This window comes from Choloepus didactylus, chromosome 3 (assembly GCF_015220235.1).
Source record: "Choloepus didactylus isolate mChoDid1 chromosome 3, mChoDid1.pri, whole genome shotgun sequence".
Classification (NCBI taxonomy): domain Eukaryota; kingdom Metazoa; phylum Chordata; class Mammalia; order Pilosa; family Megalonychidae; genus Choloepus; species Choloepus didactylus.
The window spans coordinates 62,451,551-62,595,729 of NC_051309.1; the positions used below are offsets into that span (position 1 = coordinate 62,451,551).

General features: G+C 36.5%; 1 pseudogene; it reads left to right on the forward strand.

The window, feature by feature from the left end:
- Window positions 1-131,728: 131,728 nt before the first annotated feature.
- On the forward strand, window positions 131,729-132,408 carry LOC119530269 (annotated as a pseudogene).
- The last annotated feature ends 11,771 nt before the right edge of the window (window positions 132,409-144,179 follow it).

The following is a 144,179-nucleotide window of genomic DNA, read 5'->3' on the forward strand; positions in this document are numbered from 1 at the left end:
TTTTTCTCTTTTTTGTTTATTTTATATTCCACTGCAATATCTATTCTTCCCTATTTTCATGCAATTTGGAATTTTCTCTCTTAGTTACCATAAAATTTTCTGATTATACTTTAGGGGGTTTAGCACAATAATCTGATCACTCATACATACTTATTCATTAATGAACACTACTAACTTTTGGTGGGTGATTTCAAATGAAGAAAATATATACTTATAGATATATAAGCTGTTAATGTTAATAGTTTTTAATAAATTCTGGTGCTTAACTCTTACTTGGAAAATGTATATTCTTTAGTGATTTTATTCTTTTTTAATACATTTTTTATTGTGAAATATAACATATATACATAACAGTGATAACTTTCAAAGTACAATTTAACAAGTAGTTAGAAAGTAAATTTCAAAGAATGTTATGGGTTACAGTTCCACAGTTTCAGTTATTTCCTTATTGTAAAAGATAACATATATACAGAAAGGTAATAACTCTCAAAGTACAATTTAATAAGTAGTTATATAGGTAATTTCAAAGAATGTTGTGGGTTACAGTTCAACAGTTTCATGTTTTTCCTCATTGTGAAATATAAGATATATACAGAAAGGTGATTACTTTCAAAGTACAATTAAATGTGTAGCTATAGAGCAAATTTCAAAGAATGTTATCAATTACATTTCCATTATTTCAGTTATTTCCTTCTAGCTAGTCTAATACCCAAGTGTCTAAAAATATTTATATAAATATTCAGTATTCATAACCCTTTGCTAAATCCTATTGTTCCAGTTTGCTAATGCTACCTTTTTGTCAAACACCATAAATGGATTGGTTTTAATAAAGGGGGGTTATTAAGTTACACAGTTACAGTCTTAATGCCATAAAGTGTCCACAGTAAGGCATCAACAAAGGGTACCTTCACTGGAGAAAGGCCTTTGGCATTTGGAAAATCTCTGTTAGCTGGGAAGGCATGTGTCTGGCATCTGATTGCTCCCAGGATGCATTTCAAAATGGAATTCTGTGAAATGTCAGTGTCAGCTTCAAATGACCTTCTTCAAAATGTCTGTCTCAGCTGTAGCTGCAAGCTCCTTCTGTCTGAGCTCTTATATAGGCCTCTAGTAAATTAATCAAGCCCATTCTAAATTGGTGGGGCCATGCCTCCATGGAAATTATCTAATCAGAATATCACCTACAGTTGGATGAGTCACATCTCCATTGAAACAACCTAATCAAAGATTCCAACTTAACAAACACTAATACATGTGCCCACACAAGATTGCAACAAAGAACACAGAGCATAACACAACCAAAATGGTGCATTCCATTCTCCGAACCCCAAAATGACATGATCTTTCCATATACAAAATACATTGATCCCATCACAATATCAAAAAAAAACTTAAAACATTTCAGTAACAACAGGTAACTACAAGATCCCATCAAAATCAGTTACAGGTGTGGTCTGTCCTAAGGCAAAATTCCTCTCTATCTGTGAATCTGTGAAACTGAGAATAAGTTATCTGCTGCCAATATACAAAGGAGGGATATTCATAGGATAACCATTCCCATTGCCATAAGGAGAAACAGAAAGGAAAACAAGGTTTAAATGACCAAAACAGTTCCTAAAACCTGCAGGGCATGCTTCGTTAGATTTCAAAGTCTGAGAGTCACATATAGAATGACATTTTATCCTTGGGGTTTGAGAGAGTGGGATTCTAGCCCTTTCCAAGGGCCTATGCAGCACCCCTTTTCTCTCCAAATGCTGGGATGAGTGCTCCAACATATCCACACATTGGGGGGACAACTTCATTCTCGGTCCCACCCTCCACAAACATCAGAATGCCACCTGGACTCTGGTTCTCTAGGACAAAGGCTGTTTCCTCTCCAAACAGTCGGGTGGCAGCCAGGCTCTACCCAATCCCTGGGGAATGTGCTCCAACCTATCTGGGGCCTGGAGTGGCAGCAGTCTTCCTGAGCACTGAGGCAGAAGGCTGACACTCTGCCTCCAGTCAAACTCACCATTTCCATGGTCATGGGCTGCTTCACTCTCCCAGCCTGAGACCTCTTGACTCTAGACCTCAATCTCCATGTCTCTGTCTTTGAAGAAATGTCTCCTTCACTTTGTTCCTTCATCCCCTCCAGTCCAGACTGGCCAGAGCTCTAGCTATACAGTTCTCTCAAAAATCTTGTTGGCTTGGCATGAAGCATGCAGGAGTCAAAACCATCAGACAATAGGACTTTCCACAAATCCTTTCTGGATAACTTCATCTCCAATCCTGGCTTGTACAGCAAGGGCAGTCAGGTTCCATGTTTGGTTAAATCCTCACATGGGAATGTAGCCTCTGGGGTCTCACTTTTTCAAAGCCCAGAATTTTCCAAACTATCAGTTTCTGTTTTCTTTGTACCCAAAAGTTCATTTCTCAGCTTATCTCAGTCCGGTCACATTTTACTATAAGCTGCAAGGAGAAGCCAGGCAGCACTTCTGATATTTAATTTCAAAATCTCAGCTAAGTATCCCAGCTCATTGCTTTCAAATGCTGCCTTCCATGCAACACTAGGACTCAATTTTGCCAAATTCTCTGCCACTTTAAAATAAGGATTGTCTTTCTTCCAGTTGGCAATGGAACATTCATCGTTTCTGTTCAAGAACTCATCAGAAGTGTCTTTAGAGATCATATTTCTAAAAACAGTCTCTTCAAATCAGTCTAGACCTTTTCTAGCAAGCTCCTCAAAATTCTTCCAGAATCTTTCCATTTAAAAAGCTGTTCCAACATATTTGGTATTTGCAAACTCAGCAGCACCCCACTCCTGGTACCAAAATCTGTTCTGGTTTGCTAATGCTGCCTTTTTGCAAAACAGAAAAAATAGATTGGCTTTTATAAATGGGATTTATTTGGTTACACAGTTACAGTCTTATGGTCATAAAGTGTCCATGGTAAGGCATCAACAAAGGGTACCTTCACTGGAGAAAGGCCATCGGCATCCAAGAAACCTCTGTTAGCTGGGAAGGCATGTGTCTGATGTCTGCTTGCTCCCAGGTTGCGTTTCAAAATGGCATTCTCCAAAATGTCTGTGCCAGCTTCAAACAACCTTCTTCAAAATGTCTGTCTCAGCTGTAGCTGCAAGCTCCTTCTGTCTGAGCTTTTATATAGGGCTCTAGTAAACTAATCAAGGCCCACACTGAATGGGTAGGGCCATGCCTCCACAGAAATTATCTAATCAGAGTTATCACCTAGAGTTAGGTGGGTCACATCTCCATTGAAACAACCTAATCCAAAGGTTTCACCTTAATCAGCACTAATATGTGTGTCTACACAAGATTACATCAAAGAACATGGAGTTTTGTGGGATATAACACATCCAAACTGGCACATCTATCTTGTCTTTTGCTACCCATTCCTATCATTTAATCACTTTCTCAATCTTCAGGGGTGTCTAGGCAGTGACCACCCTAACTTGTTCATATTGAAAAGGGGTGTCAACATTATGGGGTGGGGGGCTACATCTGGCTGTTGTTCTTAAAAAGTCTTTGCCTCTAGGTTTTAGGACTTGTCTGGCTCAGGAATACTCTGGTGGATTCAAATTTCTGAGAGATATACTTAGTGAGTGAATCTTTTATAAATCTCAGGTGGGGACCTAGGTATTTTGGGTCTACTGTTGGTTAAGGCTTAGCATATTGTGGCTACTTGGGATATCTAGCTGGAGCTTGCAATACAGTAACCTCCAGGATAGCCTTTCAACTGTATTTGAAATCTCTTAGCCACTGTAACTTTATTTTGTTACCTTTCTTTTCCTCCTTTTGGTCAGGAAGGCATTTTCAATCCCTCAATGCCAGGATCAGGCTCATTCCTGGGAGTTGTGCCCCATGTTGCCAGAGAGATTCACTCCCCTGGGAGTCATGTCTCACATAAGGAGGAGGTTAATGAATTTATTTGCTGAGTTGAGCTTAGAAAGAGAAAGGCCACATCTGAGCAACAAAAGAGTTTCTCTGGAGGTGCCTCTTGGGCATAATTATAGGAAGACTTATCCTCCCACTTACAGCTCTAAGTTTTGCAAAAGCAAGCTTCAAGATCAAGGGCTTGACTTATTAGGTAGTAGGTTCCTAATTTCACATCACATATATTCTGTTCAGGATAAACAATCAGCATCTCACATTATCTTCACTTAGTTGTACAATCATCATCACTCTCAATTTCAAACAATTATCATAACATAATCATAGCAAATATCATAACATAACCAGAGCTCTTATCAGCCACTAATTATTCATCCCTGGTACTACTGTAGTACAGATTATATAGTCTATAATCTGTAATGGGTAGTTTTTTCCATGTACCACTACGTTAACTCTTTATGCCAGTGTCATACCTTGGAAGTTTATCATGCAAACACTTATTTGTATTTGTACCGCTACTCTGTGGGTTACATGCCTTTAAACAACCACTTTTGATCATGTTCACCTTCAATGAGGCACTTTTTCTTCCTGGAATGAATATTTATAATTCCATTAATGAGCCATCCTCACCCCTGTCCATTCCCATACCTTTAAGTTCACCCTCCTTACCATGTCTGCACATATTAGGTTTCATTCCCCCTTCACTTACTTCTATCTGTCTCTAGGTCCCCTATATTCTACATTATAAGACACTGATTTTACATTGTTCAGGGAGTTCAAATTAATGTAACATACAATATATCTCATTTTATGTCTGGCTTACTTCACTCAGCATTATGTCTTCATGGTTCATTCATGTTGTCATGTGTTTCAGGACTTGCTCCTTCTTACTGCTGAATCGCATTCCATCATAAGTATATACATTTTGTTTATCCACTCATCTGTTGACATACGGAAAGTTTTTATCTCTTGGCCATCATGCACAATGTTGCTATGAACATCAGTGTGCAAATGTCTGTTCATGTCACTGCTTTCATATTTTCTGGGTCTATACTGAGAAGTGAAATTGCCAGATCCTAGGGTAACTCAATAACTAGTTTTCTGAGGAACTGCCAAACTGTCTTCCACAGCGGCTGTACCATTATACATTCCCAACAACAGTGAATAAGTGTTCCAATTTCTCCACATCCTCTCCAGCATACTAAATACATCCCTCACTCTTTTTTATTTCAAAAAAAAGTTTTTTGAATTTTTGTGTTTCAAAATTGCTTTCAGTAGATTGAAGCTTAAATCAGATAAATAACTAAGGATGGTGATTTCTGGCACCTTGGTCATTGACAAGGATGATGCTTTGACTATTTGAAAAACTTCATCTCCCATATTTAACTGCATGTCAGAAATAAGCCCTAGAAACAAGTGAATAAATAAAATGAATAAATAAATACTTATTTATAACAAGTGAATAAATAAATACTGATCAATATAAGTTTGATATTTCAAAAGGTGACAAGCTAAAGCAAAGATTTAATTTAATTGTTTAAACATTATTTTAAATGATTGGCTAAAACAACAATCACAAATATCTACATATACTCTATAAACTTTTTCTCCCTGGAATGAATATGAAATATTGCTAAGTCCATAGAGACTGTTGATCTCAGTGTTGTTTTCTTCTTTTAATTTTTTAAAGGAAAAAATAATGTTTAGCCTGGTAATAAATGAAGGACACAAAAACAGTTTAACCAGAATAGTGAGTATCTCTTCATTGAAATTTAGATAGCATAGTCCTTCCCTCATTTATTTATACACTATTGTGCTTACATATCCCCAGATTTATAGAGAGCCTTTTCTTTTAAAATTTGCTAGGATTCTGAAGTTTTTAATTGCTATCATTCATATGGCTTTCTGTTAAAATATATATTAGTGACCTTTAACTCACTTTATCATCATTGTATACATATTATATGAATGGCAAACACCCCTTATTAATTTTCAGGCCAACTACCTTCCTGCCTATTACATAGTCCAAGTGGATATATTTACAGTAAACTACTAGATGTTTGAGTATAGCAACCTCAATGATTTCTGAAAGAACATTGTAATACCCCCGGATCTCAAAAAGGATATTAACAGAATGTCAAAACTAGGAATAGTCATCACCTTTCTTCCAAGCAAATATTTTGGAAAGAAGCCCCAGGAAAAAGAGTACTTGGATGTCAATTTAGAACAGGTGGAGGAGACAACAGGAATGTTCTATCAGGCAAGGAACCAGCATACTTGCAACAATGGACAGGGCTGTCATCCAGTGCATTTAGTGCCTGGCAATTAATTCCTCAAAGAAATAAAATTACAACACTGACTTATAATACATTTTTATTTGAAAAGAAGCAGTTCAGGCATATGCAGATAATAGGATTTAAATATCAGGAAATTACAAAGTAAAACTCTTATGGGACTTTTATATTAAAGTTGAGGCTCTTTGAAACCAAGCTGCTATTTGAATAACTTCTTTTTATTCATTTTTCCCACTCCTTCAAGCAGTTGAAAAAAATTTAGGAAGCATGATGGCAGTGCCAGTCTTCAGAATGACCAGATTCTAGCCATGCTTAAAATAAGCAACTTTCCCAATCTAATTATATAAATGGTAATTACCTATAAAAATAGCAATTAATTCTAGGAAGCACTTGTAAAATCAAGGATGGAACTGCACTTATGAAGTCTGAAACCTTGTACTAGACAGGGATCAAATTCAATTAAATCAGTGGGAATGGAATGCCTAAAGAAAGCTTCGCAATGAAGCCTAAGGTTGTGAACTTTCTAAACATGGTAAAATAATTTCCTCCACTCTCCTTGAGTTTTTCAGCTGCAGTGGTGAAGGATGTAGATTGAGTATTGACTTGAGCTTTATGGAAGCTTATATGATCACTCTCTGTGTTTAAGGTCTTTATTCAAATTATGCAAAATCGAATTTAATTGTAAGAACAAATGTCTTCAAAGCACTAACGGTCATATTCCCTTTAACTTGCTCCTGTCATTCTAGAGCCAAGGATTTTTAGTCCTGATTATGTGACCAATTGAATTAGTTGTTCCTTACATAAAGGGAGAGTAGGGAAATTATATACATCAGAACAATCACAAAAATTCTTGTATTCCAGTGGTTATCAGTGGGGGGGCAATTTTGCCCCCCTTTCCTTGATAAGTGCCAAGGAGACATTTTTACCACAACTGAAGGGGAGGGGCTCAACTGGCATCTAGTGAGTAGAAACTTAAGTTGATTCTTAATATCCATGCACAAGAAAGTCTCCCTTAACAAGAATTATCCCATCCACAATGTCAATAGTACCATATTGAATGCTACCCGATTCATATGAACAGAAACTAGAAAAGTCAAATAAGCACTTTTCCAGAATAAAAAGATCAGTAATACAGAGCTGAAATAAACAATAGTGAGAAATATCTTAGAATCCATATTGTAATTGGTTAGATACAAATTTGAGTACTGTATAAAACAGATTGAATTAGCCTCTCTCTCTGAAAATACATTTTCTATAATTCCAGTTAAATACCTCTAAAATCCCAACTTCTCTCTATCTATATAATATCCTGAGATTCCCAGTTAGGGAGTTTTTATAGCAATCACTATTTTCTATTGAAAGTCCTTGGCAGAAATATAGAGACGAATTTATGAATCTGAGTAGACCACCAAGTATTTGGAAAATCAATTCCTAAATTAAAGAAAATTTCTACTCATTATTTAATTATAGTGTCTGATATACCAATGATTTTATTAAGGAAAATCTCATATCTAGAAAGAATTAACTAGGAGAAAGTTACTTAATGAATTTAGTAGAAATACATATGTGAATTAATAAGTAATAATTTACTCTAATAATTAAAAATTTTAGCAAGAATATATACTTGTCTGAAAATCTTGTATTGATTTGTCATATTTAGTTTTAAAAATCTGTGGTACAAAATTTATGATGAAATTTGAAAACAACCTAAAATTATTTTGATAATATGCCGTACATAATGATTTTAATGGCTTACACAAGATAATCCACTAAATAGACCCTCTTGTATAGTATATTTTTATCTGTATGAGCTAGATGTTGAAGTGAAAACTGAACTACTCAGCAAACTCTACTGAGAAGTATATCACAGAATTTACCAGTGTTCTGTCTGCTTGTACATATTTATCTTTTCTTATTATTTTAAAGAAACCTTAGAAAGGAAAAATAGATGTACATGTATCCCTATTGTTCTGGAATTATTCCATTATGGATTTCAAGTGGAATCACATGCTAGTCAGTAAGAAAAAAGCATTTGCTTTATATGTTTATTCTCTCCAACCATTCTTATTTAATCAAATTGGTCTGAGACAATAACAGAAAGATCTTTATCCATGGCTCCATTAAATAAATTTTAGCACAAATTACAGGTAGCATTGGAAGTGCTAACGTATCTTCTGTCAATTTATTCCACCCCTTGGTACATGGTATGATAGTTTGGAGGTTTTATGGACTCCAGAAAAGATCATGTTCTTAAAGCTAATCCATTCCTGAGGGTGTAGACCTATTGTGAGTGAGATCTTTTGATTAGGTTATTTCAGTTGAAGCATGCCCTAGGTGAGTCTTAATGTCCTTACTGGACCCCTTTATAAGAGCTTGAAATAGAAAGTACAGAAGCTATGAGAGACACACAGAATCTGGGAGAGAAGGACAGTAACAGAAGTTCAGAAGAAAGCCACAGACAGAGCTGTCAGAGGTGAAAGCAATGAAACCTAGGAGAGAAGGACCAGCAAACACCATGTACCTTGTCATGTCATAGAGGAGTCCAGGACATTTTCACAGTCTCAGAATGGAACGCTTGTAAAAAATAAATCCCCATTGTTAAAAGCCAACCAATTTTGTGTAGATTTCATTTCAGCAACTTTAGCAAGGTAAAACACTCAGATTCTTTTTTTATTATTCTAGAAGCAATGAAAAGGATGTTTTCTGACATAATGATCTTCCTGGCATGTCTGTGCTTTGGATTTCCTTTATTATTATTCATTGTCATGTTTTACCAATACTCAACATACAGCACCTTCAATACACTTATGCTTGTTTTAAAAGTGGACCCTTGGACTTCCTTGTTACCAGAGCACTGATGTAGTGATGATTCCAGGTCTAGTAGAAAGCAATGGATGTATTTACAGGAAAATCAAATGCTCTGACTGTGCTTAGTCAATATGAAATGACAGGAGAGGGTTCTGGAGATGGAGGAGGAAAAGATAAGAATAACCCATCAAGCTGTTGATGCCACATTAGTTTTTTAACCAGAGAATTATTATATAAGGAGAATTTCTGTCTAAATTAAACCTACACTTAAGTAGCATAATTGCAAGTTATTAAACTCAGATAATTGCACACGCATGAATGTAATTGGTTTGCTGCAGTGGTTGTTGTACAAATTAAACAATAAAGGAAAGAAGAGAGGGAGTTGTGTAAGTTTCCATAATGCCTTACCTTTTATGGCAGGGAGTCAGTATATACTACGTAAAATGCATAAATACATTAGGTTGTTGTATAAATGTGTTAAACTCATAATGGTAAATAAATAAGAACAAAATTCAATATTTTGTTTAGCAGCACAGGAATTCTGGACTTCACTTTACACAGTTTTCAGGAATTTGTTAGTGTTGTTTCTCCAAACACATTTTCCAGTCATAATAATTATGAGAAATTAGTATAATTAAAGTCAAAAGAGATTTGGTTTTTAGATGTAGTAGCTAATATGAAAAACTATGTACATGGTTTTAGTAGATTTTATTATTGTTTTGCAAATATTCACTCTTCCCTTCCTCTCAGCCATTTCCATGAAACTAGTACATACCTCTCCTTCCTTGATGTGGGTGTCCACATGGTTAGCTCTGGCATTAAATGTGTCAGTATGTTATTTGTGTGAAGACTTTAAGAGATCTGACAAATTCTTTGCGTGCCTGATACTTCTGCCACCTACCACAAGAGGGGCATGCCTCAGGTATCTGGAAATACCAGAAAAATGAGACAAGTAGAGCAAATCTGAATCCAATCTGCCATCTGAAGTAGAGCTGTTTTAAGTCAATTAAATGCTGAGTTTTTTTAACATTTTATTTTGAAATAGTTTCAAACTTACAGAAAATTTGCAGAAATAATACAGAAACAATACATAGAACTCTAGTGTAACCCCCCCCACACAGATACCCAGATTTACTACTTATTAGCGTTTTGCCGTATTTGTTACATCATTTCTATCTCTCTATCTACCCATCCATCTCTTTTCTTAACATTTGAGAATAGGTTGCATATATTATGCTCTTTTAACACTTAATACTTCCATCTATATTTCCTGAGAAGTAGGATGCTCACTTAGGCAACAGCTGTCAAGATAAGTACAGCTATCAGGTTCAATAAATTTAACACAGATATAAAATGTACATTCCATATTCTAATTTTATTTTTAATGTTCCCAATACTGTCTGTTTGGACATGTTTTCCTCTATTATTAGATATAGTCCAGGATGTGGACAAGCATCGAATTGTTATTGTCTCTATAGTGTCTCTTATTTTTGAATTGTGGTAACATATATACAACATGAAATTTCCCATCTCAGCCACTCCCAGCATACATTCCAATGTATTAATCATAGTCACAATGTTGTGTTACCATCACCACCAACCATTACCAAAACTTTTCCTTAATCCCAAACAGGATCCCTGTACCCTTTATGCATTGACATCCCATTCACCCTTCCCCCAACCCTGGTAGCCTTTACTCTACTTACTATATCTATGAATTTCCATATTGTAGTTCTTTCCTATAAGTGGAGTCATACAATATCTGTACTTTTTGTTTGGCTTACTCACTCAAAATGCTCTTATCAAGGTTCATCCATGTTGTAGCATGTATCAGAGCTTCATTTGTTTTAGTGGCTGATTACTATTTCATTGTATGTATTTGCCACATTTTGTTTATCTGATCATCTATTGATGGACACTTGGGTTGTTTCTGTCTCTTCACTATAGTAAATAATGCTGCTATGAGCATTGGTGTACAAATATTTGCTTGAATACCTTTTTTTCAATACTTTTGGATATATATTTAGAAGTGGAATTGCAGGGTCAGTCTATGTTAAACTTTCTTAGGAACTACCTAAATGTTAACCACAGCAACTGCACCATTTCACATTTCCACCAACAATGTACAGGATATTTTTCCATATCCTTGACAGCACTTGATATTTTCCATTTTCTTCTTGAATAATAACCATCCTATTGTGTTTGAAGTCATATCTGATTATAGTTTTGATTTACATTTCTCTAATGGATACTGATGTTGAGCATCTTTTCATGTGCTTAATGGCCACTTTTATATCTCCTTTGCACAAATGTTTATTTAAATCCTTTGCTCATTTTAATTGGGTTGCTTGTTGTTTTGTTGTTGAGTTGTATGAGTTCTTTTTATATTCTGAATATTAAACCCTTATCACTATATGATTTCCCAATATTTTATCCCATTCTGTAGATTGTCTTTTTACTTTCTTGAAAATGTCTTTGAAACACAACTGTGTTTAATGTTGATAAAGTCTCATTTATCTATTTTTTCTTTCATTTCTCAAGCTTTTGGGGTAAAATCTAGAAATATGTTTTTTTACTCCAAAGTCCTGAAAAAAATCCCTATGTTTCCTTTTTAAGAGTTCTATGGTTTTAGTCCTTATACTTAGGTTGATGATCCATTTTGGTTTAATTTTCACATATGGGATGAGATAGGTGTCCAGTTCCATCCTTTTTGCCAGTAGATACCCAGTTTTCCCAGCACCATTTGTTGAAAAGACTGGTCTTTCTTTATTGAGTAGACTTAGCATCTGTGCCAGTTTGGATATATGTCCCCCAGAAAAGCCAGATTCTTTAATTCAATCCTGTGGGATCAAGAGGATTAGTCTGGTGATTAGGGTGGAATCTCTGACTGAATTATTTCCACAGAGGTATGGACCCCACCCATTCAGTGTGGGTCTTGATTAGTTCACTGGACTACTTAAGAGAGCTCCAGAGCTGACACTGAAAACTGATGCTTGGCGATGCTGATAGAAAGGTGTTTGGAGATACTAGGCTAAGAGATGAAGCCCAGAGTTTGCCCCAGAGAAGCTAAGAGAGGACCCCCAGATGCTTAGAGAGAAAGACCCTTGGAGAGAGAAGCAATGACACACAAGAGCTGAGAGAGAGGAGCTAAGATATTTTGGAGAAAACTATCCTGAAACACAATCTGGGAGCAAAGAACCAGGAGACAACAGCCACATGCCCTCCCAGCTGGCAGAGTTGTTCCAGACATTATCAGCCATTCTTCAGTGAAGGTTCCTCTTGTTGATAACTTAGTTTGGACACTTTTATGGCCTTAGGACTGTAAATTTTTAAACAAATAAACCCCCTTTATAAAAGCCAATCTATTTCTGATATTTTGCATAGTGTCAGCATTAGCAAACTGGAACAGCAACCTTGTCAAAAATCAATTGACCATGGATATGTGGGTTCATTTCTGAATTCTCAATTTTATTCCATTGTGCTTGTATCATACTATTTTGATTAATATAACTTTGTACTAAATTTTGAAATCAGAAAGTGTGGGCTCTCCAACTTTATTCTTCCTTTTCAAGATGGTTTTCACTACTTGGGAACCCTTACTCTTCCATATGAATTTTATGATTACCTGTTCCATTTCTTTAAAGAAAGCTGCTGGAACTTTGATTGGTATTGTGTTGAATCTGTAAATTTCTTTGTATGATACTGACATTTAACAATATTAACCCCTCAAATGCATGAACATAGGATATCTTTCCACTTATTTATGTCTTCTTAAATTTATTTTGGTGATGATTTGTTTTTTTCCATGTATAAGTCCTTTACATGCTTGGTTAAATTTATTCCTATATATTTTATTCTTTAGTTGCTGTTGTAAATGGAATTGTGAAATATTGGACTTTGTTTGGCAGCCTGATTGCAGCAAAATCTGGATAATACAATCATCCTATCATTTTTGTCACAGTAGTTGATTAAACCTTCTACCCCAAACCAGTAATGTAAGATTTTTCTTTACTAACCAAATCATTAATAGTAATTCCAGATGGGAACTAATTTAGATTATCTTGAAGTGCAACTTTCTCTGCTTCACTGAATCAACTGCATTTAGAAAGTCATAGAGGTTTTAGAGTGACCAATACCAGTGTTCAAATCCTGACTCTTCCATTTACTATTCTGGTTAACTTTGAACAAGTTACCTAACTTTCATGATTTTCAACTTATTCATTTGCATGAAGTAAATAATAACACCAAAATTATGGGTTTGTAGGAGTAACATACAAATAACATTAAAAGTACTTAGCATATTCTGTGGTACATTATAAGATTAATAATGCTCAGATATAACTATTAAGCTGTTCTGAGTTTCACTGTTTTTCAAAACAGAAAGAAGCAGTTTGGATCATATTTTGATTCTAGGTTCTGATATTAACTTTGGTTCTATGAAGTCAACAAGACAGTGTTGATTTTGGAAGCAGATGTTTAAACATCTGGTAAATATAGATTAAAGGAAGATAAGAAATGTCAGTGAAAGAAATACTGGTATGAAGTGAACAGTTTTTAAACCTGTGGAATTATTTTAGCTATAAGGAGTAGATAACTCTAATCAAACCAGCTTTATTATAAGGAAATATATTACCTCAAATATATATTAAAGATGGTAAAGATGTCAAGCTTATTGATTGCTTGATTTGGTTCTTTCCATCTGTGTCATCTTCCATCCTCTGAATTGGCTTAATATTTGTTCACAAATGGCTAAAACTCATCCAGATATCACCATCCGAGGCAAAGAAATGGTGGGAGACCATCTCTTCCTGTGGTTTTCTCTTGAAAACAAGAAAATATTTCCAGAAGACTTCCCTTCATATTTTACTTTACACAGCAAGATGAATGAGCTTACTTTTAAACTATTAATCTCTCATTTGGAGCTGGTGAGGATCAGCAGGCTCTGATGTACAAGGTTCTGTATGAAGAGATGGCTAACTAAGCCAAACTAAAGTTGTTAGAAATGAGGAAGAGAAGAAGCAAACAATTCTGTCTCCTACAAGGTAAGAATGTACATTATCTGATGAACTGTTGCTAACATTTATAGGCTATTACTTATAAAATACAGTTTTAAAATATGTGAAATAATCTTAAGTAACAAAAAGAAACTTGAAAAATACATACATTTTAGTCTTGTTGACCATTAAATGCATAATTGATTTGAAGTCACCAAATATCCACCACAAGCTGTTCCAAGAAAGAAAAAAAAAAAGCTTTTATGAAACATTCAGCTAAGAATAGAAGTATGCATTCTTCCTCTACATGGGCAATGCACATTCTAATACTTTTTAAACAACTGTTAAAATGCAGTTGGGAAAATACAGCCCAAAACAATGCTCCTCTGCTAGTCATTTGCACAGCATTTTGCATGTAAAAATAGCTGGCATTGAGGTAAACTACAGATAAAGAATTTCTGGGTCTTTGAAAGAAAAGACATCATTTTTACGTTCCATTGTAGTATAACTCTTACAAAGACACTTACAATTGCATGTCAAATATTTTTCTTCTATTTAAACTTAGCAAACGGAAGAAATATTTTTTCAACTTCAAAAATGACACTTAACTCTTGAATTCACAGATTTCTGCTATCAACAGTAGTTAATAATTATGATTGTAAACAGAGAAATCATTGTTCCTCAATCACTTATCAGAATACATTGCATAGAACCATTTGAATTATGTATCCCACATCTACAAATATATGAGATCTTATTAAAACTCAGTTAAAAGAATCCAAGATATATATAACTAAAATATAATAATAATACTTAGTCAAATAATGATTGAGGCCACAGTACTATATTCTTTGTGTCTTCAACTGAGGCACTAATGTCTGCCATTTTACCTGAGATATGCTATTACTTCTAATTTTACATATTGATCAGAGAGTGTTTTCAGGAGTTTCCACTTGGGCTTTTTAACCTTTATGGTAGAAAAAGTTCTGAAAGCTATTATGTCTATTTAGCCTCATTAAGTGCTCAAGGACAGGCAAATAAATATAGAGTTGGTCCTTGGATCTTTTTGAACCACTTTGAGACAGACTCAGGCCAGGCCTTTTTCTCCTGGACTTCATATGTTCCATTTTAGCTGTATGGGAAAGACATGATAGAGTTCTGAGTCCCCTGGCTTCATTGTCAGTTCACATATTATATCAAACAGTGCTCAGAAGACCTGGGTATTCACCTTTCCCTAGTGGACAGTTACTCTTGTAAATGACTGAAGGTCTTATCAGAAAAATGAATTGAGAGAGATGCTACTCTGTTACATTTGTTTTGACATTGTGGGGTCCTTTGTAGGAGTCCCAAACTACCCTTCATTCAAAAGGGTAAGTCTGAGAACTGACTCAGGTCTGAAAATTGTGGCCATTTTCACAGGCCTGTGGAGGTCAGAAACCCCTGGTCACCATTCTGGTTTTGCTTATTATTGTGGAAATTACATCTGTCTTGCCTCTGGAGATTAAGAGATGCCAACTCTTGCTTATGGTGGTCAGGTACAATTGACCTTCTCAATAATGCCAGTGACCACCTTACTAGTACTTTTATTTTGGTTAAGTGAAGGAAGAGTCCTCTGAAACATCTTAGGGAACATAGTTAACTGGTGGAGTCATTACTCTTATGAAGTAAATCAATTCCAGCATTCCCACCTCTCTGTGTCTCTCTGTGTCTCATTCCTCATTTTGTCAAGGCAAGTCTTCAAAATCTAATTTGCTATAGGTCATAATTTTTTCTAAACTTCACATAAAATTTCTAGTAGTGCATTAAGACTGGCTCCAGGTATTCTTGCCAGGATATCATTCCTGAGTTAAATACAATAACATATTAGTAAAATATTTTTCAGTTTATCCTCTCTTATCTAGCCATATATTCTGACACATCACACATCCCCAAATCTAGTTCAGCAACATCAATTGTATTCTAAGACATTTTCCCATAGTTTATGCCAATACTTCTTAGCTAGGTCTTTCCATTGTTTTCATGAATGATAGCTTTTCTTCCAGAGCAGGGAGAGTACTCTTACAATTGGCTTTTGCTCTTTTGAGTGCTTATTTTCCTAGAAGCCAGATGGGGAGGTGTGGATAATCTTGAGGAGGTTATATTACATACTGCAAGACTTCCTCACATGAGCCTCTGCATGGTCCCCAGGTTAGCGGAGGCTACTCTCTTGTAGCAAGGGGTGATGCTACTTCCAAACGCCCAGTGGACTCGGGAGAATCTGAGAGCTTAAATTCCTCAAATGTATCTACACAGATGTCCCCATCATGGGCCACAGGATTCCACTTCTTCCTTGATGGTACCCTAAATTTAGTGTTCTAGACATGCTGCAACTGTGAATTAAGCCTTTTCTTGATACTCTCAAAATCAGATCTACAGCTTGGTTTTCTTCCCTATCTGAGCTCTGGCTTTAGATATAAAAGTCATTTTAAATGCTGTAACTGGCTTTCTTTCCATGTCTTTGAGCTGGTGGTTGGCTAACTGAAGCCTGTGAATCCTACTCTCAGCACAGTCATGGTACTTAGTACAATATGACCAACTTCTCAAGCCTTACATTATCATTGCCACCATGTATCTCAAATCTAGAGACATTAGGTAAGCCAGTGCTTCCTTTCCTGTGTATATATAACCTCAACTCTCCACAGATGATGGAGCTAGTAATTGTGATGCTACAACATGCCAGAGCTGACCCAGTGTCAATCCCCCTACTTACCAGCAGCATAGCAGTTCTTGCCATCTGACCAGCAAAGGTTCCAACTCCAGAATTCCATCAAGAGTCTTTGTTTCCAAGGACCCACACAGATACCAAATCTCTTAGTATGGGTGGCCACAGATTAGGACACAGAGACAATGATTCAAGTGTAATCTTTGCCAGGAAGAGGGGATTAGTATAGGAAGGGAAGGTAGTCAATAAAGGGTGCATTAGTAAGCCAGTTACTGCAGTGGGCGACTGAAGAGTAATCCTTTAGGGAAGTCTGGAAAAGTATTAAAATGCACAGCATGCCCCTCTCCCCTTAAGGACCAAGGGAACTGGGCTATTAACATATTAATTTTCATCACTCATGGTTTGAAGGCTGCTCTGAGGGATTGTTAATTCCCTGTCACTTCTGGTCTGCCTCATGTGCAGGCAAAGAAAACCCCCTAGAAAAAGTCCTTATGAATAAATATACAAATATTGACAGAAGTTGTCTAGAGCACACTGAAATTATAAGGTCAAGGGGGTACATATGGGGTGCTGACAGTCTTTCATTACGATATTTGACATCACCAGATTTGACTGAGAGAATCAATCACAAATGTAGAAGTTTTTCCCATCCTTATTTTTCAATTTTCCCTTCAACTTTTGTCTGGTTATTTCCTAAAATATTTTCCTTGAAATTTTTGAATAGTCTAGAATATTTGCTGAATAGTAAGCAAAAACTAGACATGTTTCTGTTGTTTAATAAGTCAAACTGATGAGAGAAAATGTATCTTATTTTAATTTTGTAGTAATGAAGATAAAAGTATTGAGGTTGGATATTTGTTCATGTGTCTTTCAGCCATTTCATCTGCTGTAAATTGCCTTTTGATGTTTTTTTTTTTTTATTTTAGAGTTTCCTTTCCTATTTTTAATATCATTTCATAATAATGTCACTAATTATGCTATTAGTATATTAGGTTACTAATTATCTGTTATGTGTGTCCTTTATTTTCACATTTTTTATTGTTATAGTATTTGTTTTTTTGTTTGTTTTTTTAATGTAGTCAGATCAAGGCAATCAATTTTCATTTATGCTTATTGTATTTAATGTTGTGTTACACAAAATCAGTGGATTAACACACCAAAAAGTATATTTCTCAATCAGGCAATGGTAGTCAAAAAGAAGGCATGTTCCATGCAAGTCACCTCACCACTTAGTGATATATATTGTTAGCATTTTGGTGTATATTTGTCAGATTTTCCTTTGGAATGTCATCCTTTCATTTTGTTTGTTTTGTTTGTCTTTTTGTGCTTAGAAAATTCTGTTTCCTCCTGGATATCTATATTTCTTTCTAGTTTTTTTCTACATTTCTTTCTATACTGTCAGTCTCTTTCAAATCTTACTGTACTTGCATTTTTTTCCAAATAGGGAAACTTATTTCTTTAAAATCATATAACCCTAGCTGCAGTTTTTAAAAACTAGCTCAAGTTTCTAAGAGACATAGCAACAGCTAACTTCAGGTTCATTTCACATCTAAATGTCTTGGAAGAGATAGTAATATTGACTGCTCATGTTTATTCTGAATAGACCTTGGAGTTGTTTCTTTTTTTCCCCTAGCATCAGGTTATTAATTAGTTTCTTTTTGTTATCTAACCTTCTTATTTTGAACAGTATTCTGCTAATTACAGCAAGGCCTTTATCTGAGTCATGTTAATGTACATTTTCTAAGACATTCTTTATCCCTTGCTTTTTCTTTTCTTTCTTCTAAATCAAAAGAGTCCAAAGAAAAACAATGCAAGTTAAACTCTTCTTGGCATAATCCCATGCTCTTTTCCTTCCAAAGCTTACTAATAGCCATCTGTTTTAAATAGTCTTGTTACCTTTTCTTCTAGCTTTCTTGTCTCTCTCTTTTGCCTACTTCCCTGGACATGAATGACTTTACTTTTTATATAGACTTTAATATCTAATACATTCACAACTTAAACATCTTTATTTGAAATTATAAAAACTTAGTCCCAGAATAAAATATCCTAGAATTGTATTTTACAAGGTTTCCCAAATAATTTTCAGATTAATTTCAGGCCATACACATTTTGGTAAGATTTGCATTTAGACATTAAATGGTCTTTATTATGTAAAATTTTACAAAATAGTTAATTTGTTACCTGATATAAAACAAGAAACTTTTCTTTTTTATCCATTTAAAATATCTTGGTGATTATTTTAGTTTCTTGAGCTACCAAAAACAGATACCTTGAAATGGATTGGCTTAACAAGGGGAATTTATTAGCTTACTGTTCTGAGACTGAGAAAAATGTTCAAATCAAGGCACCATCAGGGCAAAGCTTTCTTGCCAAAGACTGGCTGCCAGCAATCCTTGATTCCTCTGCCACATGGAGAGACACAAACGGGTATCTGCTGGTCTCTCCCTTCTCTTACAGGTTTTTTTGCTTTCAGCTTCTTGCTTCCTTGGCTTTCTCTTTGTCTGAATTTCATTCTCTTATAAAGGACTCAAGTAAGAGGGTTAAGATCCATGCTGGGCCACACCTTAACTGAAGTAACCTCATCAAAAGGTCCTACTTACACCCACAAGAATGGATTAGTTTTAAGAACAAGATTTTCTGGTGGTACCCACAGTTCCGAAAACCACATTGATGAAAACTTGTTTAATTTTATCTTTTCAAGTATAATCCATACAGTATTGTAGTTATAATGTTGGATATCCCTTTACCCAACTTTCCTTCTTTGACATAATTAAAAGTAAGCTGCCAAATGCAATTAGTTAACAATTATTAAAACCCTAAATTAGGAATCCTTGTTCTAATTCAATATTGCTGGTTGGTGTAGTATTTCTTTAGTGACCAACAGCTACAAATTGCATTGCTCTGTAAAACTTATTACTTTGAAATATTTCTCAAGACCTTTTATGTTAATCCCATTATAATGGGCTATAATCAAGCAATTGCAGTGGTAGTAATTTTCACTGCTTTTACAGAAATTGTAGATAGATTGGATTGAATCCAAATCCTACTTCAAATAAAATAGCCATCAACTGTTATGTTCTTGATAACAATAAATGTTAAATTATCTGCCGTACAATGATAAAACAAAAAAATTAAACAACCTTTCTTTAGAAATTATGGATTTTTGAAACTTCAAATTTTTGTTGTAGGATATTTTTATCCAGAAATTTAATTTTAAGATTGGAAGGATAAATTCCAAATTGTTATATATAGTTTTTATGCAGATCTAATCTTCACAGGACTGTACACAGTCTGTTCAATAAAGCCTCCAAAATAAGTTTATCTTTTGTAAAGTGTGAATTGATTATATAGATTAAAATGAGAATTAGATTATTTTCATAGTACTGCTTTTAAGTATCAATTTTCACCCATATAGGCCATATTAAATTGAAGAATTAATTCTGCAAAATATGTGGTTGATTAAATATCATATTTTAAGAGGCATAAATGTAGTGCTAATTTTTATTGTATGCATTCAGTTATTTGATTATTTAACAGCTACGTACAGAAAACTTACCATGTGCCAAGTATTGTGTTACAGTGGCACAGAGGTCATATATGTTCTAAGTCTTATAGGAGGTTATAATTCAGATTGACTCACAAGCAAAAATTATCCAGTAGTAATAATATTAATAATAGATAATATTTATTGAGTTCATTCTGTCAGACATTGTGTTGTGCTAAGGTTTTCATATATTTGATCCAATTTAATTTTCATGATACTATGATAATGGTAAAACTTTTACCCCAGTTTATAGATAACAGAACTAATATTTAATGAGATAAAGTTATTTGCCCAATATCACATAGCTACTACATGAAAGAGCTAAGAGTCAAAAAGTTTCTGACCAAATCTATAGCCAGAGCTTTTAACTGTGTGACATTTGGAAACACTTGGATCCATTATGAAGACTATAAAAATTCAATACTTTAAAATGTCCTATTGTTTTAGTTTCCTTGACTGCTCAAATAAAGCATGCAATGTATCAGCCTAAACAAGAGGAATTTATTTGCTTATGGTTTTGAGGCTAAAAGAAAGTCCAAATCAAGACATCATCAAGGCAAGGCTTTATCCCCAAAGACTGTGGCTTTCTGGGGCTGTATGCTGATGATCCTTTGTCCTTAGCATGTCACATGGCAAGGCACGTTGTGGTGTCTCCTTGTCTCTCCCTTCTCTCCCAGGTTCTGTTGATGTTCAACTTCTGACTGCTCCCTCTGTGGCTTTATCTATCTGAATTTCATTCCCCTTTAAAGACTCAGGTAATAGGGTTAAGACTCATCCAGATTGAGGTGGGACACACCTTAACGGAAGTAATCACATCAAAAACTCCTGCTTACAATGGGTTCACACCAACAGGAATGGATTAAACTCAATAACATGTTTCTCTGGGGTATATATGGCTTCAACCCACCACACTTATAATTTTCAAAGTGTGAAAAATATATTGAATTTAATAAGAAAGTATGTAATTTCACACTATTTTGCGATAATATTCTTAAAAAATTGCGAACCTATGCTTGCAAAGTTTCAAGCTAGTGGCAATGAGTAACGATTCTAGAAAGTAGTCTGTCAATATTTGCTAAGGGTCATGAACAGTTTTTATAACTATGATACAAATAATGTCACCTCTAGAAAACTTCCCAAAATAAAATTCAGAAGAACTGTCAAAAAGTATATGTATAAAGATATTTTACAAAGAATTACTTAGAAAATGAAAAATTCAACTAAATATCCAATAACATATTAATTGTTATTAATTTTGGTTAATCTGCCCCCAAAATAGTAACATTTGAAACAATTTTAATGACAATTATAAGAATATGTAGCTATATGAACAAGTATTATACAATATAAAAATACTTAAACATAGTAAAAAGAATTTAACTTCTAGAATTACAACTATTTATAATTGATGACTTTATTTCTATGACTGAAAGTGAGTATGAAAGTGAATATATTTCATGAATTCCATCAGATGGCTAATGTTATTTTTTTCTCTCATTTTGGTTTGAAATAAAAAGTATTGTTAAAATAATTTTTAAAAGCTTACATTTGCAAACTGGTGTTCATGGAGGCAGTAATCATGATTTGCAAAGGGTGCAGATGACCTAAGGGTACATTGACTGAAGAATGGAGTGGTGTACTGTGGTGTACACATACAGTGGAACATTGAGCAACTACAAGAAGGAGTGAAGCTGTGAGACACACAATGAGGTGAATGGATCCTGTACACAGTATTTGAGTGAAGTACACAGGAAATAAAGGCAAACACTTTAATGCCTCACCAATATGGACTAACTACAATGTGTAAACTCAGAATTGAATCTTAGAACATAGCCTAACGTGGACATAATAATTGTAATAGTCCCTAGATTGTAAGCTCTTACAGCAGTTAACTCTATCCCTGAACTGTAATGCCTATCTCTAAACTTTGAGATGCTGATCCCCTAGCATATAACCTGATTGGTCTCTGGAACAATGCATATCTCTGAGACACCTGAAACTCAGAGCTAGAGCTCAGCAGATATGAATGTCAGTATTAGTGCATATAGCCACTGTTAAAAAAAAAAAAAAGCTGAAAAAGAGCCCAGACTTCAATTAGTGATATGAATGAAGTAGGTCTGGTTAAGACCAGGGCAAGCCAGGCCAAAGGGTAAAGGTTGAAACTGATTGTGTTTTAAAACTTCAACTTCCATATGAGACCAAGGGAATAGATATCTATTTGGCACAGGATCTAAATTTTCTAAATGGTACAACTCTACAGTCAATTTGTTCAAACACCACAAATTGCATGGAACTTTGAATAGGAAGTGAGATACGGTAGGTTAGTATAGGCTGGAGTGAAATAGTGACACATCCCAGAGTAATTTGGGCAGATAATAAAAAATATATTTACAGCCTCCCCCTCCCCAGCCCCGAGGATCTAGGGGAAGGTGCAGATGTGTTGGACATCCTCACCTGGACTGGTGTTGATGTTGTCACAAACATTGGGACTGGTGGTTTGATGTGCTGAGCCCTTGATCATGGGACTTGCCCTTATGAAGCTTGTTACTGCAAAGGAGAGTCTAAACTTGCATATAATTGTGCCTGAGTCTCCCCCTGAGTACCTCTTTGTTGCCCAGATGTGGTCCTCTCTCTCCCTAACTGAGCCATCTCGACAGGTGAACTCGCTGTCCTCTCCCCTACGTGGGACCCAACTCCCAGGGTTGTAAATCTCCCTGGCAATGCAGAATATGACCCGGGGATGAATGTGGACCTGGCATCGTGGGACTGAGAGTATCTTCTTGACCAAAAGGGGGATGCAAAATGAGAGGAAATAGTTTCAGTGGCAGAGAGATTTCAAATGGAGTCGAGAGGTCACTCTGGTGGACATTCTTATGCACTATATAGATAACATATCTTAGGTTTTAATGTATTGGAATAGCTAGAAGTAAATTCCTGAAACTACCAAACTCCAACCCAGCAGTCTGGACTCCTGAAGACAATTATATAATAATGTAGATTATAAGGGGTGACAATGTGATTGTGACAACCTTGTGGATCACACCCCCTTTATCTAGTGTATGGATGAGTAGAAAAAATGAGGATAAAAACTAAAGGACAAATGGGGTAGGATGGGGGATGATTTGGGTGTTCTTTTTTCACTTTTATTTTTTATTCTTGTTCTGTTTTTTTCTGATGTAAGGAAAATGTTCAGAGATAGATTGTGGTGATGAATGCATGACTATGTTATCATAGTGTGGACAGTGGATTGTATAACATGGATGATTGTATGGTGTGTGAATGTAGTTCAATAAAACTGAATTTAATAGTAAAAAAAAAAAAGCTTACGTTTTCAAAGAATGTTGCTCATTTAAAAGCCAGAAGAATAGTTTGATATACTTATTATAAAATATCAAAGATAATTCATAATTCCTTGATTTACAGAATTTTCCTAATTAAGTTCTCATATTATGTACATAATTATCTTTATTATATAATGGTATGCAATTAGGATTCTTGATGGTAATGAAGTTATCTTTATGCAAAAACTACAGGTCAAAGATTAAATATTTTAATTTTTGTCAGATATTTGAAAATTACCAATGACTTAGTAATTTGTTTTTTCCTTTTGGGACAAGTAAAATAACATCTTGCTTTAGCCCAAAATGTCAATTTATGCAACAAATTGATTGGTTTTATTTCCTATTCATGGCAAAATGTCTCCATATATTTAGGGAATAATGAACAGAAAGCATAAAGAAAATTTAAATTGAGTTTCTCTCCTTATCAGACAACTTATTTAAAATGTTTCTAAGAAATAAATTTGGAAGTTTCAGGAGCAGTAAAGAGGAGAAACATGAAAATAGTGAAAAAAATCATTGAATGTTGCTTTTAATTCATTTGTCAATGCAGTTTAGCAGGTGGCTTTTTAAGGCTAGAATCAGTGACTGTATAAGCTCTCTGAACATGTTACATATTCTTTATACACGCATTGGATAACTTAGGAAACATGGTTTCTATTAATTTCAACTCATCTCTTTTGAAGGCAATGTTTAAACAATAGTAAAACATCTTGACAATAAGAAGTAAATATAAAGGAAAATTAAAGCAGTACTTCCTTTGTCTAGAGTAACCCCTATTTTGAAGAATCTTATATTATGTTCCCTATGACCTACCCCTAGATTCTCAACTAATAATCTCTTGCCTTTTTTTAATTTTGCTGTTACTGTTTATTGACTGCATAGGAAGGAAATTGAGCTCCAAACGGAGGCCTGCCTTTCTCCATGCTCCTGGGGAAGTAACGTCTACCTCCTTGGAATTTCCCATGACAGGAATGACATTTGCTATTCGTGGTGGTCCCAGGACCATACCTGATTGTTCAAATGCTAATGAGATGACAGGATTGGGCTATCCACACCTGTAGTCTTAAGGTAGGCAGCCTTGCCACACAAGAATGATCAACCTCATCACTCTGGGGCTAAAGTGGAGCTGGAGATTGAGTTCAGCCATGAACTCCTGGTGGAACCATGGGCACTGGTTCCACCATGTGAGCACTGATTCCACCAATCACATCTGTCTAATGAATCCCCATATGTCCTCAGGTGAGTTCCCATGATTGGTAAGTTATATCACTGTGCCAGGAAGGTGACATGTTCTGATCTCATATGTAGAGGACTCAGAATTTTGCATTTGAGACCCTCCCAAACCTTGCCTATGTGTCTTTTCCTTTGGCTTCTATTCATTTGTATCCTTTTAATAAAATAAAACTGTAATTGCAAGCATAGCACTTTCAGCAAGTCCTGTGAGTAATTGTACTGAATTGTCAAATCTGAGGGGTGGTGGGAACCCCCAAATTTGTAGCCAATTGATCAGAAGTGTGGGACCTATGAACTTGTAAACGGTGTCTAAAATAAAATGTTGTAGAGGATTACTCTTAAGCCATAGAGTCTGACTTAACTTTAGATAGAGTCAGAGATGAATTGAATTGAATTACAGCTGGTGATTGAAGTTATTGAACTTATTGGTGTCTTTATACTGGCCATATTTCCTGTTATAGTTTGTATATTGTGTACAAATAATCACTCCAAACTTATTGGCAAAAAAATAAACCCTTTCTATTATGGTTTCTGCAAGACAGGAATTCCGACCAACTTGCCTCTGATCCACAAAGTCTAATGCCTTAGCTGGAAAAACTCAAAGGCTGAATGACTTTATAAAATGGTTCCAGAATCATCTGAAATGTTCACTCACATATCTGACATTTGGGCTGGGAGGACTCAAAGTGTGCTGAACAGAGAACCTACACATGGCCTCTCTATGTGGCTTAGCTTACTCAGTATTGTGGTATAATCAGATTTCTTATACAGCAGTTCAGGTCTCCAAACATGAGTGTTTGGGAAGCAAGGTGGAGAATAAGTAGTCATGGAAATCCTGTGAGAAAGGACATAGAACACAATTAGAAAATGTTCCAGAGTCACATTGTGGAAGGGCATGTGAATAAGAGATATTGTTGTGACAACCCTTGGGAAAATACAGTCTTGAATACTTCTTCTGTATCCACCTGGAAATAAAGAGCTCATTTTATGAGTATTGCTAAAATCTGTGCATGTGGCAACCCATTTAAAGGGTGTTTCATTATGTGTCCAGCACTGTGTTAGAAACCAAGGCTTAAAAACTGAATAAGATGCATCCTCATTCTTAAAGATGGGTAAAAAAAGCAACTACAATGATTTCTACTTGAAAGTTATATACAAATCAAGATGATTGTATATATAGGAAGAGGTTAAGTAAAGGAAAGATGTTAGATATATTTAAGAAGAGTTTTAAATGATTAATGGAAATCTGCTTAAGAGAAAAGAAGGGAGCATTTAAAAATATTTCTTCCAGGAGAAATATATTTTTAAAGTTCTGGGAACCTGAGAATATTGTCAAGTTGGAAGACGGCAAGCAGTCCAGAATGCCTAAAGCTTAGAATATAAGAAAAAAATACTAAGAAGTAATACTGGGGGGGGGGGGGTAACTATGAGTCAGATCATAAAAGATCCTGAAATTATACTAAGGAGACTAACTTTTTCTGGAGCTAAAAAAATCATGTGAAGGTTTTTAATAAGGGAATAAAGAATCAGATTTGAAAGATCGATTCAGTCACAGAGTAGACAAGGAGTTAGAGGTAAACAAGAACAGAAGAAGACAGAACAATTAGAATGCTAGAAATTATGAGAATGTTAATGATAATGACTCAAAGTGGACCAATTCATGGGAGAAGTAAAATTCGTAGAACGTAGTGATGATTAGACTTAAGAGTTGATGTATAGGATCATAAAGAAGTGGAGCAAAGAATAGAGGTAACTTTCAATAAGGGTTATAAAGGAAGTGAGATAGAACAGGAGCAAGTCTGGTAAGAATGGGAAAATATGAAGTAGTTTAAATGTGAAATAGAAAGAGCAAAAGGTGACAAAAGACTAAAAAGATGAGATAATTAACCTGCTTATTCTTATTCTCCTTTGCAGACCTGTAAATTCCCTGAAGATTGGACTAAGTTATCTTAGGACCATTGGTTGACTAGTGAGGTAAGTTGCATTTTACCAGTGACAGGTAGCACATCACTGTTAACTGGACTTTCCAAGAGGCATTTTCTAGAAGTAAAATGAAGTGGAGAAACAATAATCTCTTAAACAAATGAATTTGGGAAAACTGCCTAACCACAAGCAGAAGAATTAAGTTGGAGCCCTACCTAACAACCTACACAAGAATCAACTCAAAATAGATCAAGGACCTAAATATAAGAGCTACAACTCTAAAACTCCTAGGTTTTATGCAGAGTGGCAAATCTTCATGACCTAGGATTTGGCAATGGATTTTTGGCTGTGACACCAAAAACAAAAGCAACAAAAGAAATAAATAAATTTGATTTTACCAAAATTAAAAAAAAAAAAAAAACTTTTTGCATCAAAAGAAATTATCAAGAAAGTAAAAAGGCAACTTACAAAATAAGAGAAAAATCATTTCAAACCATATATCAGATAAGGGTTTAATATCTAGAATATATAAAGAACGCCTACAACTCAAAAAGACAGCTCAATTTAAAAATAGGCAAAGGACTTGAATAGACATTATTACAAAGAAGATATACAAATGAACAATAAACATATGAAAATGCATTCAACATGGTTTTCTATTAGGGAAAGGTAAATTAAAGCCATGATGAGATACCACTTCATATCCACAAGCATGTCTGTTATTAAATAAGTGAAAAATAACATAAGTAGGAGGGGATGTGAGGATATCAGAACTCCAGTGCATTGTTGGTTGGAATGTACAATCGAGTATCCACTGTGGATAACAATATGGAATTTCCAGTCCAAAGCTGGAAAAAATCCAAACGCCCATCAATAAGTGAATGCATGAACAAAATGTATAAAAAAATGGAATATTACTGATCTGTAAGAGGAATTGAAATTATGAGATATGCTGCAATAAAAAGAAACTTGAAAACATTATGCTCAGATAAATAAGAAAGATACATAAGGACACAAACTGTATAATATCACTTTATAAGAGCTCCAGAGATAGAAAACAGATGAGAGGTTAGCAGGGGAGAGGACAAAGGGGAGTAGGCTAAGGAAGGTAGGGGCTGTGTTTGTTTACAAAAAAAAAAACAAAAAATAAATAAATTTTAAAAAAGAAGCTTATATTAGAGTAGGAGGGTATTAGACATAGAAAAGACGCAGAGGACAACTTTAGGCCAAACTCTCATGAATTGTATCACTTGGAGCTCTGAGGAAGCAGGAAGTTGGTGACCCAGAAGTTGGCACTTTTAGCCTTGCCCTCTAATACCAGCCTTAAGGCAAGTCCTACAGGTTCTCTTCACAAGAACACAGCCTTACCCTACCAGTTACCAGCCCAACAAAAATAATTACATTGCACCATAATAAGTTATTCAAATGCCACTTTTCCTTTAGATTGCAAGGTCCTGGGGCAGGACCTCCATGCTTCTCCATGTCTCATACTCTTCTTCTGTGAAGGGGAGTGCTATACCTATACCTAGTAGCAAGAACACTGGAAAGGTTGCTGCAATTGCTTGTCCTCAAGAGGATTCCTGCCTACTGATCCTATCATTTCTTCACTAGGTTAGCCCCTTCCTAACCTCTCTTTTCTCTGGGATCCATCTAGATTCTGAGATTATCTCAGTATCTCCTTTCCTTGGCAAAAAACCTCTGCTCCTCACTCCCTCCACCTTATCCACCAGACAATACTCCCAACTCTGTTTGGGCTCCACCTTCTTCTTCTCTAAGCTTGCACCTGAGCTGCTGAATATGGATAGAAAAACTAAAACAGAACTGTCTGTTTCACTTTAAAATCACAATATCCAGCCTCCAATGGGCATGAAAACTGCCCAGAAGGACTTTTATTTTTCCTCTGAAGAGCTTACTTTCCTATTCCCTGAGAAGACTATTTCGTACTCCTATTGTCTCTTGAAAAAAATTAAGTAAAATGAAAAACAAAGCCAGGAATACTATCTAGTTAGTTTTGCTTTGAGAAGAGGCTAGGCAATCAGGGGAGACCAAGGTATAAACCAATAGGATGGAAATTAGAAAAAGTCTTACCAGAGTGACATGAGGATATGAGGCATAATCTGAAGTGAATCCTGAACTAATTGGGCAGAGCTAACTCTAAATTTTAGCCAGTAATCATATCAAAAAGGGAGGGGATGAGGAAAGATTTACACATGAACAAGAGGTAAAGGCAGACCACCAGGCCCTGTAAAAAGCAGAACACTACACTTTAGATCATATGAACAAATTATTTTAAAATTGTCATTCACTTCTGGTCTATACTATTGGATTTATCTTATCTTTCAAAATGATCACTGAATAATTATTTTCTCCTTATGTTGATACCTGTAAAATAATGATATTTTTAGGGAATATCATATTTATTTGTTAAAGTAAGTCATTGTCCTTTATTTATGGTAGTGGCTAAGATATTGAAGAATTCTTACTAACATTCAAAAACATTAGGGTAGATGCAGATACAGTCATTTATTTGTCCCTGAGACCTCCTTACCAGTACATTCTTGGGCCAAGACTGTTTTTCAAGTCAGTTGGTGGAATTCTTGATAAAGTTGTCCACCTACTCATCAGAAAAGTAAAATAATGGGAGAGAATTAGAATGTTGAACTATGTTCTCAGAGCTGTTCAGTCAATATAACAAATATATTGCAGTTATAATCAACAGCAATAATCAAAGCAAACATTCAAATAATTTCCATATGTAGCAGTAATGTTTGTTTATAACCTTAAGGAAATTCTCTCATATTTGTGTATATTTTTAAAGCATAACATGCTATTCTAGACATGGATCAGGAAGTATTTTTTTCTTACCATCAGAAAGTGCTTGGAAAATTTATTAAACATCACTAAGTCTCTTTTTCTTTGAATATAAACCAGGAATAATAATGCTTCACAAGGTCATTTCAAGATTAAGGAACATAACACTAGCAGCACAGAGGATGGAGGTGATAAAGACTCCCTGTTTCATAACTCATATTCAGGAATACTGAATTAAAAAATATATAATTTTAAAACAATAGGCAAGCTTGAAATAGAAAAAAGTTGGGTATTCCAAAGTGACAGCAACAAAAGAGAAAACTCAAATGAGAAAGATAGTATGAAATTATATTGTGATACAGTCTACATTGACTAGAGTATGGAATAGGGGTTCTCAATCAGGGGCTATTTTGCCCCCAGGAAATATTTGTCCACAGTTGGAGGCCCCTTTATTTGTGAAAACTGAAGGGAAGCTGCTAAACATCCTACAATGCATAGGACAACCTCCTTTGACAAAGAATTATCTAGCTCAAAATATCAGTAGTACTGAGGTTGAGAAACCCTGGGCTAGGATGCATTTTTCCCTTAATTTTTTTCCTTAGCTTTATTGAGTTATAATTTACATATCATGAAATTCACCCACTTAAATATATGGTTAGATAAAATTTGGATGTGTAACCACTACCAAAAACAATATATAGAATATTTCTTTCATAACAGAAGTTTCCATGGGCCCCTATGCCATTGATCACTTACCCTGCCTCTGATACTAAGCAACCTCTGATATGCTTTCTATCACTTTAATTTTGCTTTTTCAAGAACTCATGTAAATGGAATCATGTCCTATGTAATCTTTTGAACTCTTTCACTTAGCATAACGCCTTTGGGATTCATTCATTCATTCATTGATATAGATGGTCATCTATATCACTATTATATATATATATTTTTTAAGTGCTGAAGGGTGGTCCATAGTATGGATATATCACAAGTTGTTGTTCAACATTGAGTGGGCATTGAAGTTTTTGCAGTTTTTGGTTATTACAAATGTTGCTGTTATAAAATTCGAACACACGTGTTAATGTTGCCCACATGTTTTAATTTTTCTTGGGGAAATACTTAGAAAAAAGTTTGCTAGAATATGATAAATATAATTTAAACTATATAAGACTGTCTCACTGTTTCCCAAAAAAAAGCTGTACTATTTTGCACATCCTTAACGTTCGAGAAGTACAGTTGCTCCGCATATATAACTGACACTTAAAACTGGTTTTTTTGGTCCATTTTGTAGTGGATATATAGTAGTATCTAATTTTAATTTTAATTTACATTTTTCTGATATCAAATGTTGTTCACCTTTTCATGAATTTATTTGCCATTCCTACATATTATTTATAAAGTATATGCTCAACTATTTGCCCACTTTTTATTGAGTTTTCTTTTCTTATTGATTTGTAAGTGTTCTTTGTATTTTCTAGACTCGAGCCCTTAGATTTATCTTATGTTTTCTTCTAGAAGTTTTATAGTTTTACCATTTGTATTTAAGAATATGATCTATTATGAATCAATTGTTCATGATAGTGTGAGGTAAAGAGTGAAAAATCAATTGTTCCATATAGATATCCAGTTTTTCCAGTATCATTTATTCAACTACTGTTGAATTACCTTATCTCTTTGGTGGAAAGCCAATTAACCGTATAAGTGTGGGTCAATTTCTAGACACTCTACTCTCCTCCATTTATTTATATATCTAGCCTTATACCAACATTATACTGTATTTTAAAGCATTATAATGAGACAAAGTCAGGTAGAGTAAGTACTCCAACACTGCTGCTTTTTTTTCCTTATGTTGTTTGAGCTATTTTAGGCTCCTACAGTAAAATTTGCCATTCTTTAAATAGTTTAGAATAAGCCTTCCAACTTCTCCAATGAAACCTCTCAATTGTCTTAGGTTTTCATTACATGTAATATTCTTCAGCAATGACTTATGGTTTTAACTCATTGTTTGCTAAATGTATTTGTGTTTTGGTTCTTAATGTTATTATAAATGGAATTGTTTATTTTAAAATTTCATTTATTTATTGGCCATTACTAGCATGTAGGAATGGAACTAATTTTTGTATGCTGACATTTTATATAACAAATTTGCTTAATTATATGATAGTTCTAGTAACTATTTTTGTAGAGTTCTTAGGGTTTTGTATGTTGTCTGCAAATTAAGACAGTTTTACTCCTTCATTTCTAATCTGTGTTATTTCTTTTTCTTGATTTATTGCACTGGCTATGACCTTCAGGACAACACTGAGCAGTGGCGCTGAGAATGGGCATCTTTGCCATGTTCCTGATCTTGTAAAGATACCACTGTTTTGTTTTGTTTTTTTAACTGTTTAGTAGGAAGTTAGCTGAAATGTCCAATTATATTTACATCATTTCTTTAGTGTGAGACCAAGTATGATTGCAAGTGTTAACAACATATGAAATACACTATCTACCCACAAAGATCCTTCACTCCATTGGAGGAGATTACCACATCATCAGAAAACATCAATATAAAATAAAGAGTGGGTACAGTGGAAATGCATAGAGATTCATGGTTAAAACATACCTGCATCTCTGGATAATATAACATAATGTAAATATTCTAGAAAAAAAATTCTATTTAGGATTATATTCGAAAAGGAAAACTTGAATATACCATAGTACTTAACACGTTAAAAAAATTAGGTGGCAAAGGGTATTATTGCCAGAAAAAACAACATGTGTAATGGCACAAAGAAGAGAGAGTCTTAATGCTTAAGTAGGCTACAAGTAACTCTGTAATGGAGCTGAATTTTTTTGGAACAAAGTATAAGAATGTTAAAGCCTAGAATTGCTCAATAAAACAATAGAAAATTTTGAATAATGTAAGTTTTGGTGGTAAGTAATCAAGAGTTGGCTAGAAGCCTCATGATATCAACAGGTTAAATAATAGACCATGTGAATTTACTAAAGGTAACCATAGGAAGGGATAGCTAAGAAGATCTCTCCTAGATTTAAAAGAAACTTCAAAAACTAGCTTCAAAGGCTACTTTTGCAAAGAAAACCAAATTTAATTGCCTGCTACTGTGGAGCAATTTATTTCCTAGGGCATTGTTGAAAACAATAGGACATACTGCTGGAAATTAGTGGAGTGGAGGCTAGCTAACAGCTAAGTGTGTACCAACAGAGGCAGACAGCTTAACATAAAAATCAAGGAAGTCAAATAGAATCCTGCTAAATATCACTGTCATCCAAGGTAGACTGTGCATATCTAATGCTGCACCCTCTGAGGAGCAATATCAGATGCTGCAGTTAGGGGAAATACACTTCATTAAATAGTACAGCCAATTCACTAAACAAATAAATGAGCAGAAAATATCACAACTAAAGGGGGTATCTCATGCAGAGCTGCTAAAATTTCTTATCTAAAACATCCAGTTTTCATCTAAAAATTATGAGACATGCAAAGTAAAAAGAAAGTTTGACCCATACATAGGGGAAAAAGTAGGCAACAGAATCTGCCTTTGAAGAAAACCAAATGATAGACTTGGAAGACAAAGATTTCAAAGGAGCTATTATAAATATGCCCAAATAATAAAAAGAAGCCATAATTAAAGAAATAAAGGTATGATGACAATGTCATATAATAATAAGGAATATCAATAAATATTGAAATTATAAATAAATTTGACCACAAATTGATATAGATTATGCAATCCAAGAACCAGAAATAAAAAACTTAAGAAAAATTAACAGGCTCAGAATAATGTGGGGCACTATTAATTAGACTAAAAAATGTAAAAAGAGAGTACCAGAAAGAAAGAAGAGAAAGGAGCAGAAAAATATTCAAAATAATAATGGCTGGAAACTTCTTAAATTTGATGAAGAAAATAATCCACATTGCCAAGAATCTCAACAAACTTCAAGTAGAACAAATTCAAAGAAACCCAGCAAGATATATCATAGTATAAATGTTGAAAGTCAAAGAAAACCATAAGAGTAACAAGAGAAAATGAGTTTCACGGTAAGAACTTGCTGGATTGAATCAAATACCCTACAAAAGACATGTTCAAGCCTTAATCTGCTTTGCTGCAGGTAGGAATTAATTTGTAAATAGGACCTTTGAAGGTATTATTATTAGTTAAAGTCTCATTATTAAATAGACTCTTTGATGATCCTATATAGATAAGGCAAAATTTGAGAATCAAAGTTAAGAACACAAGTTATCAGGAGATAGAAAGAAGTTAGAAATTGAGTGTTTGATGCTGAAGGAGTACATAAGAGTAAGCAGAATTGATGGTATAGATCCAGAAATGGATAGCATAATACTGTGTGCTGGTAGCACAATATTGTAAATACTCTGAACAAAGATGAGTGTGTGTATGGTTGAAAGAGGAAGGCAAGGGGCATTTATGACACCAGAAGGAAAGATGGAAGATAAAGATGGATTGCATAACTTAGTGAAACTTAGAGTGATCATTGATGGTGATTAAATGTACAAATATAAGAGTATTTTTAAAAGAAGGAAAAAAATGAATGTCAACATTGCAAGATGTTGAAAATTGGATGGTACAAGGGAAAAAAATACAATCAATGCAAACTAGAGTCTATAGTTAATGGTAAGATTGTAAGGTGCTTCCATTAATTGCAAAAAAGGCAATATACCAAAGCTAAATATCTATAAGAGGGGGTTATAAGGGAATAATGTGGGATTCTTCATGGTGGTGGTATTGTCTGAGCTTTTCATATTTTATTTTTATTTTTCTTCTAGATTTTCTATTTTTATTCTTCATTTTTTTCTCTTTTTCCTCTTTCTTTGCAGAAGAATTAGAAATGTCCTCATATAGGTTGTGGGGGTGAATGTCTAACTATATGACTATACCAGGACTCATTGACTGTTTACTTAGAATGGATTCTACGGTGTGTGAATAAAGCTGTTTAAAAACAAGCAGAGGGTTAAATGCTAAAGAAAATGTGGGGAAAGGGATTTGATTTACCTATCCACTGTTGGTAGAGAAGTAGAATGATGCAGCCCATCTGGGGGGCAGTGTGGTGGTTCCACAGGAAGCTAACTTTGGGGTTAACACATGGTCCTGCAACCCTGTTACTGGGTATATACTTGGAAGAATTGAGAGCAGGGACATGAATAGACATTGCACACTTGTGTTTATGGCAGCAATATTCATGATTCATAACTGACGGAGGTAATCTAAGGGTACATTGACCAATAAATGGAATGGTGAACTGTGTTGTATTCTTTCAATGGAATATTGAGCAGCAGCAAGAAGAAATGAAATTGTGAGGATGCAACCAGGAGAATGACCTTGAGGACAGTATGCTGAGTAAAATAAGACAGAATAAAAATGATAAATTTTATAATGCCTCACTAACATGGGCTAACTATAGTGTGCAAATTCTGAGAATTGAATCTGTGAGCATAGGTTATCAAGGGAAGGTTTATGGTAAAGTTTTCTAGATTGTAAGCTCTTACAGCAGTCACATTCATTCATGAGTTGTAATGGTTATTTCTAAATTCTGAGATGATGAGCTGTTTGTGATAACTTGGTCAGTCGCTGGAAATTAGGGTACCTGCATGACACCTGAGACTCAGAGCCAGAGTTCAGCAGCTATGAATGTCAGCATTACATCATACAGCAAATGTTAAAGAAACTTAAAAAGAGATCAGACTTTAATTAGTTATACAAACAAAATAGATTTAGTTAGGACTAAGATAAACCAGACTAAAAGGAAAATGACGATATTGACTCTCTTTTAAAACTTTAACTTCTATGTGAGACCAAAGAAATTGATGTTTATTTGGTGGAAAAAAAAATGCATTTTCTGTAGCATGTGATATAATTTAACTTGTATAGACAGTTTATTCAATTACCATAATTATATGGAGCCTTGAATACGGGGTGAGATCTAGTTGGTTTGTGTAGGTTAGCATGAAGCCCTAATACACCCTCAAGTAAGTTGGGCAGAGAATAAAAATATATTTGCAAAGCCCCCTTGAGGGACTAGGGAAAAGTTCAAAATATTAAACTTCCCCACCTGGGGAATCCCTGATATGCTTGTAAGCATTGAGGACTACCATTGTAGTAGATCAGTCTCTCAATCTTGGGCTTGCCCTTATGAAGCTTCTAACTACAAAGGAGAGGCTAAGCCTATGTATACTTGTGCCTAAGTGTCACCCCCAGAGATCCTCTTTCATTGCTCAGATGTGGCCTCTTTCTAAGACAATACTGCAGGTAAACTCACTGTTCTCCCCCTTCATGGGACATGACACCCAGGGGTGTAAATATCCCTGGAAAAAATGGGATATGACCCCTGGGAATGAGCCTGAACCTGGCATCATGGGATTGAGAAAGCCTTCTTGAGAAGAAGGGAAAGAGAAATGAAAGAAAATAAAGTTTCAGTGGCTGAAAGATTTCAAACGGAGTTGAGAGGCTATTTTTATGCATTTTATAGATATCCCTTTTTAGTTATTTGTGTATTAGAATAGCTAGAAGGAAACTCCTGAAACTGTTGAACTGCAATCCAGTACCCTTGATTCTTGAAGATGAGTGTATAACTCTATAACTCATACAGTGTGACTGTATGATTGTGAAAACCTTGTGGCTCACACTCCCTTTTTTCCAGTGTATGGACAGATGAGTAGAAAAAAGGGGGACAAAAAGTAAACGAATAATGGGGGGGAGTATGAGATGTTTTGGTTGTTCTTTTGTACTTTTATTTTTATTTTTATTCTTATTTTTGTTTTTATTTCTTGGAGTAATGAAAATATTCAAAAATTGTGGAGATGAATGCTCAACTGTATGATGATACTGTGAACAACTGATTATACACTTTGGATGATTGTATGGTATGTGAATATATCTCAATAAAATTGCATTTAAGAAATAGAAGGATGATGGTGCTAGGGAAGTTATAGACACATTTATGGCCATCTCCCAGCCATATCCTACACCTATTGCCTTTTTTATTGTGTGCAGATGTTTCAGTTGGTTTCAATTCCACAATCTGTGGGAGTGTTAAGTCTAATGAAAGGTGTAACCATACCTTAAACCTAGACACCAGAAACAAGCAGCTTCAGCTGTTCATCAGGATGGGAACTCTTGGGCAGTTGGATAGCCCATTCCACACTGATATCATTGAAGTTGGGGTTTCCACCACTCAGCATACATTCCTTAGCTCATAGCCTCTTATATTTGCCCTCATTCTGGAATCAGACATACCCACACTCAGCCCACTCAGACTTATGAGATTAGTGCAATGCTAGTCATTATTCAGAGACTAATGAAAATGGGGAATTGGGGGTGAAAACAAAAGTGTAAGCTTTTACAGAGAAGCAGATGAGTTATGAAAGATAGACATGAACAGAAGCCAGGAGAGGAGCTCTTCTTGTTGCTATCCTGACTTTACAGTGAAGGTGTAACTTCTGCTCTGATGAACTACACTGAATGGAAGAGTCTTGACCATCTCATTTCCAAACCCATCCTCCAACAGAATTTTAGTCAATTGAAGTTAGAAGAGGAGGAAGCTGGGGGTTATGGAGGGAGCAGCTGACTATATATCTGCTGCAGGCATGTCACAGCTAGGCACAGCGCAGTACAACCTTATTTTGACTGGGTTCCTCAGGGCGTCAGATGAGCATATGGCACTCTGGGTGATATTCCCCAAATTCAACTAAGCCTTGGAGGATGGAAGAGGAGGCCATGGTCATGCTGTGACAACTGAGTGTTGGCATGCAGATATTTGACCCTCACTGTAAGGATTTGGCCCATCACAGCATACCCATTTTGCAGTGGGACATTGATATTTTTATTAGAAAAAGCCCCCTGAGTGGGATGACAAGTAGATTCTACTTTTCTCCCCAGGGCTACCCCTGGGAGATGCAATTGAATGGGTTTATCATACTCTCCCTGCTTTGGGCAGGATCTTCTATGCTAGGAGAGTGACTACTGTGCCGGTTTGAATGTATTGTGTCCCCCAAATGCCATTGTCTTTGTAGTTTTGTGGGGCAAGTGTTTTGGTGATGGTTGGATTTGCTTGGAATGTGCCCCACCCAGCTGTGGGTAATGATTCTGATGAGATGTTCCCATGGAAGCATGGCCCCACCCATTCAGGGTGGGCCTTGATCAGTGGAGCTATATAAATGAGCTGACTCGGGGGGAGGAAAAGGAGTGCAGCTGGGAGTGATGTTTTGAAGAAGAGCAAGCTTGCTAGAGAGGAACGTCCTGGGAGAAAGCTGTTTTGAGGCCGGAGCTTTGGAGCAGACGCCAGCTGCCTTCCCAGCTAACAGAGGTTTTCCGGACGCCATTGGCCATCCTCCGGTGAAGGTGCCCAGTTGCTGGTGTGTTACCTTGGACATTTTGTGGCCTTAAGACTGTAACTGTGTAGTGAAATAAACCCCCATTTTATAAAAGCCTATCCATCTCTGGTGTTTTGCATTCTGCAGCATTAGCAAACTAGAACAACTACCATGGTGACTGGCAGGAGAGTCAGGCTATGAGTGCACACCTCTTAATCTGTGTGGCCCTAAAACTCACAGGTTGGGTTGGCTGCTTCCCATTCTCTTGGGTCCCCAACTTGTCAAGCTATGTTCTTGTGGCTATTAGAGAAAGGAGTCCCAAAGTATATGATAGACAGGATCTCAAATGTAGAACTTTGGAAAAATATAAGCAAGAAGGAGGGCCACAGGCTTGACAGGGACAATCTGTCCCTACCCAATCTCCTCTCCACAATCCTCAAATAAGAGGAGTAGAGTAGGAGGAAGAATTGCAGATCTCCTGCCTCTCCTGTATACACTGACTGGGGAATCCAGCTCCTTAGAGGACCTCTTTACCCAGACATAACTAAATTAAAATGTCTTAGGGATGGAGTCAAGGTCCTCAAACACTCACCAGAATCCAAAGACCATATGCCCCAGTGCATGCACAATTTGGAGGCAGTGAACAAACTGTTATAGTGCTTTTGGATATAGCCTCCCAGATAGCTATTTTTTACAGGAAATGCAGAATGGAGGGTGTGGTGAATAGCATTAGGAAGTTCTGAGCATTCTACGTGTTTTTGAGGATGGGAGGTTACTGCTACCCCACAAGGTACCTGTGATAGTTAGGTTTACAATAATCCACTGTGATAGTCTATTCTGGTTTGCTAATGCTACCATTACGCAAAATACCAGAAATAGATTTGCTTTTATAAAGGGGGTTTATTTGGTTACAAAGTTGCTGTCTTAAGGCCGTAAGTGTCCAAACTGAGGTGCCAACTATAGGGTACCTTCATAGAAGAACATCTCTGTTGTCTGGGAAGGCATGTGGCTGGCATCTGCTTTCTCCCAGGTTGCATTTCAAAATGGCATTCTCCAAAATGTCAGCTTCAGCTTTCAATGGCCATCTTTAAAATGTCCCTCCAAACTGCAGCCAACATCAGGGGTCACAACTCCAAGCATCTCTGGGCTAAGCCAGCGAAGTTCTGGGCTTGTGCCAGCATTTTTAAAGGACACCAGTAAACCAATCTACACACATGCTGAATGGGCAGGGACACACCTCCATGGAAATAATCCAATCAGAGTTATCACTTACAATTTGGTGGGTCACATCTCCATGGAAACAATCTAATCCAAAGTTCCAACCTAATCAAGACTAAGTACATCTGTTCTACAAGACAGCATCAAAGAACATGGCTTTTTTCTGGAGGACCTAATATATCCTAACTGGCACATACTCAAAGACCCATCTGTTTTCTGCACAGGTAAATAGGAAAGTTGAATGGGGATGTGGTGGGAATCCCCATCCCTGCATCCTTCAAGTCCTTAAGAGTGGCATTAATCTCTGCAATTCCTCCAGAAGTCTGGTATTGCTTCTGATTTACTATTTTTCTAGACAAGGGCAGTTATAGTGGCTTCCACTTGGCCTTTTCTACCTAATAAGCCCTCCCTCCATGAGTCAGTGAACAAATGTGGAGATTCTGCCAGTTGTTGAGTAGGTCTATTCCAATTATGCATTCCAGAATTGGGGAAATAACCACAGATGGGTCCAGGGACCCACTGTGAGATGGACCTGAGCTAAAACTTCATCAATCACCTGACTTCCATAAGCCCCTACTCTGACTGGTGGACCAGTGACATTTTGGGTCTCCTGGAATTAATGCCACTTATGAGGCAGGGTAGAATAATCCCCCAAATATCTGATCATTTCCTTTTTTCCAATGCACAGTTACCCTGGTAAAAGGTTGTAGGTCTTCTTGGGGAAGGCTGGGAGGAAGATTAATAGTATAAATTTTTGGCAGTGTAATAGGGTCCTTCCCTAAGAGGATCTTTTCTTCCCTTCATTCAAGGGGCTGTAAGCTGTCTCAAGTCTGGGAATTGATTAAGGACTGTGACTCTCTATTTTTGTAATTCAAGTTAGGCTTTTGTTCACTTGACCTAGAATTCTTCTGCTTATACAGATCAAACAAGAATTTAGTAGACTGCCCATCTATTTTACTTCTAGTTACCCCATGATCTAATAGCCAACACTGTAAGTCTCTGAAAGTCAGATTATTTTGACTGCTGATTTGAGTCTGCTGTCCATTATGATTTCCATGCCAACCTTGTCTTTGGTGATTAACTACTGCTATGTGACTTCTGCCAGCTTGGGATCTGATTATACCCACTGTGTTTAGGGATTCCAGTTCAGTGATAGCAGTTCCTATGTTAATATCTGACCTACAGAGAAGGACAACTGCAGAGCACTTCAAGGATGATGGGGCTAGTATCACAAATTTATTTCTCAGAGTCCTGGTACAAAGTGTGTCCTCTGTATATTCAGGGGTGTGCAAGTAGGTCTTCCATGATAAATCTACTCTAACTTTCCAATCCCTCTAAGCCTTTGGATCCCCTCCTCTATATTTCATCCTCTGGTAGTGTGGGCCACATTTTGATCCATGTTTCAGCTAACCACCCAAACTGTTAACACCCTTTCTAATCCATTGAGCTAAAACATTGAATGCAGAATCTTTGCTTAGTGGGCCCATATCAATAAATTCAGCCTGATCCAACTTTATATTCTTTCCACCATTATCCCACACTGTGACAGAGGGAGAGAACAATGGGAATTCACTGACACTCAGTTTTTGGACCTGAAGGTTCCCAGACACAGTCCAGTGCTGCTTCCTCTGTGAGAGGCAACTTCTGGTGTGCTATTGGATCTTGGTGGGAATGGAAAATATCACAGAGTGCTCACAGATCCTATTAAGTCCAGAAGTCCTCATCATGTCCTGGGTCCTGGGGAATCAGAAAACTTACCTAGGTAGGGCCCAGCAACAGAGCATCATCAAATGCAAGTGGTATATTCAGGATCATGCTCATCCAGGTCCCCAGGTAGAGACACACTTGCATTAGTGGGTGACGAGGAGGTGCCCCTCAACAGTGACCTTGTTTGTAACAATAAGTTAGGGCCTTTCCAGTGTGGGAAGGCACCATCTATGTTTCCCATGTTAACACACATCGCAAGGTCCTATATCATGATTAATATTATTGCAATGACCTAGCCAATAAGGGTGTGCTGAGATGCTTTTTGAATCAATGAGGCTAGAGATCCTCCTGGGAGAAGGGCAAGGGGTGAGTCCAGTATCTGTGATATCTGTGAAAAAGCTTAATTTCCTATGAATGCTTCTGCCACTGTATGGATTCACCACTGAACTAGGCATGGAAATTGCAGCATCATGAAATTATGTGCTCAGTAAAATGGAATACCTCCTTCATTAAAAGAGGCCCAATCTACCATTTACCAATGTAAGAGATGTCAACCACAAGTCAGAGAGAGCTCTAAAAGAATACATGGGGGCTATTCCCAGAAGGGCCATACCGGGCCACTCATGGCAATTGAATTATATCAGCCCTCTCCCACTCCCCCAAGGTATGTCTATGACTTGGTTTTGGTAGGCATCTATTCAGAGTATGGCCTTGCCTTTACATTTTGACATGTAGATGCAGTATATCTATGGCATGCCTTGGAAAAGTGGCTTTGCCATACCTCCCGGTACTTTATTGCACAATGCACTCAATGATAGTACCAGACTTAGAAAATTAGATGGATCCTCCATGTCACTCACTACCCACTGGCCACAGATGCTGTAGATAACTTTAATAGCTACCCAAAAGCAGAGCTTCAACACATGCTTTCATAACTCTCTTACTGGATGGACTGTGTGTTTTACTCAGGCTTTCTGGAAGTTAAACTCAGCAGTTCACTGAAAGGGGAACAAGGCCCTATTCTGCTTCCTAGCTCTGGGAATGTGAGAAGGTAGGGAAGGAACCCAGGTTTTGCTGCACATCCACCCTTACACCCATCAAGATAAGGATTGGTCCTGGAAGGGCAGAAAAGGACATATGACTTGGAACTCTCCTTTTCAGCCACTATCAGGGGATTTTCCTGCTTTTTACCCCATTATACACACCACACAATTCCCAGGATGGTGGGAGGTTAGGTAAACTAGGCTGAGAGGTAAGATGGCAGAAGTGGTGTTAGATGTGCTTAACACATATGAGGTGACAATCCAGTGGGCAGCACCTGGTGGGGGGGGCGGCTGATATATGCATACTGGAAGTTAATGGACAATGCCTAACCCTGGTTGGGCCACAAGTCCCCTTGAGGATGCTTATGGTATACCTTCTAGGAGTCCTGATAACCCCCATTTACCACTAATGGTTGGAAGTGGGCTGGAAGATATAGGTAAGGCACTCAGGTCAACAGGAAATTAAATCATAGCTCAAGACAAGGGGCAAACAGACTGGGTAGCCTTAGAGGAAAAAAAATCATTACAAATAAACTCAAATAAAGTATAACCCACAGGAAGTGGTTGTATGACCACCCTGTAAGAACTAGTTACTGCTCCTATCTCTTGTTTTCTACAAATGTGATACAATCTACAAATGTATATAATAGCTTTATAGTATGGATTGGTTGATTATTTAAGTCTATCCCTACCCAACACTGACTACTACAAATATTAGGCATATGTGTGCCTATACTATTGATGCATCTGTTATATAAATGTTAGATAAATGTATATGATCAAAAAATATGATCTTCTTACAGTAAGAGAACCTAGAAAAGGGACCCAGGGCAAGGGTTAACTCAGCAGGACTGGTTTGTTCCAACCTGCACATTCTAAAGAAGTGTCTGTCTTCTAGGTTGTGCTTTACTGGCTTCTGGTTTCTGAGCTCTGAGCCTTACAATATTCTGGCAGAAAAAATATTATTTCTGTATTCCTGAGTCCTTGAACCATGGTATCAACTTAGTCAGACAGTGATGCTAACAATATGATTCAAGGTGAATGCCTGTTTTTGCTGTTGGGGGCTGAAGTTTGAGTAGCTGAAGTCACTCACACAGGCACTGCATGCCTATATTTGACAGACTGTCAGTAAAAACCCTGTATATCAAGTCTCAGATGATCTTCCTTGATGGAAAATACCCCACATGTTGTCACACATAACTGTTGGTTATCCCATGTGATTCCATTGGGAAAGAACATCTAGGATCTTATGCTGGATTTCTGTTCAACTTTGTCTGATGTGCGTTCTTTGTTTGCTAATTATAATTTGTATTCTTTCACAATAATAACCCATAACCCTTAGTAGACCAGCTTTGTGAGGCCTGTGTGTCATTCTAGCAAATTATCAAGTCCCAGGATTATCTTGGGGATCCCCAGGACAGGATGGGCATCTAGATGAATTGAGTAGAATTGAGAATCCAGAAATAAACCATTACACTCATATTCAAATGATTTTCAAGAAGGATGACAAGAAAATTCAATGAGGAAAGAATAATCTTTCAATAAATGGTGCTGGGACAACTGCATATCCACACACACAAAAAATGAAGTTGGACCACTCCCTAATATCATCCAAAAATTAACTTAAGAAGAATCATACAACTAAATGTATGAACTAAATCTATAAATGAAAATATTGGAATAAACCTTCAGGAATTTGGATTAGGCAAAGACTTTTTAGATATGACGTTAAAGGCACAAGTGATAAAAGTAAAAATATATAAATTGGACTTCATCAAAATTAAAAGATTTTGAGTCTCAAATAAACCATCAAGAAAGTGAAAAGACCACCAAAAGATTAGGAGAAAATATTTGCACATCATATATCTAATAAGGAACTTATATCTAGAATCTGTAAACAAAACTTTATGAAACTTAACAATAAAAAGAAAAATAATCCAATTAAATAATAGGAAAAGGATCTGAAGAGCCATTTTTCCAAAAAACATACAATAGACACTTGAAAATATTCTCAACAAAATTAACCATAAGGAAAATGTAAATCAAACCTACAATAGCACTTCATACACATTAGTTTGGCTATAATCAAAGGTACAGACGATAGAAAATATAGGTATCAATGTGGAGAAACTGGAACCTTCATACATTGCTGGTGGAAATGAAATATTTTGCAGTAACTTTGGAAAATAGATGAACCTTCCTTCAAAAATTAAACTTAGAGGTACAGTTCTACTGCTAGGTTTATATACAAGAGAAATAAAAACATATATCCACATAAAATCTTGTACATGGATATTCATAGCAACATTACTCATAATAGCCAATAAGTAGAAAATGCACAATTGTCCATCCACTGACGTAAGGAGAAACAAAACTTGGTATATTGATACACTGGAATACTATTCTCCAATAAAAAGAATGAACTACTGATGTGTGTTATGACATGGATGCAACTTGAAAGCATTATCCTCAGCGAAATAAACCAGTCACAACAGACTACATAATTTGTGATGATTCCATTTATGTTAAAGTTTCAGAATCTGTTTTAGTGATTGCCTAAAACTATGGGTTTTAGGGGGAAATGTCTAGGACTGGGGGCATTGGAATTGACTGATAATAGGTACAGTGTTTCTTTTTGAAGTGATTAAAATGCTCTAGAATTGATTGTGGCAATGGGTATATGCAAAATTCTACATACTAAATAGTGTCAGTAAAATTAAACATTGCATTTTACACTTAATATGGGTAAATTGTATGGTATGTGAATTATATCTCAATGAAGATTTTACATAAACAAAAGCAATGCATTGGAACAGATTGCAGATATTTTTGAATATTTCTAACTAATAGGTAACAATAATATGTGTTGGCTACTATTTGTACCTGTTAAAATAAATTAATAAATTGTGTTTACTGGAAAATAAATAAAAGAAGATGAAACTTACCATTAATTTGGAGCTTAATAGGGATAATCAAACATCCAAATTAGGACACTTTTGAGTGTTATAGGGGATGTAACTGATAACTATGCTGAGAAAATAGACCTAAACTGGGACTTTCTCAGGCAAAATAAGATGCATGGCAAACCTATTTTTACACAATGCTAATGTGCTTGAGCTTTCTTCTATATTCATTGAAGATCTCCAGATTAAATTACTTGGCTTACATTTTGGAATCATTGATATTGCAAGAAATATTTTGTAAAGAGTGAATTTGATATGAGGAACTGGAAAGAATTGAGGAATGTTAGAGTAATTCAAGCAAAAAAGGATAATTACATACAATAAGAGTCTTAGAATTGAGTAAAGCGGGGGATTTAAAGGATATTTAGGAGAACATGTATTATTTAAGACTTGTTGATTAATGAGATAAAGGAGCCAATAGAAAGAAAAAGTTCAAAGATAAAGAAAAGAGAATTACTAGTTGATGGAGGCATGACTCGGTGGAATCCTGAACATAAATAGGGAGATTATATTGGAGATATTTTGGAGGTATGTTACAGTTATTACAGTTATTCTGGGAGCTGTAGTTGAAATTGTCATTGAGACTGCAAGAAATGTAGGGAGTTTAAGTATGACGGCATTTGACAACCCAGAGAAAAAGAATATAAGCTCATCTTCTGAAAGTAAAAGGAGAATAAGATGTGGGAGGAGAATAGAGAAGGTTTGCAGTTGTACTTGATATGAGTGGGTGACAGGTAAGTAGAAATAAAGAAGGACGGAGAGTCAATATTTTTTTATTAAGATCTAGTACTGTGTGTATACCATAAATTTTTAGCGGTAGCAAATTTGTGGTTACATGATTTTTTTTTCAGCAGCACTGAGCTGTTCAAATATAGGAGAGAAGAAAATTCAAAAATAAAAACAATGAAATATAATATTTGATGCAATACAGTGACTGCAGCAAAGTAGGTGGAGGTTGAAATGATGGATTTCAGTGCCTAAGTCGATGGGGAATCATTGAAAATAGAGGAGAATTGACTGTCAAAATCAAAACTGATTGTCAAAATGTGTTAAAATGGCTCAGTAAGGGCAAAGCATTTATGAAGTAAAAAGGCTTCAAGTGTAAAAAGGTTGTAAAAGGGTATGGGATAGTTGATTTTAATATCTATGAGGTTTATCTGTTCTGGATGTTAAATTGCAAGATGGGAATTTGGAAAAAGATATTTGGAGCAAAGTTTTGATAATAGGTACAGGATTGAGAGGTGTTGGTGCATTTAGAGGAAACGGCAAAATCTCAGGTTGTTCTCCTGAAGTTGACGTCGTCCAGGATACTTGCAGTTCTATGGATAGCGAAGAGTCAAAACCTTCAGCAACTGAGGCAGAGGCATAAAGGGTAATACATGATATAGTTCTATATACCATGGTTCACAAAACTGTAAAGGCTTTCACTCTGTGCTTTAGTTTGCTAAAACTGATAAAATGCAATATACCATAAATGGATTGGCTTTTACAATGGGGTTTTATTAAGTTACAAATTTACAATTCTGAGGCCATGAAAATGTCCAAATGAAGGCAGCAATAGGACAATATCTCTTCCTGAAAAATGACTGCTGGCAATTTAGGACTCTTCTGAAAAAAACAAGTCACATGGGAAGGCACATGGTGACATCTTCTGGTCCTTCTTTCCCAGGTTTCATTCCTTCATCTTCTGGATTTTCTATCTCAGCTTCTCTGTGTGCTCTTTCTTGTGTTTTATCTTCATATAAAGGACCCCTATAAGAGGTTTATGACCTACCTTGAATGAGTTGGGTCATATCTCAATTGAAATAATCTAATCAAAAGGTTCCACCTATATAGGTCTACACCCACAGGAATGAATTAGAAGAACATGTTCCCTTTCTGGGGTACATACAGCTTCAAACCATCACACTCTGTAAGGATGAAAAAGTGCTATTTAAAAGTTAGAGAGGAAGGAGGATGCTGACATGACCTGCCAACACTGTGGTAACTGGTAGAAAAGAATAAGCAGTAATACTAAAAAGGGTTCAAAGGAAGTGGTTTAGGAATTACTAGTTTCTATCCAGGAAAGGAGGTGTCGAATAATTCTGTTAAAAATACTTAAAGGTGAATATTTTAAATGAAGAATATATGATCCATATTGCAGGGTGGCATATTTAGGAAAGAAGGAAATGAAAGACGGTTGGATCAGAGAAGGGGAAGTGCTAAAATGAAGAATGAGGGACGAGATTAAATTTTTATTAGTGACCAAGATGACAAGAAGGGAGACATAATAGCTCCTTAGAATTTTGAAAGTATTAATGCTAAAATTGGCATTCTGAATTCATGGGCTTCCCACACAAGCTATCGTTTGGAAAGAGTAGCAGCCAAGAAGGGTTAGTAGATGTAAGAAAAGATCACAGGTTTCTCAAGAGAAAGCTTAAATTACTTTTGCTGCCAAGGAATCCTATCCTTAATAATAACAAGCAATAGAATGTATTAATTGTACTGCCTCTAATTAAAGTCATTATTAGTTGATAAAAATACCAATAATATAAGAGGTTTTCAGAGAGGTATGAGGAGTGGTAAAGGGTTTGTATGACTCTCCACCAAACTAAGTAACATGTGAGAAAGTGTTTCTTCTAATTGGTGAACTATACACATTTTATGGATTCTCATACCATACTGGAAACAGCCACTGAAGCAGGTTGGGCAAAGTAAAAAAGGTGATCTCTCTAAGAAGGGTTAGCTGAGACAGGCATTATCTGTGGGTTAAGACTTTATTTTGAAAGTCCACACTACTGGTACGTATCTTTGTGATGCTCTCCTTTTTCTTTTCTTTCTTTTTTGGAAATACAGAAGTACTACTTCATTTATGCATGAAGATTTTAGAAGACCTTGCACATCACGTGTAGCAGGATGTCTTGAGAAGGGTATCTTCAATTTCTATGTTCTTTGAAAAAGAATTAAAATGTAGAGCTCAAGTCTCTGATTGAAGGATAGGAAAGAAGATTGCTTGATCTGGCAAATGGAGCTGCAAATGACATGACTTGAGGCAGTGAATTTTTTAATGAAGGATAAATGGAGGGTGAGAAGGTAGTTGACATCATCTCTAAGCTCACGGATACTTCTGCATACAAGAATATGATGAGAAGAATATGATTCTTCTCTTTAGAAGAATAAGATTGAGAAGGCCATAGTGAAAGTGATTTCTCTATGGGAGATCTGGTTTTGATATACATAAGGTACAGAAATCATTTTATTAAAAGGTTAGGGAAGTGGAAGAACAATGAGAAGTGAGGATTTAAACTGTCATGGAAGTGGAGTCGTTATCATTGTTCTCCCACCTTTTTTGGTGGAAAGTTTATGGATTTAGATGCAAAAATCTGTATGACCCAGTCTCTTGCAGAGAGGTTTGAATTTTAAGTAGAGATTAAGACTGTATAATTTAAACAAATGATTATAATTTTGGGAACTTATGTCCCATGTAAGAGTATAGCAGTCTTACCAGAGAATAGAACTAGATTTGGTGGTAAGATGGTAAGGTAGTCCATTCACATCACTTTGAAATAGACCTGCTAATATAGAACAGCCTTCATGTTTTAAGAACACAAGAGTAGTGAACATGATTAACCATAGACAGGAAATATTGTCAAAATATGCAAAATTCACTAAAATTTCCAAATGTCTAGAATGGCACCAGATTATCTGAGTGGTGGTATAGCCAGGTCTTCCAAATAGGAACTACTCATAAACTCTGGTTCCATCATCAATCAATGTGTGACCAGAACAGCCTCTGAAGATGGCTTGGGATTATCACTGGAAGGATAGCTGTTTTATTTTCCAAGACTGTTCAAACAAACACCATGAAATGGATCAGATTAAACAATGGGAATTTATTTGCTCGTGGTTTTAAGGTTGGAAAAATGTCCAAATCAAGACATCATCAAAGCAATACTTGCTTCCAAAAGCCCCTTCTGGAGCTTGCTGCTGGGCAGTTCTTCATGCTTAGATCCTCTGCCACATGGCAATGCACATGGCAGCCTCTCCTGACCTCTCCATTCTCTTCCGGGTTTCATTGATTTCAGCCTCTTACCTCCTGTGGCTTTCTCTCTTGCTGTCTGAATTCATTTGGTTTATAAAGGATTTTAGTGCTAAGATTAAGACCCAACCTTATTGTGCTGGACAAAACCTTAACTGAAGTAAACTCATCAAAAGGCCCTGCTTAAAGTGGTTCACACTTACAGGTATGGATTATACTTAAGACATGTTTCTCTGGGGTACTTATAGCTTTAAACCACCACAATGTCGAAGGGCAAAGAAATGGTCATTCTCCTAATAGCCAATAGAGTGACTTATGTCATTTATTTGGAACTCTAAAGACAAAAAGACTTTTCCTGCATTCCAAGCTGATAATAAGGAGACAACTATTAAGAATAATTTTGAAGAGTATTTAATGACAATGAAAATATTTATGATATAAAATTAAGTGAAAACAAAGGTATTTTAATATATTATCCAAATATTGTGGAAACATTTTTATGTACAGTCAGAGAAAAAAAATAAAGGCAAATGTATAAAATTATTATAATATATAGCTTTTGAAAATATACTAACATAGACTTGTAGAAATGTCATCCTAGATGTAATTCAAAAGATCTGACGGGCATGAAATTATCCATCCAAACATATATTTTAATTTAAAAAAAATCTTCAACAATACCTTTTTATCAGAACTTGCAAATAAATGAATTCCTATTACTGTAAATGGTAAACTTAAATACTTTAAATAGCAGAGTATCACAGAGCAAAATATATATTTAAAAAATGCAAAATAACACTACGACACTGCCCTCAAAGGAAAAAAAGGCCAGTGTTTTAAAAAAAAAAAATTCTAAATTTAAAACATATTTTGTGCATTCAGAATTTTGCACATGATTAGAATGAAGGAGAAATCTCAAGGGAACAAAGCATGAAGTAAAATATGGACATGTGAGCAATTATCAGAGGAGACAAAAGGCCTTGAACTTAAGAATATTTTCTCAAAAGTAATTTTTCAGCTGTTAGATATCAAAAGAGGCCAGGCTCATTCTATGTAAAGGAAGACTTCAGAATCCTGCTTTAAAAACTATTCCAATATGGAAATAATTCTTTATATTTTATAACCTTATGAAGTCTTTCATCTAATACTCTTGAAAAGGAAATTAGGTAAGTGCAATGATTGAAATTTCTGAATATTAATGACCAATAAAAATGGAAGCAATTAGAAAGAAATAGAAGTCTACTATAATGAAAGCCATGTTAAATGTTATATGTAAGGATAGTTGGATAGTTACAGAAACATGATAGCTGATAGCTATTATTTTGTTTTGTTTCTGAGTTTCTTTCTAAGCAGTATAATTATACAACATGAGCAGGGTGAAGAAGTCTGAAAGAAGCTTTTGTTTTACTATAACAGAAAGCTCTCCATTTTATACACATTAGAACACTTCTATTCATGAAGTGCTCTAATATTAAAACTTATAGTAACAGGAGTTAGGATTGTTTACCATCCAAGGCCTCAAATAGAAAAATAAAAAATAAAAAAGGCCTTAAAATGCACTATTTTTTACAGTCAAGGCCACTACTAAGTAATGAGATGTGACTTACAGGCCTCTGAAAGTCTGATCTTTTTCAAACTTATAGCCATATATATACACAATTTCTTAGATGACCAACTTTATTTAACACCCTTTTGAAAAATTACTTTTGAGAAAATATTATTAAGTTCTATCTCATATATAGTCTATGTGCAATTTACAAACTAAGCAATACTTCTAGGCATATTAATGCAAGAAAGCCCTTGACAAATAAAGAAAGGGCTAAAATTTACCTCTTCACTTGCCTCTTGGGCAAATACCCTTTGTGTAGTACAAATATAGAGCAGTACCCACAGTGCCTGGTTGTCCTGTGGTTAATAAATCACCATGAAAAGAGTCATATTAAAAAGCATGCTACATCACCTAGAAAGGGTTAACACATGTTTGATGTTATATTTAGGGGCTTATATAAAACCAATGCCTTTTTAATCTGTAATTGCATTTCTAAAATTGCTATTTGCTAATATATATTATTGCTCATGTCGTCATTTTCCATAAAAGGAAGAAATCTTTGCTGAAGTCCCTAATTGAGATGCACATATTTTCTTCTTGTGAATCCAGTAAGCTCTCTGATTGTCTGGAGATGCAAAGTTGACCAACAGTTCTACCTCTTATTGAGTTGATCAGGAGAACAAAAGTTAAGAGGGGCATATATTAGGAAGCATTTGACTGCAGATCTATGCCATATTTTCTAATTATTTTATCACTATCAGTATGACTTTGTTTTATGTCTTACTTAATTCAGAATTTGAAGGGTGAAGAGAGGGTATTATAGCTGCACACACACACACACACACACACACAGAAACACACACTCTAGTACTATTTCTGAATAGTAACCACTGGCCTTGCCATTCTCTAATAATAAACTTTTTCAAGTTTTAATTGCTTTGGATCCTGTAGTATTTGGAATTACTGATATCCTGATGATATTAATTTGTAGTTCTTATACTTAGGATTTTTGGAAAATGTTTAGGACTTGTTACTCTAAAGCCAGTATAAAATTATTTGTACATCTTGTTACCAGCTGTTAATCAGAAGAATTCAAATATACTGCCTTCAATGTAATTAAATGCAAAGGAAGAAAGACTGTGGTATTAAATGGAAAAATATAAAAAATAAAACTATAAAGAGGGAGAGAACGCCTAATTTCCTCCCAATTTTAGAACCTTGCCAAGGAATTCCTCTGCAGCGGCTTGTCAGTAAACAGTTCATGCTGTAAAACCAATTCATTTGAAAGGAAGAGTTGTTAGCTTTAATATAATTGGAATGGAATGTCCAGTAATATTAGAATCTCCAGATGCTATGCATTTGCAAAAGAAAAACATAAGAAGATGATGTAAAGTCAGAAAATTTATATCACAGAAAAGCATGGTGTAGATCTCTGGCCTGTCAAAACAAAAGAAAACAAAATGAATTTGAAAAAGAAGGTCTGTCCATACCACACTTGGCTTTCGTGATGACAAAAGAAACTCACTGTATTGTCATATGTGTTTATTAATAATTTTCTTAAATTTTAAGTCTGATCATATAAATATGGCCATAAATTATCAAAGAGAAAGTAAATAAAGTCTCTTGGTAAATGAAAGTCAATGCGTTTTTGCCACCTGAAGAGAATCTCTACATATTAAGTCCTCTTACCCAGAGAATGGTAATATTTCTCCATTTCAAATTAATCAAGGAACATAGGAATATCAACGTAAAATCAAGCTTGAAGAGGAGTGAACTATATAGATGAATACTTAGCCATTTTCACAGGGACAGTGTTTGTGATTATCCTGAAGTTCCAGATGAATAAGACATGTCATGAATTCAAAGTTAGACTATATAATCTAGTACCAGCCATTGTGGGCACAACATATATCCCATATAACAACTCTGAAACAAACCCTTTATTTTATAAAATATACATATATATATATTTCCATATATGTGTGTATACACACACACACACACACTTCCTAATGAAGTTGATTCCCTTCCCAGGTTCTAGAAAAAAATTTCCACGAGAGTGAAATATACACAGTCAAGTATGCAAGTGGCTTGCAATGATATTTACCAAATAGCATTTTTAGTCATGTCTCATTGACAAATCTAACCAGCAGTTTATATTCCATGACTCTTATCTCTAGCAGTAGGCATTTAAAAGGAAGTGATATTCAGAAATATCCAGAATAGTGAGTTAATCTTCTGATACTATCCTATTTATTAGAATCTAATTTACCATTTTACAACTTCTTGATTACATGATTCAGTGAGATATGAACATGTATTTGAAATAAATTAGTCATCTTATAATAAAGCATGCATTTGCTTTAAAATCATCCTCTTATCATGCATTAGAAAAGTCTTGTATTTTCCATTATTATATATTAAATGTATCAATATGAATATATCCTTTCAAAATATATTGAAGAATAACACTGGCATAAACTACAAGATAAAAATGTCAAATATTTGTGAATGAAATTCTAAATATTTAGGCTCAGTTTAACTATTTGATATCTATATTCTTCTAACTTCTTTTATACTCAAGATTGTCACTGAGAAAATTGCAGTAAAAGATTATAACACTATAAAAATGTAGGAACACTCCAAAAGGAGTGAATGTTTCTAGAAAAAAATGAAGCTTGAAACATTTCCATTTACTTCAAGGTTTTTAAATGAAAGCATAGAAACACATTCCCGCTAAGACTTTAAACAGCACAGTCAGGATCATTTCAATTCCCATAAGGTCTAGTTCTTGAATGGCTTTAACATGTAAGCAGAACAACCTTTTGCAATTGGTTTCAAATATATTTCAAAATGCCTTGTAGGAAATAGATTGGAAAAATAGATATAATCCATGAATATTGGAGACCAGCATTCACATATTTAGTGTTATTTTTAAGGGTTGTGTCTTCATAGTACAACTTGAATTGATAATTTGGCAACTTACTAGTCAATGTAATCATAATCAAAGCCAAATTTCAGGATAAAATGCCAACTCAGTAGCTTGTGTATGATAATTGCCAAGCTGATTCTTGACCTTGTGATATACAGATTTGATCTTAAATCAAAGCATTTAAAACTATATTTTTTAAAACTTTTTCTTCTGGAAAAATAAAGTAGAAATATTTTTCCCTATTCCTCCCACTAAATACAACTAAAATCCTTGGCATTACATAGAAAACAAATTTAAGAGACTCTAGAAGGTGAAGAGAAGAAGGCAGACATCATGGGGACTCAAGACCCAAAAATGACATAGTATTGAGTTTCTTCAATTTTCTTTTGGCCTCATATGTCTCAGACTTGCGTATGAATAAAATGGCAAGCTAGACACACCCACAACCACATACAATAAAGTCTCAAAAAAAAAATTGCGTGCTTTTTCTAACTAAAGGAATAAGAAGGGTCAGCCTAACAAGGCAGAAATACTTTTAGGCAATGATTATTTTACTCTAGCTTAACATCATTCACATACCAACCCCCCACACACACACTCACACATGCACAAATATACACAAAGTGTGGCTCCATCCCCAGATACACACCAGCAAAGACCAAGTGGGATCCTAGGGTTTCATGCCTGCCAGGTTGTAACAAGGCACCCCGACCCTTCTACCCAAGGTAGAGTGGTGTCAGAGTAAGCTAAATTCAAAGCCCAGAGTTTCATTCCCACCAAGTATGAGCTCCCTCCCTGTGATGTCACTGGAAAATGTAAGAGGAGCCTTGACTTCCAACACCACCAGGCAGTAACAAGGTACCCCCCCCCCTACTCTTTTCTGGGATGGTATTAGAGGCAATCTAGGGGAGAGTCAGGATTTTCACCACTACCTACCAGTAATGAGGTTACTCTATCGCTGTGGTGTCATTGGAAACCCACATGGGGAAAAGCAAGGAGGCATTTCTATCTTTCCCAGCCATGGAGATATCATTGAAGGCCTAGAGAGGAGACAAAATTCTTATAGTCACCCATAATTAATGAGGAACTTCCCCCTCAGGTTCAGTGGAGGCTGTGGGGTACCTAAGCTTCTACACATACCTGGAAGTAATGAGGCAGCCTCCCATTCCAATGCTAAAGTGTAGGCAAAGAAAGTCAGCTAAAAAATATCATTTAAGTAAGATCTCAAGTATCATAACATAATACCCAAAATGTCCAGGTTTGATAAAAAACACCACTTGTCAGATCTCAAATTGAGTGAAAAAAGGATAATAAATAGATGACAATGCAGAAATGACAGATATATTAAAATTGTTTCACAAAAATTTTAAAAGACATCATAAAAAATGCTTCAAGGAGCAGTTAAAACATCTGAAATTAAATGAAAATAGAAATTATCATAAAAGAAATGAAAAGATGAACAAAGAAATAGATGATACAAAGAAGAACCAAATGTAAATTTTAGAATAAAATATTCTAAAATTTAAATCAATGATATTTTTAAAAAGTGAAGTGGAAAGTAAAGGGAGAAAGAAAGGATTTCTGCATTGCATTTACACTAGAAAAAATTTGACACCAGTGGACTCTGATAAGCATGTATATATAGTATAATACGTTAAGCAGCCACTTAAGCAGCTATATATGAGTAATACTTGGAAAAATTATAGATAAATCAAGTTGGAATTCTTAAAAAATATCCCGGTAGTCTACAAAAGGCAGTGTTATGAATTGAATCACGTTCTTCATGAAGACTTATTCAAGTCCTAACCCTTGGTCCTGTGGATGGGAACCCATTTGTAAATAGTATCTTTAAAGAAATCTGAAATGAAATTTAGAACAAAGACAATTACCAGACAGAGAGGGAGAGTAAGTAATGGTAAAAAGGTTTAAGGGCCAATCCACCAAAAGATATAGCAATATTAAATATATACACACAAATCAACTAAGTTACAAACTATGTGAAGCAAAAAGTGATAGGACTGATAGGAGAAATTTAAAAATCCACAATTGTAGTTGGAAACTTCAAAATGATCTCTTAAAAATTTATAGAATAATTAGAAAATCATCAAGGAAAAATAACTGAACAACACCATCAACCAACACATTATAATTGGCATTTATAAAATACTTACCTCAACTATAGCAAAATGCACATACCTTTCATAAGCCAAGAGAGAAAATATCATCAGCCATAAAACAGACTTCAAAAAATTTAAGCGAAATCATTCAGAGTATGCTTTCTAACCACATTACTAAAAAATTAGAAATCAATGACATAATAGAAATTTAAAAAAAAATAGAAGATAGAATACTTCCCAATGATTTCTGTGAAACCAGATCACTATGATATCAAACACAAAGTCTTTAAAAGAAAAGTACAGACTACTATCCCTTATGAATATAGGACAAATGTCTTTAACAAAACATTTGCAAATAGAGTTCAGAAATAAATTAAAAGAATTATACTCCATAACCAAGTATGATTTATTTTAGGGAAGCACAGTTCTTTCAACACTTAAAAACAAATCAGTGTAAACCTCTATATTAAGAAACTAAAGAAGAAAAATCACGTGATCATATCAGTCAATGCAAAAAAAAAAAGCATATGACAGTATTCAACATTATTCTTGATAAAAACCCACAGAGAAATAATCATAGAGAGGAAACTTCCTCAAATGAAAAATAACGTCTACAAAAACATTACAGCTCACATTAGGCTTAGTGGTGAATGAGTTAATGCTTTCCCCCTAAGCTGGGGATCAAGGCAAGAATATCCACTCTCACCACTCTTATTCAAAATAGTGTTGAAAGTTCTAGCCAGTGTAGTAAGTCAAGAAAAGGGAATTAAAGACATAGAAACCAAACAGAATCAATAAAATCATCCCTATTTGCCAATGACATGATTGCTATTTAGGTAATTCCAAGAGTCTGCAAAAAAGCCTCTTAGAACTTAGAAGTGAATTCAGCAAGATCACGGCATGCAAGACACACAAAAATATTGTTTATATATACAATCAATGAACACATGAACACCAAAATTTAAAATATAGTATTACTAAAAAAGAAAAATATTTAGGTGTCAAACTACGACAACCTGTACAGGACATGTATGTTGACAACTACAAAGTGCTGATGGAAGAAATAAAAAGGGATCTAAATAAATGGATAAAAATTCCATGTTACTGAGTAAGGGAAGAATCAATCTATCCAATTTGAAAATTTATATAGTTACAGTAATCAGGAATGTGAGGAAGAAGGGTGGACATAGAGATCAATGAAGCAAAATAGAGGGTGGACAGCACACAAATAAGTCCAATTGATTTTTGGTAAAAGTTCAAAAGCAATTCAATGGAGGAAAGATAGCTTCACCTTCAAAAGTGCTGGAATTAATGGATATCCATTTGCAAAAAAACAACAACAAAAAAAACCTTGAACTGAAAACCACACCTTATACAAAATGAACTCCAAATGCATCATGTCCTTAAATGCAAAGCATGAAACTACACTTTTAGGAAAAGCAATAGTAAATATTCAGGATCTAGGGCTAAGCAAAGATTTCTTATTTTTGATATCAAAGGCAAAATCCATACTGAGAAAAACTGGCAAACTGAACTTCATCAAACTAAAATGTTTTCCTCTTTAAAGACCTTTTAATAGCATGAAAAGACGAGGTAAGATTGGAAGAAAACATTTGCAAACCACAAATCCAACTAAAGACTGGTATCTGGAATATATTTTAAAAACTGTCAAAACAAAACAGTAAAACAGAAGAAATCTAGTTAGAAATTGGGCAAAAGACATGAACAGACATTTCACTGAGGAAAACATGCAGATAGGAAATAGGCACACGAATGGATGTCCAAAATCATTAACCTTTAAGGAAATGCAAATTTATTTACGAGATACCTATCAGAATGGCTAAAATAAAGAAGCTGGCAAGGACCCAGAGGAACTGGATAACTCATAGATTTCTGATGGGAACGTAAAATGATATAGCTATTCTGTAAAACAGTTTGGAAATGTATAAAAGTGACTAAATATATACTTTACTTAAATTTTACTTTTGGGCATTTATCCCAGAGAAATGAGAAGTTATATCCAGACAAAATTTGCACATAATTGTTCATAGCAGCTTTATTTGTAATAGCCAAATGTTGGAAATAACCTACATATCCTTCAATAGGTGAATGGTAAAATTGTGTTATATCCATGGAAAACTACTCAGCAGTAAAAAGGAACAAACTATTGATCCAGCAACAACCTGGATGAATCTCCAGATAATTATGCTGGGAGGTGGGGGAATCGCAGAAGGTTGCATATGTCCAATTCTATTAATATCACATTCCCTAAATGACAAAATTGTAGAAATGAAGAAGTGATCAGTGGTTCTTAGAGGTCAAGGGGGACAGATGAGTGTGACTGAAAATGGGCAACATGAGGAATCCTTGTTGTAATGGAAATTTACTGTATCTTGATTGTATCAATGTCAAGATCCTGGTTATAATATTGAACTATAGTTTTGCAAGCTGTTACCACTGGAGAAAAGTGGGTAAAGGTACATGAGATATCTCTGTATTATTAGTTACAACTCCATGTGAGTTTGATATTACCAGCATGAGGCTTAATGCAAGAATTTGTTTGGAATTAAATGTTGAATGTGGGGTATATAGGGGAACATGGATGGGAATTCTTCTCAAGGAGGTTAAATTAGGATGCAGTAGCTTACTAGATATCCTTAGAATCCTAATTTCTTATAACCCCAAATTAAAATATTTATTGCTCAAAATGCTAACAATATGGAATATGTATATATTAAACACAGTTTGGACTATCTTATAATTCTATGTACATAAATTCTACCTCCACTGTACTAAATATGTCAGTTCATTGACAAGAGAAGTTTCTTTAGAGTACATTATAAATAATTTTGTAAGAGATTTAAATGGATTCACAATTTCAGTAGATATCTTCAGTTATATCCATTTAGTAAATAACTACACCATTCATAAAGACACAAAATGAGCCAAAATTGCTTAATTACAAAGTATAGAATTGTTTAATCTAATTGTGAGAAACAAAGAACCAATTTTTCCAATATAATCAGAGTAGGTGGCACTTAACACATGACAAACACAGGCAAATCTTTCTTGCCCTTCACTTTCTGTATTATATGAAGTTCAAAGACAGGACACTTACTAAGCTTTGGAAATGAGACATGTTGAAAATAGGATGAGAATTCATAAAATAGAAACCACTGACCAAAGAGACATTTTTTCATTTCACGTCTCTCTTTTATCACCTCATTTATTTCCGTTTATTTTGAAGCCCCTGCCCTTGTTTTTTGTCTTTTTTCTTGACTAACTGAATCATCAAGGATTAGTGTGACTTTAAACCACCTTGGAAGTCTTTCTTTTTCTATGAACCCTGCATACCTAATCAGCCTGAAGATCCTTTGAAATCAATGGGAAGTCCACATCAGAGGTGATTAGTAGGGTTCTGAGCAAACAAGAATAGCTTCCTAGCGAAGGCATTACACCTTTCTACAAATATCTGTAACCTGGAGTGTGACAACTCCTTTTTAAAAACCTGAGTTACTTAACTATCCAATGAAGGTCACTTTTAGTCCCTGGGCACTCGATCCCAGGAAGACTGTTCATTTGAAAGCTTGGGACAAATCTCTCTTTGGGTCACACATTGATCCATGAACTTTTTCTAGCATGACTTCTCTCACATTGTGAAAATATCTTTCTGTGCCACCTTACATAAAATACTGTAAAGGGACTGAAAAATTATGACAGAGTGTAATGGAGAAGATAGCTGCTGACAAGCACAAAATGATGAGATGGATGCATTTTGAGATGGCTGCTGAAACTTGGCAACTGAGTGAAAGCTAATCAGGCAAAACACTGCTGCCAAAGCCAAAGAGAAGTCTGGCAGAGGGGTGGAGCACACTCATAACTATGGGAAATTAAGTAGCGTGTTGTAATGGAAAGAGGACAGGTTTATGTTCTGGATGTGCCTCTGATGCTAACCACTACGTAACTTTGGGCAAGACAGTTTACCTCTTTGAAACTATTTCTTAATGAAAGGAGGCAAAGGAAGAAAATGTTTCCTTCCAAAATACTGTAAGAAATGTCTCAAAATTTACATATACAAATGTTTTTGGAATTATCATTTGTGATGGAGACTAGTTGGGTTCTAAGGAATAAGCCAACTAGCAATCCACAAAGTACCATTACAAATAAAGAGATAAAGAGGATACAAGTCAAAAAATATGTCAAATGTCACTTTTTCAGCATTGTCAGTAACATGAAAATGAGAACCAGAAAGTGAGGTAGCTATAACTAGCATAATGTCATGCTCAAGAAAATACTGATTTTGGATGGAAATGTCTTCTTGAACTTCAAATATCATCCTATCATGTCTAGCTAATGCCTATTTTGAACTAAGTGAAGAGACTGAAAAAAACACTTGATGCCAAGCATGTTGTGATGTTTTGGTATTACCCTTTTCTGGGCAAAACAGACACATCATTCTTAAATGCTTTCCCTTTTACCACTCTTATAAAATATTTGTGTTTCTAATTACTTAGGGTGAGAAACTCCTGATTGCTAAGGTTCTTCCATGTGTAATGTGCCTTTGGGATGCCTAGAAAACAAACGTAAGTATTAAAAGCGTAGGACTGTAAATGTTAAGGAAAAAAATTGCATATTTTTTCCTAGTATGTGCATAAACAGAAATCTCAGCAGTTATATAATTTTCATAGAAACAAACTGGTAATGAACTAATATAAAGGAGACATACTTCCAATAGAAGCTAAGTGATAGGAGTAAATGAATTTTTAAATTTTGAATAAATTAAATTATGTAAGACAAATTTCAGATAAAATCCATAAATATGAATCAAATATCTAGAAAATAAAAATACAGAAATATCATTTTGCTTGATGAAAAAAGGTAGAAATGGGAGAAGAGAAATCTATCAATTCTGAAACATGGCAGAGCTATACATATGTAAATTAATACAGTGGTTTCAGGAATACCAGTTATTTAATAAGTATTACATGAAGAATAGTTCTCAGCAATGACATATTACTTTCTGAATAGCAATTTTTTTCTCCAGTAAAATAATTGGTTTCTGAGTCAGTGCCTTTCCAAACAATAATTAATGAGAACTACTGACAGTGGAAATAGGAAAAAAATGATACTCACAATGTAATTGTGGAAGAAATTAGTTCACTAACTCTGCTTATGGGATAAATAGCTGATTACTTAGGGAAAAAGGGGTAAAAAGAAAAGAGAGCGTATGTCTTTCTGAGCATAAAATATCATTATTATATTAGTCAATGTAATAAGAAGTAGAGCCAGGATGTATTCACTCACATTCTATATTATTAATGGTATAAATTGTGTAATGAAAGAAAGATTAAGTCTACATCATCATTTGAAATGGTTAGTTGTAAAGGCAAATCAGAATTATTTTCAAAATTTCTTTGTAAAACTTTGCTGTACACTTCACTGTTACATGTTCAGAGATCCTGAAAATCTATTATTGCCTTTTTAAGTGACTCATCTGTTCCATTGAATTACCAATATACATAATATTTGTAAAGCCCTAAGGTGAACTTAAATGTAAGGAAGAAAGATCTTTCAATATAATTGTCTATTATTTTGAATATGTAAATGCTCAAAAATATAAGAAAATATAAAATATCCTTGAAATTTATTGATTTAGTAAATCTGTGCTGTGAATCTAAGTTAACTATAAAGAGCTTTAATGAATAATGAATGGCTGTTTTTGAGTTGAGTACTTTGCTCAGTAGTCAATCAACACACATCAGTGGTAAGTATTCTTATAATTTTGTCAGAAAAATGATAGAAAGCTGTATCTATCCTTTAGATTATAAGTTGCTCTTTCCTTTAAACTGCTGTATAATCATACATTTTTCTCATCCATTCCTGAGGATTTTAAGCATATCCTGTAATTTTACTCCCATTTTGTAAGTGAGGAAACTGATGCACAAATAATTTTGCTGATAAGAAAGATACTCATTACTATACTAATTATAAATTAGTATACTCTACCACATCTAGACTATCAATAGGAATGCAAATTCATGCTTAAGGAAAATTGAATGGATTCAGGAAATTTACCAAAAGAGATAGCATAAACAGGAACTTCAGAGCTTAATATTAAAAACAAAAAATATATAAATAAAATTTTTCATGAACAAAACAACATGGGCAAGCTTATGAAGAAGGAAGAAAGAAATTACTGACAGGCAGAAGGTAGGATAAAAGGAGAAAGGGAGGGAAGAAGGGAGAAGGGAAGAGACCATCCCATTATCATTCTGCTGGATGTTTAGTTTCTTTCAATAGGTTTTATTTTAAAAAATGACACTTATTTGAAGGTGACTAACTTTAGTATAAATAACACTGACTTCTTAGATCATTTTACAAACAAGAAAAAAATCATAAGAAATAAGAAAATAAAATGTTAAGAAAGGTCATTCTCTATCTATTTTGAATAAATAAATATGTAAATATGTGCTAAATATAAGGGAGATCCAGAGATGTGAGTTGCCCTAATACTAGAAAATGTTTCCAAATGATGTGCATTCTAATGCAGAGCATCTTTGTTAGGAAAGATGTTAAAGAGGAAAGATTAAAATGGGTTGTGTGAAAGAGAGGCTAAACTTGCTTATAATTGTGCCTCTCTCTCTACGTAAGCCAACTTGGCAGGTGAACTCACTGCCGTCCCCCCTACATGGGATCTGACACCAGGGGTGTAAATCTCCCTGGCAACATAGGACATGACTCCAGGGGATGAATCTGGACCCTACATTGTGGAATTGAGAACATCTTGACCAAAAAGGGGATGCGAAATGAAACGAAATAAAGTTTCAGTAGCTGAGAGATTCCAAATGAAGCCGAGAGGTCATTCTGATGGGCATTCTTATGCACTATATAGACAATACATTTTAGGTTTTAATGCATTGGAATAGCCAATGCATTAAATTTCAGGTATTTATAGAAGTAAATACCTGAAACTATCAAACTGCAACCCAGTAGCCTTGATTCTTGAAGATGATAGTATAGCGATGTAGCTTATAAGGGGTGGCAGTGTGATTGTGAAAACCTTGTGGATCACATTCCCTTTATCCAGGGTGTGGATGGATGAGTAGAAAAATGAGGACAAAAACTAAATGAAAAAGGGGGGGGGGATGATTTGGGTGTTCTTTTTACTTTTTTTTTTTTTTATTCTTATTTTCACTTTTTCTGGTATAAGGAAAATGTTCAAAAAGTAGATTGGGGTGATGAATGCACAATTGTATAATGGTACTGTGAACAATTGATTGTACACTTTGGATGATTGTATGGTATGCAAATATATCTCAATAAAATTTAATTTAAAAAATGGGTTGTGCAGGACAGGTTGGACCTTGCACAAGGTCATCAAGAGATGCCTTTTTCTAATTCCCACAAAGAAATTCATGGGCTAGAAGCTTCTCCATTTGTATAACACATCCTAGGATTAATTGGTCATCTATTAGTGCACTGATGGTGGGGAAAGAGATATCTATAGAATAGCAGCTTAATGACTGAGCCTGGAGTAATGCACAAGAACTGCTGACAAAATGCTAACCCAATATCCTTCCTCTTTTGCTACTGAAAAATGCTTGGTAGCCTTGAGTAACTAAATTTGCTCCCATAGGAAAGTACCAGTGACTCCATTAATAATTTAGACTTGTAAATTCAGATGAGATTTACTTTCAACAAAAGAAAAGCAATATTCTGTCAGTGTCTTGTGGCGAATTGTTCTTCATAATCTATGTCAAAAGTTGTAGCCCTGCCTTCCAAGAAAGGACAATCCTTCTCACAGAGTTATGAGCCAGTACCCATCAGAGCAGAAAAAAAAAAGAATTGAGCTCCTATCAGTATCTCCTTGTCTTTCATTTTATTCAAGTATCCATCTGTGCATGTAAAACTGGATCATCATGAAATATTCCATGTTTCAATATGTACGGCAGAAAGAAAAGTATTCATATAATTGGTGGCTAAACAGCCTGATATAAAGACCTTTGTATCTGTTAAGTTTGATGAGAGAAAAAGATGTACTCTCAGTGGTATGTAATCAGGGATTTATTATAGGGATTAGCCCTTATACAGTTGTGAGTGTTGGCTAAGCAGTCTGTGGTGGCTATGGCTTATTAAATTTATTTCTCAGGTTCTTATTTCTGGATTCAACCTGCCAATGTATTTTTATGCATGTTCTATTTTTATTTCTAAGTGACTATTAATTTGGATTATCTTTATTTGTTAGGATATTCAGTTTATGCTAAATTACAACATTTCTGTTATCTAAAATATATACAGGGAATTATGTTTTCTTTAAATAATGAAAAGATATCAGCTATTAAATCATTGGTATTTAGTGTCTTTCAGTGGTGGAGCTTTAATTGTCATTCAGTTCACTTCATTGGTATTTGCCTGTTGTCTTTAGAAAAACCATTTGGTTGTATTGTTCCACTCTATTATTTTCATTTTCTTTCTCATTTCATTAATAACTTAACTTCTTAATTGCTTTGGTTTATTTTGTGGCTTGTTTTTAAACTTTTAAAACTTAGTATTTAATTTTCTTAATTTACTCTGATTTTTACAAGTTTACAGTGATAACTATTTCTCTTAACACATTCTTAGCTGATTCTTAGAGGTTTCCTGAATTGTTATTCTTTTTCATTATTTTCTATTTGCAATTAGTTTTCTTTTTTGATATCCTCTAGTATTCTGTAGTTATTCTACAGAGTAATTCTTAATTTAAAAATACATAAATCTTCTTTGATCATGTCCATGCTGGATTTTTAGGTTTTATTGAATTATGTTCTATAAAATTTCTATCATTTTGTAATTAAATGAATGTCCTTGTAATGATAGTATATGACAGGTATTTTTCATTGATGTATGGATATAAGAGAAAGTGTTGTATTTGTTATTATTTTTCTCTAGGAGAAAAGCAGAACGAACAGGAGATATCTGTAAATATGAGATTTTTTAAAAGAAGTGTTTCACACAATGTGGGGATGCATGAGTCCAAATTTGATAGGGCAGGATACACAAGTCCAAGTTCCATAGGGCAGGCAGCAAGCTGGCAACTCTGATGAAGGTCTTCAATAAACTCCCCAGGAGAGGCTGGCTGGCTGAAGAAGAAATGAGAGATCTCTCTCTTCTTCCTTTAAAAGTCTTCAAATGATTGTATTAAATCCAGCTGATTGAATTCTCTTATTGCCGAAGACACATTCTTCCTTGATTTAACCAGCCACAGATGCAATCAATTGATGATATAATAAACCAGCCTTCTGGTTTATTAACCAGCCACAAATGTCCATGAAGGTTAGGACAGTGCTTGCTTGACTAGATACCTGGGCACCATCACCAGGCCAAGATGACACACAAACCTAACCATCACAAGTACACATTCTGTATAAAGAACAAAATTACATACATACATACACACACACACACACACACACACACACACACACACACACACACACACACATATATATATATATATATATATATATATAATTTGTGAACAAAAACATTTAAGCTTTTTGAGTATACATTATTCAACTCTTCTCTATTCATGCTGGCTTTCTGTGTATTTGGTTTGTTGTATTCTAAAAAGCAGGTATTTAATCATCTACTAAATTTGTGCTTTTATGAAGTCGTCCTTGTTTTCTAAGTAATTGTCCTTCTTGTCACTTGTTTCATAAATGCTTAGTGTTTGTGGATTTTAAATTTTAACATTGCATGTGTCCTTCTTTCTCTTACATAATGCTTTTGGTACTTTACTAAAATTTGTCTGGTATTTACGTTGCTATGTATGATTTATTCTACTACATTTGCTTGGCATATTTTTGTTTAACCTTTAACTTCCATTTTTTAGAATTTTAGTCTGTTTCTTGTGAACAATATCTAGTTGATTTTTTTTTCAATGCATTAATTTTTGTAGACTGATTTTATAATTCTAGACTTGGAACACTATTTTTCTCCAAATAGAAGACAGCTCATAATTTAAGAATCAGCAGGAGCAAACCATCTCCAACCACACTGAGAGTGAGTGGAAGGGGAAGCTCTATAGCCAAAGATGGAGTAAAGGTAAATATACTCACCCCTCATGTGGTTGTAACATATGCATTGAGTCAATCTCATGGATCCACAAGGGAATTCTGCCCTTCTTCATTCAGTCAGTGATTAAAAAAAAATAAAAATATTAACACTTCAGCTAGTGGGTCTTAGGTGCAGTGGAAATACTGATTTAGAGAGAAATGCCCACAATCCTTCTGTAATTTAATGATGGTGCTTACCAAAAATTGGCATTCAGAAGCTCAACTGCCCAGATGAAAACTAACTCACTAAGAATTTGAAAATATACCATTAAAAACAATCTACATGCTTTCATTTCCAAAGGAGCATTGATGTCTAAATTCAAGCTGATACATTATATCATCAAGTTCCAATGACCAGTTTATATTAAGCCTTCAGGCCTCAAACAATATATAGGAAAGTCTGGTGACCAATGCAATCAAGTCTTGATATAATATAACTTAAATACTATGACATAAAGTTAATGCACCTTACATTATATGATAAGGGGATAAGTTATGGAAGAAAGCAATGATATTTGCTTTAGGTACATATACAAATGTATTCATAAGAGACCAAGGAAGAAACACGTATAACCATTTATAAAACTCATTTCTGCATCTGGTCACTTGGACACAGCTAGTATTTATAACTGTCTTTTCCGACTACCAATTCCATATTCCCTTTACTATCAAAAGCACCTCAGCTGATCTTGGTACACTTCCTGGTGGGGTGAACCAAATCTTCATTCCTGAAATTCCTGGGCCAATAGTAGTTCTGCTTGGATTGCATTGTTTTCTTTCCATTGATGACTTAAATCACAGAGCATGGTAGTACTAAGAAATGCCCTAAGGGATTTCCTATATTCTAGGTAAATTCTTATTTACCTCCATTGTATAGCAGCAGTCATATTTTCCTTTGATGATCCGAATCAATCACTCTAGCAAGTACAGTATTTCCCTTCTTTGCCTGTTGATTCAGAGGCATGAAGAGCCCAAATTCATTGGGTGGCAGTCTTAAATCCCAGTTCAAAGGAGCCATTGTTGTGTCTCCTAGTGGAAGCACCCCTCCTTCTGGAACTGACATATAGATAAGCAGAGCTTAAGGTCACAGGGACATGAAGCAAAATTTTTTTCAAGGGAATCATGAGGGATAATAGTGAGTGGTCCTACTTGCCTTCCCACCTCTTGATCCCTAGACCCACAAATCCTGGGTATGGAAGAAACAGCACCATAAAATGGGCACTGATTTAGAGCATATACAGCTTCTTAGGGAACACTTTCCCACCCCTACAAGGTGTTTCCACTCAGTTGGCACTGTGATTTAGTCCTCAAAAGGCCATTCCACTAGTCTATTAATCCAACTGCTTCAAGATGATGGGGAACACAGTAAGATCCAGAGAATTCTATGAACATGAGCAAATTGCCACACTTCATTTGCTGGGAAGTGGATTCTTTCATCAGGAGCAATGCTGTCTGGCATAACAGGGCAGTGGATAAGGCATTCTATAAATACACAGATGGTAGATTTAGCAGAAGCATTGAGTGCAAGGAAGGCAAATCTGTATTCAGAGTACATGTCTATTACACTAAGAACAAAACACTGACCCTTCCTTGGTGGAAGTGGTCCAGTGTAATCAAACTTCTACCAGGTGGCAGGCTGAACACCTCAAGAATTGGTTCAATATCAGTTGCTAAATTTTGTCTCTGTTGCTGGCAGATTGGGAACTCAGCATTGCCTATAGCCAGGTTGGCCTTGGTGGGTGGAGTTCTGTGCTGCTGAGTTTGTGCATAGCCTATGTTCCAGTTTACTAAAGCTTCCATTTTGCAAAATACCAGAATGGATTGGCTTTTACAAATGAGATTTATTAGGTTACAAATTTGCAATTCTAAGGCCATAAAAGTGTCCAAACTAAGGCATCAACAAGAGGATACCTTCCCTGAAGAACGGCCAATGGCATCTGTTGGTCCTTTGCTCCTGGGTTCTTGTTTCAAAATGGCTTTCTCCAAAATGTTTCTGGGCTTCTGTCTCTCTTAGCCTCTCTCTCTCTCAGCTTCTGTGCATCCTTGCTTCTGGGTTTTATCTCTCAAATTAGCCATCTCCAAACATCTTTCTGTCTGTATCTCCAAGCATCAGGGTCTGTGTCAGCTTTTAGCTTCTACCAGGGACAAACTCAGGATTACATATCTTAGTTTCTTTCCAAAATGTCTTTCTCAGCTTCTCTGAGCTGCTGCTCTCCATGAGCTCTCTTAAAGTACTCCATTAAACTAATCAAGACCCACTCTGAATATGTGGGGTCACACCTCCATGGAAATAATCTAATCAAAGGACCCACCCATAATAGGTCTGCCCACAAGATTGCGTTGAAGTACATGGCTTTTAATGGGGTACATACCAGATTCAAACCAGTACAGCCTGCATCCCTCATATCATGGCCACTCTATTTGTGAGCCTGTTGAGCAATAACAGGAGAGGCTGGGGAAAGAGGTGGGCCAGTTTCCACAAAAAAGTTTAAAATACTTCCCTGCTGAAGTCACCCTCTGGTGAACATTCACATGGGACACAAATATCTTCATGTTTTTCATCTACTCAGAAAAGTATGTCTACATGCCTCTCCCCTATACCTCTTTGTCACTAGTTTTCCCATCATATTCCTAAGTCACTGCCCACCCAACCAGACCATTGGACAAAGCCCATGAATCAATATACAGATACACCTTGGTCATTTCCCCTTCCAAGCAAAATGTATAACCAGGTGCAATTCTTCAAGTTCTCCCCACTGGGAGAATTTCCCTTCACCACTGCCCTTCAGGGATGTCCCAGAAAGGGGCCATTACACTGTAACTATCCTTTTTCAGGTGGTACCTGGTTATCATGCAGAACCACCTGTAAACCATGCCCTAGTTTTCTCTTGCTTAGTCAGCTACATATAGAGAACTCCCCAAGGGGCCATAAATGTAGACTGGGAAAGAGAAGGTAATGTGGCAGGAGTGGCAGGAGTGGAGATTATAGGAATTTGGATCACTTACTCATGTAACTTACTTATACTTTCTGGTCTTGCTCAAGCTCAGTCTTGCATATATCACTTCCATTTGATGATGGAGTCCTGCTGTGTATGCCCAATTTTATGGCTTGGTGAGTCAAACAACACCGAATTCAGAAAAGGCAAACAAGGTCTCATGGTAACTTGGTGGCCCAGGATTAAGCATTTGGTTTTGACTAAGACCCAGTAGCTAGTCAAAAACTGTTTATCAAAAATGAGAGTAGTTATCTGCACAGTATGGCAGAGCTTTGCTCCAAAATCCTAAGGGTCTGTACTGTGATTCTCCTATAGAGTCCTGCCAGAGAGTCAAAACAGCATTTCTATTTGTATCTTCCATCACCATTGGATCTATTAGATCATATAGCCCAAGTGGCAGAACAGCTTTTATAATAGCCTAGACATATCACAGAACCTCCTCTTGTTCTGGTCCCCAGTCAAAACTAGCAAATTTTCAGGTCAGGATAGCACAGCCAAATGAGGAAGATGTTGCCTTCAAAACCCAAAGGCCAACTAGGCAGTGTGCCTCCTTTATGGTTGTAGAAGGGGCCAGATGCAATGGCTTTTCCTTCATCTTAGAAGATATATCTTAACATGCCCCATGCCAACACCACAGTACACCTAGAAATTTCAGTGAGGCAGAATGTTCCTGAATTTTTGTTGGATTTATCTCCCACCCTCTGACACACAAATTCCTTACCAATAGGTTTAAGTAATTGCTACTTTTTGCTTGCTAGGTCCAATCAGTATAATGTCATCAACATAATTGTCCAGTGTAATGTTTTATGGAAGGAGAAGTATAAGACATAATTGGGCTAAATTATGATATAGGGCTGGAGAATTGATATCCTTCTGTGGTAGGACAATATAGGTGTACAGCTGGCCTTACCAGATGAAAGCAAACATTTTTTATTGTCTTTTCTAGCAGATATTGAGTAAAAAGCATTTATCAGAGCAATAGCTGCACACCAGGTATAGGTAATCTGTTGATTTGCTCAAGCAATGATACCAAATCTGGAATAGCAGCTGTAATTGGGATCACTACCTCGTTTTCAATAATCCACTGTCATCCTCCAAGATCTGCCTGTTTTCCGCACAGGCCAAATAGGAAAGATGTACAGGGATAAGGTGGGAGTCATCACTTTTGAATCTTGCAAGTCCTTGATAGTAGCACTAATCTCTGCAATTGCTCCAGGAATGCAGTATTGCTTTTGATTTACTGTTTTGCTTCTAGGAACTCCTTGATCAAATAACAGTGACATTGGTCTCCATGATTCAGACTATTCTGATTACTGCTTTGACCCTACTGTCCATTATGGTACCCATGCCCACCTCATCTTTGGCAATTAAGAGCTGCCAGTTGATTCCTGCCAACCCAAAACTTCACCACCCTCCTTGTGTTTAAGGATCCAAGTTCAGTGACAAAAGTTCTCACAGTAATATCTGACCTACAAAGAAGAACAATCACAGAGCTCTTCAGGGATGATGGAGGTGCTGTCCCAAATTTATTCCTCACAGTCCTGGTGAAAGGTGCATCTCTAAACATGCCTGTGGTGGATGAACAGATTTTACAAGATAAAAGTACTCTAACAGAGGAGCTAAGATGGTGACAGAGAGAGGAGTAGAAGACTGCTAGTCCCCCCTGGAACAATTCATAAATGACCAAAAAACTAGTAAATAACCTGGAATAACTGTGGGGAGACAAACATGACTGTCCATTCATCACCTACCAACCTGAATTGGGAGGAATGCCTGAGATCACAGCATAAAATCTGTAAGTAAAAACTGCGGACCCATGCCGAGAGCCGAGAGCCAAGAGCCCCTCTCTCACAGAAGCCTCAAAGTGCTAGTGAGCAGAACTCTCCAAACAAGGTAGTGTACCTCAGCCCAGCTCCACCTGGGGTTTCAATGTTAACTGCTCAATACAGACAGCGAATCCCCAACAAGCAGACACAAACTTTTTGTGACAACTGACCTTGGGAGAGTCAAGGGACATATCTGTCTCAGTATAGGGAGCCCAGAGGATTGGGTATTATCTCTGCCTGACAGGTGAATCTGGGAGCTTTCTGTCTCTTTCTCTCTGTGTGGAGAAAGCCTCAGCCATTTTCAGCCTGCAGTGCTTTGCAGTAAAGAAAGCCTCAGCCATTTTAAAATTGCAGCACTTTGACCAGCAAAGTGAGAGAAACAAAGAACTTATTGATATGCAGGTGACTTCCCTGGAGGGGGCATAGCTTCCCAAGAGGAAAGGGAGGGGCCCAGCTCTACTGCCTGCCTTACCAGAACCAGACTCCAAAGCCTGGAGGAGAGCCATGGGCCACAACCCCTTACATCAGCAGGTGACAGGCTGACGGGTGCACCTGCCAGGCAGAAAAGCACAGGGTGTGTCAATCCTCTAAGAAAAACCATCAGGGAAACCAGATACTGAATATTTCCTCTTTCTGTGACTTGAGCCTGTTCTCATCTGGGAAAACCTGAATGGGCTAGGAGGTCAGTTGCCTAGATAACAGAAAACTACAACCTACACTAAGAAAAATGAAGTTATGGCCCAGTCAAAGGAACAAATATACACTTCAACTGAGATACAGGAATTTAAACAACTAATGCTAAATCAGTTCAAAACGTTGAGAGAAGATTTGGCAAAAGAGATAAAGGCTACAAACAAAACACTGGACATACATAAGGCAGAAATGAAAGTTCAAAAAACAACTAGCAGAATCTATGGAAATGAAAGGCACAACACAAGATGAAAGACACAATGGAAACATATAACAGCAGATCTCAAGAGGCAGAAGAAAACACTCAGGAACTGAAGAACAAAACACCTGAAAGCCTACACACAAAGGAGCAGATGGAGAAAAGAATGAAAAAATATGAGCAATGTCTCCGGGAACTTAAGGATGAAACAAAGTAGAAGAATGTATGTATCACTGGTGTCCCAGAAGGAGAAGAGAAGGGAAAAGGGGCAGAAGCACTAATAGAGGAAATAATGAAAATTTCCCATCTCTTATCAAAGACATAATATTACAGCTCCAAGAAGCACAGTGTACTCCAAACAGAATAGATCCGAATAGGCCTACACCAAGACACTTAATAATCAGATTATCTAACATCAAAGACAAATAGAGAATCCTGAAAGCAGCAAGAGAAAAGCAATCCATCACATGCAAAGGAAGCTAAATAAGACTATGTGTGGATGTCTCAGCAGAAACCATGGAGGCAAGAAGGAAGTGGTGTGATACATGTAAGATACTGAAAAAGAAAAACTGCCAACCAAGAATCTTATATCCAGCAAAGCTGTCTTTCAAACATGAGGGAGATCTCAAAATATTTTGACAAACAGACAATATGAGACTTTGTGAACAAGACACCCGAACTACAGGAAATACTAAAGGGAGCACTACAGAGTGATAGGAGAAGACAGGAGTGCATGGTTTGAAACACAATTTTGGGAGATGGTAGCACAGCAATGTAAGTACACTGAACAAAGATAACGATGAATACGGTTCAGAGAGGAAGTTTGGGAGCATGTGAGACACCAGAAGAAAGGAGAAAAGATAAATACTGGGACTGTGTAACTTAGTGAAATCTAGAGTGTTCAACAATTGTGATAAAATGTACAAATAAGTTCTTTTAAGAGGGAGAAAAAACAAATGTCAACCTTGCAACGTGTTAAAAATTGGGAGGTATTATAGGAGGGATGCAATCAGTGTAAACTAGAGACTGTAACTGACAGAATTGTATTATGCTTCCTTTAATGTAACAAAGGTGATATACCACAGTAAATGCAGATGAGGGGGGATAGGGGAGGCATGTTAGACACTTGACATTGGTGGTGTTGTCTGACTCTTTACTTTGATTTAAGGTTATCTTTCCTTTTGCTGCTTCCTAGCTGTCATTTTTTTTTTCCTCTCTTTTTTCTTTTTCTTTTGCCTCTCTACCTTCTTTGACTCTCCCTCCTGCCTTGTGGAAGAAATGTGGATGCCCTTATATAGATAGTGGTGAAGGTGGTGAACACATAAATATGTGACCATACAGAGAACCATCAATTGTTTATGTAGGATGGAATGTATGACATGTGAACAAAACCATCTAAAACAAAAATGGGTTGATGAAGAAACCTCAAGGTAAATATACTGGGTGAAATAAGCCAGACACATAAGGACAAATATTACAGGGTCTCACTGATAAGAACTAATTATAATATGTAAACTCATAGACATGAAATATAAGGTACCAAGATATAGGATGAGGCTAAAGAATGGGGAACGGTTGCTTAGTATGAGCAGAATGTTCAACTAGGATGAACTTAAATGTTTGGAAATGAACAGAGATGTCAGTTGCAAGATGTGAGAATAACTAACAGTGCTGAATGGCACATGAGTGAGGTGGAAAGGGGAAGCTCAGAGTCATATATGTCACCAGAAGGAAAGGTGGAGATCAAAAGATGGGAAGTATAAAACTGAATCCTATGGTGGGCAATGTCCATGGTTAACTGTACAAATATTAGAAATTTCTTCCATGAACCAGAACAAACGTATGACAACACAATTAGAAGTTAATAATAGAGGGGCATATAGGGAAAAAATATATACCTATTGCAAACTATATGCTACAGTTAGTAGTATTTCAACATTCTTTCATAAACAGTAACAAATGTACTATACCAATACTATGAGTCAACAATTGAGGGGGGTTGGTTAGGGATATGGGAGGATTCAAGTTGCCTTTTTTTTTTCCTTCTTTTTTTTTCTTTTTTCATCTTTTGCTTTATTTATTGTCTAGAGTAATGAAAAGGTTCTAAAAATTGAACAAAAATTTAGTGTGGCGATGGATGCATAGCTGTATGAGGGTACCAGGGGCAACTGATTGTGCACTTTGAATCTTTGGATAATTGTATGGTATGTGAAAAATCTCAATAAAAATTTAAAGAAAAAAAGAAGTACTCTAACATTCCAAGCTCTCTAAGCTTTTAAATGCCCTCTTCTACATTAAGCCAGGGAAGTTCTAGCATTTCAACTTCAGTTAATGTAGGCCATCATTTTGTCTATGCTTCAGTGAACCACACAAACAAATTTCTAGAGCCCTTTCTAACCCCTAGAGCTACAACACTGAATCCAGAATCTCTGCTTGGTGTGCCTGTATCAATAAATGCAGCCTGATCCAACTTTATATTCCTTTTATCATTATCCCACACCCTTAATATCCCTTCCTACATATATTCCCCGGATTTCTAATTCTATAAATTGGAAAAAGCATGCAGTTCTTTTGGAGTGTAGCACACTTCCTAATGGGTCACACTTTGTACCTCACCTTTTTGGGCCTGTTGGGAATTCAGTCTAGTTGTAAGTTAGAAGAATAGAGGTATTATGGGTGGGGGGAATCAGGTGAGGAAGTTGCGGTATCTTGCAAATGAATTATCTCCATGCATTCCATTGCATTTCATCTTACAAAACATGGTTAATCACTTTAGGTGGGAATCATTCAGGTTGAATGACTGATCCCTTAGGGGAGACTGGATATTGGGGGAGGTGGTTGACTCCTCAAGGCAGAGAATTACAGGTTCATATGTCAAGGAAGATTCATCAGTATCTAGCATTTCAATGTTCCCACCATCATCATTATCAGTCCCTACATCTCCATTCAATTTTCAGGATCCCATTCCTTCCCTATCAATGTCCTCAGCTTAACAGCAGACACCCTGCAAGGTTGGGAATGCAATTTACATTGTAAATCCAGCCCGTTGCACAATGAGACCTTGGGTCTTGTTTTCAGAAACCTCAAGATTATGGCACCAAGAAATGAGAGACTGTTTGAGGACTTCCATGTCCTTCATGTGGTGACTAAGGCAGGAATTTGAAGACTTGAATGCATCTTTTACTTTCTCAACTGTATCCAGCATTTTTAGACATGGACAGCCAACATTACTAAAATTTTTAACTCCACAAAGTTGTGTTAAAACATCAAATGCAGTCTTATCCAGAGCCTTGAATGTTATGGGTATTTAAATAACAGTATCCAATGGTGATATATTGCTTTATCTCTATTGGCAGTTCACACTATGGACCATCAGTGCCATCTTGATCATTATAAATAGAGTAATTAGTGGCTTTAATATAATAATGTTAGAGAGCCACTTCCCAAAATCTCAGGACAAACTCAGAAGTCTCATCCTTAAGATTCTATATATTAACCTCCTCAGTACCAATATCTGTATTTATCAGGGTTTTCCAGAGAAACATAACTGACAGAATATAAAAATATGTAAGAATTTTGAGTTTTACTATAGGAACTGGCTCTTGCCACATGGGAATTGGCAACTCCTAATTCCATAGAGGCCAAAGTTGAGAAATCTGATCAAGGTTTCAATGAATTCCTCAGGAGAGGCTGACTGGTTGAAGTAAAGATGGAAATTCTGCTGAAATTATCAGTTCTTCCTTTATTGTCTTCCATTTATTGGATAAGACATCTCCTTGCTGAAGACAATCTCCTATGTTGATTGGAGATGTAATCAGCCATAAAGGAAATCAACTGACTGATGATTTAAGTCCCCAAAATACTCTTAAAGTTACAATCAGGTCAATGCTTGCTTGACAAAACAACTAGACACCATAACCTAGTAAAATTGACACATGAACTTAACCATCATGCTAACTAAGACACACAATCTTACATGTCTGTATTTTGATAAAGAATTCAGCCACTATGCATTTGATATAATAACTGATATTCAATTTTGATTCTCTCAGCTGATTTTATATCTATTACTTGGTTAAATTTCTCCTTATTCCTCTTTTACCTATCCTGGTACTGAAATTCTCTGCTGTTTTTCAATTTTGCTTGATCCCTCTCTTATCAACAACAAAAAAATTTTCATCTTTATGTTTTTCAAATTACACTCTCACCGAGAAGATTTATTTGCTCATAGCTTTCCCATCAGAATGAAACTTTTCAAGTGTTTTAACTTTCCTTCTTAATCCCCTTCCAATACGAAACAAGTTAGAATTGTTTTATTCCCTAATAATCTCAGTCTTTATCCTGAAGTATAAAATGCCTTTGTTCTGCTTTATTATGTATTTCCTTGCTTATGTTGTCTTCTGTTTTAAGAATTATTACTTAATTACTTGTATTTTAATTACAGTTTAAATATTACCAGATATTTGAATTTAAGTCTAAATAATACGAGATTTACTGATAACAAGTTGCATATTGCATCTCCCATACTTTGACATATCTGTTCTGATGCAAGTGATATTTGGTTAGAGTAAATAGGGATACATGTTTTCTGACTTCTTGCATATCCAAAAATGTAGTTCTTTTATGCTGACAGTGAAAACATAGATGCAGAAGGTAGAGGATTCTGAGATTGCTTTCATTTTCCATCAGTAGTTACTAGTTGTTTTTCCATGGATTTTAACTTCTAGTACAGCAGATGAAAAACTGGAAACTTTTCTCTTGTTCTGAATCTTGGTCAGGTATCTGTTTACCCTGAAAATTTAGGAATACCAATATGTTATGTTTAAGTATAGGGCTGTACCAGTTTGTATCTATTATGTCCCCCAGAAAAAGCCTTGTTCTTTGATGCAGTCTTGTGGGGACAGACATATTAGTATTGATTAAGTTGGAACATTTGGATTAGGTTGTTTCCATGGAGATGCATCCCACCCAACTTTGGGTAATAACTCTGGATACTTTTCATGGAGACATGACCCTGCCCATTCAGTGTAGGCCTTGTGTAGTTTGCTAGAGAACTATATAAGCTCAGACAGAAGGAGCAAGACTGCTGCAGTCAAGAGGGACACTGAAGAAAGCACAGGAGCTGCAGATGAGAGACAGTTTGAAGACAGCCATTGGAAGCAGACTCTTGTTCCAGAGAAGCTAAGAGAGGACAAATACCCCAAGTGCAACTAAGAGTGACATTCTTGAGGATCTGAAACCTAGGGAGGAATGTCCTGGGAGAAAGCCATTTTGAAACCAGGACTTTGGAGCAGATGCCAGCCATGTGCCTTCCCAGCTAACAGAGGTTTTCCAGATGCCATTGGCCATCCTCCAGTGTGACCCCTAGCATGACTATCTCATCCTGTGGATAACGCAAGATAAGGAATGCAGGGTTAATATCTGAATCACCCTTCTTCCACAGTGCCTACAAAGTGAATGGCATATGAAGATATCCAAGAAATGTGATAAGTTTTACTTGACTACTGCTATTCCAGTTGTAATAGAAATGCAGTGGAAGATAATTGCCAGCTGAGCTATTGACAATGTAACTGCTGGTTAAGTGGCCTTCAAAGATGTAGTTATAGAATTCTACCAAGAAAAGTGACCTATCTGGACATATTCCAGAGAACCATATTCAGAGAGATATGATGGCAGAGATTATTGATCATCTGGTTTCAGATGTGCTTTCCCAATTGAAACAAGGAGAGGAAATGTGGAGAGAAGGAATAGAATTTCTTCAAAACCAGAGTTCAGTCAGGGAAAGTGACATTAAAAAACAAGAAATGATAAACATACATAATATCTGCAAGAAAGGCACACCCACTGTATGTAAATGGTATCTTACATTCCAAAGAATCCCTTTAGATACAATGATTTGCAAGAAGAATTCACACATAAATCCACAGTGTTGCAACTTCTGTTAACTCACAAGGGAAAGAAATCCTGTGTTAGCAAACAGTTTGTAAAAGCCCTCAGTTACCAGTCATCTTGTACTCAACATAAGCAAGTTCACACTAGAAGTAAATCATATAAATACCATGTAAGTGGTAAAGTGTTTATTCAAACCTTTGGCTTTAGATGATACAATGGATTTGAAATTGTAGAGCAACCCTATGAGTGCCATTTGCGTGGGGAAAATCTTCACTGATCATTTTAACTTTAGGCAAAATAAGAGAATTCACATTGAAGAGAAACTGTATCAGTGCCATCTATGAGCAAAGTCTGTACTAAATATTCTCCCCTTAGGCAGCATGAGAAAACTCAAAATGTAGAGAAACACTATGAATGTCATCTATGTCACTATGAATGTCATCTATGTCACTATGAATGTCATCTATGTGGGACACACTACACCCAGTGCTCTGGCCTGAGATAAGATGATTCACTCTGGAAGGAAACCATATCAGTTACATCTATGTGGAAAAGTCTTCAGTAATCATTTTCTTCTTAGAGAACATGAGAGAATTCACTGAATAGAAACTATATGAATGCACTTCTGTCAGAAAGTTCTCACTCTTCTGACCTTTGGTGACATGAGAGAATTCACAGTGAAGAGAAACCACATGAATGTGGTCTATGTGGGAAAGCTTTCACTTGTTCTGACTTTAGACAACATGAGAAGACACACACATGAGAGAAACTGTATGAATGTCATCAATGTGGAAAAACCTTACATTTATTTTTGTTACCTTAGATAGTATAAGAGGACTCAAATCAGAGGGAAACCCAATAATAGCTAATATTCTGACATTAGATGATATGACAACACTCAGTAAAAATGTTCTGAATATAGAAGAGATTTATTTCAGTCATAGAATTATCCTAACATGCCATAGAATGCACAAACTAAACAAACAGTTTGTAATCAACATGGAAGAATTTTTGTCATTCTTACTTCAGCTAATCTAGGTGAATTCATGCAGAAAAGAATCCATGTGATTGTCATCTATGTAGCAAAGATTTCTGTCAATGGTTTGATGATATACAAAAAGAGTAAATTCACAATATAAATGTAATAAAAGAAGAGTCTTCATCTACCATTCTTAAGTCTTAAACCAGAAAAATCACATTGGGAAAAAAGTCTATATATCTGTGGGAATGCCTTAACTTATAATTTATTCTTTAAATGAAATTAATGAATTCCACAGGAGAGTAACACTAGTTTGTTATCAATGTGAAAAACCATTTAGCCAAGCACCCACCTTTTTGTGCAAAAGAAAATTCAGGGAAGGAATAACCACCTATTAAAAAAAAATCATGTAAAGTCTTTATTAAAAGGACAAAAACTCTAGGGAGAATGCCAGATAATTCAAGCTGGAAAGTTATTCAATGAAATCATTAAAAAGAATACATTCAAGGGGGGGGGCAAGATGGTGGAGTGGTGAGGTGCAGAATTTCGTCTCTCCCCTAGAGCAGCTGGCAATTACCCAAGAACTGTACGAAACAGTATTTTGGGGGTCTCCTGTAACCAGTCACACATCAGACACAAGTTTGGAATTGGAGGAAAAGCTGAGATTACAGGGAACATTGTAAGTTCCTTGGACCAGGGGTCTGGTGCCCCTCCCCACCCAGACCTCACAGACTGTCTTGCTGCCGGCTCCCTGAAAGGGGAAAAAAACGACCAAAAAACAACAATCTGCTGAGGGCAAGAAGAGGGGCTTCAACCCAGTCTAAACTGCAGAATTAATTAACAAATTAATTAACTAATTTTTGGAGCTGAGGGTGCTAAAGAAGGGCTGGGCTCTGAGAAGGGGGTCACATAAAAGTGGGCACCCATTCCCAGGCTCCAAAAAAGGCATTTTTTTTCCCTCTGTTTTGTCCCTTCAGGCTTCTGACTGATTCTTTATCTTTTGCATTTCAATAGCCCCTGGCAGGGGTGGAATGGAAGCTGTTGGAGAGTAATTATCAGACAATAGCCCAAAGTACATCTTTAAATGCTCTATTCTGACACTGACAAAACTTCCAGGCTGGGGAAAGACTTTTAACAGGGACTCTTTTTTTTTTTTTCTTTTTCCTTTTTCTTGTTTTTCTTTTCTATTTTTTAATCTAAAAGTAACATATGTGGTTATTTTCTATCAGTAAGCCCAGGTTGAGGGACTAGGCTGGGCTTGGGGGGAGACAGAGTACCCACAGCAACTTTGAGTTCCAGATTTACTTCTGAAGAAGGTCTCCAGCCCCATGTTTAATTGGCAACTCAAGCTGACCAAGGAATCTAGCTGGAGATGCCCCAAAGAGGAGAGAGGAGAAGGGAATAGTGCCTCTGAGAGACAACTGGATTTCCTAGGATTGGGAGAGAGGAGGGATGTCCAGCTCAACTGGCAGTCCTCCTTCTGGGGACTCAGACCCCAGGGTCTGGAATTCAGATTCTGATTTTAGTCAGCCATGCCCCTGACAGGATCAGAGTCACCAGGAGAACTAAAGTCTCCATACCTCCTCACATTGCGGGGGGAGCTGCAGGCTGGAAAGCGCCACCTGCTGGACAGGAGAGGAAAAGCACCAATTCTAAAGGCCTCATAGGAAGGTCTCATTCTCAGGAAAACTCCATACCCTTCTGTTCTAGTTTGCTAATGCTGCATAATGCAAAACACCAGAGATGGATAGGCTTTTATAAAACGGGGGTTTATTTCACTACACAGTTACAGTCTTAAGGCCACAAAGCGTCCAAGGTAACACCTCAGCAATCGGGTACCTTCACCGGAGGATGGCCAATGGCGTCCGGAAAACCTCTGCTAGATAGGAAGGCAGCTGGCGTCTGCTCCAAAGCTCCAGCCTCAAAACAGCTTTCTCCCATGACGTTCCTCTCTAGCAAGCTTGCTCCTCTTCAAAACATCACTCCCAGCTGCACTCCATCCAGTCTCTTTGAGTCAGCATGTTTTATATGGCTCCACTGATCAAGGCCCACCCTGAATGGGTGGGGTCACACCTCCATGGGAGTATCCCACCAAAGTCACCACCCACAGCTGGGTGGGGCACATCTCCATGCAAACAACCTAATTCAAACGTTCCAACTTAATCCCCGCTATTCTGTCTGCCCCACAAGATTGCATCAAAGAATACGGCTTTTTCTGGGGGACATAATACATACAAACTGGCACATTCCACCCCCTGGACCCCAGAAAAACATATTCTTTCCAAATACAAAATACATTCATCCCACAATACCACAGAAACTTAAATCATTTCAGTAACAATAGTTAAGTACAAAATCTCATCAAAATCAAATATAGGCATGGTCAGTCCTAAGGCATACTTTTCCTTTAGCTTGGATCTGTGGACTTAGAACAAGTTATATGCTTCCAATATACAAAGGAGGGACATTCATAGGATAAACATTTCCATTGCCATAAGGAGAAAGAGTAAGGAAAACAGGGTTAACAGGACCAAAACAGTTCCTAAAACCTTCAGGACAAACTCCATTAGATTTCAAAGTCTGAGAGTCATTTACAGAACAACGTTGCATACTTGGGGCTTGAGAGAGCAGGAGCCTAACCCTTCCCAAGGGCCTTTTTGGCAGCTGTTTCCTCTCCAAATGCTTGGGTGAGTGCTCCAACATATCCACACATTGGGGAGACCACATTCTCGGCCCCACCCTCCTCAAACATCGGGGCAGCTCCCGGATTCCCTTCCATCTCCAGGGCACATGCTCAACCCCTTCAGAACAGTGTGGTGGCAGCCAGGCTCTCCCCAATTCCCTGGGAATGTGCTCCAACCTCTTTGGGACCTGAGGTGGCAAAACTCTTCCAGAGCATCGAGGCGGAAAGCCCACCCTCAACCTCCAGGGCAAACTCACCCTTTCCATGCATGTGCGCTGCTCTGCTCTCCCAGCCCGAGACCTCCTGACTCCAGACCTCAACCTCCATGGCTCTGTCTTTGAAGAGATTTTTCCTTTAATTTTTCCCTTGTCTGTCTCCTCCAGTCCAGACCGGCAATGGCTCTGTCTATAAAGATCTCGCAAAAATTCTGTTGGCTTTGCATGAAGCATGCAGGGGTCAAAGCCATCAGACAATAGGACTTTCCACAAATCCTTTCTGCTTAACTCCTTTTCCAATCTTGGCTTGTACTGAAATGGTGGCTGGGTTCCATGTTTGGTTCCATCCTCACGTTGGGCTGTAGCTTCTGGGATTCCACCCCCTGGAAGCCTGTAATTTTCCAAGCCATCAACTTCTGGTGTCTTTGAACCCAAGAGTTCAGTTCTAAGTTTATCTCTCTCTGCTCGCATTTTACTATAAGCTGCAAGGAGAAGTTAGGATACGTCCTCCACACGTAGTCTGGAGATCTCCTCAGCTAAGTATTCCAGGTTGTTGCTTCCAGATTCTTCCTTCCATCTGACACCAGGACTCAATTTTGCCAAATTCTGTGCCACTTTAAAACAAGGATCGCCTTTCTTCCAGTTCACAACAACACATTGATCATCTCTGTTCAAGGCCTCATCCGAAGTATCTTTAGAGTCCATATTTCCACAAACAGTCTCTTTAAAGGAGTTTTGGCCTTTTCTATCAAGCTCCTCACAACTCTTCCAGAAACTCCCCCTTATCCATTTAAAAAGCCATTCCAACATGTTTGGTATTTGCAAACTCAGCAGCAAAAGCACCCCACTTCTCTGGTACCAAAATCTGTTCTAGTTTGCTAATGCTGCATAATGCAAAACACCAGAGATGGATAGGCTTTTATAAAACGGGGGTTTATTTCACTACACAGTTACAGTCTTAAGGCCACAAAGCGTCCAAGGTAACACCTCAGCAATCGGGTACCTTCACCGGAGGATGGCCAATGGCGTCCGGAAAACCTCTGCTAGCTAGGAAGGCAGCTGGCGTCTGCTCCAAAGCTCCAGCCTCAAAACAGCTTTCTCCCAGGACGTTCCTCTCTAGCAAGCTTGCTCCTCTTCAAAACATCACTCCCAGCTGCACTCCATCCAGTCTCTTTGAGTCAGCATGTTTTATATGGCTCCACTGATCAAGGCCCACCCTGAATGGGTGGGGTCACACCTCCATGGGAGTATCCCACCAAAGTCACCACCCACAGCTGGGTGGGGCACATCTCCATGCAAACAACCTAATTCAAACGTTCCAACTTAATCCCCGCTATTCTGTCTGCCCCACAAGATTGCATCAAAGAATACGGCTTTTTTCTGGGGGTCATAATACATTCAAACTGGCACACCTTTCAATGAGACCTGGGCCTCTCTAGACTGGGAAAATCTGACTGGGGTCAAACTTATCTAAGGAGACCCTCTCACAAAAAGTCTACTGTTCTAGTTTGCTAATGCTGCTGGCATCTGCTCCAAAGTTCTGGTTTCAAAATGGCTTTCTCCAAGGATGCTCCTCTCTAGGCTGCAGCTCCTCAAAAATGTCACTCTTAGTTGCACTTGGTGTATATGTCCTCTCTTAGTTTCTCCAGAGCAAGAGTCTGCTTTCAACAGCCATCTTCAAACTGCCTCTCATCTGCAGCTCCTGTGCTTTCTTCAAAGTGTCCCTCTTGGCTGTAGCTCCTCTTCAAAATATCACTCACAGCTGCACTGAGTTGCTTCTGCCCATCAGCTCATTTAAATGGTTCCACTGATCAAGGCCCACCCTAAATGGGTGGGGCCACACCTCCATGGAAATTATCTCATCAGAGTTAACACCTACAGTTGGGTGGGGTGCAGCTCCAAAGAAACACTCAAAAAAATCTAATTAAAACTGATAACATCTGCCCACACAAGATTACAACAAAGATAATGGCATTAGAGGGACACAATACATTCAAACTCGCAGAGCTACATAGAGGCAGGGCAAGAAACAGAAACAAAAAAGAGGTGAAAAGTTCTGATCAACTAAATGGAACCTAAGTTAGAGGTCTAGAGTAAGTTAAACTGAATAACAGAGGCCAGAGAACAAAGCCAACTAACAAGAAACCCTCAGGTAAAAGAAAACAAGCTCAAGAACAAACTAATCAAGAAAATCAGTGGCCTAGACAACTTAAGATAACAAGCCATACCAGGAAACATGAAAATATGGACAAGCCAAAGGAACAAATTAATAGTTCAACCAAGATACAAGAGTTGAGGAAACTAATGCTAAATAAATTCAATGAACTGAAGGAAGATATAGCAAAAAAGATGAAGGATATAAAGAAGACACTGGATGACCATAAAGAAGAATTTGAAAACTTGAAAAAATGAATGGCAGAACTCATGGGAATGAAGGCCACAATGGAGGAGATGAAAAGCACAATGGAGGGACACAACAGCAGACTTGAACAGGCATGAAAAAGGATCAGTGAGCTGGAAGACAAGACATTTGAATTCATACACACAAAAGAACAGATGGTGGAAAAAAAGGAAAATACAAGCAGGGTCTTAGGGAGCTGAGTGACAACAAGAAACACACAAATATACATGTTATGGGTATCACAGAAGGAGAAGACAGGGAAAAGGGGGCAGAAAGAGTAATGGAAGAAATATTCACTGAAAATTTCCCAACTCTTATAAAAGACAGAAAATTAGAGATTCAAGAAGTACAGCATACCCCAAATAGAATAGATCCTAATAGATCTACTCCAAGACACTTACTGATCAGATTGTCCAATGTCAAAGACAAAGAGAGGATTCTGAAAGAAGCAAGAGACAAGCAATCCATCACATACAAAGGAAGATCGATAAGACTATACAGATTTCTCCACAGAAACCATGGAGGAAAGAAGACAATGGCATGATATATTTGAGATATTGAAAGAGAAAAATTGCCAACCAAATTCTATATCTGGCAAAACTTTCCTTCACAAATGAGGGAGAGATTAAAACATTTTAAGACAAACAGGTACTGACAGAGTTTGTGAATAAGAGACTAGCACTACAAGAAATACTAAAGGGAGTGCTACAGGCTGATAGGAAAAGACAGGAGAAAGAGAGTTGGAGAAGAGTGCAGGAATGAAGATTATCAGGAAAGGTAAAAGGAGAGAGAAGAAAAAATAAGATAAGATATATAAATTCCAAAAGACAAAATGGTACTAGAAATTACTGCCCTTACAATAATAACACTAAATGTAAATGGATAAAACACCCAAAAAAAAGACACAGACTGGCAGAATGGATTAAAAAACAGGACCCACCTATATGCTGTCTACAAGAAACTCACATTAGACACAAGGGCAAAAATAGACTGAAAGTGAAAGGTTGGAAAAAGATATTTCATGCAAACAACACCCAGAAAAAAGTGGGAGTAGCTATATTAATATCAGACAAATTAGACTACAAAAGTAAAACAGTTAAAAGAGACAAAGGACACTATATATTGATAAAAGGGTCAATTCATCAAGAAAACATAACAATCATAAATATTTATGCACCAAGCAAGAATGCCCCAAATTCATGAGGCAAACACTGAGATCACTGAAAGGAGAAGTAGACACCTCTACAATAATAGTTGGAGACTTCAATACACCACTATCATCAATGGATAGAATATCTAGACAGAGGATCACTAAAGAAAAGGAGATGTTGAACTGTATGATAAACGAACTAGACTTGACAGACATTTATAGAACACTACATCCAACAACAGCAGGATACACTTTTTTCTCAAGCGCTCATGGAACATTCTCTAGGATAGACCACATGTTGGGTCACAAAGCAAGTCTCAACAAATTTAAAAATATTGATATTACACAAAACACTTTCTCAGAACATAATGGAATGAAGTTGGAAATAAATAAAAGGCAGAAGGTCATAAAATTCACAAACATATGGAGGTTAAACAACACCCTCTTAGAAAACCAGTGGGTAAAGGAAGGAATTACAAGAGAAATTAGTGAATACCTTGAGCCAAATGACAATGAAAACACAACTTATCAAAACTTAAGGATGCAGCAAAGGTAATGCTGAGAGGGAAATTTATTTCCCTAAATGCCTATATCAAAAGAGAAGAGAGAGCAAAAATTGAAGAGTTAACTGTTCACCTGGAGGAATTAGAGAAAGAACAGCAAACTAACCCCAAAGCAAACAGACGGGAAGAAATAACATAGATTGGAGCTGAAATAAATGCATTTGAGAACAGGAAAACAATAAAGAGAATCAACAAAACCAGAAGTTGGTTCTTTGAGAAAATCAATAAAATCGATGGACTGCTGGCTAGGCTAACAAAAAAAAAAAAAAAAAAAAAAAGAGAGAGAGAGAGAATGGATTCAAATAAATACAATCAGAAATGGGAAAGGAAATATAACTACTGACCCTGCAGAAGTTAAGGAGATAAGGAGAAGATACTATGAGCAACTATATGCTAATAAACTAGACAACTTAGACAAAATGGACAACTTCCTAGAAAAGCATAAACAACCAACGTTGACTCAAGAAGAAATAGATGACCTCAACAAACCAATCACAAGTAAAGTCAGTCATGAAAAATCTGCCAAAAAGGAAAAGCCCAGGACCAGATGGTTTCACGTGTGAATTCTACCAAGCATTCAAGAAAGAATTAGTACCAATCCTGCTCAAACTCTTCAAAAAAATTGAAGGAGGGAAAGCTACCTAATTCATTCTATGACGCCAACATCATCCTAATACTGAAATCAGACAAAGATACTACAAAAAAAGAAAATTATAGACCAATTTCTTTAATGAATATAGCCACAAAAATCCTCAACAAAATACCTGCAAATTTAATCCAGAAACACATTAAAAGACTTATACACCATGACCAGGTGGGATTTATTCCAGTTATTCAAGTCTGGTTCAACACAAGAAAATCAATTAATGTAATACACCACATCAATAAATCGAAGCAGAAGAACCACATGATCTTCTTGATTGATGCAGAAAAGGCATTTGACAAAATTCAACATCCTTTCCTGATGAAAACACTTCAAAGGATAGGAATAGAAGGGAATTTTTTCAATATGATAAAGGTGATATATGAAAAACCCACAGCTAACATCATACTCAATGGGGAGAGACTGAAAGCCTTTCCTCTAAGATCAGGAACAAGACAGAGATGCCCACTATCACCATTGTTATTCAACATTGTGCTGGAAGTTCTAGCTAGAGGAATTAGGCAAGAAAAAGAAATAAAAGGCATCCAAATTGGAGGGGAAGAAGTAAAACTTTCACTATTTGCAGAAGACATGATTCTATAAGTAGAAAATCCAGAAAAATCTACAACAAAGCTGCTAGAACTAGTCAGTGAATACCGCAGAGTGGCAGGTTACAAGATCAACATGCAAAAATCTGTAGTGTTCCTATACACAATTAATGTGCAACAAGAGGAGAAAATCAAGAAAAAAAAAATCCCATTTACAATAGCAACCAAAAGAATCAAGTATTTAGGAATAAATTTAACCAAGGACACAAAAGGCCTTTACACAGAAAACTATAAGAAACTGCAAAAAGAAATTGAACAGGACCTAAAAAAATTGAAGAACACACCATGTTCGTGGATTGGAAGACTAAATATAGTTGAGATGGCAATTTTACCTAAACTGATTTATAGATTCAATGCAATACCAGTGCAAATCCCAACAACTTACTTTATGGAAGTAGAAAAACCAATAACCAAATTTATTTGGAATGGCAAGTTGCCCCAAATAGCCAAAAATATTTTGAGAAAAAGGAACAAAGTGGGAGGTCTCACACTATCCAACTTTGAAGCATATTACAAAGCTACAGTGCTCAAAACAGCAAGGTACTGGCATAAGGACAGATATACCAACCAATGGATTTGAATTGAGTGTTCAGAAGTAGACCTTCACATCTACGGACAATTGATCTTTGATAAGGCAGTCAAGCCAAAGCAATGGTGACAGAGCAGCTTCTTCAATAAGAGGTTTTTGAAGAACTGGATATCCATTCCCAAAATAATGAAAGAGGATGCCTATCTCACCCCTTATACAAAAATTAACTCAAAATGGATCAAAGACCTAAACATAGCACCAAGACCATAAGACTCTTAGAAAAAAATGTAGGGCAATATCTTAAAGATCTTGTGCTAGGAGGTGGTTTCTTAGACCTCACACCCAAGGCACAAGCAACCAAAGAACAAATAGACAAATGGGATCTCCTCAAAATTGAACACTTTTGTACATCAAAGGTCTTTTTCAGAAAAGTAAAAAGGCAACCTACAAAATGGAAGATGACAATTGGAAACCACATATCAGATAAGGGTTTAATATCCCGAATATATAAAGGAATGCTACAACTCAATAATAGAAAGACAAAAAATTCAATTAAAAAATGGGAAAAAGATATGGACAGACATTTTTCTGAAGAGGAAATACAAATGGCTCAAAAACATGAAAAAATGCTCAACTTCACTGGCTATTAAAGAAATGCAAATCAAAACCACAATGAGATATCATCTCACACCTACCAGGATGGCCATTATCCAGAAAACAGAAAATGACAAGTGCTGGAGAGGATGTGGAGAAATAGGCACAATTAATCATTGTTGGTGGGAAAGTAAAATGGTGCAACCACTCTGGAAGACAGGGTGGAGGTTCCTCAGGAAGCTAAATATAGATTTTCCATATGACCCACCTATTCCATTTCTAGGTATATACTCAGAGGAACTGAAACTTAAGACACAAACAGACATTTGCAAACAGATGTTTGTTGCAGCATTATTCATGATTGCCAAGAGATGGAAACAGCGCAAATGTCCATCAATGGATGAGTGGATAAACAAATTGTGGTATATACACATGATGGAATATTACGCAACTGTAAGACAGAACAAAGACATGGATCACATAGTAATTAGGATGAACCTTGAGGAAATTATGTTGAGTGAAGTTAGCCAGAAACAAAAGGACAGATTCTGTATGGTCTCACTAATATGAACAAACATTAATGAAAAATCTTTGCGAGTTAAAAGCTGACAACACAGACAACCAGGAGATAGAAAGAGGGTAGAGATCAGGCATTTGATGCTGAAGGACTGCAGAGTGTTTAGCAGGATTGATTGTATGGATCCAGAAATAGACAGCATAATACTGTGTGATGGTAGCACAATATTGTAAGTACACTGAACAAAGATGTCTATGAGTAAAGCTGAAAGAGGTGGGATAGGAGAATATATGACACCAGAGGTAGACAGATGATAAAGACTGGGACTGTATAACTTGGCAAAAACTGGAGTGGCCAATGACTGTAACTAAATATACAAATATAAAAATGTTTTTGCATGTGGGAGAGCAAATGAATGTCAAATATGTAGAGTGTTGAAAAAGGGATAATATTTCAGAAAAAACATAATCAAAGTAAACTGGAGACTATGGTCAACAGTAACATTGTAACATGCCTCCATTAAATGCAACAAAATCAGTATACCAATGCTAGGTGTATATGAGAGTGGGATATAGGGGAGGCATATGGGATTCTTGGTAGTGGTGTTATTTTCTTCCCTTACTATTATATTGTATTATATGACATGTTACTTTTCTTTTTATGATCTTTTTTATTATTGCTGAAAAAACATTTTTTCTTGTAGTAATCAATATGTTCAAGTGCTGATTGTGGTGATAAATGTACAACTTTTTGATGACACCATGAACAAATGATTGTACACTGTAGATAGATGTATGGTATGTGAAAATAACTATAAAATTGTAGGAAAAAATATACATAGGAGTAAAAGTGTTGGAGAAACAGTGGGAGGGATGTACCTATCTACTCTTGATGAGCAAGTAGAATGGTGCAACCTTTCTGAAAGTCAGTGTGGTGGTTCCACAAAAAGCTAAGCATTTGGGGATCATAATGTCCTGCAACCTCATTATGGGGTATGTCATTTGAAGATCTGAGAGCAGAGACATAAATGCACATTTGCACATGGAGGAAGTAATCATGATTTGCAATGGGTGGAGGTTGACCTAAGAGTACATAGACTGAGGAACAGAATGGTGAACTGTGGTGTATGCATACAATGGAATATTGACCAACTATGAGAAGGAGTGAAGCTATGAGACACACAATGATGTGAATGGATCCTGTACACAGTATTTGAGTGAAGTATGCCAGAAATAAAGGCAAACACTATAATGCCTCACCAATATGGACTAACTACAATGTGTAAATTCAGAATTGAATCTTAGAACATAGCCTAATGTGGAAATGATTATTGTAATGGTCCCTAGATTGTAAACTCTTACAGCAGTCAACTCTATCCCTGAATTGTAATGCCTGTCTCTAAACTTTGAGATGCTGATCCCTTAGTGTAAAACCTGATTGGTGTTTGGAACAATGCATATCTCTGAGACACCTGAAACTCAGAGCTAGAGCTTGGCAGATATGAATGTCAGTATTAATGCATACAGAAACTGTTAAAAAAAATAAAAAGCTGAAAAAGAGCCCAGACTTCCATTAGTGACATGAATGAAGCAAATCTGGTTAAGACTAGGGCAAACCAGGCCAAAGGGTAAAGGTCAAAACTGACTGTGTTTTAAAACTTCACCTTCCATGTGAGACCAAGGGAAGAGATGTCTATTTGGTGCAGGATCTATATTTTCTAAACAGTATAACTCTACAGTTGGTTTGTTCAAACACCACAATTTCATGGGACTTTGAATAGGAAGTGAGATACAGTAGGTTAGAATATGTTAGAGTGAAATAGTGACATATCCTAGAGTAATTTGGGCAGAGAATAAAATATATTTATAGCCCTCCCACCCCAAGGAGCTGGAGGAAGGTGCAGAAGTGTTGAAATTCCTTACCTGGGCTGGTGTTGATGTTGTCACAAACATTGGGACCCGCAGTTTGATGTGCTGAGCCCTCTATCATGGGACTTGCCCTTATGAAACTCGTTACTGCAAAAGAGAGGCTACATTTGCATATAATTGTGTCTTAGAGTCTCCCCCCTGAGTACCTCTTTGTTGCTTATATGTGGCCCTCTCTGTCTTTAACTGAGCCACCTTGGCAGATGAACTCACAGTCCTCCCCACTACATGGGACCTGACTCCCAAGTGTGTAAATCTCCCTGGCAATGCAGGATACGACTCCCAGGGATGAATCTGGGCCTGGCATCATGGGCTCGAGAATATATTCTAGACCAAAAGGGGGATGCAAAATGAGAAAAAATAGTTTCAGCGGCTTAGAGATTTCAAATAGAGTTGAGAGGTCACTCTGGTGGACATTCTTATGCAATATATGGACAACATCTCTTAGGTTTCAATGTATTGGAAAAGCTAGAAGTAAATACCTGAAACTATCATACTCCAACCCAGTAGTCTGGACTCCTGAAGACAATTGTATAATAATGTAGATTTCAAGGGGTGACAATGTGATTGTGAAAATCTTGTGGATCACATTCCCTTTATCTAGTGTATGGATGGATGAGTAGAAAAATGGGGACAAAAACTAAATGAAAAACAGGGTGGGTTGGGGGGATGGTTTGGGTGTTCTTTTTTACTTTTATTTTTTATTCTTATTCTGATTCTTTCTGATATAAGGAAAATGTTCTGAAATAGATTGTGGTGATGAATGAATAACTACATGATCATACTGTGAACAGTTGATTGTATATCATGGATGATTGTAGGTATGTGAATATATTTCAATAAAACTGAATTTAATTTAAAAAAAAGAGTAAAAGAAGGGATAAGTAGAGATTGCTTCAGCTTGTGATGATTCCTTATTGTTGAATTTTTTATTTTGGATTGTAACTTTACCTACGTAAAACACAAAGGAGGGCATCTTGATATGGTTGAAGATGAAGTTCTTTAAAAATAGTAAAGCAAGGGGTAAAACTTCAGTTACTTTATCATCAGGAATGTTCATAACAGTTATTACCTCATCACTGAACCTTTCCCAGTTCCTTATTCTTTGCCTCTACTTTGGCAAAGCCTGGTGGTAGAGTGAGGAAAATAATGAAATTGAGGGATGGAAAGTTTTCTGGGTTGCAAATCTCCTAATAATTTTTAAAAGCTGAAAGTTTTGCTATCTGAAAATTTATTAAAGAAATATTTAGCATAAAAAAAGAATACATTCATACAGCCACACTTGTAGGATATGTAGGAATTCACACTATGTAAAATATTCTCAGCATGTTGTAAACAAAGGAACATTTTCAGTGGGTAATCATTCTCTAGTAGCATTAATTTTCTTCCACTGAGGTGACAACAATCCTGAATTTAAAATAGGTAAATCTTCAGTTGGATTTTATGTCACAAACTCAGATTGGAAAATAAAACACTTTATAGATACCCAATTCAGCAAAGAATCCAAATTTTTGAAAAAGTCTTATGATTGAAAATAACTAATGTGTAATAAAACAATGTAGGATTATGAAGTGGCCTGGAAATATTGAATAAAGAATTTTGTAAGAATATGAAATGAGATTCAACCCATCATATTAGTATTTGCATATATGGAAGCAACAAAAGATGTTGCAAAATAAAGTGAGAACATACTTTAAAAGTCTGGAGGCACATAAATTCTCCTCTTTTCTAAAGTAATTAAATTAATTAACTTAATATTGGCATCAAAACTTAGGAAGGAATTAAAAATTAAATACTTAAATTGAAGAAAATAAAATATTGCAATACTTGAGTATTATGCATACATTGACAAAACTTTTCTAAGAATATAAAGTATAGCAGTGTGTCATTCCTTATATTATAATTTTGTTACAGAAGGGGTATTGTCAACAGGAACAGAGATGACAACAGGAAATGGAAATACATCAAAGATGTGAGGAGTGTGCAATTTCCAGAATGCCTTAAATACTTGCACTAATTTTTGTAACCATAAAGAGCTGCCCTTCTTAAGAAAAGAGCAGGCAGAACACTGTTTGGCAAAACATGAAAGTAGAATGAAGCCATGAGACTCTTATTTGACATGTTTTCCAGATACAAAACTCATGAATCATCACTCTCTGAGCATGATTCCCAGCTCCTCCTATACATTTGCACAGAGGATAAGAAAGAAAATGGTGGCTCGCTCTCCACTACCAGGATGACAAGAGAAGGCTTGCTTCTTGCACTCATTTGTAATTGATAATGATCCTTTTATCTGATGTGGGAAAAAGAGGATCTAGAAGATTATAATTAATTAGCCCATGTGTTTATGAAAGATAATGCAATACCCTTATCCATCACCCTTTATTTCTGGGATTTTTAAAAATATTTCTTATTGATGGATATTCAAGTTCAATAATCTGGCTTCTATGTATAGTGTCTCTTAGCATCATCCAGTGAGTTTACCCATGAAATATAGTTCACTAAAACCTGCAGTACTGTACCTGTCCATCTTTTTGTATATTTTAATCATTCCTCAATTTTATGTACCATACCATCTTAGTTTCAATGCTGTTAGGACAAATACAATATAATGAGTTGACTTAACAAAAGAAATTTATTGGATCCTGGTTTCATAAGCTAGAAGCTTTGCTTTCTCCTTAAAGATTGTGGTGTTCCAGTGCTGCCTTGCCATTAATCTTTGGTGTCCCTTTGCTTTCCTCTCACATAGTGATGTTCTATCTTTTCTCATTTTGTTATAATAATGTTCAGCTTCTACTTCACATGACTTTCTCTTCATAAAATCTCCAATAATAGCATTAAGGGTGAATTTCATTCAGTTTGGCCGCTAATTACCTGCAAAAATAATACCTTCAAAAGGTCTTATTTACTATGGTTCACACCTCCAGGAAGAGACTAAGATTAAAAACAAGTTTTTCTAGGGTACATAATTCAACCTGCTACAGGTACTTATAGTAATTATTTTACATTGCTTTCCTTCTAACTCCAATCTAAATATACAACTGTGTCTGTTGGTCTTGTCTCTTTTTCTGTTGATTATTCATCATATCCCATGATTGTTTGCACAGATAAATTGTAATAGTCAGGCAGAGATTGAAAATGATTCCATTTTCCCCAAAGAGGCTGGCTATGGCCTTCATTATGTGAAGAAGGGGAAGGTTTATCACTTTATTCCTCCCAGGAATTGAACTGCACTCAGGTTGGGTTACAGCTTTGATTACAGTCAATCTAATACAATTGATTTCAAGGTCAGTTTTCTTAAGAATTTATTGCAGACATTTTCCTGTAGTTAGATGTTATCTTTAAAGAACCATGGAACAGCAAGAGATATGCTGCCTTTCCTGTACAGCACCCAGCTAACAGGGTAGTGTGGAAAAAGTCACCCCTGAGTTTGAGGATTCTCTAGATTTCCAACCAACTTCCACACTCCCACTCATCTGCTTATTTAATGCCCTAGTAGTGTCTTTCTACCTATGATGTTCAGTGTCTATACTAGGCTGATTCTTCCAGGTGTTTAAATGTAAGGGGGGGGAGGATCTTTCCTCCCCTCACATGGTCTCTTCCCTCTCTAAAATATTAATTTAAGCAGTTCTTTCTGTTTGCATAATTCACTGGTCCTTGAAGACTATATATTTTGATGAATCTTTACTTATTTACTTGACTTACCTCTACCACCACATTGTACCTGGAATCAGAAGTGCCTATATTTTGTTTACAAAAAGGCCACCATGTTTGTTCTATTTGTCCTTATCACAGAAAGGCTGCCTCTTCTTTCAGGGACTTCATAAACCCATTCTGAAAATTGTCAAATTCTTCAGAACAAACAAACAAAAACAGGTAGACTTGGCAACCATAATGTTTCCCCTATTCTCAGAGATTGCACATCCACAAATCCTGTAGGTACTGATTTCATTCTATTGCCATCAAATAGGGTTTGTTTTGGCAATTTTATCCAGATTTTATCATTGCATGTGGGGGCTGTCTAATAACACTATTAAATTGTGGTCAGCAGTGTGGTGGTCTGTACAGATGTGCGATAATCTGTATATGTGTGTGTTGTCAGATTTCCTTGTAGTAATTTAGAAGCTCCACGTGTATGTGTGAGTTGGGTGTGTTGTCACCATATTCATATGTTCAAGATGTAGATAGTAACTGTGAGGTCTTTGTATGTGATCATGTGTATATGGGATATCAGACTATGGGTATACTGATAAGCATGGACTTCCTGGTTTCATTAAACATCCACACTTCAGTAGGCCAATGATTCTAGAAAAGGCCTAAAGAGGATTCTGAATTGCTTTAGGAACAGTGGAAAGAGAAGCTGATGTCAGTACTGTGTGATCTGCTAGTAACACTGAGATAGGAAAGGACAAGATCTTGACCATTGGAGACCAGAATTTAGGGATGAGATGTTCAGAGATTAGAGAGCTTGTGGACATCAGTGATTACGGCTATGTGAAGGAGAGTGGTTGAAGGGTTTGGAAAAAATGTTTGGGTGTCTGAGGACTGAGTTACAGAGATCTGTGGTGGAAATGCTATAGATATGAGGTTTTAAGGATGTGGGAAGGCTGTGATTTGGGTGACTTCTAGGGTAAGTGAAGATGGTCAAGTGGGACAACACTTTGAGTACCTCTGAAGAGTCAGTAATGGTCACCTTTTGAATCAGAGATTAAACAACTGAAGGGTAAAGCAGGTATCTTTGCTTTTTTTCTGATATTACTGGAAACAGTAATTCATCTCAATTAACAGATTTTGTTCAAAGAGTGAAAGGGTCCTGCATTCAGTAGACCACCAAAGCAAACAAAAACCCAACGGTTCCCATTGCATCTGATTAATAGCCATTAGGGAGTGTCAATAAGATCCCATTGCAAAAATCAATATTGATTAGTAACCAAAGAAGTGTCACAACCCCAAAATCTACAAACCCATGGGCACTGCCATTTTGAGGGGCCAATTGTAGAGAACCAGTCCATGAAGACACTGATTTTGTAAAAGTTGTGGTTCTGAGCATATATATGTAAGACTTTCAGTCTGCAGCATACAGGGGTCAAAACCATCAGAAAATAGAACTTTCCAAAAATCCTTCCAGGATAACTCCACCTCCAATGCTGGCATGTACTGAAATGGCTGGCTGTTTCTGCTTTTAATTAAATCCTCACATGGGTCATTATCCTCTGGGGTCTCACTTTCTGGAAGACCATCAGTTTCTGGTTTCTTTGCACCCAAGAGTTCAGTACTCAGCTCTCTTTCCTCTCACATTTTACTATAAGCTGCAATGAGAAGCCAGGCTGCATTTTCCACATTCAATTTGGAAATCTCTTAAGTATCCCAGCTCATTGCTTTCAAATTCTGCCTTCCATCTGACACCAGGACTGAATTTTGCCAGATTCTCTGCCACTTTTAAACAAGTATCACCTTTCTTCCAGTTTGCCATGACACATTCATCATTTCTGTCTAAGTCCTCATCAGAAGTATCTTTGGAGTCTATATTTCAACCAACTTTCTCTTCAGAGAAATCTAGGCCTTTTCTATCAAGATCCTCACAGTTCTTCCAGAATCTTCCTCTAATCCATTTAAAAGCCATTCTAAATAAATAACTTATTTAGCATATATGGTGTGACCTGTGATAGTGAAAACTGTGGCTCACAATCCCTTTATCCACTGTATGGACAGATGAGTAGAAAAACTGTGACAGAAAAGTGAATTAATAGTGTGAAGGGGGGTTGATGGGGAAATGGGTTTTTGGGATGTTCTTTTTAATTTTTATTTTCATTCTTCTTTTTATTATTATCATTTTTTGTAGTGATGAAGATGTTAAGAAGTTGATTATAGTAATGAATGCAAAACTATATGATGATACTGTGAACAATTGTTTGTACACTTTGGATGATTGGTGTGTGACTGTATCTCAATAAAATTGCAAGGGAAAAAAAACCAGTCCAACATGTTTGGTATCTGCAAACTCAGCATGACCACACTTCCCTGGCACCAAACTCTGTCCCAGTTTGCTAAAGAAGCTGGAATGCAAAATACAAGAAATTGATTGGCTTTTAAAATGGAGGGTTACTAGTTCACAAATTCATGGTTCTATGGCAATGAAAATGTCCAAATTAAGGCATCAATAGGTAGATACCTTCTCTGCGGAAAAGTTAATGGAGAACAGGGTTCCTCTGTCACATGGGAAGGCACATAACTTGAGTCTGCTGGATGTCTCCCAGGGTTAGCTTCTGGTTTCAGTTGCTTCCTCCAAAATGTCTCTGGGCTTCTGTCTTAGCTTCTCTCTCTCAGCTTCTGTTAGTCCTTGATTGTTTCTCCCAGAGTGTTATCTCTAAATATCTGGGGTCCTCTCTTAGCTTCTCTGGAGCAAGATCTGGATTTCATCTCTCCTGATTCTGATTTCAATGGCTGTCCCCAAAATGTCTCTACATATTTTCTCTCTAAGCATCTCAGTCTGTGTTGGCTCTGAGCTCTCTTAAGGTCTCTGGTAAATGAATTAAGTCCAATCTTGAATGTGCAGGGTCACATCTCCATGGAAATAATCTAATCAACAGGTCCCATCCACAGTTGGATGGGTTGCATCTCCATGGAAACAACCTACTCAAAAGATCCCACTCACAAGTCTGCACCCTCAAGATTGGATTAAAAGAACATGGCTTTGTGGGGGTACATTGTAGATTCAAACCAGCACAGAACTTTTCTAAGAAGTTGTCCAATTCATCTAAGTTGTCTAGTTTCTTAACATATAGTTTGTCACAGTATCCTCACATTATCTCTTTATTTCTGCAGGGTCAGTATTTATGTCTCCCTTCCCATTTCTGATTTTACTTATTTTCATTCTCTCTTTTTCTTTGTTAGTCTAGCTAATGGTCCATCAATTTTATTGATTTTCTCAAAGAACAAACTTCTGGTTTTGTTGATATCTCTATTATTTTTGTGTTCTCAATTTCATTTATTTCACTCTAATCTTTGTTACTTCTTTCCTTCTGTTTCCTTTGGAGTTAGTTTGCTGTTCTTTCTCTAGTTGCCATAGGTGAGCAGTTAATTCCTCTAATTTTGCTCTTTTTCTTGTTTAATATAGACATTTAGGGCAATAAATTATCCTCATAGAACTGATTTTGCTGCATCCTGTATGTTTTGATATGTTCTGTTCTTATTTTCATATGCCTCTAGATATTTACTGATTTCTCCTATAATTTATCCCTTGACCTGCTGGTTGTTTAAGAGTATATTTGGGTATTTTCCAGCCTTCTGCTTGTTATGGATTTCCAACTTTATTCCATTATGATCCAAGAAAGTGTTTTTATAATTTTGATCTTTTAAATTTATTGAGACTTGCTTTATGATCCAACATGTTATCTCTTCTTGAGATTGATCCATAAGCACTTGAGAAAAGTGTATATTCTGATGTTTTGGGGTGCAATGTTCTGTAAATACTGTTAAGTCTAGTTCATTTATCATACTAATCAAGATCTCTGCCTTCGTATTGATCTTATGTCTAGACATTCTATCCATTGATAAGAGTGGTGTATTGAAGTCTCCAACAATTCTTGAACAGGTGTCTACTTCTCCTTACAGTGTTTTCAGTGCTTGTCTCATGTATTTTTGGGCCCTCTGGCTCAGTGCATAAGTATTTATGATTTTTATGCCTTCTTTAAGAATTGTCCCTTTTGTTAGTATATATTGTCCTTCTTTCTATCTTTTAATTGTTTTACATTTAAAGTCTAATTCATCTGATATTAGTATAGCTACCCCTACTCTTTACTGCTTGTTGTCTATGTGAAATATCTTTTTCCAACCTTTCACTTTGTTATTTTTGTCCTTGGATCTAAAGTGTGTCTCTTGTAGATGGTATATAGATGGGCCCTGTTATTTAAATCACTCTGCTAGTCTATGCCTTTTGATTGGTGAGTTTAATCCATTAACATTTAATGTTATTGCTGTAAAGGCAGTACTTTCTTCTATCATTTTATCTTTTGGATTTTATATGTAATATCTTATTTTTTCTCTCTTTTTACCCTTACTGATATATATGTATTTGTACATTCTTCTCCAAACCTCTCTTGTCTTTTCCTTTCTGTCTGAAGTACTCCCTTTAGTATTTCTTGTACAGCAGGTCCCTTTTTCACAAACTCTCTTAGTGTCTGTTTGTCAAAATATGTTTTAAACTCTCCCTCATTTTTGAAAGAGAGTTTTGCTGGATATAGAATTATTGGTTGGCAGTATTTCTCTTTCAGTATCTTGAATATGTTATATTACTGCATTCTTTCCTCCAGTGTTTCTGCTGAGAAATCCACACATAGTCTTATTAAGCTTCCCTTATATGTGATGGATCACTTTTCTTGCTGCTTTTAGAATTCTCTCTTTGTTTTTGACATTTTAACAGCTGACTAGTAAATGCCTTGGAGTAGGTCTATTTGGATCTATCCTGTTTGGGGTACACTGCACTTCTTGGATCTGTAATTTTCTTTCATAAGAGTTGGCAAATTTTCAGTGATTATTCTTCCATTATTGTTTCTTCCCCTTTATCCTCCTCTTGTCCTTCTGGGACAGCCATAATAGGTATATTCATGCACTTCATGCTGTCATTTGATTCTCTGATACTGTGCTCATATTTTTCCATTCTTTTCACTCTGTGTTCTTTTCTGTGTATGATTTCAGATATTCTATTCACTAATCCTTTCTTCTGCCTCTTCATATCTGCTTTGTAAGTCTCCATTGTGTTTTTCATCCTTCTGTTGTGCCTTTCATTTCCATAAGTTCTACCTTTTTTTTATGCAAGCTTTTCTTCTGTATTATCACCCTGTGTGTTCTTTATATCTTTCTTCTCTTTGGCATATTTTCATGCAGCTCATTGATTTGAATTAGAAGATTTGTTTGAACATCTTTAAATAGTTGTTTCAACTCCTGTATCTCATTTAGAGTTTTTGTTTGTTCCTTTGACTGGGCCATATATTCATGTTTCCTAGTATGATTTGTGATTTTTTTTTTTTTTTTTTGCTTGTGTCTAGGCATCTGGTTTCCTTGATTAGTTTATTCAGGAGTTTATTTTCTCTCTTTTATCTAGTTTTTTCTGGTTGGTTGGCTTTGTTCTAGGTCTGCTCTTTGACATTCAGTTCTAGACCTCTAGCATAGCTTCTGTTTAACTGATCAGAGTTTTTCTGCTCTTGTTTTTTCTGGTTCTTTTCCTGTGTATATGGATTTATTTTAGGAAGGCCTTCTTATGTAGCATTGATCCTAATCAGATTCCCCCAGACACAACATTCCAGGACTCAGGAAGTAGAGGTAATCAGTGTCAAAGTGCCCTGGAATTGGCACCCAGCAGAGTGCCAGTCATTCCTGTGAAGCCTCTTGATTCTGTGCTTTTCCTATCCTGCCAAGCAGTTGGTAATTGTCAGCTCATAGCTCCCCACTGATGTAAAGTGTTACAGTGCCTTTAATTCTCAGCAGACCATCTAGCTGCCATGGGTGTGGTGACACAGAGGCTGAGGAAGAATGCAAGCTTAAATTGTTTCTGTTTTCCAGTCCCTGTGGTATGAAATCTCTGAGTGAGAGTCATGACTTATTGGGCCCTGCCACCTCCTCTTCATGGGGAAGATAACCCCTTAGGGAATTATTTCCTTCACCTGATTGGTTACTTTTTCTCTCAGAAATGCCTTTTTCTCTCAGCAATGCCTTTTCCTGGGACATTGCTCACAACTGAAAATTCCTGCTGTTATCTTTAATGGGTTGCTAAAAAATAAAGGAAGAAAGGAAGGAAGGAAGGAAGAAAAAAGAAATAAAAAGAAAAGAAAGAAAAGAAAAGAAAGAAAAGAAAAGAAAGGAAAAGAAAAGAAAAGAAAAGAAAAGAAAAGAAAAGAAAAGAAAAGCAAAGCCTTTTTTAGAGCTGGTCTCCAGCCCTCCAGTATTCCCAATCGAGAGCCAGAGTTTCAACCTGGCTCTTTGTGCCCCTTTTCTTGGGTCACAACCCTTTTTCAGTGTTCTGAGCTCAGCCAACTCCAAAAGCCTCATTTTTAGTCATTCCTGCTTCCTCTCTGCTGGGGAGAGACCTCCAGTTTCTTTCAAATTTGCTTTGTATATTTATATGTGCTCAGAAATTATATCAGCCATCCAAATTTCTTGATCAAATCCACAATTAGAGATGGGTTGAGATCTCCTTCCTTTGTTACTAGTAGATACTATTTCTGTTTCCCATGGGAAAGCAACTCCAAAAAAGCCTGCCATGCCAGTGGGGGACGGGAACTAGCATCCACAGCTCAGGGACTTAACTTACATTTCTGCACTGTGGTCTTGGCCTTTCCACCCATTCCAGGCTGGTGTACAATGTATGTCTGGCCATGAAGTTCCCCCAAACAGTTATTCCAGGCAGTTCCTTGATATTTACTAGCTTTCTTAAAGGATGAACTAAATTCTACATCTCCCTACACTGTCATCTTGCCCTGTTTCTGCCTAAGAGATATTTAAAAATAAAATAGATCCTAACAGTAGTGGGTCATGTGAATACGATCAATTTTAGTCTATTGCACAGTTTGTAAATCTTGGAAAACTGGAGTTTTGAGCCAGGTAATTCACTTGTGGGTAGCTCACCTATGCATTTTGGGATACATAGCTGCATCTCTTGACTCTACCCACTGGATACCAATAGTTCACTCCTATTCAGTTGTGACAAGCATAAATATCTCCAGACATTATCAAATATCCCCTAGGGACAAAATTGCACACTATTGAAAATAACTGCACCAATTTGTTTTCTCTGGGATAATATTATTTTAAATGATCAGGAAAAAAGGCTATGCATTAACAGATTTTATGGGAAATTGTCAATTTTAAATTTAAAAGAATCTAATTGTTAAGCTAACAATGCAAATTCTTATTTCAAGAGGGTTTAATGATAATTCCTTAGTGGAGATATCATTTCCAAAGACCTTTAATTCTTGATTTTTATAGGTATATCTCAAGGCTTTCTGCCTCAAACTCATATCAGTCTTTTCTTCTCTTTAGCTATTGAGCTAATATTAGTAACTCATCGAGTATAATTGTATTCATTTTAGTGTTTAGCTGGGATTGAGCTGTCTTAGTTCCCATCCCTAGTAGGCTTCCAACAATAGTTTGACACACCCTCACAGCAAGATGTCCTAAGGATGATTTATTCTTCAATTCTTAATAAGTTTGGGTCTGGGAAGCAGAACATCTATTAAAATTGTGGTAAGTGAAAACAAGATTAAGATTTATGCTCCAGTATTTGCCTCTTAAAACTCTTATGTTGCCCATGGTGATATTCACTGCTGAATATTTCTGCTTCCTTAGCCTGGGCTATCACCATTTCTGTTCATTCACTACTGGCAAACAGGCTTTCGTATCAAAGAAAGACATTAAAAAATTAATCACATTTCAACACAAATGGGCAGAATTTGTGCCACCAGAACCTTGCAATAATTCAGTTAGTATTTAGAATAGTACCTTGAACTCAATAGTGCATATAAATGAAGCTGCCATATAGTCAAATCTTTGTACTTTTTAAATTCCATGTAAATTATGAGGGAAGATGTTATACATTTCTCCTAGATTTTTTTATTGTTGACCATTCATCACTGTTACACAGTATTACACAGTTAGTCTTGTGAGTTATTGGTGTGCCACACATATGGACAAAAGGCTTTCAAATTCAGAACAAGGGTCTTATCCTGCTTGACATATTACCACAGTTCTTTCCATAGATTTCCAACAAGCAAACTCATCCCTTAAAAGGACTTTGTTTACTGTTTGATAGCATGATACTCAAGCTTGCCCACTAGTATTTGCTTATGCTTCATTTAAGGAGAAGTACACTAATGATGCACTAAAGAATATAATATATCTGAATTTACAAATCAAATATTCAAAATAGAAATGACACCCAGAACAACCCAAGTTTCCACAAGTTATTTTTAATTTTTATGAGTAATTACTGCTGCTCTTAATGTATCTATGTGCAATAGTTTCTCAGCCAATAAATCCCCACCAAAATATTTATAATAATACAAGGCAGAACAAATATCAAGGTGTATGAGTTCCAGCTGTCAAATCCTTAAAAATAGCTTCAGGTTGAAGGAAAGGAAAAGCAAGCATGTTTAATCTTCCTCTATTTCAAGAAACTTATTACAAGTTTTGAATGGAAAAAAAGACAAATCATCTTTCTTGTCAACTATAATTATTTAGTGCCCAAAGCAACATATGTATGCTTGTAATTAGTTCCATGTTACTAATGTGTGTAAAATTATTTCACAATTTTGTAACTATACAAATATAAGAGGACTTATTTTTCTTTTGACAAGGACTTTAAATTTTGAAACTGTTAATAGTTGGAATTGGTTGTCAATCATGTCTAGTATCTCTGATAGTCTCTAATGAAGCCAAACTATTCCTATTACCCTTGGATTTAGAGATTCAATTCTAGTGTTATATTTGTTATAGTTATATTTATTTGGGATAATTTTTTCCCTAAGTTTTAGGTTCCTCATCCATAAAATAAGGCATATATTTAACTTCTTCTTGAGTTTGTTATGAAGATAAATTGAAAAAATATGCCTATCAACATGTATTGCACAGTTCTGGACAAAATGCAAAGTATAATATGTTAGCTGCTAATAGTATTTAAATATTGTTCTCATCATTCAACATTAATATGGGTTAGATCTTCCTCTTCAGGCAGTTTATAGGACCCTGACAATGATTATGCCACCCTGTCTCCCCTCATCCACCCAAAGGCAAAGTGAAATAACAGATTCATGGGCCACTTAAAAATAAATGTGCTTCATTAATTTACTTATTTAGGGGATGAGTATTCCAGACACTACACTGTTCTTAAATGAGTTTGTGGATGGATTCTAATACCTCACAGAGGACATGTTCATGTCTTATTCTGTGTTCCTGTGGGGGTAAACCCATTTTTAAGTAGGCCTTGGAAGATGTCATTATTAGTTAAGGTGTGAACTCATTTGTGAATAATATTTTCAAAGATCCTATTTAATTGAGGCCATATTGAAATAGGGTATAACTTAATTCATATGATTAGAGTCCTTATTAGACAAAGGAAATTTGGATGCAGTCAGTAGAAGCCAGAAGTCAGAAGAAAGCAGTTATTCTAGTTTGCCAATGCTACTGGAATGCAAAACACCAGAAATGGATTGGCTTTTATAAAAGGGGTTTATTTGGTTACACAGTTACAGTCTTAACACCATAAAGGGTCCAAGGTAACATATCAGTAATCAGGTACCTTCACTGGAGAATGGCCAATGGTATCTGGAAAACCTCTGTTAGCTGGCTGGTGTCTGCTCCAAAGTTCTGGTTTCAAAATGGCTTTCTCCCAGGACATTCCTCTCTAGGCTGCAATTCCTCAAAAAATGTCTCTTAATTGCTCTCAGGGTGTTTGTCCTCTCTTAGCTTCTCTGGAGCAAGAGTCTGCTTTCAACAGCTGTCTTCAAACTGTCTCTCATCTGCAGCTCCTCTCTCAGCTTCTGTGCATTCTTCAAAGTGTCCCTGTTGGCTGTAGCAAGCTTGCTTCTTCAGTCTGAGCTTATATAGTGCTCCAGTAATCAAGACCCAAGCTGAATGGGTGGGGCCACACCTCCATGGAAATTATCTCATCAGAGTTATCACCTACAGTTGGGTGGGTCACATGTCCATGGAAACACTCAAAGGATTCCAATCTAATTAGCACTAAAATGTCTGCCCCACAAGACTGAGTCAAAGAATATGGCTTTTCCTGGGGGACATAATACATTCAAACCATCACAGCAGTGAATGATGCATATTACCTTGTGATGGCAGAGATGTAAGCCCAGGAATCACAGAATACTATAGAATTTGGGGAGAAAGCATGGTATGTTGACACCCTAATTTTTGACTTCTAGCCTCTAAAACTTTGACATCATAAATTTCTGTTATGTAAGCCAACCTGTGTGTGGTATCTGTCATAGCATCCTGTTCCAGTTTGAACATATTATGTTCCCCCCAAACACCATTATCTTTGATGCACTCTTGTGTGGGCAGGTGTAATAGCATTGATTAAATTGTAAAAATTTGATTGAGTGTTTCTATGAGTTGTGAGCTCCCCAAATGTAGGTGATAACTCTGTTTGGATAATTTCTATGGAGACATGGCCCTGTCCATTCAGCATGGGCCTTGATTAGTTTACTGTAGCACTATATAAATTCAGACAGAAGGAGCAAGCCTATTACAGCCAAGAGACACTTCAAAGAATGCACAGGAGCTGAGAGAGGACATGCAGATTGAAGATGGCCATTGAATGCAGACTTTTGCTCTGGAGAAGCTAAGAGAGGACAAATGCCCCAAGAGCAATGAGAGTGACATTTTGAAGAGGAGCTATGGCCTAGAGAGGAATGTTCTAAGAGAAAGCCATTTTGAAACACAACCTGGGAGCAAGCAGATGCCAGTCATGTGCTTTTCCATCTAAGAGAGGTTTTCCAGACGCCATTGGCCATCCTTCAGTGAATGTACCCAATTGTTGATGTGTTACCTTGGACACTTTATAGCCTTAAGACTGTAACTGTGTAACCAAATAAACCCCCTTTTATAAAATCCATTCCATTTCTGGTGTTTTGCTATCCAGCAGCATTAGCAAACTGGAACAGATCCCTTTAAAAATTAAGACATTTAGCACTGGAATACCAAGTTGTCAAATAGAGACACTGGTTATGAAAAAGCATGTATCTAACCCTAGAATCAAATCTGGCCCAACTACCTGGTACTGGGGGTGATGGAGTGCCATGTGTGAATTCAGTGGTTTACTAGTCCAGTGCTAGAAACTTTGAGGTCCCCAGAGATTCTGACTGAGTTTAGCCAGAAGGAAGGCATTTCCTGAATTAATACTATGGTAGTTACCTCTATAATAGACTGTAGATGAATGTTTATGCCACTTTTAATATCCTCTTTTTACAGTCCTGCCCCCAGGATGAGTTTCTGACCATGCACAAGATTTAGGAGATACCAAGTGATTCCACCTTCATATTTATCCTTTCCTATTAGGAGCAAGGAGTTACTATTGATATTGGTAAAAGACTGACTTAGCCCATTTCAGTAATGGACAATAACTCTATCAATTGTTGTGGAAAACTGAATTACACACCCACAAATCCACGTGCTCTTAATGTAATCTTCATTCCTGTTGTGAACCCATTATAAATAGGACCTCTTGAAGATGTTACTTTTATTTAAGTGGTATCCCAATTGACTGTGGGTGGGGGTTTAATCCATATTATAGGAGGTCTTATATAGAAAAGAAATTGGAAGCCACAAGTCAGAAAAAGGTAGATGAAGTAGAAGTCAGCAAAAACTGGAAGAGCAGACCCAAAAAGAGGAGAGATCACCATGTGACAGAGATGCAAGTAGGTAGCCCCAAGGATTGCCAGCAGCCAACATCAAAATGCTGCCAGCTCCAGGAGATAGCAAGCCTTACTTAATTTTGGACTTCTTCTAGCCTAAAAACCATAAACCAATAAATTCTTGCTCTTTAAGCCAAACCATTTTGTGGTATTTGTGATAGCATCTATGTCAAACTAAGATAATAGGTGAAATGCCAGTGAAGATCATGCATAGTATATCATAGTATATCATTTTACCACTTTTAACTTCCTCCAGTTAGCAAAGCTTATAGGGTGTTCTTGTTTGCTAATGCTGCCTTTATGCAAAATACCAGAAATGTATTAGATTTTACAAAAGGGGATTCATTTGGTTACAAAGTTACAGTCCTAAGGCCATAAAAGTGTCCAAACCAAGGCATCAACAAGAAGATACCTTCACCAAAGGAAGGCCAATGGCATCCAAATCACCTCTGTCAGCTGGGAAGGCTTGTGGCTGGCATCTGCTGGTCTTTTTTTCCCTAGTTGTGTTTCAAAATGGCTTCCTCAAAAATATTTCTGGGCTTGTCTCTCTTAGCTTCTTCAGCTCCTGTACATCTAAGCATCAAGGTCCTCATTTAGAATCTCCAGAGCAAACTAGGCTAGCATTTCCAAGTATCCCTAAGCATCTACAAGTGTTAGTATCAGTGACAGCTATTAGCTTCTATCCAAAATGTCTTTCTCAGCTGCTCTGAGCTCCTTCTGTCTGTGAGCTCTTTTATAAGACACTAGTGATTAAATCAAGACACACCTCTGAATGAGTGGGGTCCATATCTCCATGGAAAAAAATTAATTGCACTGTTTTTGCCCACAGTTGATTGAGTGGCATTTCCATGGAAACACTCAATTAAAAGATTCCAACATAATCAACATTAACATGCCTGTCCCACAAGATTGCATTAAAGAATATGGCTTTTGGGGGGGACATAATATATCCAAACTGGCACATAGGGCATGACCTATATTGTCATGTTTGACTTCTCAAGTACCTTTTTTTCCTTTCTAAAGCAGGTTAAGTGAGGTAGACATCCATGCAGCTGACCAGCCTTTGAGTATGCCCAGTAAGTCCAATCTTGTCCCAAAATATATAGGCAAGCCTGAGCATATAGACACAAAATTTCTTTGTGGAGTAAAAATTAGAAGATCCCAATTTAACATCAATTAAAAGACATGCTTTCCAATCCAACTTTAATTATACTATATCTTTCTACTGGGATATCAGGAATACACACATTTATGAATAAAATTATATCCTGAAGGAGAGAAGTGTCGAGAAGCATCTCAAACCTGTAACAGTCTGGAAAATACACTGACATTGGTACTAACAGCAGTGATGGCAAGAGTTTACTCTTAGGGAGAGTAGGAGTAGGTAGGCAGGCAGAGTATAAGCTCTATTAATTGGCAAGATTTTAGCAGGCTGTATTAACAACACAGAGGTACAATAACAAGCCACAAGATGCAAGCATGGAGAAAAAAATACTTTGAATTAGGATTTCCTAAAGTTATGGGATACTGAAATGAACCCTCAAGAGTATACCTAGATTCAGGTCACTCTGGCATGTAGAGTAGGTGGTGAACAATCTTAAGAAGACCTTGAGTTTCTCAGAAAAAAATTGAAAATTGGAACTCTTGCAAACAACTAGAATTCTTGCTACTAAAATAGGAAGTGGTCATTTAGAGATTTTGGAAAATGAGCTATTCTGTGGTTGTAATTTGGAAAATTTACTACTTAGTATATTACAACAAAAATTACAATAGCAGCAATGATAACAGAACATGTTCCCAAAGATTATTTTATTCTCTATTTGGTGCACCCGACGTTGTAAATAAATTAGGGAAAGTAAGGTCACTTATTTAATAAGTGAAACATAAGGAAGAACCATGAGTCACATTTTTCTTTATCCTTATACCATTGACCCTGAATGATTACAAGTAACTTTTTAAATTCAAATTCATATACTATATAATCATCCACAGTGCACAATCAGTTGCCTACAGTACCATCATACAACTGTGCATTCATCACCAGTTATTTTTTTCCAATTTTTAGAAGATTTCCATAACTGCAGAAAAGAGATAAAAACAAAAAAGAAAACTCAAATCCTACAATACCCCTAAACAACCCCCTCCATTATTGACTCATAGTATTGGTATAGCACATTTGTTACTGTTGATGAAAGAATGTTAAAATACTACTAACTGTAGTACGCAGTTTCCAATAGGTAGATTTTTCCCTATATACCCCTCTATTATTATATCCTTCTACTGGGATATCAGGAATAAACATATTTGTTAATAGTTATAGTGCCATACATTTGTTCTAGTTCATGAAAGAGATTTCTAATAATTGTATAGTTAATCACAGACATTGTCCACCACATGATTCACTTTTTTGTCCATTCCCATCTTTAACCTCCAACTTTCCTTTTGGTGACATATGTGACTCTAAGCTTCCCCTTTTCACCACATTCACACACCACTCTGCACTGTTAGTTATTCTCATAATAATATATTACTGTAACCTCTGCCCATTTCCAAACACTTAAGTTCAACCTAGTTGAACATTCTGCTCATAAGCAACCCCCCCCATTCTTTAGCCTTGTTCTATGTCCTGATAACTTATATTTCATGTCTATGAGTTTACATATTATAATTAGTTCATATCAGTGAGACAATGCAATATCTGTCCTTTTGTGTCTGACTTATTTCACTCAATATAGTGTTCTCAAGTTTTCTTCATCAACCCATTTTTAAGAGAGTTTTGTCCACCCTAAGTGAACAATCAATGGTTCCCTGTGTAATCATGCATTAATGCATTCACCACCATCACCAATATGTATATAAGGACATTTCCATTTCTTCCACAAAGAAGGAGGAAGAGTCAAAGAAGGTAGGCAGACAAAAGAAAAAGAAGAAGAAAGAAAAAATGACAGTAAGAAGGAACAAAGGGAAAGATAGAATTAAACTAAAATACAATTAAAGAGTCAGCCAACATCACCAATGCCAAGAGTCCCATGACCCTCCCTTAAAACCCCCTCTTATAGGCATTTAGTTTTGGTATATTGTCTTTGTTACATTAAAGGAAGCATAATAAAATGTTTCTGTTAACTTCAGTCTCTAGCTTGCATTGATTCTATTGTTCCCCAATACCACCCGATTTTTACACATTGGAAGGATGAGGTACATTTGTTCTCCCTCTTGTGAAAACATATTTGTACATTTTATCACAATTGTTGATCACTCTAGGTTTCACTGAGATATACAGTCCCAGTCTTTATATTTCTTCTTTCCTTCTGGTGTCCCACATGCTCCTAATCTTCCTCTTTCAACCATGTTCACAGTCAACTTTGATCAGTGTACTTAAACTGTTGTGTTACCATCACCCAAAATTGTGTTCCAAACCTCTCATTCCTTTCTTTTCCTATCTGTATGTAGTGCTCCCTTTAGTATTTCCTGTTGAGCAGGTATCTTGTTCACAAACCCTCCCAATGTCTGTTTGTCAAAGAATATTTTAAACTCCCCCTCTTATTTGAAGGACAGTTTTGCTGGCTATAAAATTCTTGATTGGCAGTTTTCTGAGAAAGACATGAGCTGACTCCATCTCTCTGTTCCTGCAAGAAGTTCTTTATTGTCTTTTTAGCACAGGATTATATAGCATAAGCATTCTTTGGGCTACATAATGTTTTTCTCATTTCCCCAGGCAACTGCGTTGGTTCTAAAATCACAAGACTAGCATGTTCACAATCTTCAGGTGCAAGCTTGAGGACAATAGTAATCTCAGGGAATGATCTCTTCTGAACCAGGTGGAGAAACAGGGGCACAGAAGGAGCAGGCATCATTCTCTAACTTAATTGCCTGCCATCAGGTGCACAATGCCTTCATGCCTGCCTTCAGGCACACAATGCTTTGGCCTTCTCCCAACCTGGTGCCTGCTTTCAGGCACACAATGCTTAGGAGTCAGCTTCCCTGACTAACTTGCCAAGCCAGGGAAACTTCCATGCCTCCACATCTCTCCCCTTTTGATTATGATTACAATTTTGTTTAATAACATACAGCTCATTCATAGGGGTTCTAGGAATGGGTGTAATGTCTTCTTAGGCTGGTCCACCTGCACCAGAATCCTAAAAGCAAAGCACAAGATATACCTCTAAGTAAGAGCCATTTAGCTATAGAGGGTAGAGAAAATATGTGACCCCAGGAGCTTGGGTCTAGCCATTGCAAATGATTTTGTAGAGTATTGATAGCACTGGTTTACTCTTCATTGATTTGGGTGGCATGGAGCATTTCTAAAATTTGTGTTTTTAGATTATCCACATCACTAGTTAAATTTTCATGAAATGCTCCCAATTGTTTTTTTTTTTTTTTTTTTGAAATAAAGTCAGTTACATGAATAGTTGCAAAAACAATACTAGCCCCATACACAGAATTCCATCAAACCCTGACCCCCCCACCCCCGATAGCTCAATCCACCAACTTTAACATGCTGTAACATTGCTATTTCTTTCCTTCCCGCCCTCCCTCCCTATCATCCATCATCTATTGCTCTGTCTTCTGAACATGTGAGAGTTAGCTGCACACATCCTTGAACATACACTATAATTCACGTATGTACTTCCCATGAGCAAGGACATTCGTTTATGTAACTCCATTAAGCGCAGCTAAGAAGTATAAGAGATTCAAAAGTGATACAATGCTTACATTCTATATTTCCTTTTCCTTATATCTCAACTGTGTCCCTTCAAGCCACCTGTCCTCCACCCTCCAATCCCATCCAAGTTCATCCTTAGCATTCAATCGTCATCTAGTTAGACTGTCTTTTTTTTTTCATTTTTTCAATTGTGGAAACATATATCCAGCCTAAATCTTCCCATTCCACCCCCTCCCTAGCCTTCCATTAGTGGGATTAATCACATTTAGGATGATGTTATGCTCTTTCCCACCATCCATTACTAGAAATTTCCCTTCACCTCAAACAGCAACCCTACACTCCTTTCCTAACTCCCCATTGCCCTTTCCCCCATTTCTCTTAACCCAAACTCTACTTTTCATCTCTATGGTTATATTCTCTGATAATTTCTTTGTGTTTACTGTGGGGCTTAAAATTAACTGCTCAAATCTCTATCAACCTTGTTTTTCTTTGATACCACCTTCACTTCAATAGGGCACATAAACTATGTTCTTATACTCCTTCATTCCCCCACTTTTATATAGTTGTCTAAAATTACATATTTTATATTGAGTTCAAAACCACTGATTTGTCCTTAGAGTTTGTGTATTTTTTATCATGTAGGAAGTAAATAGTGGAGTTATAATTCAAAAATTATTGACTTCTATTTGTATTCCATTGTGTTTGGAGAATGTTCTTTGAGTATATTCATTTTTTTTTTCTCATTTCTTGAGGCTTGTTTTATGTCCCAGCTTATGGTTCCTTCTGGAGAAAGATCTGTGATCACTAGAGAAAAATGAGTGTCCTGGTGATTTGGGATGTAAGGTACTATATATGTCTGTTAAAATTATCTATATCTCTTTCTCCTTTCTTTGTCTCTCTGTTGGTAGGGCTTTCTTTAGAATCTGAAGTAGGGCAGGTCTTTTATTGGCAAAGTCTCTCAGCATTTGTTTGTCTGTGAAAAATTTAAGCTCTCCCTAAAATATGAAGGAGAGTTTTGCTGGATAAAGTATTCTTGGCTGGACATTTTTCTCTCTCGGAATTTTAAATATGTCATGCCACTGCCTTCTTGCCTCCATGGTGGCCACTGAGTAGTCACTACTTAGTCTTATGTTGTTTCCTTTGTATGTGGTGAATTACTTTTCTCTTGCTGCTTTCAGAACTTGCTCCTTCTCTTCAGTATTTCACAGTCTGATCAGAATATGTCTTGGGGTGGGTTTATTTGGATTTATTCTATTTGGAGTTTGCTGGGCATTTATGCTTTGTGTGTTTATATTGTGTAGAAGGTTGGGGAAGTTTTCCCCAACAATTTCTTTGAATACTCTTTCTAGACCTTTACCCTTCTCTTCCCCTTCTGGGACACCAAGTCTTAAGTTTGGATGTTTTATTTTATCTATCATATCCCTGAGATCCATTTCGATTTTTTCGATTTTTTTCTCCATTCTTTCTTTTGTTCTTTCATTTTCTGTTCTGTGGATTTCTAAGACACTGAGATGTTGTTTAGCTTCCTCTAGTCTTGTATTGTGAATACCCAGATTCTTTTTAATTTGGCCAACAGTTTCTTTTATTTCCATAAGATCTTCTATTTTTTTATTTACTCTTGCAATGTCTTCTTTATGCTCTTCTAGGGTCTTCTTTGTGGCACTTATATCCTGGGCCATGGTCCTCTTGATGTCCTTTAAATCCTTTGCCATGTTTTCATTCTTCAATTGTAGTTCTTTGATTAATTGTGCAAGGTACAATGTTTCTTCCAAAATCTTGATTTGTGTGTTTGGAGCTGGATTCTCCATATCATCTGGTTTTATCATATGCATTAAGATTTTCTGTTGTTTTTGGCCTCTTGGCATTTGTTTTGCTTGATAGGGTTCTTTCAGGTTGTAACAAAAAGAGGATATTGATCTAATTTTTCAGAGACACAGTTTGGTGATGTACACTTTTTCTAACTAACCAGCAGATGGTGTCTGTGAGTCACCTATATCCCTCAAGTCATTTCTCAACCTTTTTTTCCACTGTGTGTGGGGAAATGATTCTTGTGGGTTCAGTTGGAGAACTTAGTTTGGGTGTGTTGCTGGAGCTGTCTGCCCTGAATGTGGAGCATGTGTACGGGTGGCCAGGGAGGAAGGGCAGTTCTATTCTCCCAGGTTCCAGGAGATTCAAGACTGCTGCAAGAGTCTAAGCCTTCATTTCAGTTCAGCCCCAGACCCTCTCTCTCTCTGTCACACAAACCACCAGACTTGGCGTAGCACCCCTGGGTTCTCAGAGCAGGTCCCCCCTCCCAGCCACGATCCTCCCTCAGCCAAGGGAATGCTGTGCTATGTCATCAGTGTGCACCATCCCTCAAGGGAAGCCCTGGGCTGCTGGGCTGTGCCACGGGGCTCTCAGCTCATTCAGAATGCAGAATGTCTGAGGCTCTCTTTACTGCAATGCCTTGCAGGCTGAGAACAGTTGAGGTTTTCTCCACAGAGAGAGAGCGAGGGACAAAAAAACTCCCAGGTTCACCCATCAGCCAGAGATAGCTCCCGATTCTCTGGGCTCCCTATCCTGAGAAAGATATGTCCCCCGACTCTCCCAAGGTCAGTTGTCACCAAAAGCCTCTGTCTGCTTATTGAGGATTTGCTGTCTGTATTGAGCAGTTAATATTAAAACCTCACTTGGAGCTGGGCTGAGAGAGTGCATGGCGCTGCTTCCATGAGGGAGGGGCTCTCAGCTCTAGGTTCTCGGCTCTCAGCGCAGGTCCACAGTTTTACTTACAGATTTTATGCTGTGATCTCGGCCATTCCTCCCAATTCATGTTGGTGAATGTTGAGTGTACAGTCACGTTTGTCTCACCACTGTTATTCCAGGTTATTTACTGGTTTTTTGTTCATTTATGAATTGTTCTGGGGGAGACTAAGTCTTCCACTTCTTTCTATGCCACCATCTTCTACTAACCTCCCAATTGTTTTTTAATATCATTCCAAGTGTGACGTGTATTATTCCATCACAAAGTGGTTATGCAGATGGATGTCATCTGCCAATCAAATCTTAAGGTAAGGTGCCAGGCAAGGGCATCTTGCCATTCACCTACAAATTCAACTGCAGCCTCTAGGGCTTGAGATTGGGTTAGGACTTTCTGATCAATGCTTTGTTGAGTAATAAATTGTTGACTAACATTTTCAATAACAGAATTTACAAAGTAAGCTGCTTGCACAGTTTGGGAGATAGCTACTACAGACAGTGGCAGAGGCTAAAATAATAACAGTGGATACAAAACTGCAATTAGAGTAAATATGAAATGGGGGACATGAATTTTTTGCAAACCCTGTTTAAGAACAGCAAGAGAGGAGAAAGATTAAGGTTACTGTGCTCTGGCAATGGATAGTAGAAACCATTGCCAGAAGCAGTGTTTCTGGAGTTACAGGAGTGCCGGTTTTTTGCAGACCTGCTTCAGCCTTTTGAGTAGTTTTCTTCAGGAATCCTCACATCATCAATGGGGCCTGCTAAGGTAGAAACACAAGCATATCCCTGTTCCAAGGGAGGTTAAAACAAAACCTTCAGACAGAGCTTTCAATAGCCCTGTAGTAAATGGACTTGCATCACCATTCTCGCGGATGCTCTTTTTGAGTTCTTTGTAAGTCTGATAAGTTAATGGCTCAAATATTCTTTGGTTCTGCTGGTTAAGAATAACAGGGCAAACAACATCACCAGCCAGTGCTCCTTCATGCCAACAGCATTGTAAAACTGGTACAGCACCTCCAGGGAGAGGAGGTGGCAGTGGTGGTAAAGGAGGAGGAGGAGAGGGCCAGGTAATGGTTGTTTGTCAGCCACCTTTATCAGCTTTTGGAAGGGGAGCTGAGGGCTTGGGAGGTGGAAGACTGTCATTGGAGACAGCTGTGGTCTCCCTTTTAGGTACCTCAGTTTCAGAAAGCTCTGTTCCAGCATTATGAAGAGGAGTCAGGGCAGTGCAAACAAGAGCCCATGTAGTAAATGTCTTGGAGGAAATTTTCTGTCCTTGCTCAAAATCACATTTTAAATTCCTTCCAATTTGTTCCCAGACATCTAGATCTAATGTTCCCTCATCAGGAAACCAAAGGTTATGCTGAACAACATCATGTAACAAAGAATGTAAAGTGTCCTCAGAGACAGAAGCTCCACTAGCCTGCAGCAGCCATTGTAGGGTTAACACAATGGGGAACAGTAAGAGACTGACCCATATTGTTGAGTGGCTGAAACTACTGAACCACTGCAAAATAAAATCACTTGTACTTACTGCACAGCTTCCAAATGTGGTCAGGGTTGGAATACCCCATGTTGGGCACCAATTGTGAAAGAAGGGAGCCAATTCCATCTCTCTGTTTCTGCAATAAGTTCTTTATTGGCTTCTTAGCACAGGATTATATAGCACAAGCATTCCTTGGGCTATGTAATTGTTTTTCCATTTCCCCAGGCAACTGCATTTGTTCTAAAATCATAAGACTAGCATGTTTACAATCTTCAGGTGCAAGCTTGAGGACAATAGTAATCTCAGGGAATGATCTCTTCTGAACCAGGTGGGAAAGCAGGAGCACGGAAGGAGCCCAGAATCATTCTGTAACTTAATTACCTGCCATCAGGTGCACAACACCTCAGTGCCTGCCTTCAGGCACACAGTGCTTAGGAGGCAGCCTCCCTGACTAACTTTCCAAGCCAGGAAACCTTCTGTGCCTCCACAGTTTTTCTCTTTCAGTATCTTACATATATCACACCATTTCCTTCCTACCTCCATGGTTTCTACTGAGAAATCTGCATATAGACTTATCAAGCTTCCTTTGTATGTGGTGGATCAATTTTCTCTTGCTGATTTCAGTATCCTCTCATTGTCTTTGACATTTAATGATCTGATTATTTATTGTCTTTGCATAGGTCTATTCATATTTATTCTGTTTGTGGTACACTGCATTTCTTGGATCTGTAATTTTACCTTTCATTGATTGTTTCCTCTGTTATTGCCTTTGCCCCTTTTCCTTTCTCTTCTCCTTCTGGGAAACCTATGACACGTACATTCATTCACTTCATGTTTTCATTCAATTCCCTGAGATTTGCTCATATTTTTCCATTCTTTTCCTTATCTGTTCTTTTGTGTATAGAATTTCAGGTGTCTTGTTCTCCAATTCCTGAGTATTTTCTTCTGCCTCCTGAAATTTGCTGTTGTGTGTTTCCATTGAGTTTTTCATCTCTTGTGTTGTGCCTTTCATTTCCATAGATTCTGCTAGTTGTTTTTTCAAACTTTTGATTTCTCCCTTATGTTCACCCAGTGTTTCCTTTATATACTTTATCTCTTTTTCATATCTTCCCTGTACTTGTTGACTTGGTTTTTTAATTGATTAAGCCTATTTCTTTGAATATCTTTAATTGATTGTTTCATTTAAGTGAAACAGTATCTCAACTGTATCTTAATTGTAGTGTGTTTATTCCTTTGGGTCATATGTTTGTTTTTCCTAGTGTAATTTGTAGTTTTCTGTTGTCTAGGCATCTGGTCTCCTTGGTGACCCCAGTCAGATTTTCCCAGACCAGATCAGTTTCAGGTCTCAAAATGGGTCCATATTCAGTGTTAAGTTTTCATGATAGTGTTTCTTAGAATATTGACAGACCTTCCTCTGAGATCTTTAACCACTGTGCTTTTCCTAACCTGCTCATAGGTGGCACCTGTCTGCCTGTTGCTCCCAAATGGTATAAAGAGTTGTGATCCCTTTAATTCTCAGCTTAGGTTGTTTCCATTTTGACTGTTTTCCCAAAGGCCCAGGGGTCTGAGTTCTGAAGGGAGGGCTGGCACTAGAGGTAGGCCCCAGCTCCTTCCTCTTAAAGAAGATATATTCTCCTAGGGATCTATCTTTTGCATTGAATTACTCTTTTGTCACTCTGATTCTGTTAACTCCACCCTTATCCGGGTCAGAGTGCTGTGAACTGAAAACGGCTGAGGCTTCTCCCCTAAGCCACTCAGGTTGAGAGAGTGAAAAAGAAAAAGAAAGCCCCCTCTCAAAGCCAGTCCACAGCCCCCCAGTTTTTCCCATTGATCAGACAGCACTCAGTCTTCTGGGTTTCCTTTCCTAGGACACAGCTGTTTTCTGGCTCTCTAATATCAGTAGTCTTTAAAAGCCTCTGTATTTTCCTTCTTTTTTAAAATTATTATTTTTACATCAGCCCCACCTCCTCTCCACTGGGAGTGACCTCAGGGTACTTTACTCTTAGGGGTTTTTCTATGTTTGTAGTTTGTATTCAGCAGTCCATAGTTGTTAATTAAAACCCCAGTTGGAGTTAGGCTGAGCTATATTTGTTTGTTTCAGGAATGCTGCTTTCTCCCACAGTGAGGTCTTACAGCTCAGTGTGCCATGGAGGGAGGGGGCTGCCAGCATGGATCTATAGACTTTGCTTTCATATTTTATGCTGTGATCTCAGTCATTCCACTCAGTCCATGTTGGTGTTTGATATGTGGACAGTCACGGTTGTTACCCAGCAGTTGTTCCAGATTATTTACTAGTTTTTCCTTGTTGTTTATTAGTTGCAACAGGGGACTAACTAAATCCCACATCTCTCTATGCCACCAACTTTCCCCTCCTCCTTCTACTTACAAGTAACTTTTTTCTTCTAATATTTAAAATTCTGGAAGTCTCCCTATATTTATAACTTGACACAGGCCTTGAATTGTTAATTACATATCCAATTCTTATTCTCTCATTATACTGAGATCTCTTGTACTTTGGGAAATCTGTTAGAAATGTCTCATTGATTTTTAAACATCTCTCTATGAAGTGGGTTATCACATATGGGATAAAAGCAGAATATATGCTCATAAGAACTTTGCTCAAAGATAAACCAGTTGTCTCTGACAAAGGATGTATTGTTTTATTTGTAAAAGCTAGTTGTATCTTTATTCAGGTTTTATACATAAGATACCTGAAAATATAGTATAGTGACAGAGTCTAAAGTTTTTGAGTCAGATAAGCCTATAGTTAAGTTATAACCCTGCTTCCTACTGGCTGTTTGACTCTGAGGAAGTTCCTTAATCTCTGTGAAACTTTTCTCTCTGTAAAGTAATATATATAGTTTAAAAATAGCTTATTAAGTGAATTTGAGAATAAAATGAGTTGATTAATATAAAATATTTATACAGTGCCTTGTGATGTGTTAAATATTTTTATTTTATTAATATTACTTTATTTATAATTGCATAAAATGCAACAACTGAGTTGTATACCTTAATCAGCACATCTTTATTGCTGAAATATGTCAAGCATTGTGCTGAGTTCTAGTGATTCAAAGAAAAGCAAATAACTCATAAGCCAGTGAGGATGATAAACATTAATCAAATAATCATATCATTTATTGTGAAATTACAGTTGTGGTTAGTGATAAGATAGAGAAATATATCATCTTAAGGAATTAAGGCTTTATACTCAAAGTAATAGACAACTAATCTTTCAATCAGAGGCCTTATAGGTCCTATTGAGAATTTTAATCTTTTCCTAAAAGCATGAGAGGTCAATAACTTGCTTAAAACAAGGCACTAATATTATCAGTAATCTACTTAAAAAATTTATCCCTCATTATAAATGCAGAAGAATGACAGACAGCAAGTATGGATGGGGAGAGGCTAATTAGCAAGCTATTGAAATATTACATCCTACAGATAATGGATGATTTTGGTTTTGGAGAACAAGGGGATTAAAATTGGTTCAGAAAAAAATTATGTTGTAAATTGACTGCATTTGATAGTAAATGAATAAGTATGATGAAGGACAAGAGACACTAATAATATTAACACCTTGCTTTCTGACATGCATAATGAGATGAATGGTGTTGGCTTTACAACAACATCAATAGTAATTAATGTTAAAAATATATTTGGAAAATGCCTGTAAGCTTAAACACTGAACAATGGCTTTTATCCATTCTATGGGCAAAGTAGAATTTAAGTATGAAAACAACTTAGAACAGAAAATAATTACATTTTGAGGAGGTGAGGTAAATCCCAATACCTTGTGATTTTGAGAACTGCAAAGGTCACATAACTATGGTGATATTGCTACTTCTCCTTACGATGCAGTAACTGAGACATAATTTACCTTCTTGCTTGGAACAATAAAAAACCAACAGTATGATCTATACCTGGATTATAAAATCAATCCTGCTGGACAGCATCAAATGCCACCCATGCAGAGTGTTGAAAAATGGATGGCATTTGGGAAAAAACATAATCAAAGTAAACTGGAGTCTATGGTTAACAGTAACATTTTAATATGCTTTCATTAAATGCAACAAAGACAATATGCCAAAGTTAAATGTGTATGAGAGGGGGATATAAGGGAGGGATATGGAATTCTTGGTAGTGGTATTGTTTTCTGTCCATACTATTGTATTGCACATTTTATTTTATTTTCAATGTATCTTTTATTTCTCAAAAAAAAAAAAAACCTTTTTTATAGTAATCAATATGTTCAAGTGCTGACTGTGGTGATAAATGTACAACTATATGATAATACTATGAACAGGTGAGTGCGCACTGTAGATAATTGTATAGTATGCAAAAAGATCTCTGTAAAATTTTAGGAAAAAATATAAATGTAAAAGTGCTGGAGAAAACACGGAAAGAGGGATGTACCTATTTAACTTTGATGAGGAGGCAGAATGCTGTAGCCTATCTGGAGGGCAGTATGGTGGTTCCACAAGAAGCTAAGTATGTGGCAGCATAAGGTCCTGCAACTTCATTATAGGGTATGAACTTGGACAATCCGAGAGCAGAGGCATGAGTGGACACTTTCACAGGATGTTTATGGAGGCAGAATTCATGATTTGCAATGGGTGGAGTTGGCCTAAGTGTACACTGAATGAGGAGCAGAATGGTGAACAGTGGTGTATGCATACAATGGAATACTGAACAACTATGAGAAGTGAAGCTCAAACACAATGAGGTGAATGGATCCTGTAGACAGCATTTTGAGTGAAGTATGCCAGAAACAAAAGCAAACACTATAAAGCTTCACCAATATGGACTAACTACAATGTGTTGAACTTCCACACTTGGATTGTTGCTGATGTTCTCACAGACATAGAGGACAGAAGGCTTGGTATGCTGAGCCCTCTTTCTTGGGGCTCATTCTTAAAAAGCTTTTGCTGCAAAGGAGAGGCTAACCCCCCCCCCATAATGGTATCTAAGTGTCTCCCCCTGAGTGCCTCTTTGTTGCTCAGATGTGGCCTTCTCTCCCTAACTAAGCAACCTAGGCAGGTGAACTCACTGCCCTCCCCCCATATGGTACCTGACTCCCAGTGGTGTAAATCTCCCTGACAACACAGGATATGACTCCCAGGGATGAATCTGGAGCTGGCAGCATGGGATTGAGAACATCTTTTTGACCAAAAGGGGGATGCAAAATGAAATGAAATAAAGCTTCAGTGGCTTAGGGATTTCAAATGGAGTTGAGAGGTCACTCTGGTGGACATCCTCTGTACTATATACATAATACTTTTTAGGTTTTAACATATTGGAATAGCTAGAAGTAAACACCTGAAACTGTCAAATTCAAACCCAGTAGACTTGACTCTTGAAGGCAACTGCATATTAATGTAGATTACAAGGGGTGACAGTGTGATTTTGAAAAACTTGTGGATTACACTCCCTTTATTCTGTGTATGGATGGATGAGTAGAAAAATGGGGACAAAAACTAAATGAAAAATAGGGTTGGATGGGGTGGTGATTTGGGTGTTCTCTTTTACTTTTACTTTTATTTTTTATTCTTATTCTGATACTTTCTGGTGTAAGGAAAATGTCCTAAAATGGATTGGGGTGAGAGGCAGAGCAAGATGGTGGAGTGGTGAGGTGTGGGTTTAGTTACTCCTTTGTTGCAGTTGGTAGAAAGCCAGGAACTGTGTGGATCAGAAACCACAGAGCAATTTGAATTTGGACATGCTTCATACAGCACTCACGAACATGTGGAACAGCTGAGATCAGTGAAATCTGTAAGTGCTTGTGGCCAGGGAGCCCATGCCGCTCCCTGCCAGTCACAGTCCTGTGGGAAGAGGGGACATCAGTGCTGGGAACCAGGAGGGAGAACTGTAGTTGCAGCATTGATTAAAATCTCAGACTGCTGATCAAAAACTCCAACCATAGGTAGAATGAGACCAGATACCAGAGAATCTGGGAGCAGTCAGCCCACTGGAGAGGAGATAGGGCTAGCAAAAACAGCAAAAATAAATAAATAAATAAATAAATAAATAAATAAATAAATAAATAAATAAATAAAAAGACAGACCTTTTAGAGTTCAGGTGAACATAATATGGAGAAGGGCTGGGCTCAAACAGAATCAGAAACATATGCAAATCCAGGGGTGAAGGCCCTTGTCTGAAAAGCCTGTTACTCTGCTTCCTTGATTGTTCCTTAATGGCCCTCATCTTCTTGTCTTTTAGCATTTCAACAGCCCATTAGATCTACAAGGACTGTAAATAGTCCATACTGGCACTTCCTTTTCTTTTTCTTTCTTTTTTTTTAATCTTTGTCTCTTTTTCTAAAACAATTATTCTAAAAAGTCCACTACAGAAAGTCTCAAAGACTTGCAATTTGGACACAGGCAAGAGCAGAGTTAAGACAGCTCTGAGAAAAAAAGCAATAAGTCTAGTGGTGGAGAAAATTTGCTAAACATCATAACTTCCCAAGAAAACAGGACTGTGGCCCAGCTCCAGTTGTAGTCCTCCTTCTGGGAGCTCAGATCCCAGGGGCTGGAATTCAGAAACCAGCTTCAGTCAGCCATGCCTCTGACAGGGTCAGGGTCACTGGGAGAACTAAAGGCTCCACTCCTACTTACACTGGTGAGGGAACTGCATGCTGGCAAGCACCACCTGCTGGACAGCATAGGAGAAGCACAGAGTCTAAAGACCTCACAGGAGGGTCTCATTCTTAAGGAAACTCCATACCCTCCTCCTGAGACCTGGGCCTCTCTGGAATGGGAAAACCTGACTGGGGTTGACCATATCTGAGGAGATCATCACATAGGAAGGCTACATAGCAGGAGAATAAGAAACAGAAACAAGAGGTGAAAAAATCTGATCAACTAAACAGAATCTAAGTTAAAGTTCTAGAATAAGCTGAACTGAACACCAAGGGTTAGAGAACAAAGCCAGCCAACAAGAAAACCCTAAGTAAAAGAGTGAAAAGAAGCTCAAGAATAAACTAATCAAGAAAGTCAGATGCCTAGACAGCTTAAGATAATGAGCCAGACTAGGAAACATGAAAATATGGACCAGCCAAAGAAGCAAACTAACACTTCAACCAAGATACAGTAGTTGAAGTAATTATTGCTGAATCAATTCAATGAACTGAAGGAAGAACTGATTGGAGATGTTCAAATAAATGTAAATCAATTCAAAAATCAAGTCAATGAACTAAGGAAAGACATAGCAAAAGAGATGAAGGATGTAAGGAAGACACAGGATGACCATAAGGAAGAATTCATAAACTTGAAAAAGCAAATAGCAGAACTTATGGGAATGAAGGGCATAATGGAGGAGATAAAAAAGACAATGGAGGGATATAACAGCAGAATTGAACAGGCAGAAGAAAGGATCAGTGAATTGGAAGACCAGACATCTGAATTCACACACACAAAAGAACAGATGGTGAAAAGAATGGAAAAATAAGAGCAGGGTCTTAGGGAGCTGAGTGACAACATGAAATGTGCAAATATATGTGATATGGATGTCGAGAAGGAGATTGAGAGGGGGAAAGGGGCAGAAGGAATAATAAAATAATTGATCACTGAAAATTTCCCAACTCTTATGAAAGATGGAAAATTTACAGATTAAAGAAGTACAGTGCACCCCAAACAGAATAGACCCCAACAGACCTACTTAAAGACACTTGCTGATCAGATTTTCCAATGTCAAAGACAAACAGAGAATTCTGAAGGCAGCAAGAGAAAAGCAATCCATCACACACAAGGGAAGCGCGATAAGACTATGTACAGATTTCTCCACAGAAAGCATGGAGGCAAGAAGACAGTGGTATGATATACTTAAACACTGAAAGAGAAGAACTGCCAAACAAGAATTCTATATCTACAAAACTGTCCTTCAAAAATGAGGGAAAGATTAAAATATTTTCAGACAAACAGACACTGAGAGAGTTTGTGAATATGAGATTGGCACTACAAGAAATACTAAAGGGAGTGCTACAAGGTGATAGGAAAAGACAGGAGAAAGAGGTTTGGGGAAGAGTGTAGAAATGAAGATTATCAGAAAGGGTATAAAGAGAGAGACAGGAAAAAATAAGACTTGAGATATAAAATCCAAGAGACAAAATGATAGAAGAAAGTACTGCCCTTACAGTAATAACACTAAATGTTAAGGGATTAACTCCCCATAAAAAGTCCCAGATGGGCAGTATGTATTAAAAATCAGGACCCCACTATATGCTGTCTACAAGAAACTCACCTGAGACACAAGGACAAAAATAGGCTGAAAGTGGAAGGTTGGAAAAAATATTACATTCAAAGAGCAACCAGAAAAAAATGGGAGTAGCTATATTAGTGTCAGACAAATTGGGCTTCAAAATTAAAACAATTAAAAGAGACAAAGAATGACACAATAAAAAGGTCAATTCATCAAGGCAACATAACAACCATAAATATTTATGCACCAAACCAGAGTGGCCCAAAATTCATGAGGCAAACACTGAGAATACTCAAAGGAGAAGTAGATAATGCCACAATAATAGTTGGGCACTTCAATACACAACTTTCTTCAATGGATAGAACATCAATTCAGAGGATCAACAAGGAAACAGAGATGTTTAATTCTATGATAAATGAACTACACTTGACAGACATTTATAGAAAACTACACCCCACAAGAGCAGGAACCACATTTTTCTCAAGTGCTCATGGGACATTCTCTAGGATAGACCACATGCCAGGTCACAATGCAAGCCTCAACAAATTTAAAAAATTGATATTATAAAAAACACTATCTTGGATCATAATGGAATGAAGTTGGAAATAAATAAGAAGCAGAAGATTGTAAAATTCACAAATATATGGAGACTAAACAACACACTCTTTGAAAACCAGTGGGTAAAGGAAGAAATTACAAGAGAAATTATTAAATACCCCAAGGCAAATGACAATGAAAACACAGCATATCAAAATGTATAGGATGTAGCAAAGGTGGTGCAGAAGGAGAAATTTATTGCTTTTAATGCCTGTATTAAAAGAGAAGAGAGAGCAAAAATCGAGGAATTAACTGTCCAACTAGAGGAAATAGAGAAAGAACAGCAAATAAACCCCAAAGTAAATAGAAGGAAAGTTCAGAGCAGAAATAAATGAAACTGAGAAAAGGAAAACCATAGAGAGAATCAACAAAACCAGAAGGTGGTTCTTTCAGAAAATCAACAAAATGGATGGACCCCTAGCTAGACGAACAAAAAAAAAAAAAAAAAAAAAAAATGGAAGAAAGAAAAAAAAAAGATAAGTGGATGTAAATGCAATCAGAAATGGGAAAGGAAACATAACTAATGACCCTGCATAAATAAAGGACATAATAAGACGATACAAAGATACAATGAACAACTATATTCTAATAGACTAGACAACTTACATAAAATGGATGACTTCCAAGAAAAGCATAAACAACCAACATTGACCCGAGGAGAAATGGGTGACCTCAACAAACCAATCACAACTAAAGAGACTGAGTCAGTCATAAAAAGCTCCCAAAGAAGAAAAGCCCAGTAACAGGTGGCTTCTCATGTGACTTCTACCAAGCATTCAAGAAAGAATTAATACCAATCCTGCTCAAATTCTTCAAAAAAATTGAAGAGGAGGGAAAGCTACCCAACTCATTTTATGAAGCCAACATCACCCTGATATCAAAATCAAAGATACTACAGAAAAAAAAGGACATTATAAATCAATCTCTTTAATGAAATAGATGCAAAAATCCTCACCAAAGTACTCACAAATTGAATCCAGCAGCACATTAAAAGAATTATCCACCATGAGCAGGTGGGATTTATTCCAGTTATGCAAGGCTGGGTCACCACAAGAAATTCAATTAATGTAACACACCACACCAATAAATCAAAGCAGAAGATCCACATGATCATCTCGATTGATGCAGAAAAGGCATTTGACAAAATTCAACATCCTTTCTTGATGAAAACACTTCAAAGTGTAGGAATAGAAGGGAATTTTCTCAATATGATAAAGGCAATATATGAAAAACCCACAGCTAATATCATACTCAATGGGGAGAGACTGAAAGCTTTCCCTCTAAGAGCTGGAACAAGACAGAGATGCCCACTGTCACCATTGTTATTCAACATTGTGCTGGAAGTTCTAGGTAGAGCAATTAGGCAAGAAAAAGAAATAAAAGGCATCCAAATTGGAGAGGAAGAAGTAAAACTTGCACTGTTTGCAGATGACATGATTCTATATGTAGAAAATCCAGAAAAATCTACAGCAAAGCTATTAGAGCTAATCAGTGAATACAGCAAAGTGGCAAGCTACAAGATCCACATGCAAAAATCTGTAGTGTTCTTATACAACAATAATGTGCAAAAGAGGAAGAAATGAAAGAAAAAATTCCATTTACATTGGCAACCAAAAGAATCAGGTATTTAGGAATAAACTTAATGAAGGCCACAAAAGACCTATACAAAGAAAACTACAAGAAACTACTAAAAGAAATTGAACAGGACCTAAAAAAATGGAGGAATATACCCTGTTCATGGATTGGAAGACTAAATATAATTAAGATGTCAACTCTACCTAAACTGATTTATAGATTCAATGCAATACCAATTAAAATCCCAACAACTTACTTTGCAGAAATAGAAAAACCAATAACCAAATTTATTTGGAAGGGCAAGGTGCCCTGAATAGCCAAAAATATCTTGAGAAAGAGGAATGAAGTGCAAGGTCTCACACCACCTGACTTTGAAACATATTACAAAACTATAGTGCTCAAAACAGCATGGTACTTGCATAAGGACAGAGATACCGACCAATGGAACTGAACTGTGTTCAGAAATAGACTCTCACATCTATGGACAATTGATCTCTAATTAGGCAGTCAAGGCAAAGCAACTGGGACAGAGCAGCCTCTTCAATAAATGGTGTTTGAGAACTGGATATCCATTTCCAAAAGAATGAAAGCAGACTCCTACCTCACATCTTATAGAAAAATTAACTTTAATTGGTTCAAAGACCTAAACATAAGTGCTAAGACCATAAGACTTTTAGAAGGAAACATAGGGCAATATCTCAAAGATCTTGTGATAGGATATGGTTTCCTAGACATTACACCTGAAGCATGAGCAACCAAAAACAAATAGACAAATGGAATCTCCTCAAAATCAAACACTTTTGTACATCAAAAGACTTTGTTAAAAAAGTAAAAAGGCAGCCTATACACTGAGAGACAATATTTGCAAGCCACATATCAGATTAGGGTTTAATATCCCAAATATATAAAGCAATCCCACAACTCAACAACAGAAAGACAAACAACCCAATTAAAAAATGGGCAAAAGACATGGACAGACACTTTTCTGAAGAGGAAATACAAATAGCTCAAAAACACGAAAAAATGCTCAACTTCACTGACTATTAGGGAAATGCAAATCAAAACCACAATGACATATCATATCACACCTACCAGAATAGCCATTATTAATAAAACAGAAAATTACAAGTGCTGGACAGTATGTGGAGAAAGAAGCACATTTATTCATTGCTGGTAACAATGTAGAATGAGAATGGTGCAACCACTCTGGAAGACAGTGCAGAGGTTCCTCAGGAAGCTAAGTATAGATTTGCCATATGACCCAGCTATTCCATTGGTAGGTATATAAACAAAGGAACTGAAAGTTAAGACAGAAACAGACATTTGTAAACCAATGTTTATGGTGGCATTATTCACAATTGCCAAGAGAAGGAGGCAGCCCAAATGTCCATCATTGGGTGAGTGGATAAAGTAACTGTGGTATATACACATGATGGAATATTATGCAGCTGTAAGACAGAACAAACACATGGAACATATAATAACATGGATGAACCTTGAGGACATTTTGTTGCATGAACTTACCCAGAAACAAAAGGACAAATACTGTATGGTCTCACTAATATGAACAACATTAGTGAGCAAACTTTGAGAGTTAAAAGCTGACAACACAGGCTACCAGGAGATAGAAAGAGGGTAGAGATCAGGCATTTGATGCTGAAGGACTACAGAATTTTCAGCAGGACTGATTGTATAGATCCAGAAATAGATAGCATAATACTGTGTGATGGTAGCACAATACTGTAAGTACACTGAACAAAGATGTCTATGAGTAAAGCTGAAAGAGGTGGGATAGGGGAATGTATGACACCAGAGGTAAAGATAGATGATGAAGACAGGGACTGTATAACTTGGCAAAAACTGGAGTGGCCAATAACTCTTACTAAATGTACAAATATAAAAATGTTCTCACACGTGGGAGAACAAATAAATGTCAACCATGCTGAGTGTTGAAAAAGGGATGGTATTTTGCAGAAAAACATGATCAAAGCAAACTGGAGTCTATGGTCAACAGTAACATTGTAACATGCTTCCATTAAATGTAACAAAGGCAGTATACCAAAGTTAAATGTCTATGAGAGGGGGATATAAGGGAGGGATATGGGATTCTTGGTAGTGTGTTGTTTTCTGTCCATACTATTATATTGTATTCTATGACATTTTATTTTTCTTTTTATTATCTTTTTTATTATTCACCAAAAAAACCTTTTTTCATAATAATCAATATGTTCAAGTTCTGACCGTGGTGATAAATGTACAACTATATGATGATACCATGAGCAATTGATTGTACACTATGGATAACTTTATGTTATGTGAATATATCTCTATAACATTGTAGGAAAAAATATAAATAGGGGTAAAAGTGCTGGAGAAAACATGGAAGGAGGAATGTATCTTTTTACTGTTCATGAGGAGGCAGAATGGTATAGCCTTTCTGGAGGTCACTGTGGTGGCTCCACAAGAAGCTAAGTATGTGGGGGCCATAAGGTCCTGCAACTTCATTATTTGGTATGTACTTGGAAGATCTGAAAGCTTAGACATGAATGGATATTTGCACACTGATGTTCATGGAGGCAGTATTCATGATTTGCAATGCATGGAGGTGGCCTAAGGGTACACAGACTGAGGAACATAATGGTGAACTATGGTGTACACATACAATGGAATATTGGAGCAACTATGAGAAGGAGTGAAGCTGTGAGACACACAATGAGGTGAATGGATCCTGTAGACATCATTTGGAATGAAGTATGCCAGAAATAAAAGCAAACACTATAATGCCTCACCAGTGTGGACTAACTACAATGTGTAAATTCAGAATTGAATCTTAATGCACAGTCTAACAGGGAAACAATTATTGTAGTGGTCTCTAGAGTGTAAGCTTTTGCAGCAGTCAAATCTATTCCTGACTTGTAATGGCTATATCCAAACTAGAGATGCTGATCCCTTTGTGTATAACCTGATTGGTCTCTGGAGCATTGGGTATCTGTGTGACACCTGAAACTCAGAGTTAGAGCTTGGCAGATATAAATGTCAGTATTTATGCATACAGCAATTGTTAAAAAAAAAAGCTGAAAAAGAGCCCAGACTTCAATTAGAGATATGAATGGTCTTTCTGAGTTGAAGAGACAGAACTAAGAGTATGAAGAGAAGAATTAGCAATAGTTTGCAATAAAGGGTGACAGACAGGAGACAGCAACACAGAGAGCAACACGGAAAGAAAAGTCTATAAATCCAGAGAGAGTCCCTGTTGAGTTCAACTGAAAGCTGATCAGCAAATGAAGGTAAGGAAACTATCCAAAACCAGGGTCAAGTGCACCTGAATAGATTTTATGTAAGCATATTCAGAGCTAAGCTAATGCTGGGATTGGAATGCTGCCTGTTCTCACCAACTAGACAGGAATGCCTCGTAATACACAAGGCATTAAGCAGGGCACACAGAAGGCTCTTGTCTCAATAGTGGGAGATAATTAGCACTAGATCGATCCCTACTCCAATCTCACCTAACAAATATTAAATTAGGACCTGAAAGGATTAAATATTTTCCAAATAACTTAACATCCCAGAACACAACTAAAGAATTGTAAAGGAATACAAAATTATCTAGCACCTAACAAGGTAAAATCTCAATGTTTGGCATTCAATCAAAATTTACTAGGGATACAAATAAGCAAAAAAATACTATCCTTGATGATGAAATAATCAATCCTTTGATACTGACCCAGAACTGACACACAACTTAGAATTAGCAGACAAGAACATTAAAACAGTTATTTCAACTTTATCTATATGTTCACAAGGTTTGGCAAAGAAATTGAAGCTATAAAAAAAGAACTAACAAAGTTCTAGAGATGAAAATTACAATGTGCAAAATGAAAAATGCTCTGTATGGAATTAATTGCTGACTAGACATTATAGAAAAAATGATTAGTGAACTTCAAAGCATAGCAATGGAACTTGAAAAACTGAAACAGAAAAGTGAAACAAAAATTTAAAATGAATAAACATTAAACAGAGATCAGTAATCTATGGGATATCCTCAAATAGTCTAATATATTTGTAATTGGCCTCTCCAAGGAAAGGAAAGAGAGGTGAATATAGAAAAATATATTGGACAAATAATTGCTCTCAATTTTAGTGTTTTAAATAAATCTATAAATCTACATATCCAAGAAATTGAAAACCCTGACCCAAGAAACATGATGAAAATGATTCTAAGGCACATCACCATCATATTGATCAAAATCAGTAATAAAGAAAAATCAAACAAACCCAAAGCAATCAGAAAAAAAAATAAAGACATAAACAAAGAGAAGAAATTTTATTCTTATTCTTATTCTTATTTTTTGGAGTAATGAAAATGTTGAAAAAGTTGATTGTGGTGATGACTTCACAACAATATGACAATACTGTGAACAACTGATTGTACACTTTGGATGCATGTGTGTTATACTATAAGTAAATTGTTAAACCTCCAGTTAGAATATTCAGGAAAAATAGAGGGAAGACATAAATTACTAACATCAGGATTTAGAAAATTGATGTCACTATAAACTCTACAAATATAATAAGGCTAATAAGGGAATATTCTCAACAACTTTATGCAAATAATTCAACAAATTAAATGAAATAGATGAATTCTTTGAAACACAAAAATCTCACCTAAGAAGAAATGGAGAAAATGAACATGGCTAAATCTATTGAAAAACTGGAATTTGTAACTAAAAACTTCCCCACAAAGAAAACTAGGCCCACATGAATTCACTATTTAAGGATACATAATAGTACTAATTCTGTACAAACTGTTTCAGAAACTGGCAAGGAAAAAATAAATTCAAACACATTCTATAAGGAGAATATTCCTGTGGTTTAAAAACCACACACACACACACAAATGCATTACTATGGGAGAAGACTACAGAGCAATATACCTTGTGAAAAAAGATGCAAAATTTCTAAACAAAACATTAACAAATTGAACTCAAGAATTTATAAAAAGCAGTTCTCTAGGGAAACAGACCCAACAGGAGATGTTTGTAAATATGAGATTTTATAAAAGGTTTCATGCAACTGTGGGGATGCCCAAGTCCACATTCTGCTAGGGCAGGCTGGAAGCTTACAACTCTGATAAAGGTTTTCAATGAATTCGAAGAGAGGCTAGCTTGGTTGAAGTAGAGATAGAAATTCTCTCTTCTGATTGCTGAATTCATCACCTCTCCTTTTAAAGACTTCAACTGATTGGATTAAATGTCTCTGATTGAAGAAAACACTCCCCTTAGTTGATTATAGATGTAATCAGCCATCAATGCTATCAACTTACTAATGATTTAAGTCCACAAAATGTCCTCACAGAAAGTTAGACCAGTGCTTGCTTGAAAAGATAACTGGACACTATCACCTGGCCAAGTTGACACATGAACCCAGCCATCACAGGTGTGTATCCCAGTAATGCAAGGTTGACTTCACATTCAAAAATCAATGTAATTCACCATCAACAAAATTTAATAAGGAAAATCACATGATCATCTCAATTGATACAGAAAAAGCATGAGGAAAAATCTCTTATTGATTTCTTTCCACAAATATTGCTGGAGCAATTGGGTATTCATATTCAAATATGGACTTTGATCCATGTTTCATTTCATATATCAAAATTAACAAAAAGTTAATTACTGCCCAAAATGTAAAACCTAAAACTTCAATCCTTCCAGAAAAAATGTAGAAAAAATTTTATGACTTTGAGGTAAGCAAAGATTCCTTATATATGAGACAAAAAGTATAAATTGTTCAATTTGGTCAAAATTAAAAATGGCTTCTCTTCTAAAGAAGGTTAGAGGAATGGAAGACAAGCTATGGACTGGAAGAAAATATTTGCAAATTGTATACCTGATAAAGTCTTCCATCCATACTTATATAAAGACTCTCAAACATTAATTATAAAAAACAAACTACAAAAAAATGGACAAAAGTTTTGAGCAGATACTTTACCAAAAATGATATATGGAGATATTCATCATCTTTAGTTATTAGGGAACTGCAAATTAAAATTACAATGACATACCACTATACACCTACTGGAGCAATTAAAAATTAAAACCACTGATCATACCAAGTGTTGGCAGGTATCTTTGTAATAGGCCAAAACGAAACAAACTATCCATCAATTAAGTTAATACTAAACAATATTTCCATATGTGGTGTGAAACTCTATATCCTCCATTAAAACATAAAAACACGTTCTTAAATATAATCCATTCCTGTGGGTATGAGCACAATTATTTCAGTAAGGACTTTTGCTTAGGTAATCTCAGTTAGGGTGTGATTCAGGAGGGGTTTTAATCCTATTACTGGAGTCCTCTATAAACTGAATGAGTTCAGAACAAAAAAAAAAAAAAAAAAAAAGAGAGAGAGAAAAAGAAAGAACCAAAGAAATGCACAGAAGCAGCAAGAAGCAGATAGCAATGAAACCCAGAAGAGAAGGGAAAGACCAGCAGATTCTGCCATGTGCCTCGCCATTTGACAGAGGAGCCAAGGATTGCTGGCAATCAGCCTTTGGGAAAAAGCACTGCCTTAATGATGCCTTCATTTGTACATTTTCCCCGACTCAAAATCATGAGGGAATAAATTTCCATTGTTTAATGGTATTTTCTTCAGTAGCTAGCCTATGAAACTAAAACACCATACAATGGAATTCTACTTAAAAATAAAAAGGAATGAACTCTCGATGCATGCTACACAATGGATGAAAATAAAAACAATTATGTTGCATGAAAGAAACAAAACAACCAAAAACATTTATCTTATATAAGTCCTTTAATAGAAATTTTTAGAAAATGTAACCTAATCTCTACTGAGAGAAACAAATCAATAGTTATTTGGAAATGGGATAGACAGACAGCACCAAGCAAAAGGAATCAAAAAGAGCATGAGGAAAATTTAGGAGTGATAGACATGTTAATTATCTTGTATTCATATTTTCTCCATGTATACATGTCATAATATATTGTTTTACACTTCATGTGCACTTTATTATCTGCAAATAATACTCCCCAAAGCCCTTAAATTTAAGAAATTATGATCATTAGGAGACATAAGGACAGTGAGAACAAGAAGGAAAATAAAAAGCTACGGACAGTAAGATGGCACAGCAGCAGGAGCATGAGGGCGGTGTGCAGCTTGCGGGGTCCCTGCTGGTTGTGGAGGCCAATCCCCTGGGCCGCTTCATGTGTTTCCTGTGCTTGGAGATACAGGAGAAGCCCTTGCGGGAGCTCTGTGGCCAGGTCTTTTGCTTTGCATGGCTGCAGGACTGTTTGAAGCTGAAGAAACCTGTCTGTGGGTGTGTTGCAACGCTCTGGCACCTGTTGTCCAGCCACAGAGGTCCAGTGGCAGATGGAGAGCATGAGACTTCTTGCCATGGCTGCAGTAAAAATGTCTTCCTATCCGAAATCTGAGCCCACATGGCTACCTGTTCCAAATACCAGAATTACATCATGGAAGATGTGAAGGACACCACGAAGGTTGTGTCCTTTCAGCCAAGGAATGTCCCAAACCATTATACCTTTCCTTGCCCTTACTGTCCTGAGAAGAATTTTGATTAGAAAGGACCTGTGGAACGCTGCAAATTATTCCATAGCATAGATACCAAATCTGTGGTTTGTCCCATATGTAATTCATGCCCTGGGGAGACCCCCAAATAACGCAGCACCAACTTTATAGAGCATATCCAGCACTGGCACCAGTTTTCTTACATTTGTCTGGATTACAATGTGAAGAGGACATGATGAATCAGGTGTTGTAGCACTCTATCATCAATCAGTGAGCTGAGTTTCTGCTGTTTGTCTGTTCTAGTTCACTAATGCTGCCTTTTTGCAAAATACCAGAAATGGATTGGCTTTTATAAAAGGGGGTTTATTTGGTTACATAGTTACAGTCTTTAAGGCCATAAAGTGTCCAGGTACCTTCACTGGAGGATGGCCAATAGTGTCTGGAAAACCTCTGTTAGCTGGGAAGGCACGTGGCTGGTGTCTCCTTGCTCCCAGCTTGCCTTTCAAAATGGTGTTCTCCGAAATGTCTGCATCAGCTTCCAACACCTGTCTTCAAAATGTCTGTCTCAGCTACAGCTACTCTATCAGCTCCTGTGCATTCTTCAAAGTGTCCCTCTTGGCTGTAGCAAGCTTGTTCCTTCTGTCTGAGCTTATATAGTGCTCTAGTAAACTAATCAAGGCCCACGCTGGATGGGCAGGGCCACACCTCCATGGAGATTACCCAGAGTAATCACCCACAGTTGGGTGGGTGGTATCTCCGTGGAAACAAAGAATTACAATCTAAACACTAATACATCTGCCCCCACAAGATTGCATCAAAGAATATGGCTTTTTCGGGGGGACATAATACATTCAAACCAGCACAGCATCTCATGTTCCAGAGCTTCCATTACATGTTAAGTGTGAAACATTTGACTCACACACCTTAAATATACCACAGACGTGGGATTGAGCCATGGCATTAAGGACAGGGGAATAGGGTCCCCAGCTCAGAGCCCTCTTTTGTTTTTGGACTGTTGTCAAAGCTGTCTTTCCCTACTGTTAACCTTGCTTGTCACATAGCCTAGTCTTTTTATGGTCCTCGCCTACTTGCTAGAGCTACTTCTGGAAGAGAATCCAGCTTTTCCAGCTGTTCTTGTTTAGCACTTGTTCCTCCTATCCAGTGTTCCTCTCTCAGGTCCTACCAGACAGCCAGGATCGTTCCTGGTCACAAATATCACAAATGAGACACATCTCCTTCCCTAGTCCCTGAGATGTGTAAGCACTGGAAGTGGTGCCTAGATCCATGATGAAGCTCCTGATGTGCCATGCCAATTCTTGTTGGTTAGTCTTTGGCAGCAGCTGGGGTTACCATCCTAGGGAGCACTTCAGAAGTCATGTTGGGGTCAATGTTCTGGGTTTAGCATGGTCTGATGCTGGGAGTTTTGATTAGTGATAATTTCCTACTATCTCTGCACACCCTTGAAATTAACTGGTTCAGTCTTAAATGCCCACATGATGCCTTTTTAGGATAAGGTATAACCATATATTTTCAGTGAAAGTAAGTGTTTCTAGGTTAGGAAAGTTAAAACCCATATATCCATAGGTGGGGAGGAGGTTCAGCTAAACAATGGAAGGGCCATAACTTTTTGGTTCTAACTTTCAAGCTCATGAGGTACTTTTGAACGTCCATTACACCCCTTTATTTGGGGCTTGCTTACATTCTTGTCCTTGAAGTATGAAAAGGAATCCTAAATGAGTAAGAAGGATGAAACTTGGAGACTCCAGTGGATACTGGTTCTTCTTTCTTCTATTTGGTAACATAGATTCAATTCAGCATTGTTTTTCTGTTACAAATGGTTTCCTTATGAACCTGATTTCAACCTGTAAATGAAGGTTGCTTCATTTGAAACCTGCTTTCTAAATGCAAAGAGAGGAAATCTGATCTCCCAACCAGTTGTCTCACATAAGACAGACTGTTCATAGAGGCAAAACACAGTTCCTGGTGAGCAACTGTTAACAAAAATAGTCTCCTAGAAACTTGCTTGAAATTAAAGATATTTTACAAATATTAATAAATATAAAGCTAAAAAGCTGTCAGTCTAACTGTAGGAGCAGAATCTCTAATCAACCAAGGCATCTGAGAATTAGATTTGTTTTTTTCAGGTCCAACATTTTTTAAATATGGAAATTTTCCAGTCAGTGGCTGAGGTTGCAAATGCTTTAGTGCTTTGGGCCAGTGCACTGTTGTGTGGGCCTCTTCTTGCCGGCCAGTAAATAGCTGCGGTTGCCTAGTCACCAGCCAAGACTGGGCCCATTTGGGGCAATAATTTTTTTTACTGTGCTGTTGCTTGGGAGGACCCAAACTTTAAAGTCAGCTTCTTCACTGTAATTGCTGGAAAAAGTTCACTCAAAACTCCTTGAATTGAGATTATCTTTGTAGAAGTTTGTTGGGAGATTTGACAAAACCTTCATTTGAGGGAATTGATTAGAGCATGTCCACCTCATGGTGGTACAGAGAGTTTGACTTATTCTCTTGTATTAAGTGCACTTCATGTATTCTAATAGGAAGACTTTGCAGAAAGTGAAATTTGTTACATTCTGACTTTTAAAAGGTAAAATATAAATAAATTTCATAATTTATCAAAAAAAAAAAAAAAGAGCTATGTCCATATAGCCTTGTTCAATTAGTTCTATATCATCATTAGCAAGATAATTTCCAGATGGAGGTACAGAGCATTCCCATAGGCAAATGGCTGAACCAGCTCTGGGAACTTCAAATGATGTGGCCTTAAGGATTGTGGTAAACACCAGTGTTTCATCATGGGTTACAAAAAATGAAACAAATGAGAAGAAAGGAAAATGTTTGCTTAGATGCAAATAATCCCATTAACTTTTCCTCTCCTGTGTTCTTGCTCCAGAGAATTTATGCTGAAGGTTTAAACTTATGTGATGTCCACAGCTAAAAGATTATTACCATCATGTGTTTTCCAGATGTTGGTCCATCCAGAAGATACATAGTATAGTTTTTCCCCTCTATTTTCTGTTTTATACAATTTAAAAATTAACAATACTGATTTGAAGCCTAGAATTATTTTCTCCTATTAGGAATAATATAATGTATATTTAATAATCAGAATAAATATTGTCACACGGATTAAACAGTAATTAAGTATTATATTATTATGCAAATAATTCAAGTGGTAGCTTGATCACATCAGTAAAAATAGATGTTACACAACAGATCATAAGAAGCCTCTTTAGGTACTTCTTAAGGATATTTATCGTTACAGTCTGCATCATTTGTTACCTACTCTTTCTTGTGACTTTTCCTCAATAATTGTATTACAATACTCAGTTCCAGTGATCACAATAACTGTATTTCATGCAAACAATAGCAGGATAAGACTATGAAACTTCATCTTGTCTTGAAGTTTCATGACAAAATACTCTTAACTTCATGGACTGAGGATATATCTAGAAAGTATGTTATAAAACTTCAAGGTAATTCCTTTCTTCTGACCAGTATACTTTGTTAGGTTTCCCCATTGACATAAATATCCCTTTCCTTTGAACTGCAACAGGTCTCATGCAGCACTAGGAGAGAATGGTCAAAGGTTCCTGACCTCTCTCATGAAACTAATCAGTAGATTCCTTCAGCAAAGAACAGCATTTCAATAGGCATCTTAACTCTTTCATGAGGCTTCTGGAATTTAGTTATATCTAGTTAGCTGTTTCTGTATTACTTTTTCCCACAATCTTTAAAGTCATCATTATTGAAGTCTTGGTCTGTATACATATGAACTTCATTTTTACACAGAGGAAAACCCAAATGCTATCTTGGAATTTTATTACACTAGAGGACAGGAATCGTTAGGAAAGGTTGTTCTGGTACCCTATGAATCAGTGAAATTTGAGGACCTGTTTAGAGGATACGTATCATTTTGACAGCTTTTCAGGCCTTGAACCAGAAGAAGTCATTATCTCTGTGCTCAATAAAAGTTGTTGAGGTAATTACCTCAGAAAGAGGAACTATAGTGCTCACTTGAAGAAACTTGTTCTAATAGAAATTCAGAAAGTTTCAAGCACTAAAGTTAGAGACAATCATAATGATATAATTTCAATGAAATATAGACCATATCAGTTAGCATCCAAGGCAGAAAACAGAAACCACTCTATGGAAAAAAATATATATACTATTTGAATTAGATTAACACAAAAGCGTTGGCAGGGCTGAAGGAGCCACTTTACACTGGGAATGTGGCATGATACGAAGAAGAATCTAGAGCAAGCCCTCTTCTGAATCCACACTGCCCTAGAGTGAGCAGCACCTCCATCTCTGCTACCAGAGAAGCCTTGGAAGCCAAAACTTCAAAATAACACTCTAAGGCATACGCCGTGGGTAAGCAGATCAAGAAGTCAACACTTCTTCTGGAAAGTTGAAGAATAAGCATTGGATCCTGTTTCAGGAAAACTGTGACCTCCATACTGAGTAGGGACAGGCAGAGCTGAATGAATTTGGCTTTTCCTGGCCTTTGACTTACAAATCTCATGGGAGTACCTTCAATAGGTGGAATCTAATTTGCATCTAGAACTGTAGCCACAAGTGAATTTAGAAAATGTAGTTTTAAGCATTGTAAAATCTCCAAATAGAAGGTTGGTAAAATAGAGATTATGTAAACCAATTGTAATATTTTTAACACATCAGATAAATACATACATTATACTTTATATCGCTGATATGCATTTGGCAATATGAAGTAAACATCCTGGGACTTGCCTTCATATGGTGTATGAATATGCATACTTCTGTAGAAGAGTCTGATTCTTTTTTTATTTATTCTTTTTTTATTTATCACTAATATCTGTGTTCTAAAGGAGGTGAGATGAGATGACACATATAGATGTCACAAAGCTTTCCCTAGTAACATATAATTTTTGTTCTTGGAACTCTTTTGGCCATTCTATCATAACATTATGGGGCTCAAAAACTGCCTCTGTAGTCAGTGTTAATTTAAATATAATTAAATATTTAGCTAAATATGAAAGCATGATTTTCAAATGTGGTAATTTTAATAATTAAATTACATAATGTGTCTCAAATCTCATATGAGGTGTGCTAAATAGAGTGGATGATTTAAAATTTTTGAATGAATGTTGCATCCTCCATGTACTTGCTTAACTTTTCCACCCAAGTTACATGGAATTTTTATAGGAAGTACATTTCATAGGTGCCCATTTGCATTGAGAATCCACTAGCAAAACTTTATGTGAATTAACAACAGCTCTCAATGCACAAGATATGGGTCTTCATTGGATTTGCCATTCTCACTTCTATTCCTTTCTCTAAAGAAGAATATATAAAGCAACATTTCCTTCTTTTTCGAGTCTATGTACTAAAGTAACCTCCCCCCAAAAGTGATATTTTCTCATTAAAAATTGGCATTACCACTATCACCATTTATGACCTCTCTTCTAAATAATACAGTGAAATCCTGACATTTTGAAATCTCTTATTTCCCCCTCTATCCTCATGAATTCATCCTAAAATGCAGTTCTAGTTCTTTCACTTTTGTGTTCAACTTTTACTAGTTTCACAGGCACCCCACCTGTACCTGCCAAATTCCAAATTCTTTAGTTTATCACATAGGGTCAGCTTTGTTGCACTACTCTCCCTGCTTTCAATCTTCATCATTTTATAGTATTTGTATAGTTCACATGCTGTGTTCCTTACATTCTTCCACTTACATTCTTTTCCTTACATTCTTCCACTTACAAACATTTTCTCATGTTGTTCTCTTTTTTGGGAATATGTTTTCTTCTCTACCACTCCCTATTGACATGTGTTCATCCACAAATCAGCTCTGATGCCACCTCCTCTGGATATCTTTCCCCAACATGCTGACCAAATTTCCTCTGAAATTTCACAGATAAATGTTTGGGTCTCATGGCACATGTCTTCTTCTCTCTTATATAATAAATATTTTCTACTATACCACCTACTGATTAAGCAGTGAAATTGTCTATTTTTATGTCCCCATAGCATTTAGCATAATGCCAGATACTGAGTAGACACTAAGTTATTAGTGATTTAATACATACATCCATGAATCATTCTAGAGAAACTATTTTCCATTTATTAAAAACATAAAAACAATCGAAAATTCCATCTTCCCCTTCCTTCCACTGACATTCTATCGAGAGTAACTTGAAGCGGTTTTGTAATTTTCTCACTAAGAAATAATTCATGCATAGACTTTTTTCTTATTACTGCATATAACCTGCTTTGTGGAATTCTGAGCTTTCATTATGAGTCAGAGATCAAAGTTTTCAAATTCTTGGGGAAAATTGTATTTGGGATTATATGACAAAATCAATGCACAGCCAGTAAAATAATACTTTACAAACTACACAATTGCACAGTTGTTAGTTTTATCTGCCTCTTCCTATAAATACTTGAAAATAGATTTGTATTTTAATTGATCATGGGTTTATTAAATCAGTTTTAAAGACATAAAAAGACAGTTTTGAAACTGAAATATTAAAAAAAATTTAAAAAAACAAAAGCATTCATAGAACAGTTATCCCTAATTTTATTCAGGAACACTGATGAAATGTAAGAGGCCCCAACCTATAAAATCACACACACACTGCATTATTGCTTTATCTAAATTGCTATAAACATTGAATTTCAAATAATTAATATTATCAAAGTGTACATAAAAAACTGTATGTATAATTTTGTTTTTAAAATTATATTGAAATATGTATAAATTTGAAATCATATAGGACACATTATTTTGGGGTGTAAAGTTACTTAGAATGTTGAACGCCAATTTTCATAGTTTTCACATTATATTTGCTGACGTCAAATATAATGTGATTCAATACTACGGAAAAGAAAACACTCCAAGTTGCCTCAAATTCTTATTTAGGTATTAGACTTAGATTTCAAAGCTAAACATTATATGCAGGACAGCATTGCAAATGAGAAATATTTTATATTACTTTTTTAATTTGAAAAGTTAGGAATAATCTTTTTATTTACATTCTGAGTATTTTAATATAAACTATTCTCTCTTCATCCAATTCCTTAAGAAATTGTTCTCTCTTCCTGCCTCCTCATCCACTGCTACTGTTTAAACAAGACAATCATCATTCTCACCTGTATAACCCAAGCACTTTCTCCACCTGCCTCTAGCCTCACCCTTGATAGTTCTCTCTTACAATGCATTATATGTGATCATTCAATATTGCAAATGTGAAAGATACTTCCTTAGTTCAAGTCCTTTGTCATCAAATAAAATCTAAAATCGTCCTAGAATACAAAGTCTTCCATGATCTGAGTCTTCTCTAATTTATCCGCCTCAATTTTCATCACTTCAAGTTTAATTTTGTTTGAGCAGTTCAATGTATCCGACCTGATCCAAAAGAGGTATTTAAATATTCTGTTCTCTAAAGAATCAGAAAACAGTCACAGGCATGGCCCCCCCAAAATTAGTTACTTACAAGAGATCCTTCTCTTAGAAGTTCATTAGCACATGAGTTAATGATATATGAAAAAAAAAATCATGCTACCGGTTGGGACAAAGCACAGTAAAAAATTGAAATGCAAACTCAATGATTCAGTGATTTTATAAATATGTATTAAGGTTATATGGTAGATAAGGTGCAAGCTAGCCTCTAGGATTCGGAGACCAAAGAAACAGTTCTTAAAAAAAAAAAGCAGTATTTGAAGAAAGCAGAGTGGTTAGTAAAAAGCTAATGCATCCAAAGGGATCTTTCCATGAAGACTCAATGTTTGATTCTTTCTTTCTCAAATCTAGGAACAGTTTTATTTCTAATGTTTGGTTACTTGTTTGCTTTATGTTGTTGTTGCTTTTGTTGTTGAATGTGTGTTGATATTGAGAGGAATTTAGGGATTTGCCAATGAAAATGAAGGCAGACTTCTCAGCCTTTTGGGGGCTAAGAAGGGGGTTAGAGAGGATGCCAGTTCTAGAATTCAAGATGAAGGAAACAGTGAAGTGGAGACAAAACACACCTCAAAGTATTTATTAAAAGATAAGTAAAATGGGACGGAGGCTGCAGCATGGAATGAGCCAGAAAAGGAGTTAAAAAAAGAAAAAGCAAAAAAAAAAAAAAAACAAAAAAAAAAAAAAAAAAAAAAAACACAAGTATATTAGAGGCAGATGCCATTGAAAGTAAGTCAACTCTGAGTTCTCTGTGAGAAATAAAACATCTAAAAACAAAAATAAAGTCTTCTTCCTGCATTCCTTATTTCACACAGAATTACCTGAAAAAAATTTTCAGTCATTGCTGGGTTCTTTGAATATCCAAGATATTCTTTGAATATCCAAGATAGGTCACTTTGAAATAATTCTTTATAAATGTTCTTTTAGTTCATTCAGCAATCACTATGATAAAAATAACATAGGAATCACAAGTAGCAGAATATCAGCTATTTAGAAAAGGTAAAATTTTCTTCCTGTTTGCTTGCCCATGTGATCAGTCTCTATAAATTGAGGGGTCAGGGATCAAAGCATGATGATGTTCTATTTGCTGACTTCTGATGTGTGTTGTTTATAGTTTACAATCCCATGTAATTCCACAGGTGGAATTTCACATTCAGTAGAATTATGAGGGAAGCACATGGCATAATCATTTAATAAAAAAAATCAGTTACCTTCTCATATACATGATATCTGTTACTCAGTCTTTGGGATTTACATTTTAAATGATGAAGAACCCCGTAAGACAGCATGAAACCTCATTAACAAAGAAATATCTTCAGGCCTCTACCTGAAGGGAAAGTGGTGATTTTTCCGTCTCAGCCTTCAGTTTAAATACCTGCTGATTTGTTTTATCTCTACTTACTTCAAAGTATTTCAGTCACATTAATGCAGCTTTTAACTATAGAAACTGATAGAATACAAAATCAAGCTTTTGGCTATATCCAAAAAATAAACAAACCAGAAAAATTCTCATTTATGAAGCTTCTACTTTCTATGGCAATGTGTAATGTATTAGTGGTTAACCAGGGGCTTCTCTTGATGCTTAGGTAAGAAGGGAAAAACATACCTCCATTATTTTTTCAGTTCATTATGAGAACTAACATATCAGATTTTCTTTTAAACAAATGTGGTGTCTTTAACAGCTGCTATGAAGTAAGATGCTGAGAGCAACAGGGGTGGTAAAGATCATATATTCTTGCTGCACATATAGCAGAGGCAGTGTAATAATTAAGGTCTGATCAGGGCCATTCTCCTGCTGCCCTCCCAATCACCATTGAGGTAATAATAGCAATATAGATCAGATAGCAAATTGCAACAAAGTTAGGCAACTGCGCCATCAAAAGCAATATTGACATTTAAGAGAAGTAGGTAAACTTAGTAAATGAAGCATAACATCTCATTTATGTTAACCTCCAGCGGGGCCTTCACAGTCCCAGGCATTGATCCAATCATTTGCTTGCCTAAGTATTTTCCACCTTCTGTGCAGTCACTCACTTCTTTTCTGCAACACCCACTCTCTTCTTTAGAAATGCCTTTTATTCTCTCTTTTACTGGATGAATTCTGAGAAAAAGAAGTGGGAGGCTATTTTCAACAAAAGGCAGTATTATAGCAGTTAAAGTTTCATTATTAGAAAAGCACCCAGTATCTCTGGGCCCTTTTTTTTCCTTCCGTAACTCTACCCTAAAAGGGTTAATTCAAACATGGCAATCCTAATGACTTCATGGGGTAGTGAGGTGTACAGGGTACCTGAGGCATTTAGGCAGGCAGTACTTAGGACAAAGGAGAATGCCTGAGTGTGTGTTTACATGTGAGTGAGTAGTGTGTATATACTTTTGATGTTTTATTTTTTTCAAACTATTATCCCATCAACATTTTCACTCACTTCCACAATTAAAGATAAACACTTTATATGCAATTAGTGAGCATTTAAGTCAGTTAAGGCAATAGTCATTTTCAGAAGAGGAAAAAATGTTTGGTGAACTTGGGAATTTGAGGGCAGTGGCAACTACAGGATTTGAATGAACTCTGTAGATTACACTGAGAAAGGGAAGTTTGCTACCCCAACCCCTGTAAAAACATAAAAAAAAAAAAAAAAAAAAAATAGTTACTGTGTCTCCCAATAGCCTGTCATATGAAATGATAAATAGCCCTTCAGGATTTCCATGAAAGTGAGAGTAGGTATGAAATCAGAGTCTCATTAAGAGACACACTGACACCTATGATACAATGCAAATTTGTAGAAACTGAAAAACAAATGCTTCAAATAATTTCCCTTAATGTTTAAAACCTAGAAACACAAAAACAAGTACTCAAATAATTGCCCTTAATGTATAAAACCTACATCTGTGATTTTTTTCTAATTCACTTGGGGCCTGCAACCAATCATTCCTAAAAGCTGGAGAAGAGGAAAGTTAGTCATCTCTGTTGGGATAAAGTACCAAAAATGGATCTACCATAAGCTTTTTAAAAATCACTTTACATATTCAGAATGAAAATAAGTGGGTCCCCATCCCAAATAAATTTTTTTATTTTTATTCAAAGAAATTTTCACATTTAATAAAAAATTTGGCATAAACATTCAACATACCAAATAACAACATTGAATATCTGGAAGAAAGCATTAATCCAAGAAAAAAAAAATATATTTAGTTGCTTTTTCTAATCATGATAATCATTTCGCAATATAAAATCCTTATCCAAACCTCTTCATAATTTGCTCTGTCAGCAGTCTTTTGCAATGTTTTTGTTTGTTTGGTTGGTTGGTTTTATGTGTTATTTTTTGTTTTTTGTTTTTTAATTCAATTTTATTGAGATATATTCACATACCATACAATCATCCAGGTGTACAATCAACTGTTCATAGTACCATCTTATAGTAGTGCATTCATCATGCCAATCTATTTTTGAACATTTTCCTTACACCAGAAAGAATCAGAATCAGAATAAAAAATAAAAATAAAAAAAAGAACACCCAAATCAGCTCCCCGTCCCAGCGTATTTTTCTTAGGTTTTGTCCCCATTTTTCTACTCTCCATCCATACACTGGATAAAGGGAATGTGATCCACAGGGTTTTCACAATCACACTGTTACCCCTTGTAAGCTACATTGTTATACAATCACCTTCAAGAGTCAAGGCTACTGGGTTGGAGTTTGATAGTTTCAGGTATTTACTTTTAGCTATTCCAATACATTAAAACTTAAAAAGTGTTATCTATATAGTGTGTAAGAATGTCCACCAGAGTGACCTCTCAACTCCATTTGAAATCCCTCAGCCACTGAAGCTTTATTTCTTTTCACTTCGCATCCCCCTTTTGGTCAAGAAGATCGGGTCCAGATTCATCCCTCAGAGTCATGTCCTGCATTGCCAAGGAGATTTACACCCCTGGGAGTCAGGTCCCACATAGGAGGGAGGGCAGTGAGATCATCCACCAAGGTGGCTTAGTTAAAGAGAGAGAGGGCCACATCTGAGCAACAAAGAGCCACTCAGGGAGACTCTTAGGCACAATTACAAGCAGGTTTAGCCTCTCCTCGCAGCAACAAGCTTCATAGAGGCCAGCCCCAAGACAGAGGGCTCAGCACATCAAGCCATCAGTCCCCAGTGTTTGTGAGAACATCAGCAACAATCCAGGTGAGGAAGTCCAACACCTCTGCATTCTCCCCCAGCTCTTCAGGGGGGCCCTGAATATATATTTTTATTCTCCACCCAAATTACTTTAGGGTATGTTGCTATTTCATTCTAATCCATACAGACCTACCATAGCTCACTTCTATTCAAAATTATTTGTAATTATATTGTTTGAACAAACTGACTGTAAAAATTATATTGTTTAGAGAATATAGATCCTACACCAAATAAACATCTTTTCCCTTGTTCGCACATGGAAGTTGAAGTTTGGATACAGTCAGTTTCAAACTTTACCCTTTGGCCCGATTTGCTCTGGTCTTAATCAGATCTTTATTCATATCTCTAACTGAAGTCTGGGATCTATTTCAGCTGTTTTTTTTTTAACCATTGCTGTATGCATTAATACTGATATTCATATCTGCCAAGCT